At 39.8% G+C, this 144,179-nt stretch overlaps 6 protein-coding genes and 2 long non-coding RNA genes across 12 annotated transcripts in view; 6 read left to right on the forward strand and 2 right to left on the reverse strand.

Moving 5' to 3' along the window:
• slc5a5 (solute carrier family 5 member 5) overlaps positions 1–10,311 on the forward strand; it is a 14,882-nt gene extending 4,571 nt beyond the window's left edge. The window contains exons 6-15 of the mRNA XM_086047487.1: positions 518–658; positions 2,288–2,417; positions 2,705–2,793; positions 4,826–4,938; positions 5,131–5,201; positions 5,964–6,050; positions 7,576–7,772; positions 7,892–7,989; positions 8,417–8,502; positions 10,198–10,311. Of these exons, the coding sequence (XP_085903613.1) occupies positions 518–658; positions 2,288–2,417; positions 2,705–2,793; positions 4,826–4,938; positions 5,131–5,201; positions 5,964–6,050; positions 7,576–7,772; positions 7,892–7,989; positions 8,417–8,502; positions 10,198–10,311 (1,126 nt within the window). The remainder of the gene's footprint in view (positions 1–517; positions 659–2,287; positions 2,418–2,704; positions 2,794–4,825; positions 4,939–5,130; positions 5,202–5,963; positions 6,051–7,575; positions 7,773–7,891; positions 7,990–8,416; positions 8,503–10,197) is intronic.
• Positions 10,312–15,466: 5,155 nt separating this feature from the next.
• On the forward strand, positions 15,467–23,304 carry LOC147138251 (clusterin-associated protein 1-like). Of its 2 annotated transcripts, none has more exons than XM_086047262.1 (14): positions 15,467–15,554; positions 17,725–17,858; positions 18,264–18,305; positions 18,421–18,532; positions 18,947–19,031; positions 19,121–19,300; positions 20,454–20,549; positions 20,637–20,720; positions 20,803–20,936; positions 21,366–21,507; positions 21,859–21,931; positions 22,005–22,142; positions 22,285–22,334; positions 22,908–23,304. In XM_086047262.1, the coding sequence occupies exons 3-14, from the start codon at positions 18,284–18,286 to the stop codon at positions 23,076–23,078; spliced, it is 1,287 nt and encodes a 428-aa protein (XP_085903388.1). In that variant the 5' UTR covers positions 15,467–15,554; positions 17,725–17,858; positions 18,264–18,283; the 3' UTR covers positions 23,079–23,304. The 2 variants fall into 2 exon arrangements, with proteins under 2 accessions (XP_085903388.1, XP_085903389.1); XM_086047263.1 differs by lacking the exon at positions 15,467–15,554 and adding an exon at positions 16,310–17,543.
• Positions 17,387–24,149, reverse strand: LOC147138252 (uncharacterized). Of its 2 annotated transcripts, XR_015088973.1 has the most exons (4): positions 23,691–24,149; positions 21,815–21,894; positions 19,100–19,243; positions 17,387–18,629 (listed from the first exon to the last, which is right to left on the reverse strand). It is a non-coding gene; the product is annotated as an uncharacterized LOC147138252 (long non-coding RNA). The 2 variants fall into 2 exon arrangements; XR_015088972.1 differs by having other exon boundaries at positions 17,387–19,243.
• A 33-nt stretch (positions 24,150–24,182) lies between these two features.
• Positions 24,183–27,892, forward strand: ccdc124 (coiled-coil domain containing 124). Its single transcript, XM_086047265.1, has 5 exons — positions 24,183–24,318; positions 24,753–24,930; positions 25,042–25,231; positions 25,348–25,453; positions 26,577–27,892. The coding sequence occupies exons 2-5, from the start codon at positions 24,772–24,774 to the stop codon at positions 26,779–26,781; spliced, it is 660 nt and encodes a 219-aa protein (XP_085903391.1). The 5' UTR covers positions 24,183–24,318; positions 24,753–24,771; the 3' UTR covers positions 26,782–27,892.
• A 1,067-nt stretch (positions 27,893–28,959) lies between these two features.
• On the forward strand, positions 28,960–37,599 carry kcnn1b (potassium intermediate/small conductance calcium-activated channel, subfamily N, member 1b). The gene is made up of 10 exons (XM_086047621.1): positions 28,960–29,086; positions 30,030–31,119; positions 32,658–33,080; positions 33,167–33,262; positions 34,071–34,489; positions 34,567–34,708; positions 35,386–35,496; positions 35,580–35,707; positions 35,947–36,016; positions 36,704–37,599. The coding sequence occupies exons 2-10, from the start codon at positions 30,037–30,039 to the stop codon at positions 36,986–36,988; spliced, it is 2,757 nt and encodes a 918-aa protein (XP_085903747.1). The 5' UTR covers positions 28,960–29,086; positions 30,030–30,036; the 3' UTR covers positions 36,989–37,599.
• On the reverse strand, positions 31,760–38,253 carry LOC147138255 (uncharacterized). 2 transcript variants are annotated; one of them, XR_015089014.1, is made up of 5 exons: positions 38,118–38,253; positions 37,076–37,128; positions 36,878–36,999; positions 34,058–34,745; positions 31,760–33,707 (listed from the first exon to the last, which is right to left on the reverse strand). It is a non-coding gene; the product is annotated as an uncharacterized LOC147138255 (long non-coding RNA). The 2 variants fall into 2 exon arrangements; XR_015089013.1 differs by having other exon boundaries at positions 31,760–34,745.
• Positions 38,254–38,417: 164 nt separating this feature from the next.
• On the forward strand, positions 38,418–53,088 carry uhrf1 (ubiquitin-like with PHD and ring finger domains 1). The gene is made up of 17 exons (XM_086047622.1): positions 38,418–38,574; positions 41,161–41,323; positions 41,429–41,695; positions 42,908–43,077; positions 43,357–43,572; positions 44,385–44,500; positions 44,621–44,807; positions 44,884–45,007; positions 46,283–46,390; positions 47,731–47,835; positions 48,092–48,198; positions 48,719–48,881; positions 48,969–49,106; positions 49,936–50,035; positions 51,251–51,399; positions 51,628–51,726; positions 51,840–53,088. The coding sequence occupies exons 2-17, from the start codon at positions 41,171–41,173 to the stop codon at positions 51,984–51,986; spliced, it is 2,349 nt and encodes a 782-aa protein (XP_085903748.1). The 5' UTR covers positions 38,418–38,574; positions 41,161–41,170; the 3' UTR covers positions 51,987–53,088.
• A 198-nt stretch (positions 53,089–53,286) lies between these two features.
• On the forward strand, positions 53,287–91,227 carry kdm4b (lysine (K)-specific demethylase 4B). 2 transcript variants are annotated; one of them, XM_086047721.1, is made up of 22 exons: positions 53,287–53,469; positions 59,347–59,748; positions 61,457–61,632; positions 63,570–63,684; positions 64,385–64,578; positions 68,797–68,846; positions 70,543–70,646; positions 71,739–71,876; positions 75,401–75,597; positions 75,688–75,935; positions 76,027–76,187; positions 76,288–76,423; positions 77,942–78,102; positions 79,012–79,216; positions 79,883–79,959; positions 80,101–80,156; positions 81,583–81,691; positions 84,872–85,060; positions 86,405–86,581; positions 86,800–86,919; positions 87,278–87,370; positions 89,246–91,227. In XM_086047721.1, exons 2-22 carry the CDS (start codon positions 59,377–59,379, stop codon positions 89,885–89,887), a joined length of 3,720 nt encoding a protein of 1,239 aa, XP_085903847.1. In that variant the 5' UTR covers positions 53,287–53,469; positions 59,347–59,376; the 3' UTR covers positions 89,888–91,227. The 2 variants fall into 2 exon arrangements, with proteins under 2 accessions (XP_085903847.1, XP_085903846.1); XM_086047720.1 differs by having other exon boundaries at positions 53,289–53,489.
• Positions 91,228–144,179: the final 52,952 nt, after the last annotated feature.

Below are 144,179 nucleotides of genomic sequence, written 5' to 3' on the forward strand. Positions count from 1 at the left end.
ATTGTCTGATTTCTGTCATCTTTCATAAAAGTACACTGATTTTCTTTTGTGTTTGATCAAAATAAGACATCTGCAAACATCTGCTTTTACTTTGGAAAACAATGACCTGAACCAGTAACTGAATCAATTTTTTAAAAAAGTTGGTAAGTACAAGATCCCTCTCATGTGATATTGCTTAATCGTTGTTTAGGTGTTTTTTTAATCACTAATAATACCAAATAAACAACAATAATTGGTTAGTTTTTGCAAAATACTTAAATGCATAATAAAACTTTATCTGATTATTCTATCAATAATTGACAAAAAAAATATTCAATAGTAACAGCCCTAAAAAAGAATTCATCATCCCCTCTGTTCTGTTCTGCACTGTGGCTGGATAGTCTACAATTAAGGTGAGGTTGGTGACACTTAGCAAAAGATCAGTTGAGTAATTGTAGATTTGGTATTTTACACAGAGTTCTACAACTTAAAATGAAATACTTGTACTTGAAGTAGCTATCCTTGGATGTTTGCACAGTTTTGACTTTGACCCACGACGACGTTACACCTTCTGGAGCTTGACTGTTGGAGCTTCACTTTTGTGGCTATCCATGTATGGCGTAAACCAAGCTCAAGTGCAACGCTACATCTCCTGCAGAACCGAGAGAGAGGCCCAGTGGTGAGTCATCACGGTAATACTGATATTGCTATATTGTAAACATCACATGATTGTATGAAGAAGTCAGACATACAAAAAAAAATGTTTCCCCCTCTCAGGTAATAAGTATTATTCAGAGCTGGGCAATCCATCCTGGGGCCAGACCAGTCCGGCCCTCCGGACGCCCATTTTTGGGGCGGGGTTTGGGGGTGACAAGTTTTAAAAAAGGGCTGGAATTTTTAAAAAGGCCGGAGGTGGATTTTAGTCCGGCTCACTAATCGTCCCTCGTGCATCTGACGTGCTCGCGAGGCGGCCAAAATTTAATCTCAAACTACTCGGCAAAATGGGCAAACGACAAAAATTGCCTCCGAACGCGTCAAATGCGCCACTCCCAACTGTTACTTACTTGCATTGGGCACGTTCGGTCTGCAAAAAGCTTTAAAAAAAAAAACATGTTCGGTCTGTACAAAGAGGAGAAGAAAAGGAAGATGGAGAAGAAGAACGAGACGAAGAAGAAGGAGACAAAGACAAAGAAGGAGGATGAGAAGGACTCAAACAAACAGAGAGAAGAGAAGGGAAGCTCAGAAAAAATTGAATTATTTTTCAAAAAAGAAGATGCAGCGCGAGTTCTACAAGTGGTGGTGAAAATGACTACCAAAAGTACGATAATACATTTTTAATGATATTCAAGTAAGCTACAGTTTTTTCGCCGTTAGTCATGATGCCGTTTTAGGAGAAAAAAAATGCTCTAGCAGGTAAAATGTGTTTCCCCTCACTTTTCAGCATCCATTTTTAGATATGTTACAGTACTGTATACTGTAATCCCCTTATTGGATCGTTTTAGATGTGATGACATTTACGCACTATTTCTATTGTTTATCGTAGGCAAAAGCCGTTAGCATCTCTCCTGCGGCGGCGTCATGCACAGATGCTTTTTTTGCGGGGCGGTGGCAGGGCCGGAACGGGTTCGGGCCGATTATTTTTATGAATAAGGCCGGAGGGTCCAGGTGGGAAGGGTACCCGGGTCCCGGCTGGGGTCTGACCGGCAAAAAAGGGTCAAGTGTCCAGCTCTGGTATTATACGTACATGTCCGCATACAGGCAGCAGTATATCGCAGTATATATTTCCGCTACTGCTTAAATGTACCATTAATAGAACACCGACGGGTATCCCATAACATTTTTTTGCAGAATTTTTCATGGACTTTTTTATCATAGCTCAATATGCCTTGTTTTCCCACCGTCTAAGTATGTGATCAAGTTTACCGCTAGTTCTTTGAGAAAGAAAAAGAAGCTCTTTGTCGCAGATTATTTCTGTATACTCTGTTTGGATTGGAAGCCTTCAAATTGACACCACACCAACATTACTTTACGTCAGGTCAGATCATTCACAGAGAGCGTGCAGCCTGATAACGTTCAATTGACCGTTTACATAACGAACATTTATTTCAGATCAGAGTGCCAAAAGAAATATTCCACCCCTGTGAGTCTGAATGTAATTCCATTTGATTTCCGCCCGTTTATTTAGAGTGAGGTGTTTCTATGGAGCATTTTCAATCTGTGTGGGCTTCGAACCCGATTCTAATCGGAATACAAGGCTCCATGTAAACTTGGCTAATGTGAACTTTGGCATTATTACTTTATCTTTCAGGGCAATATTTGTCAATCAAGTAGGTTTGTGCCTAATTGTGGGGAGTGCAGGTATCTGCGGCATCGTCATGTTTGCTTATTATGTCAAGTGTGATCTACTGAAGTCTGGCAGAGTGTCTTCTCCTGATCTTGTAAGTTGAATGCTGCTTTTAGCTGTATTTTTGGTCATACCAATGATTTTTCTTTCTTTTTTAAATTGACAGTCAAGTGTGATGGAAAGACAAATAGACATACTATATATCATTTAGCGGTTCATTGGTATCATAGTTTACTTTAGTGGTTACCTGTGCTTGAGTTTGTTGTTTCTGAATATACAGCAGTTCTGACGAATATGATGAATATAGCCACTGTGAAAATACATTAAAAATTAGTTACACGACACTAATATAATTTCTCTCCCTTTGTTTTCATGATGCAGTATATGCCGTACTTTGTGCTGGATATATTCAAGAACTATAATGGCTTCCCAGGTCTTTTCCTGGCCTGTGCATACAGCGGCACACTGAGGTATTTCAATCTTGAAAAGAATCTCAAAGCACTGATTGAGAATTTGATTTTAAAGAAGATATTATGCATTGTTTTCACAATTTAAAACCATTACAAGGTGTCATTATAACATACTTTTGTCAACATAACCCAATATATCCAGACTGCAAATGAATGGCACTTGCAATGAAACCATCACTGGTTAAGCTGGTCATGTCACTGGCCACGAAAATCGTTTTTGTGGGTGCTTATTATGTAAATTAGTTCCTTTGTTACATTACACTAGGGTGGAAGTGCAGAACAGCTCACTCACAGACACATTCCGGAAATAGATAGGAAACAAAAATATTTACTTGATTGCTTAATTTCACCATTGAAAAGTGGGCGGGTGCCCTGAAGACCTAGTTATTTGTATACAGACAATAAGTCACCTTTCCATTATACTGTATGTCCCCTTTAGATGCAACAATACCACGAAATAATCCTCTATAACAGGGGTGTCAACCAAATTTTTTGTCGGGGGCCACATCGTAGTTACGGTGTCCCTCGGAGGGCCGTTATGACTCCTTATAAATGTATGATCGCCTTATATGATCACGTATACACAAATTGATGGATAGCTAGTTTTGAAATTAGGAGCCGGTAAGTAATTTTTCAATGTATTTTAAAGGGAAGGATTGGTAACAAATAACACATTGCAGTATCTCAAATCTCAGTGTTGTTAAAAGTGAAAACAATTTGCAAGAAATGTGAGGTTGACGCACACGATTTGCCTTTGCGGGCCACATAAAATTCGATTGTGGGCCAGATCTGGCCCCAGGGCTTTGAGTTTGACACGTGCTCTATAACATACAAAGTATATGTGCGTGATTGTATATAGTGGTAATGTTGAGTGTCACAGAAAATAAATGTATTAGCTTGCTTGAAGAAGAGGCAACCAATGACTAACACGCAACAACCTTGTAAGCTCAGTCAAATGAACAGGGTGGCGTGGGGCAGGGCGGGGGATGTGTCAATATGCAGAAGACTAACTTAAGGTATCATTAAAGGATTTACAGGAAGTAAAACACACACAAAATACTAGCTACGGGGAAAAACAAACACGGCATGCAACCATTGAATTTGGACATGTTTTTCAGCTGTAAAAAGGCTGTTTTAGTGATTTGATGTGACTGCTGAAAGGCAGGTCCGAATCAATCAGCACATCAAGGTGTAGCCTTGGCTGGTGTGAGCAACTACAACACAATGTTTCAGGGGTCCTCTAATGATACTTTACTGATCACAGCTGATATTAATGTCAAGGTTGAAAACGATAATGACTAACGTTACAGAGTGGACAGACAGGTGTGAGGAACAACAATGGTGAGTGTCTTGTCAACTTCTACTTCAAAAACAACTGTGTAGGATCTTGTGTTGAATCCTCACTGGGCTTTTTCCCCATTGCTAACAAACTTTCCAAATACATCTGTTTATTGTACTTATTTTTCTAGCTTGTGAATTGAATCTGAGCGTTGCGTGACCGAGACAACTTGACATGCGTCAAGAGTCAGTTATAGACAGATGTAAAAGGAGAGAATCTGGTCACTTTTCAAAATAAAATATTTTTCAGCCTCAGATAATAAAGTACTGTAAGTTTCTTTCTTTCATCTGTGTGGCCGGCCACGGCCTGGTCCAAGGTGGCCCGCGGACATGCACTTGTGAAATTTGTCTCTGTTTAATAGAACACAAAGATGGTACTGTATATCCGCAGGAAGACACAACTAATGTTGTATGAATGGCAACAGTTGGATAAACAGATTTATTTTACTTTCTGCCATCTATAGGAAGAGCATTTAATTGTACTGTGTGTCACTATATGTTGCTGGCATTGATGAAGGAGAAAATATATGTATATAGTATATACCCTGGTTGAGAATCACTGGTCAAACATACCAGTTCACCTCAACCAATTCAGAGTAATTCTACTAGCAAATACTGTTCAACTTGATATGTAATGATAAAAAAGAATTCAATGAAGAAAGACTTTCCCTTATCTATAGCATCTCTTATGCAGCACAGTTTCCACGAGTATCAATGCAATGGCTGCAGTAACGATGGAGGACCTCTTCCAACAATATCTGCTCCACGTCAGCCAGCAGAAACAACTCCTTATTTCCAAAGGACTGTGTAAGGTTGAATACTACTCATTCATCATTTACTCATCATTCACTCATTTACTATTTCTTAAGTCACATCGTTGTTGAAAATGTATAAGACTGATGATGCTCTATAGTGTGAGTGAGCACAGCAGATTGCTGGTGCTGTTACATATAATGTGGCTAAAATAATAACGCTTCTTTCTTTTTATTCTTTTTCAAGCCTTCCTCTATGGAGTTGCTTGTATAATTGTAGCTGTTCTAGCCTCATTCCTGGACTGGGGAGTTCTTCAGGTAAAAAAAAAATAAAAATCAAGGAACCAATTTCGGGCATGGTATCTTGACCCTCGGACACAATCCGTCCTGTGATGCTGGTTGACTTTCAAGTTTTTGCAATTTCAAAATGTAAATATATTTTGGGGAACATATTACCCACGTACTGATTTCAACAATGCTTTAAAGAGAAGTGGCACATGAGCAAAGATGCTGTTTTGCTGTCCTCTGTTATTTCCATTGAAATGTATATATAGTATATTGAAAATGCAGTCATTCTTTTTTTATCATATCAAATAACCAACAGGGGCACGGTGGTCGACTGGTTAGCACGTCCGCCTCACAGTTCAGAAGTCGTGGGTTTGATCCCGGCTCCGGCTTTCCTGTGTGGAGTTTGCATGTTATCCCCGTGCCTGCGTGGGTTTTCTCCGGATACTCCGGTTTCTTCCCACGTACCCAAAAACATGCTTGGTAGGTTGATTGGACACTCTAAATTGCCCCTTGGTGTGATTGTGAGTGCGGATGTTTGTTTGTCTCTGTGTGCCCTGCGATTGGCTGGCAGCCCATTCAGGGTGTCCCCCGCCTGCTGCCCCAAGACAGCTGGGATAGGCTCCAGCACGCCCGCGACCATTGTGAGGATAAGCGGTATCGATAATGGATGGATGGATAAACAACCAACATGCTATTTGTGACAGATTTAAAGCTGAAACCCGAAACTATTTGTCTCAAATTTCACATGTTCAGTTCGGTGTTTTGTCCATAGTGATTGTGCACTCTCCTTAGGGTTCCTTTACAATCATGGCGGTGGTCAGTGGTCCATTACTTGGTGTATTCATCTTGGGGATGTTTGTTCCTGCCTCAAATAGACTGGTGAGATTTTATTTTTGTACAATATGAAGGAGCTTCAGGAAATATTAGCACAATCATTCCAAAGTTTGGGGGATTTTTTCGACACCATGGTACAACTGACAAGGATTGATATTTTTTCTCTCTTGCTTTGTCAGCTTCAATAGACTTGTGTTGGGAGAGGGCAAATGTAGAAAAAGAAGCCATACACGACTGAAATGATTGACGTCATGTGCTGAGTCAGGACACAGACAACTCACGCTTATGTATCATGCACCTAATTTTTCTTGTTGTCACATAAGGCCCAACATGGATAATTAGTTACGAAGTGTATGGTAGTGCAGGAACCTTACTCCTTTGAATGTGATCCTACATACTCTTAACTTCTTGAGTATTTGTGAATCTGCTGCTAGAAGTACACTGAATTGATTTGATAAAACATGTTTTATTGTAGTGGCTTTCACGGTTACACTCCGGATGGATTCAGGTACAATGTATGGCACATGTAGCGTAGCCGAGGGTATCATAGCATGGCACAGTGAAGCAAAGTGGTCAATAAAGAATAGGAAGCCTTGATTTTTTTTTCAAAAAAATTAGTGTCCTCTATTGTGGGAGTGATGGGTGCGAAACCTGAACAGCGTTGGACATATAGGATTGCTATAAGACCTGCTATACACACATCGCTTGCTGTACTAACTCAAATAAACATCAACACGAAATATGGATGCAATATTGTACATTATACAAAAATAGCAGTAAAATCAGCGGCAACAAGTCACACAAATGGCCAAAGTATTCATCAGCTTCAGTAAATAACATGCGTCACCATTTCGTACTTTTCTTCGATGACAAACGTGCTCAAAACCTAAATTCTACGCAATAATCACAACATTGAGGGATACTTGGACTCGACTACCAACAGTATTGCAACTTATTCTCCTTATTTTGGCACTTTCACTCACCTGTAACACACAGCACATCAGCGACAGTTACAGCGAGACATGACGCAATGAGCTGCACTGTCTACTGACTTCCGGGTCAAAAGGACCCCATAGCTGTCTCAGGTGCCTTAATTAACCTTACAAATCTTATTTTAGTTAGCCACTGATAAAATACTGTAATACATGCACATAAACATGTTGAAAATCATTGTACCGAAATAATAACAAAAAAATTCTATACATTGGTGAGGAGCATGGATGTCATCAACTTATGTACCCAACATTGTACAACAACAACTACCATGGGCCCCACACTGGTGACACGCGAATGCACAAATGAACACTCGCGATCAAACTTGTACAAGGCACGTGACGCCATAGTTCATTTCGCATCCGGTCTAAATGTAGCATTATTCAGCAAACAGGGAACATAAAGGCAAGGAGAGGAGCAGAGTAAAAAGTGTCCTTCTTCGTCAGAGCCAAAACGTCATGTATGAGGTTTCAAACTCAAGACTTACTTTTATACTTCCCCCACAAATGTTTTTGTTGAATTAAAAAATTTTCGACTCCTGACTCGAAAGGTACAATTGCATATTTTGATGTTTTAGGGGACATTCATAGGAATAGCAGCTGGCTACTGTGTCTCTCTCTGGCTGGCTGTTGGTTCCACTCTTTACCCGCCCAGTTCAAGGACCATGGGCGTGCTGCCTAATTATGCAGTCGAGTGTCAACCTGGAAACATCACCTTGAATGGCACTCAGCATCAACACTCCATCTCAACTCCACTTCAACCCGACAACCCACAGTCAGTCATACCCGACAAGCATTTATGTTTTTCACTAATAAAGTTTATCTTATAATATCAGTAATGTACAAGACATCCAGAAAGTAAAGATATTTATGGCTATCTTTTTCATTATCTAGGGGCCTGCATAACTTGTACTCCGTCTCCTATCTCTACTTTGGTGCCATGGCAACAAGCTCGGTTGTACTAGTTGGGCTCCTCGTGAGCTATGTTACAGGTGAGGATACAGTATAAAGACACTTGAGGCACATTCATAAAGAGACTAAGCAATGTGATTATTTCTAACCCTTTCATGCAAAGTGGTCACAACAGTGGACAGCTATTTAAAAGTTGCTTTTGCCTATATTAATTAATCTTTTAAATAATTTAATTTTAAATAATAACATTAAATCATAATTAATGCATGTAAGGGTTAAAGACATTTTTTAAATTTTAGATTAATTAATGTCCAATATAGTGACCATTATGCACGAAAGGGCTCATATCTGCTTGGTCACACACGTCTGACTTTTCTCGCTCATGTCTCGTGTGTTTAGTCAAAAGTGAGTAAATATGAGACCCACTTATGGAGACTGAATTCAGTTTTAAGGTGAATTTTTACATCACATTATTGTGGAAGTGAACACATTTCTCTCATCATGCAGGACCAATGAAGAGAGCTGATATTAAGGAGGGTTTATTATGGTGGGACTTGGGTAAGAAGCAAGCAGTCATCCAATCACAGTGCGGGGTAAGTGATGATTTCACATTCCCAAGAGTTCTAAAACATAAGAATTACTGCCACGGTCATAGATAGATAAGTATGATGCACAACACAAGCATGTTCGATATGAAAGTAGTTCAAACTGAATTTGGCCAATTGAACAAACTAGTGAAGCTTAATACAAGTGACTATAAAGCAATGGCAAATATGTTCCAAGTGCAGTGGTGACAGACAGCACCCGACGGCAGCGATGTGCCTGCCAGTAACCAGAGAAGACATTCAAAATGGGACAAGTGTATTAATTCAGTATGCATAATTAGTAAAAATAAAACAAGTATGCATAGGAAATATTGTTTTGGACCTCAACATAACGAGAAATTATTAACAGGAAAACAGGACTTTCCGACGGCGGATTGGTGTGTAGAGGCCTTTAGCAGTGCCGCTAGCAGCGACCGGAGAGCAGCTAGCAACATGGACTGTTCTGGTGCTAGGACATAGATCATTTTTCCCATCGCCCTCATCTTCTTTGCCCCCCTGGGAGACTGGGAGATTTTTTGGGAATATTTAGTTTTAATTACAAAGCGATCCATTGCTGGGATGGACTTTAAGCTAACTAAGTCTAACCTCTCACACAAGTAACTGACTCACCCACCTCTCCCTGCCCTCACACACACGAGATACAGCTGCAGCACAAAGGGACCAGGAATTGTCTTTGAACGGAATGGGTACCTGTGAAATTTTTAATGTTTTTAAACTAAAATAACTAACTAACTAACTAACTAACTAACTAACTAACTAAATAAATAAATAAATAAATAAATAAATAAATACATAAATATATGGAGGGTGAAGGTTAGCTTGACAGATTTTTCTGACAGAGCTATAGCACCGCCCCTTGCACCAGTGTAGCACCATGCATGATTATTGCTTGTGCCATTTTCTTGTTTTGGTTTCTCAGAGAGCCTTTTCGCCTAACGTAACCACAAGCAGCATTTGACTCCATTTCACCACTCAATTGGAGGCAGACGGTCACATAACCACACTCAAAGTCTGTGTGGCCCCACACAGAAGCACCTTTTTAAAAGTGACTGATTTATGTGAGTGCACTGCGATTGGCTGGCAACCAATTCAGGGTGTCCTCCCGCCTACTGCCCGAAGACAGCTGGGATAGGCTCCAGCACGCACCGCGACCCTTGTGAGGACAAGCGGCATAGATAATGGATGGATGGATGATTTCCGTGAAACATACACAACCGAGGCGACAACGGCATGCGGCTCACACAGGGGCACAAAACCCTTGGCTTCATATTCAACCTATTTACGTTACAAACTTTGAAAAAGAGCAGCATCTGTGCCTGTCTAAAAATGTCCACATTTTAGCCTGCAATAACTCCACTTCGAACTTGTTCTGAATTCAAAAGAATCAGGAGTAACCAGTTACTCAGTACTTGAGTAGTTTGTCACAGAATATGTATTTACTCTTACTCAACTAATTATTTAGAGTACTACTTTTTACATTTACTTGAGTCATATTATTCCAAAGTAACAGTACTCCTACTTGAATACAATTTTTGGCTGTTCTACCCACCTCTGCCCATGACAGAGTGGCCCTAGAAAACATTATTTTCAATTTTTGGTCTTGAAGTGGGGTCTAAAAGTGTCATGCTTCATGCTCCAAATGTATTTACACTAACCTCTTTATTATTTGTTTTCATTTCTCAGGGCATGTGTGCAGAAAGACAATGTGTGCCTATGATGACGCTGCAACAAAGTGATGAAAACCACACACAAGAAATGGAAAACGTTCACATGGTTAGGTCCCTTGTGAAAGTGTAAACAGAGGTTTTTATCACAAGAACATACTGTAGTTATACCTTGTTTCAGGACTAATTCTGTCCTTTCTCCTGTGTGTCTTAATTTCCCTCTTGGGATTAATAAAGTATCCATCAACCAAATTCTTTTTCAGTCAACGTCTGTAATGCTGGATCACAGAGCAGACTCCACAAACGATGAGGAATCAAATATTTATTTAACCAAAAGTGCATGGAAAATGGAAAACAAAAATAACAAACACAGCGAACAAAAAAAGACACAATAGATGGAACGGATAGACGGAAAAAAGAGCTTCCGACTATGCTTAGTCCGAATATTTTTGAGAGTTTCCCAACTATTGTTTATCGCCTACAAAATGGGCATCCATCATAGGTGGATAGTCGGACCGGTATGCCTCGCTCTGAATATATCCATCCATCTATTTCCAGATCTGGGCATTCCGCCTATGTGACGGACCCAGATGCCCATTTTGTAGGCGATTAAATGATAAAAGGTCAATTTAAAAAAATAGTCGGACTAAGCATAGTCGGAAGTCCATTTTTAAGTGCCTATGTAATCGTCTATTTCCGTGGTGAAGCTGCAATGATCGCGGCAAGATTTCTGTATAGTATTGTTAGATGGAGTTGTTGTTGTTTGGGGGACAGATTTGAGTGAGGGGCAGTGACGTTTGACCGAGGCCCAACCCCAGTACCCACACTTGCACCCTTGTGCCCCTCATTTGTGCGTTCCGGCCGAGGGTACGAGTGTGTAGGGTGTCTCAATTCTGCAAAGTGCTCTGTCGCCCTGCCGTCTTTGCACCCTTGTTCTGAAATTCAACTGAGCTCGCATCCATGGCCCCTGAACCAAAGCATATTACCCACAATTCATTGCGAATGACATTCAGTGTAATTTGTGTATCTGTACCGAAAAAATTTCTCTTCAAGTGTAAATATCCGATTATTAGAAAGTTTATGATATGATAATTCAATCGAGTTTGATTGTAGTACAATTGAATCGCGAGTGGTAATTTGTCGAAGTTGGTAGTCGGAAACGTTGACGGGAGCCTGGTGAAATCAAAGGCGGTCCAGCCTATAGGCGAATATTATTTTTTACGGCCGGACAAAAAGGCGGATAGACGAACGATGGAATGGAACACTCACAATCACACGAAGATTAAAACAATATCTCTTGCCCTTGTATTTTTGCGCTTTCTAAAATTAATATGTCATACGTGATTTTCAAATGAGTAACTTTAGGTAAGCACTTTTATGGGCAAGGAGCCATGTCTGTGTGTTTGAGTGGGTGTTCAACAATACGGTAATCATGAAATGAAGAGAGATTAATGAAATTATAATGATGTCATATCATGACAATAACACTAAATTACGTCTTCTTTTGTAATTTACTCTAATAATTGTCAATAAAAATTGCCAAATTTGAACTATCAAGTGCCTCAAGGGAGACTATTACTAGTGTAAATGTGTCCAGAAATGTGTCCAGTATAGAGATATAACTTTGTGTATGTCAAAGGTTAACTGAATACAAGTCTTTCATTTAGAGTTTTGTAAAGATATTCTTTGTTTCAGTTTAAGTTGAATGTAAACATGATATATCTTGTGCCACTTGGTTGCATTTTGTTTTGAACTTTGAAAAGTTCAATAAAAAATATTGTTGAAAAAAAAAAAAAAGGTCCAGTATTTGTCTGACAAAATGCTGAAAGAATGTGGGTGATGATGAAATCAAATGAATATAAGAGGTGAAGAATGATCAGCAATGTGTTTTAAGTTCTTGAGCCATTTTTGAGCCAAGTGTGGCCTGTCTGCCCATCACAGTATCTGAAGATGAAGTTGGGAAGAGTGATGTAGCTGCTGGGCAGTGTCCAGTTTCTTGTGGCCACAGTAAGACAACCACATACTTTGTCTTATTCCTTGCTGTATTTCAGGGATGTTGAAAAGTTGTGTTTGCTGCTTTCAGCCAACTCAAAATTGCATATCATCCCATGGCCAAATATTGACATGAACGTATTTCCTAGGGGTGTGATGTTATACAATTAGTTAACCCCGAAAACTGTTACAAAGTGTGTTGGATTAACCTAATATACCATACTGTGGTTGAGTTAGTTTATTAATTTACTGGAACCGGTTTTAAAATAGTAAGTAGGCTGCAATTGATCATAGAAAATATTGGTTATGGTGTGGATATTTATTTCAAATACTGTATAAAAAATTTAATTCAAATTTCCTTCCCTGATTAATAAACCTAATCTACGAAATTATCATGAGAGCAGGCAAATTATGTTTGCTACTGAGTACACAAGTATAGTACTGTAGCATAATAAAGACTGAAAACTAAAGGCTGAATTCAAATGACATCAAAACTGCTCAGGCCTCAGGTAACGACCAATTCCGGCTCAGCTTTAGAAATCAGGTCAGCTGTAATTGGTCGTTACCTGAGCCCTGCGCAGTTGTGATGTCATTTTCAGTCGACTGAAGTGACAAAATGGCCACCCCCGGAGATGGCTAAAAATAGGTGGATTAACTCTTATTCCACAAATCCAATATTTAACAGAATTCCTTGTTTCAACTAGTGGGCTTCCATAGAACACATTCTTGATAAAATATGTTCATGCTTTTTTGGTGTTTTTCTGTGTTCATTTATCAGCTTTGAGGTTTCCGACCGGCACCTTTATTTGACATTGAAACATTTGCGTGCGCGTTTTGCATACTGTTAGTGTATCATCACTGTCCTCAGATCTGAACCGTAGTCAGGGGCGAAATGACTGCAGTTGTATTTGGCTTGTTCAACTGGTAAACGTAGCGTACATCTCGGTCCAGTGACTTCAAGCACAGTGGTAAAACACAGACGAATGAACGGGATGTCGTATTGCTTGCTAATTCAACTGTGGTTTCATTCTATCCCATTTCAGCACCGAACAGTTTTCTATGACACTTACACTTGGAGCTGAGCGCACCTGCTCCACATACACCGCTCCTTCTTCCCTTCTCTTCAGGGTTCTCGCCGTCAGTGTCCCCGATGTCACACATGCCTGTAGCATCACGGTGCCCTCCGCATGCCATTTGACATGCAAAATGTCAGTCAAATTAAACACATGCTGATTGGTCCCATGCAAAACAATTGCATTTTCAGGAATTTATTAAAAAAAAAAAAAAAAACATCCGGACGCCCTGACAAGGTGCAAAAAAGTGGACTTTTGGTCACTAACATATAGACAAGCAATAACATTCACACCTATGTAGAGTCTTCAATTAACCAAACAAGCATGTTTTTGGAATGTGGGAGCAAGCTAGAGCAGTGTTTCTCAACCTTTATTGAGCCATGGCAGATATATAACATCGGAAAAAATCTCACGGCACAACATATAAAACGCTTAGCAAAAAATGGCTGGACAGGGTCATGATGTACCTTCTGTCATATAGTGGAAGAACATTTTTTTTGCCTGTTCCTGTACATGGTTGGCACAAATGAACAAAACCGTTTTTTTTAAATTAGAAAATATATATTTTGTAAAAATAATTGACATTGGATAATTTCCCGTGGCACACCTAATGATCTCTTACGTCACACTTATCAGCACACTGGTTGAGAATCACTGAGCTAGAGTACCTAGAAACAAATCTAAGCAAGCATGAGAAGAACATACAAACTCCACATAAGTGGAGGTAAACCTGAAACCAGGGTCGGGTTTAAATAGGCATGTATGAGGGGGCAGCCACGAATCTTGAGGGGGCATTGTGCTTTTTACCTTTTACCATGTCTAACTGACAAATCCAATCAGTTAGATGCAGGCACACTTAACAAGTGCCTCAAAGCACTGTGGTCTCAAATCAGGCATCCAAGTGGAGCGGGAGAGAGGCATGAGATAAAAATATGTGAAATATATTTTGGTGGATGTAGTTTGGGGGTGCACAATATCTATTTGAGGGGGGCCAGGCCCTCTCTTGCCCCTGCCTGAAGCTTGAGCCCAGGACCTCACAACTGTTTGCACTATTCAAACAAAAGACTGCAGGGAAAAAGTCTGTCTTAATTTGTGTAGATAACCCTTACTGTACATATGAATACGGAATCTAAAGCAGATTGAATAATTTGTGTGCGACACATGAAAGCAGAGTGTAATGGGACTGAGATAATCATTGGCTCAATCACATTAAGTGAAACTGAAGAATCAACTTTAATGTAAAAACTTATAATTACATAATTGTATCAGTGGCACCAAGGGAGAAACATAATGACGATTCTCGGGGCCGATGACAGTAGCGGCTGAGAAAATATTTTCAATTGGTGGAATTGAAGTCATATACAGTATTTCATGGGGCCTCAAAATTATTTTACACAAGCTTCTGAACTTTTTTTTCTAGGGCACATCATGTACTGAAAGACAGAGTGTGCCTTTAATGGAGCTGTGCAAAAGTGATGAAAACCACACAAGAAATGTAAAACTTTCACAGTCTGTGTATTTATTTTTCAATCCACAAAGAACATACTTTATTTATCTTGTTGCAGAACTCATTTTATGATACCCTGCATAATTTATGTAGTTTCCCTCACGAAATGTAAGTATCTAAATCAACTTCTTGTTCCAAGAACTTTTTAGCTCCTCTGGTGACCCAATGTAGAGACACTGGCAGATTAAAAGGCCTGGTTATCCTTATGTCCGACAGAACCATAAAGCTATTTCTGCTAAAGAATGCATACGGTCAATCAAAAGTGGTGTAATCCCTAACTTATAAAAAAGTTCATTCAGCAGTTTAAATTCTTTGTGGTCAAGCATTGTGGCTGCACTTTAACTAGTGCAATTTTCATTCTGAAACAATATTCAACAAACTGTCCACTGTGATATTGCAACGCTTTATTTCGCAAATGGTCTAAAAGTTTAAGATTTAACTAGTTGATGGGAGGATGTACAGCTTCTTTGAAACCTATGTTGCCCAATGGCTGAAACCCTACACATTATATATATATATATATATATATATATATATATATATATATATATATATATATATATAAAATGTGAAACAAATGGGGGAATTGTGTAGCAAATGAGCATTTACAACTGTCCTGTTTAAAATGTAAGCATAACGTTGAAGCTTTTACTTAGTATTCACACAGTCAGTGTCAAAATCAAGCATGTATTTTAAGAAGAATGCAACGGTTGGGTGTAGCTGAATTTGAAGGCGTGCGCATTGAAACGCAGCACTTTGTTCTTGGTGGACTCTAAAGCCATTTCCGCGTGGACGAGCGTCCCGGTGAGTCACCACTCTTCTGCGGCCCTGTTCGAGTCCTCGTCGGCTACGGCGCAGTCGAGACGCTCCACTCCGGGAAGTGCCAGGTCACGTTTGTTTAGCTTCTCCAGGAAAGATGACAGCAATCGTTTGTTCAAATGGTCCGTCAGGGTCCTCTCCTCTTCGACGCGAACCGCCTCACCATTTCTGGCCGACATAGTTTCTTCCGCATCGGCGTCTGAGCCCACCAGCGAGTGGGCCGCACGGTGGCTCAAGCACAAGCCGTTCAGCTGCTCTTCCTCGGCAGGAAGATGGTCGATCGGCCTCACGGCGTCCGTCCTTAACTCCGAATCCATTCGTGATGTTAAAGTGGTCTGCAAAGCCGCATTTTCCAATTCTTTCAGCCGCTTACTGTCGAGGCCACGGGCAGGGGATTGATTTCCTGTTGCAGGGCTGTTTTGAGGAGGTTCACCGCTCTGCTCCATGGTGCTGAGCTGTAGCAATGCAGCTAGAAAAGAACACTTTGTTCTGTAAAACAAAGGACGGTGTCGCCTCCGTGTGGCCGACAAGATACTTGAAACTACTTTCGTGGAATCAAGGACGGAACACGGGGAAAACACTGGGCTCTATGTTGGGCGCTCTCAAAAAAAAAAAAAAAATATATATATATATATATATATATATATATATAAAATAAAATAAAAGTATATATATATATATATATATATATATATATATATATAGGAAATTCTCTGCCATCCATGACTTAATATCTAAAATGCAATTTAAAAGGGTATCAATGGGTCCTGTGTCATCAGATTACATCAAATCGTACCAGGAAAAACGTGTTCCATCTCGACTTTTTTTTTTTTTTACCATATTAAATCATCTTTATTTTGAACAGGGTAACAATCATGCACCTGTAATCCTCAAAAGAGGCGCTTAAAGAGGAAGTCAACCCAACATTTTTCATTATAACATTGTTCTATGCAGCTCCACTAGTCGAAACACGGTGTTCTGATTAAGAGCCACGAGTCGGCATTCTGATTAATATTGTGTTTGTGGAATATGAGTTAAGCAGTAAAATCCTGCTACAGAAAACAGGTGAGCCGTGATTGGTCATTACCTGAGCCCTAAGCAACTGTGATGTTATTATTAGTTGACAGCAAGTGGCAAAATGGCCGGCCCCTGAGGTGGCCAAAAACAGGTGAATTTTACTTCTTAACTCATATTCCACAAACACAATATTAATCAGAATGCCGACTCGTGGCTCTGTATAGAACATATTGTAAATAAAATTTGGGGGTTGATTTCATCTTTAAGGAAGTAAGGGATAGCGGGACAATAAGTTATATCTGGACAGTGGACACTTCTAAACTTTATTGCCAATACAAAGGCAGAATATAGAGTCTGCAAGGGAAATATATCATATATTAATGAAGGCGTCGGTGTCTAATGCAACTGTTGCTGATTGGTGCTGGATGGAGACTGCCAATTGTAGCGATGTCAGTCCCTCCTGTGATAGAGTACCTTCTCCAAAACAGGGCAGATCATTTTTGACAGAAAAAAAGGTGTTTCTCATTACTAATCGTAATCATACACAAGTTATCTGGGTGCTGTTTTTTTCCCTTTACTTTTTTGTTTTACATATTTTTATTTGTGTTGTGGAGTGATTCTGATTTTGTGTTGTTTCAATTACTTTTTCAATTTCATTTGAAAGTAGTTCAGGTTGTTGTACTTTTGTATTTTTTTGTAGCTCTGTGTAGAGGAAATAATTAAAATAAACAAATAAAGCATAGTGCATGTTTTTTACATTAGTATATGCATAATTCTTTATTAGATTTGATAATAACTTCATTTGCAAAAAGAAAAATCTGAAGAGCCGTTCAAAAAAAGCCAGCTCTTTTAAGTGAGCCGAGCCATAAGAACGGGTTCTCTAAAAAGACCAGCATTCCCATCACTACTTCCATCATAACAGTACGGGCTCCTAAAAAAGGCAGCGAGACAAGTAGGGTGTGTTAAGTATTTTTTTATTTTTTTTATCCTTGTGATGTACAATATTGACAAACGCATGACACATAACACCTGATAATTTAAACTTGTGAACAAAATGCACTAAACTAAACTTGTAATAACTATGGTGCAATGAAATGCGTAAAAACACTATGTTTACTGTTTTGTACTGCAAAAACAGTTATAGCGCCTGGCTCAACATCCTCGTCTCCAATTGGACGTGACTGCAGCATAGTCATTTATGATTGGACGAGCAGAATTGTCTCTTCCGTGTAGTAGAACATCTCCGAGGGCGACTGACCAACTCATCAACAGGTAACCATAGGCGACTCTCTGAAACACTAAAAATGATCTATTTAGTAATTTTTAACGAGGATATGGTAGTTAATTAAATGATACACAGTATGTTCTAGTTTGTGCTATATGCAGCGACGACGCGTTCAGTTAGCTTCTTCGTATGCCTACAGGCGCAAACGCTTCAAATTTCAAGGGGTAATGTGCATTAAAAAACAAAAATGTATTCAGTCTCAAAACCGTCTCAATGAATAAATCTAGTTATCGTGGGTCGAGAGTTAAAACGGCAACGAGCGATTTCATCACGTTCACTTTACAAGCGTTCTAGCAGCTTGGCATTTTTGCTCTATTTTACATCTACAGACAGCTTGAATTAGCATCGAAATTCATTGTTACTTACTCTTCTTTTTTTTCTTTCCAAACCAGTGAGGACAACACGAGTCACAATGTCTTTCAGAGATTTGAGAAGTAAGCTGATCCTCACCATCTGCTACATACACACACCTGAGCCAATACATTTTAAATGTGGTATTTTTGCACTCGTGCATGTGTTCTCACATTTGTTAATGTTCGACATCGACAGATTTCACAGAAATGATGAGAGCTTTGGGCTATCCTCGTTTGATTTCGTTGGAGAATTTCAAAACACCGAACTTCAATCTAGTGGCAGAAATCATGATATGGCTCGTTAAAAGGTATATCTTTTTTTCTGTCTGTCTGTCTCAAGTATCTGTCCACTGATTCATACATTGAATCTTACTTACTCTATTTAGAATGTCATTGCATCTTGAACTGAAACAGAAATGAAAAAGCACTTTTAGAAATATAAGATGAAAAATAATGTACTTTGTTTTGATCATTTGTACTACTACTGCTAATGGTGTGTGGAGTGATTCGTTGTTGTGATAAGATGAAGACACACTATATGTATTTTAAACCAGTCATTATCTAATAAAAGATTTGCAGTGATTGGTTGTTTTAAGGTCACACTTGATGTGCCGGCTGGCACTAGAGGCAACAGTGTTTACAAACAATTAAGAAGTCAGGTTTCCTTATTACTTTCCCTTCATGAAACATTCTGCCATTTTGCCCCCTAACCCATTATGTAGATATGAACCTCAGATGGATATTCCTCCAGATGTGGACACAGAGTCAAACCGAGTATTCTTCATAAAGGCTGTGGCTCAGTTCATGGTAATGTGCCAGCATAAAACAATGTAGTTGTAGTAGAAGTTGTTATAACATAATACAATGCTGCTCACTTCTGTCTGACCTTGTTGCAGGCAACCAAAGCACACATCAAGCTAAACACCAAGCGCCTCTACCAGGCTGATGGTTATGCAGTGAAAGAGATGTTAAAGATCACATCAGTGCTGTACAGTGCAATGAAGACCAAGCAGATGGGCCTGGAAGACAAAGTGGAGGAGGAGAGCAGCAAATTTAAGTTTGACATTGGTTCACGGGTAAGATGATTACTAACATATATGAGGTCAAACACGAGTCCTGCTCCAGAAAAAATCAGATAACTTTGGACTAATGTATTTTAACAAAAGGTAAAAAATAAAGAAAGAAATAACTAAGTATTAGGGCCATGGGAAAACAATAGAAAATTAGAGAGAAAATTCATAATGTTATAAGCATTTAGTTGTCATTTTATGATAGGGAATAAGTATTTTTTTGATGAGTGAATGTAAAAATTCCCACACAATGTAAATGCAACGGTCTGGGACCACGTGATGCTGTCTTTCTCGAAAGACCTCATTCAATATATACTTTGATTTGGGTCAGTGTTTCCCAACTAGGGGTACGTGTACCTTAGTGGTACGTGCACATTGCAGGGGTTACATCGTGCGAACATTTAATAATTAATTTACCAGACCTGTGGCACAGCTGACAAAATCACAATAGCTTCATGTTAACTCAAGTGGCTGATTAAAACTCAGTTGATTGATGAAAACAAAGTAAAACTGCTATAGTGGAAGTATATTTGTTCCTGATTTATAAAGTTTAAATACCTGTGCACTGTCCTCACTGAGACATGGGTGTAGTCTGTGCTAGACAGTGAGCTAAACTCTGGAGAGATTATGCAAGATGTCTCCGTAGTTCTTTGTAGTTTTTAATATCATGACATCAACGTTTGGCACAGTGAAAACTGCAGGATTCACAGTGATTGCTGTTCCTTTTTTTTTCTCAACCATCTAACTTTTTTGTTCATATATCACACGAGTCCCAACACTTCCTGCTTTACATTGCTTGCACCAAAATAAAAGCATGTTTTTTCAAAATAAGAGTCTGAACAAATTAGTCAAAACTCGCCTGAAAGACTTGATCAAAAGACCTTCAGTTTTTTGTGTGGTCAATGTTACAAGAGCTGAGCTTTCTTTTCTTTTTTTTTCTATTAATATTTTTTTATCTACCGTATATTGTTTATTTTCAAGTCAACATTTTGACAATGCCTAAGAATTAAAATTTTCAAGTTAAAGACTCAATGTAAATTGATTTTCCTTTGCACCGCCCCTCACCACCCACATGCTCCTATCTTTAAATTTGCATCAGATGTGTGTACTATTGAGTTGTTATTGTTACATAGTACATCTCCCTGTGTCTTCCTATTAGATTTCTGACCTCAAAGCAGCTCGGCAGCTTGCGTCGGAGGTCACATCTAAAGGAGCATCTTTGTACGATTTACTGGGCAAGGAAGTGGAACTTAGGGTGAATGGAAACACATAGTAATTGAATGATTTTGAGTCATTATTATGTTTAAGAATATGCATGTGAGTGTATTCTTATTATGTTTAGGAAAAGAGAACAGCGGCCATTGCGAGACCTCTGGAGATCGATGTGACTGAAAAGTCCCTGAGAGTAGCCATCAGGGAAGCCTTGGTCAGTATTAGTTTTGTTTTACTGCCATTTCCTTAAATATTGTTAGATTCATGAATTGACACTTATTCTGTTTGTTCTTAAGGAAATGGTGGAGAAAACCAAAGAAATGCTAAATAACATTGTTTCTGATGAGACCAGTCTGGATGCCAAGATAGAAAAGAAGAAACAGGACCTGGAGAGGAGTCGGAAGAGACTTCAGACACTGCAAAGTGTGCGGTCAGTTGACAATGTTGCCATAAATTCATCAGACAGCGGAGTCCTCTGCCAAAGAGCATAATATGCATGTGCCAAGGTTTTTCATTGGTGTTGGACACAAATGTGGGCACAAAGTCCGTTCAGAGTGGGCTCACACACATTAGAGATGACCCCGTAAAAAGGAACCAAGCAATTACGTTAATATACAGTACATTGATGAACCTGCCAATTAAAGTGTTATTTTCATTGTGGAGTTTTATAATGAATTATGTTGCCATTTTGTTATCTGTGTGCTTCATGTAACAGTATCGCTATAAGAGAGAAAATTAAAGGGCACAGATTATTATTATTATTATTTATTTTTTTTACATTTTCTAAATTCTTTGTTTAAAAAAAGTGCCCATGGGGACAGAAGTTTTTCTTAAGCATTTCTCCTTCATGTTGTGTTAGACCAGCGTTCATGGACGAATATGAAAAGATCGAAGAAGACCTGCAGAAGCAGTATGAAAGCTACGTGGCAAAGTTCAAAAACCTTTGTTTCCTGGAATCTCAGCTCGAAGATTACCATCAGCTGGAGCAAGAGCGGTTTGAGGTGGGTGATTCTATTCTGCTGATATGATAAATGTAAGCAAAAATGTTGCGGTATCACGGTTGTATTATGGCACCACAGAAATTGATTGATTAACCTTAAATTTAAGTAGGATTTCAGGTATTTTTTTCTTAAATCCAGCTTTCTTTTGGGTGTGTATTTGAGTTTATATTACCGGTTGTTTAAACTGTGACTGATTTTAAAGATGGGAAAGCTGCACAAACAGAAAAAGACCCCACAGACACCTCGTGTTTGCTCGGATACTCCGGCTTCCTCCCGCATTACAAAAACAAAAGTCTGTGTGCCTCACCTTTCTTTTTCACTCAGTGTATCTTGTCCATTTTTCCCTCTCAGGAGGCTGAAAACACTCTAAGGATGATGCAGCAAAATCTGAAGGAGGAGGACAGAGATCTAATGAGGAGCTCATGTGAGTACTGGAAATGATGTAAAACTGTGTATTGGTGTCTCATGTTGCGTTCATTGTATGAAATTTGTTTCAGTGAAAGATGTGGACTCCGACATGGACGTTCTTGAGGATGAAGGTGACATGGACAGTGATTTGGAAGAGTCTCGGCCCTCCAATCCACGGCCCACTCGAAATGGTTTGATGGCTGCTAAACAGATGAGCGATTTGTTCAGTATGTCAACTATTTGATGAGCTTTGATTCATCCCGCACTATTCTGTGGGTCGATATCTAATGCTTGTTATTTGATTAATCCAGATGCAAGTTGCAACAGTCAGACCTATTACCTATAATGTGCACCTATTTTTTCTTCCAGGAAGAGGAACACGATTCATTGGGAACATGCAGGGTGGGGACAGTGATGAGGTATGATGTTAATATTTGTCAAGTGTGTGCATGTGAAGCCCTTTTGAGACTTTTCTGTGATTAAGGTCTCTATAAATACATTTGGCTTGACTTGTAAACATTGTATACAGTACATACAGCTACTATCTCTTTCTAAAGAACAGCCTCTTCAATCTTTTCTATTAAGGATTGTGTTTTGTTTTTTTTGTATCTCACCTATCTCTGTGCACTCACATTTATATTTAAAGCCAGCATTAGCCATTTCCAGAAGGCCAAAACAACCGAAAGGACAGGTTTGTGCAGGGCCAGTGCCTAGTTAATTCTTTGCTATATGTGTTTTAAGATTACATCGCCCATCCTGATATTTTCTGTCAGTAGCTCATCCAGTTTGTATAGGTATAGAGTTAACATGTAAGATTTTCCTTTAAATGAGTGTAATGTTTAATTTGCACGTCTAGTTCCAGGATATTAGCAAGAACCTTTAGCATTAATATTGCTTAGTTTCGTGATTTAGTGTTTCCTGTCAAGATACAAACAACAATGAATACCATGTGGAGCTTTTGTCATGTCTTTTCTGTCTTTTCTATATTTTAGTCAGAAGACAGTGAGATAGAGGTGGATGAAGATGATGACGAGGAAGGAGGCGAGGATGAGAGCAAAGAATTAGATGATGATAGTTTGGAGGACCATGTGGCCAAGGCAACTGGCACCTTCAGAGGACGCATGAGACCCCCCCTTTTTGATGAGAGTGACAATGACTTCTGAATTACAAACACATGCCCATTTTTATTCAAATACAGATGTGCTCTGTCATATATTTTCTATTTTCTAATATCTCATATTCTTCCTAGATTATTCTTATTAGTATTATTGTTATTGTATTGACTTGTAACATTAAGAGTTCATTGTGGGGGCACGGAGCATCAATGTACAATAACGCTTAATGTTTGTTAATTATGTTAATAAATTGTTTGGTCCTCTGTACGTTCCATCCACCGTAACTCCAAATTGATGCTGTTATTTACACCCTTATTTAACAAAAACAAACCAAATGTGCTACTATAATCCATTTTCTATTCCGCCTATCCACATTTGGGGAGCTCTGAAGCATACAAGTTGACTTGAATGATCATGGACTGCAAATCTAATGTCGTGGCATCTCATAGCAATATATACTGTAGCAGCAGTAAACTTTCCAATTGACTTTTCCTAACAGGTCAGAAAATGTATGATTAAAAATGGACTTGATTCAAAACTCCGAAATTACGTGGCCATAATGCATTAGAACCTTTTGGTGGGTTGCTATTGTATATATGAGCTATATCCGTCCATGAATTGTTTTTAATAATATTTTATCCACATAAGATATATCCATACCTTGACTCGCTGGTTCTCTGGAAATTAGGTCTGAAATGTTTAACTTACTGTGTGCGATCTTCATGCAACATCGACACACCAGCCTTTATGACGTGATTTTGTTTGAAGCAGATTTTCCGTGTTTGTTGCCAAGTTATGGTACTTGCATTATTGTCATGAAATACACTTGAGGGTGGAGGATAGCTTGTTGCTGCATGTTGCAGTTGAGATATGACACCCCTCACTCATATCTGTCCTTTGCGAGATTGCTGCAGCACTCCTCTTCTACAGAACACAACACATCATTTGGTTTTGCCTACGGTTGTCAAAATATGACTAAACCTTTCTGATTAGCTGCACTGAAAATTAAAGTCGTTCTTTCGTTTAAGTATTATGTTTTGCGATTGTATTTGCATTCCAGAAAATATTTTGTGTTATATTTTAACAGTTTCATTTCTAAAATTTGATTCATTCGCATTAGAGACCACAATAAACCAGATATTTCGTGACAAGTTTCTCTGACGTTAAAAACAGTAGACACCTTTGGATAAAATCACGTCATCAGAGTGCGTCGACGGGATATGGCAGATGCCTCTACGAAAACAAGATATCTGTGGACTAGTTAGGACGTGAATTTCGTCGGATACTGGTATGATACTCTAAATATTCTTACATTTTCTTTGTTGTCGTGAACACGAAACGAGAATGACAAGTTAATAAACAAGCTTGACATGTTTAGTAAGTTAACACCCGCTAGCACTAACAGTTACTCTATATCAGCAGTGACAAAAAGAAATGCTGACCCAATTTGTAAGAAAACGAAAGCATATAATAACGGTCTATCCGTCTGTTTCCTGGGTTATATTTTGACGAAAAATGTCCGTTATTGGTTTGTCACAATGCTCTGACTATTCCCATTTTCGCATTTTAACATGTAACGTTGAACGGCTTCGAAATATGTAGAAGCATTAGGGAATGCTTCTACATGAGGAAATACATAAACAAATGTACGATATAATATCTTAATTTACAATGTGTTTTTTAAGACATTTTTGATAATAGCGTGGTCTATTTTCATGTCAGCTGAACGGCGGCTGCTGGGATGCCGAAGAAGTTCCAGGGTGAGAACTCCAAGGCGGCCACAGCCAGAGCCCGCAAGGCTGAGGCCAAGGCAGTGGCGGATGCGCGGAAGAAGCAGGAAGAGGATGATGCCCTGTGGCAGGAAACTGACAAACATGTGCTGAAAAAAGAGCAGAGAAAGGTTGGCACTAATCTGATGTGTAAAAGGTCCTGTCAACACTTCATGGTTTTCAACTGTTCTGCAAAAAACAGATGATGTGCGAGTATAAAATTATTTTTTTCGCCTTTGCAGGACGATAAGGAGAAGAAGAGGATTGAACTATTGGAGAGGAAAAAGGAATCCCAGCGCCTCCTGGATGAGGAGAATGCCAGGATTAAAGGCAAAGCCCAGAAGGAGGGTGGAAGTAGTGGAAAGGTGACCCGAGCCCAGATAGAGGAGGCTATTCAGAATGTCCCACAGCCTCAGCAGCTTAAGCCAAAAGGTAAACTCGAGTCCGATGTGCAAGTTCACCTAAAGACAATACATCTTTTCCAGCACACTAGCTAATCTTCCATAACCTAACATCTGGAAATGACCAATCCTATGTTTAATCCACAGACAAGAGCCATCTGGAGATTCCACTGGAAGAAAACATAAACAGAATAATTCAGGAGGAAGGAACAGTGGAAGCTAGAACAGTAGAAGATGCCATTGCTGTGCTTAGGTAACTATTCTTTTGATAAACACAGTTATCAATAATCAATATGGCAGCATCCTTGTTGGGTGCTTTCATACTTTACTTGCTTTTTCTGGTTCATAACACTGTGGATGTGTTCGGTCAGTTAAAGCAGATGAACGCTTGTTTGTGTTCTTAACACAACCAAACTGCGATTATGTGGGGTGGTACTGAGACTACCTCTACATATGCGTGTGACGTAAGTAAGTTCTCGACGCAGATTGTTTTTTGCCATTGCGCCGCCAAAGAAGATCTGACGGTCTGAAAATAGTGGTGACGAACAGTAATATATTTTTAAAATAATTTATATTCATCATTCAAAATAAATAAAAAACAAGCACTGCAATTTAGCGATGACAGAGGCATCGTTAAAATAACGATGATGGACAGACGATGAAAGACTGGCTGATGGTCCGAAGATAGCGGTGAAGAACTGTAATTTTGTGAGGACGGAAGCGCGGTTAAAGTAACAATGACAGACTCACGATGACAGATCTGGTCGGCTTGAAATAATGGCGGATTCAGGATGACGGACGGGTGGCCCAGTCCAATGACGAACCGGAAAAATGTACTCACGTCCCCACCTCTGCTATTAACACAATCCACACCCCAAGGTTAATTTGTCAGGATTTATTTTTGGAGACATCCAATAATCAGACTTTTTCTGATTTTGATCAAAAATGGCAAATCGGGGACAAGTTTGGCTGGATTATCTGTATGTTTGTAACCTTGCTTAGCCAATATCTATCTCACTGAGTGGTGAAAGCTTGCTAGTGTTAGCGAAGGTAGCGAATGTTGTTTTTTCGTCAGGGTTCATTCAAGGTTGCAAGACGTTCGGCAGACATTCGCAACCAGTTTTAATGGTCACAAACTGTTTTTCTTGTCACCATCACATTTTGAGCATGTTCAAATTTTCCTTGCAACAAGAAAAACTGTGCGGGCGTTAAAACTGTCTGTGGGTGTCTGGCGAACGTCTTTGCAACTTTGAACGAACCTTGACGAAAAAACAAAATTCGGGCTGTGCGTAAATACTGGCAAACCTCCGCCGCTCAGTGAGATATGGGCTTGAAGACTCGCGGCATGTTTCATGTTGCCAACACTCCTGTTTCAGCATTGCGCCTGAGGACCTGGAACGCCACCCGGAGCGCCGGATGAAAGCCGCTTTTACGTCATATGAGGAGGTCAACATGCCTCGCTTGAAGATGGAAAACCCCAACATGAGATTGTCTCAGCTGAAGCAGCTACTGAAGAAGGAGTGGATGAAGTCTCCCGAGAACCCCCTCAATCAAAAGTTTGCTGCGTACAACTCCAAGTGAAGGCAATGGCCATGCCCCTTTCTCCATAAGCGCTCAACTCCCATTGGAAGCTGTCTTATGCACCATGGACACTTTTATTACAAGATCATCTTCATTCATCCAAAATTGAGTGTTGGTCGTCCTCATACTTTACCCCTTTTTCTCGCTGCCTCTCCATAAAACGGACATGTTCGATACGAAAGGTAGAGCCGGCATTTATTCGCCTGTGCCTTCCATTCACAACACACCTAAGCGTAACATTCCCAACAATTGATAGAGCTTCCTGCGTACAAATAATTAGATGCGTAGCGACGCCACTGGCCGCGTTTGGTGCGACGTATAAAATGCTTGTTGAACAGTGACAATTGCTTTCAAGCATGAGTCTTGGGTGTCACGCTCTGGCCCCGACTTACCGCTATCCTCTATATCAGGGGTGGGCAATTGCTGCCCTGGAGGGCCGGTATCCTGCCTGTTTTCCATCTCTCCCTGCTGGAACACAACTGATTCAAATGATCAAATAAGCAGCAAGGTCTGCTGGATAACGACCCTGATCATTTGAATCAGGTGGATCGCACCAGGGTGACATAGAAAACATGCAGGACAGGACAGGAATTGCCCACCCCTGCTCTATATGAAATTGGAAGTCTGAAAATTCAATCCCCCTTTTGGCATAAAAGAGAAGAAATCGCCGACTTTGATGGGCAGTGTGAAAGGTGCCTAGACGAGCAGAATTCAGCTAGCCACTATGTGTAAGACTAATGTGAAATGACTTTCTCATGGTATGGTTTTAACACACTTAGAGAGAAAGAAGTTGGATTTTACATGCTTCCACACTAACGTATTAAAGTGAAACATCAGATGATAATCATCTCTTCATTCAGTGGAAAGGTGAGAACAAATGTTAATATTATGTGTGATTCTTATTTCCAAAAGAATGTTCCAATTCAGCCATCAAATTGTTTCTAAGTTCAGTCATCAGCTTTTGTTGTTCACTCTTTAATATCACCTTGTGCTTGAGTGGCTGAATTGAGCATCCCTTATCTCCTCCACCAGACTGTGGCCCTTAGTTTGCTGTGTGATTTTAAAGTCTCATTTTCCCTGAGATTAAAGTGGATGATGACATCTGAGCTAATTCTGCTGTATGAATGTTTTGTCTATTTACCAATCATTTAACGGATTCATCATTGAATTGAAGAAATAAAGGGGTGGTGAAACATTAGCTTGAAAACTCTGCGTTGCCTTGTAGTGCCACCAAACCTGTAAAAAGAATTATAATTGTGTGTCTGTATTCAAACATTGAAGGAAATACAGTGTTTTTCTAAGGAACCCAAAAAAAAGGAATTGGTTTTAGATCAGTGTTGCTGTCGTTCACAAACCCATCCTGTTTTGTTTTGACAACAATGCAACATTCACACGCAAAGCTGCTGAGGCAGCAGACTTGCAGGCTTTGTCGCTTTGCCTCACGCCAAGTGGCTGACAATGAAAAGCAATTTTTTGAGTTGGAGTGTTTTTATTGTTCAGTTTTGGTTATCAAAAAGAGTATGAGATTAAAGTTGTTCACAAAAAACAACACTGAAACTATTGTATTAACCGGGAAAAAAAACAGACAGGCAGTTGGGTCTCTGATATTGATTAAAGGATCATGTTTGGTGAAGAAATCCATGCAAAGTGCTCTTGCAGCCCTAACAAATGAAAACATTTCAGGCGCCTGTTTATTTTATTTCACAGGTGTAGTTTGAGATTTATCTCAGGGTGCAAATAACTGCTTTTGTGGTAACATTTACTCATTGCAAGACAACCTTGCTCTCATTCATCTGATGCATTCACAAGCTGATTTAATAATGGGACACGTTTGTCCAGCCTTGCGCTTGTGTCGGGCCAGATAAGAGAATCTGGCAAAGGCCTTTGAACGGCGGAGCAGCGATGACGAGCGCAACTGATCTTTTATTTGCCACTTTGCTTTGAAAGCAGGGTGGTTCTGCTGATCAGTGAAAACGTCGATGTCTTTGAGCTTGGACTTGTGATCTTCCACTTTCATGGTCTGTCCAGTCTGATGCACACTGCTGTTTGCATCTTAACCTGTTGCAGCTCCCGCCCACTCCCCATGCATTTGCATGGCAACCCTTTACCAGGCCAGCTGCCCCTTTCCTTTCTTCACACTGAATTCTAATCATTACTTTCAAAGGAGACCGTCTCCAAAGTACCATGATCAAGTGTGCACATAGGAGAAAGCGCTCCCTCCCTCGCCTCTTCTTAACACTTTGGTTCTGGAGCACTTCCAAAGCAGGAACACGCCACTACTCTGCAGAAAAATAACAAGTAGACGGTAAGGATTCCTTTTTTTTTTTTTTTTTTTTTTGGGGCGTATGTTGGGAGATTGTATGTCAATACTGATTTCAACATTTTACTGAAACTAAGATGTAGGTCCCATCTTTAGTGCATATTGATACTACAATTGACTGCTGTTTTGTATCAATGTTCATATAGCATGTGCTTGTGTATGTATATAGTAGAAGATAAATTGTGTCAAAGGGTTTTATATGCACGGTGGCTGACTGGTTAGCACATCCACCTCACAGTACAAATATGGGCTGTGGCCTGTTTGGAGTTTGCGTGTCTAGTTACTCGAGTTCCTCTCTCCCACATCCCCAAATCATGCGTTGTAGGTTAAGTATGTGTGTTTCTGTAAAAGGTGTTAATTTATGGAATAATTATGAAATACAATTGAAAATTTGGGAATCACTCATTACTTAAAAAGGTCTAGAAATATAGTACGACAAAATATATAAATCATATATAAACACGAGGATCTGCATGGAATCTATTAGGGTCTTTAGGTGTTAGTTTATGAATGAGATTATCCATACACATGTATATAAAGGGGCATGTTTGTTCTTATTTTTTACTTTATTTTTTTTTTATGGCGTGTATATCGAATTGTGGGTCTCGATGTCGCGCTCATACATGGTGACTTGAACATATATATATATATATATATATATATATATATATATAATGTCGTCGCTGTCCTGGGAAAAACACTTATATCCATTTTCTTTTTTCTTATTTTTACATGAATTGTGTTTCCGCGTTACAGACATCGCATTATAGTGAAAATTTTAAAAATGTCCAAATTTGGATATATACAGTATATATAGGCACACACACACACAAAATACTGTGCTTTGAATACTGTGTTCAGTTAAAAGTAGTGCATGCAATAGTTCCTTTATTTCCATATGAACTGTGTTATTGTCTCTGCCGTGCAGGGATACAATGAGGCTGATTCTGGTTAAACCCACCAATGCAACCCGACGCCTCGACACAACAGCTCAAGTGTTCCGTGATGATGACCGTGAGGGTTGCACCTCAAGAGGTCAATCACACCCGTCGAAAAATCCTGAGGGGATGCATGAAGAATTCTCAGAAACACTCATGGGGGTGACTTCACCAACACGGGAGACAAATCTCTGTTGTGCTCCTTCAGTGGCCCGCGAAATGCCCAATGGAGTCATTGCATCTCCAAAGGTTTCCACTCAGATGTCACCGCTGCAAACTGAAAACGTGACCATATCTCAGTTGAGGAATCAGGACTGGCTGCTTCTTTGTGGCCAGGTTAGTGGGGAAGGAGCTGATTCATCCTCATCCACAGTCCAGAGACCAGGCACGAGTATGGGTCATCCAAACAATGACACGTGTGCCTGTTCCTGTCCTGGTGCGCAGCAGCAACATTCACAAGTGTCTATCGTACAACCTCAGTCAAATCACACTTCAATTCAAGGCTGTCTCTTGCACAAAATAAGCCTTTCATCCTCACCACACTCACACTTTTTCTCTCCCAGCACCCACATTTCTGACGATCGCCAGCTTTTTCCACTTGAGGCAAACCAAAGGGATCTCTTGAAACCTGCAAACAAGAATTCACATGCTAGTTTCATGCCTCGGTGCAGCAACCAACAAGCACAACAACAACCTTGCAATCACTTCAAAGATGCCAATTCAAACTTCAACATCCCTCTCCACGCCAATGAATGTCCGGAGAAAAACAAGAAATGTATCCAACATTCTCTGCCTGCCGGAAGTGGCGAGCCCAACTGGAGAGAGATGTTTCAGGATCATGAAAAACAAGACACACGTTACTCTGTCAGCGGTGGCGAAACCTGGAAGTCCCACGAAGATCCCTCCATCGTCCTCAAGTGTCACCATCGCTCATCCAACCATATGACCAGGACAGCCCGCGTCAATAGATCCTCTACGCCAGCCACTAACCACAGCGGGCAGTCCTTCATCACCAGTCAGTATAGCTCACTTGACCATCAAGACTTAGTAGAGGAGGCAACAAGAACAAGATATAGTCAGGTAGGCAATTATTTTCAATAATATGAACTCATTATATTTTTTGTGCTTTTAACTAGTTCAGGGGTAACCGACTTTTTTGAGGGCTGCTTCTTGGATACTGATTAATGCAAAGGATGTAATCCACACTTCTGAAATATCACATCTGCTCAAATTCCCTTTCATTATGTTATGTTATTGATAATAAATTACATTCATCAATGTGAGAACACTCACCAATTAATGATTTCTGACAATAATTATCAACAATGATTTAACAGCATAGAAAACCAAAATCTCAGCTTGCACCACTTTATTTTTATTTACGGTATCTCTGCAAGTGTGTACATTTTTATATAATCACTCCAACAACATTCCTTGGACATTACAATGTCTCATCACTGGTGACTTAGTTTGAGAAACGGCCCGCGAGCTGCTTATGTGATTCTTGGGGGCTAACTGGAGCCCGCGGCAACATGTTGGTGAACCATATTTTGTTACATGTGAGGCAGCAGAGCAGGGGTTGGCAAAGTATGCCCGTGGGTCCCAACCGGCTAGATACATTCTTTAAGTCCTCATTTACATAAAATTAAATAATTATTGGATTTATTGTAAAAAAAATGAAGTAAAAAATATTTGTAATATTTTACATATACATGTAACATGTTTAGAACTACATCGTTTTTATCACCTCATGGAACTGACCTATTTGTCCTTTAAAACAAAAGAAAAATCAAATGTGGCCCTTGAGCTCCAAGCTTGCCCAATTGTCCCAGCCAGTGAGAGATAAAAAAATAAGGATCCTAAAGAAAATAAAGGAAATACTGGTTGTCCCATTAATATTATCCCCAAAGTATTGTAATATACTGTATGTATACATAGGTTGATATTTTTAATGTCCAAAATCATATGGCTCAAAATTGGTACGACTTGGGAGTTTAACTGAAATGTTAAATATAGTGTGTGCGCGTGCGTGTGCATGTGCATGTGCATGTTCACACTCTTGAAGAGATGTGCACAAGAAATGGAAAAGTGTGATAATAACCATAGAACCAGAAACGGAACTGACTGCATGGAAAAGGGTCTGGCTCCTCAGAACAACATGGCCAATGCAATTAATTAGATATGAATGCGTAGATATTATGTAAATAGAAAGTATATATTTACCGTACATGATATACCCCGCCTACTGCCTGAAGACAGCTGGGTTTAGGCAGCGATTTGGATGATGGATGGATATTTACGTAATATATCCTCAAATTTTGTTGTGGTCATTTACATGCGGTGAGAGAGGCTTGCCAACAAAATGTTTCCTGTTTCTTCTCGGTTCCGTGTCCGCCATGCATTTTCAAATGGCGGGTACTTCCAGAAGTTTTTGGAATGTTTTTTTTTTTTTCCTGTACTTTGGAGGTTTATGTTTTCCAACATTTTAATAAGTGTCCTATTAAAGTAGCTCTCAACCAAAAATAGTTTTCTGTTGAGTAACATTCGATTGCGCAAGATAATCCATTAAATACACTCAATGTTGAGAAATTCTGTGCTGGCTGTCCTTTCTTTTGCAGACAAACATAAAGCATCTCAGTGGATCCAAGCTTTCGCCTCCAAAGCGTGTCAGTCCCTCTGAAGTCGCAGGAAGTGGCGTCCTTGGCAACGGCGATGCTGTGGGGTCACTGGCCAGCCATGACACTGTGAGATCCAATTTGGATGAAATCCAATCAGGCCAGCAGCAGCTTCTTCACAACACCCTCCTGGAGGAAGCCTTCTCCAAAGTCATCAGAGAGGACTCAAGTAAGGCCATTTGTGATAATGCCGCCAGAGAGGAAGGTAGCGTACCCCCGAAGAAGGACATCAGCTTCAGACTGGGTCAGCGCAGAGCTCTTTTTGGGAAGCGCAAACAACTGAGTGACTACTCTTTGGCCTGTGGGATGTTTGGCATTGTTGTCATGGTGATTGAAACTGAGCTGTCTAGAGGATTTTACAGCAAGGTATTTTGAGGAAAAAAAAAAAAAATCTGTGTAACATTTAATGTACACTACACTCACTATGTTTATGCATTTCTCCTCTTTTACAGGAGTCCATATATTCATATGTACTGAAAGGCCTTATCAGCATTTCTACTGCCATTTTACTTGGTTTTATTCTTATGTACCATGCGAGGGAAATCCAGGTAAATAGATGCACATATTGTTTGTTTATCTATGGACTATTTTTTCTTAACTGTCGCTAATTTCATTTGATTAACTTTATTCTATTGGTAAGTGACTAATGCTTTTTAAAGATACAAAAGTTACCTGACGTTCAAATAGGTTTTTGTGTGTGTGTGTGTCAGCTGGTACAGTATAGGCTCCAGCTCACCCGTGACCTTAATGGGGTCTCCTGCTTTAGAAAATGGATGGATGGATGATGGATTTACTACAAATCACTTAAAAACACGGGTCACTGATGGCGTAGTGGTACGCACGCCTGAGTTGTGTGCGGCCAGCGTGGGATCGGTTCCCCCTCAGTGACTGTGTCTGTGTGTGTCCCCTGCGACTGGCTGGCGACCAGTTCAGGGTGTAGTCTGCCTTTCGCCCATTGTCACCTGGGATAGATTCCAGCACCTCCCCGCGACCCTGTACAGGATAAGCGGTTTGTAAGATGACACTAAAAACACACTGTGGCAACGCTTCACTAGGTGCATTTGGCCAGCAGATGGTGCTGTTGTTCCCCATTGTTATGCTCCCATTATTGTACATTTAATACAGATCCAGAATTCTCTTGTGAAATTCGGATATATACAGTATTCACCTATCACTCAATTGCTGTCGTGCTGTCTTTGTAATTCTCTGACTTGCAGTCCAAAAGTGGATTTTTTTTCCATTTCATTTTTGCAACAAAACAATCTATCAAACAATTATTAATGAAATTGCTTTCTGCTACTGTTGGGACCTTGGAAATATAACTGAAAGAGTAAAACAGTCACCTCTTTCCTTCAGCTCTTCATGGTGGACAATGGCGCAGATGATTGGAGGATCGCCATGACCTTTGAGCGAGTTCTCTTTATTGTGTTGGAGCTCCTCGTGTGTGCCATCCATCCCATCCCGGGTCAATATGTGTTCAGCTGGACCACTCAACTGGCATTCAACTACACCACATTGGTTGCGGACGCTGATGTCGACATTATCCTGTCCGTGCCCATGTTTCTGCGCCTCTACCTGATTGGCCGGGTCATGCTACTCCACAGCAAGCTCTTCACGGATGCTTCTTCACGCAGCATCGGGGCGCTAAACAAGATCAGCTTTGACACACGTTTTGTCATGAAGACTCTGATGACTATCTGCCCTGGCACTGTTCTACTCGTGTTCAGTGTATCCTGTTGGATTATTGCAGCATGGACTGTGCGCATCTGTGAGAGGTATCAACATTAAACCTCTATTTCTCATGTGCTAAATTCAGTGCTCTACTTAATAAGGTGGACTTATGTTCCAAAAGGTATCACGATGCCCAGGAAGTGACCAGCACCTTTCTAGGAGCAATGTGGCTGATCTCTATCACCTTCTTATCCATTGGCTATGGCGACATGGTGCCTCACACTTACTGCGGAAAAGGAGTGTGCCTGTTAACAGGCATCATGGTAGGATTCATGACGATCATTCACCAGAAGCAGGAACCTTCCATTAAAGACAGAAAAAGTCCACAATGACCATTTAGATAACTGAAAACTGTCAAAAGTAATAGTAACAACAAACAATTAGTGAAAACTGTCTAATGGTTTGTTTGCTGATTTTACCAACCCCATCTTTATATATTCTAAGCTTATTTTAACTCACCAAGGTGTTCATGAATGGGCTGTATGCACGGTAACCACTGGTATGCATTTTCTGTGGAAAAGTCGATGGCATACCTTTTTCCAATTTCCGCTGTCAATATGTTGACAAGCTACTGGGATACCATCTGGCTGAAAAATAACCTTGCTTGTTAAATGTGTGATAACTTTGTGTAATAGGCAGGGATAGCGCCACACCGGGGCTGGCGGGGGGCTATAACACCATCATAAATCTGCGTAGCCCCAGATGAACCCCTCCACATTTTATTCAGGGGTCGCACTAGTTACTTGCATGATATATTCGGCACAGTTTTTATGCAGGATGCCCTTCAGGACTCAACCCATCCACGACAATGGCTGGGAAAGATTCAAACTTATAAAATATATTTTTGATGCCCACAGTTAATTAGGGAAATGTATCCACAAAACTATTCCTGTTGTGAACAGTGAGTCACAGTCTAATTATCCACTGCCCCTGTTCACAGGGAGCAGGCTGTACAGCTTTGGTGGTCGCTGTGGTTGCAAGGAAGTCAGAGCTCACCAGAGCTGAGAAGCACGTCCATAACTTCATGATGGATACCCAGCTCTATAAAAAGGTCTGTTGTGTATTATTTCACAATGCACATATCACCTATAAAGATCCTAAAAACAATGAATTTCATGCCTGTTTTTCCCTAAGGTAAAAAACACAGCAGCCAATGTGTTGCGAGAGACATGGCTGATTTACAAACACACCAAGCTGGTGAAGAAAGTTGATCGTGCGAGGGTACGCCACCATCAGCGTAAATTCCTGCAAGCTATCCATCAGTGGGTAAACGTGTCACATCGCAGATTCTTAGGTTCAGTCCATGGAACATGTACATGATATACCGTCGGTAAATTGGTCGTAAGGTCAATTAGTTTATTAAATGTTAATTTGGCCAAATTCTAGTCTCGCTGAAAGATTTATGAAATTGTCGGTATACAAGCGTTTACACTATATATTAACAGTAAGTCTCAAGTATGACGACAATAAAATGAATGAACTTTATTTTTCATGTTTCAAGACTGCGAAAAGTTAAAATGGACCAAAGGAAACTAACTGACCAGGCCAACACCATTGCTGATCTCGCAAAGGTACTCACACCAACAATATGTTTTACTTTTCTAAAAACATTTAAAGGCATGTGATGTATTTCTATCACAATTTCAAGCAGTGCTATACCCATGTGTCTAAATACGGTATCTGCGGCTTACTTTGGTCAAACTACCCCAAGGATCAAGAATGATAGTGCACTTTGCACACCTTATTTATTGTCTTGCTAAAATCAAAGTGTGTTTTTTTGTCTTGTTTTCAACCTGTTTGAGCAATGTGATCCATGATTTGTTTTCTTTTTATATCAATAATAAACAACATTACAGCCGTAATACGGCGATGGAGTGATTTCCGTAACAAAATATGGAAACTACATAACAGTAGGCAACTCTGCTGACCACATCGACAACTTCACCGGCTAATCAAATGCTGCTTATTATCAGAAGCTAAAATGCTAGCCAAAGTTAATTGTGCATCCAACAAAACTCAATGCTACTCTGCTTACATTTTGGTGTTGGTGTTTCACCCTCTGCATCAGACTGCAAATGAATGCCACTAGCACTTAGCCACCACTGCCTAATTTATCAACTACCAACTATTTGTGTACAAATGATAACAATTCAATTTTCCATAACATGTCCCCTTTTAAAGCTGCTGTAAATTTACTTGTACGGCTTTATGGCCAGTGAAGTTTCACTAAGTTTACACATATTTTCCACGTTCTCCAGACACAGAACATGATGTACGATCTGGTGTCGAACCTGCAGCACCGAAGTGAGGAGCTGGACAGGAGGATTGTGGCTTTGGAGGACAAACTGGACTTGATGCTTCTCAACATGCACTCACTGCCTGACGTGCTCTCTCAAGCAATAACAAAGATACAAAAAGATTTTTTAGATGACCTTGCCTTCCGTGTCCACTTCTTGTCATCTTCCCTAAGCTCTGAGTGCTGCTCTGTTCCCGCCAGGCCGCTCTGTCAAGGCCCCACCTCATCACAGACGCCATACGGCTGATTGGACTCACCCTTTGAAACAAAATACACAAGCAGAATTACGTCTTAATTTAAATAAATTTACAACCAAATACACATTGATTGTGACCTCTTTGAGTTGCAGTTTATCTTCAAGTTTCCCAATCATCCTAAATGCAGAACCTGTAAATAGACAAATATTCATGTCCATTGATTCTATTTGTACCTTGAGATGGTTCACTGGTTATTAGGGTTAACAAATGAACTTACAGCGCTCAACATAAATGAGTAATTATTTTATACATTTCTCAATGAACACAAAAACAATCATAATTTTCATGATGATAAAACTCATGTCGAATTGTGTTATCTAAAATAGAGAGGTAGTTTTGGCAACATTAATTGAATTTGTTAAACACATTTGTTGTTTTGTATGTCAAGATTGACAAACCTCATTTGCAATCAAAGGTCCACATTTGTGGAAGTATTTTATGGTAGTTGGCTGTAGAATATAAATTCTGAATGGAAATTAAAGGTTTTCTGACAAATCTGTTGCAGTGTACTCAGTGATGTTGAGCACGACGTAGCGTATTAAAATATGTGCCATAACAATGGCTTCAGAAACATTGTTGTGATTATCCATTGTGATGGATAAATTGCCTTAACATCAGGCACCTCAAAACAGTTTGTTGTGCTCCACAGTAATCCATTTTCATTAAGCAAGCAACCCTAATGTAGACAAGCGGTACAGAAAACGGATGGGTGAATGGAAGGTCTTGTAATAAAAAGATTGCAAAAGCTAGGTAAACAATTTTATTCAGCTTTCTGTTTTTTTTTTAGTCTTGTCTGTTTCTGCAACCCAAGTATTTTGTTATGTATAATCAAAGCTTCAATTTGAATGAAGTGTAGTTTTAGCTGAAAACACTGTATTTTAACCTTTTACTAGGTTATTTAGTGGTAAATTTCAAATGGTGATTTATCTTTTCTGTAGACCGTTTGAATGCATTAAACCCATATAACGGGTTGCACTAGATGTATATTCTGTTACAGTGCGATTAAGGCTAATTCAGTCATGTCAGGCATCCAACCACTTTATGTAACGTTATAGTATGAAATGGCGCCCAGTGTTGACCGTTAAAAATGTCTTGCAAATTCTTTGTTCTTAGCTCAACTGTTGGATAGAGGCGACACAGCTGTGACGCGGAACTTCAAGTGACGATTAACGAGGCCTTGGAACACGACACGAAGCAACCGCCATAATGTTGTTTACCGCAACCAGAGCAAACCATCTGCCATGAGAGATTGAGGGCACCCTATCTTCTCGCGATATGTTCTTGGAAGCGAGCTGCGCCCACGAGAATGTCGTTTCGCGCGCTGAAACTGAGCGCCATTTATTCTGGAGATTGACGGTGCTGCTAGCCAATGAAATGGAGGAAGTGGGAGACACGCAGCCAATAGCGAATAACAATCGTAAAATCAGGCGGGCCATCAAAAGTCTTGAAGAATTACTCATTGAAAGGAAGCCAACAAGCATAAGAGTTGGGCTTGTTGGAGCTGTTGAGAAGTTACCGGGGCTTAAACAAACAAGTTCACCATTTTCATTTTTTTTTCACGTGGACGCACAAACAGGTATGCTGTTGTTTCCTGTCGTTTACCACTTTTCCCAATTTGTTCTTGAGATTTAAAGCCAGTGGCGAGCATACAAAGGTTAGCTAACTTGTCATACCTGGTTACTTGCGAGTTTATCACAATGATTTAGCACGGCGGACGAATGAAAAACTTAAGACAAGTTTTCCCTCACTTGCTGCGGCTTTTTTTTTCTAGCCGTGGAACGAAAGCGGCTGCCTGTGGATGGCAAACTGCATTTACAACTTCGTGCTCTTCACTTTGTTGTAAGGTTAAGCCTCGGAATGAGTGTGGGCGACTGTGCTGTGCTGTCGCGAGTTGCTTTCTTGTGCTTACGGTTACTTTCTAATTAATAAAAATGCTGTAACTGACTGGCCTCACCGTATTCATGTTTGTCGTCAAAGCGAAACAAATTGGGTCACTCTTAACACTGGAGAGGGGATGCCAAAGTGTACGCCAAGCATCCTGCGAGGGATTTTACACCACCAGCGGTCCGTAGCTATACAGCATACACCGTCGGCCACTTAATTGTTGCACTAAGTTGTGTTCTTTGACATGGGAGGTAATATTTAGGTACGTTTCATTGTCAGGGCGACGCCACATTGTTTGCTAGCGCTCCCTCGCGCCCGGATGTGCTTGCTTTTAAAAGAACTGGGCGTGGCCTCAGCAGTTTCCCGCACTGTATTTAAATGAGGTTGTTCCCTCCCTTTGTGATGTGCGCGAGTGACAGCCCATTTTTCATAGCATCACTATCCTGTACTTTGCATTGTTAAAAAAATAAGAGGGATCGCCATGGAGTGTTACGGTGACAACATTCTAATGGCTATTTGATGAACCTTAGTACTAGATTAGATGAACCTTTATAGTACTATAAAGCTTCAAATGCAGGCACTTTTTGGGGCAGACAGATCTTCCTTAAATTAAATCTTCAATCGACTCATTTTAGTAATCAAGCTGTTTTATAGTCATTAACCACACAGTTCATATTCTCAAATGGTGTCTAGCGCACTTCTGATGTAAATATTAACTGATTAAATACATGATATAGAGATACAATGTCAAAAGCGTTTTCCTTTAGTTTTACTCCTCCAGCATACGTTTAACAAATTTCAATTTAGAACACACTTAAACTTGTATGGATGTATGTAGATACAAGTGTTTCCTCTTGGAGGAAATGTCAGTTCAAACACAATCCTTAATATATTTTCATAAAACATTTCAAATGTTCTCCTTGGTATTAATATGTCAAATCAAACTGCCACTGATTAACCTTAAATAAAAGTTGCTGCATCCTCACCCTGTCCCTGAAAATGTTACCATTGCATGCTGCACAGGCTACATACATTTGGCAAGAAAAAAAAAACCTGTCTACAAATCAGGTTTTGGACATTCCCTGTTACTTGTTATAGTGCTCCTCCCTATTATGAAAACTCTGAAGGAAGTTTAGTTACGTTGAATTTGGTATTTATTGGCTATTCAGCTGCGGGAAGTTTTTGTGCTTCGTTTTTGTGTATTGCCACAGAATAGAATAGCGATCACCATTGAAATAGATAAACATGTTGCACACACCATTGGAATGGATCAACATGTTGCTAAATCACTGCTTTTCATTCATTTATTTAAGCGTGCAAATGGACCCTATGTATTTGACAATGTGCTGAGCGTTCGACTGCGATTTTCTTCCACCACCTGGATCCTCTTGTCATTTGTAAAACAATGTGAAAGTGACTACGTTTACATGCAGTCAATATTCGGGTTAAGGTCAAAATTCAGATTTCTGAGTCATTCGAAATAACCTGCTTAGATGAATTGAGCGGACAGAGTTACCACCCACATTTGATTAACCAGGTTGAAACGGCGACACACTGACATCATGATGCAATTATCTCCGCTTGTTACTTGCTTCCGTCAATAAAACACATTATATTTATGTCACTCACCGCACGAACAAAGCAGTCGGTTTCCTCCTCGCTTTAAAAGTGTGGTGCCGTACTCTAGCTTTCGCCATGTTTTATTTGTCACTAAACATTTATTTCCGGTGGGTTGCGGGCCTAACAGGGCTCATACAAGCACTTTCTGTACTGACCAAGATTCCTTGCAGTTGAGCAGGCGCAGTGTCCAGTGCATTCAGGATATTCCGGTCGCCGTATATATGCACGTATGTTCGGGTTGGAAAGGGAGTAACCCAGGCATGATATTTGGAATTTTAAAAAACAATAAGGGCATATTCGGGTTATTGCATGCGTTTATGTGGTTTTCAAAAACAGAATACTACCAATATTCAGATTTTTAAAAGGTTTATTTGCTGCATGTAAACGTAGTCAGTCACTCGGCTCATGTCGTCCGTTTCTTAGTGGGAGTTTTCAAGCACCCTTGTGTGTTCTCCTGAGTCGATTACAGAGCAAAATTTGATGTTGCCTGTCTCCATTTCAAATGTTAAAATGCTGTGATCATCTCACTCCCTGTGGTTACAACAGCCTTTGAACATTTTGCATAGTTTTCCAAATTACTGAAAAAAACGGCTCCTTGTAAACTTTTTGTTGGCTGTCATGTCGTCTGTGCAAACAGTGCATGTCATTCTCAATGCAGGGCAGCTGCGATGTGGATTCAAGTGAGAACAATGGATGGCAAAGTGACCCACAGGGTGGATTCGCTATCCAAACTTACCAAGGTAGACGAGCTGCGTCTGAAGATTTCAGAGCTCTTTAAGGTAGAGCCGGAGAGACAAAGACTGTTCTACCGTGGCAAGCAGGTAAGGCGGAATCACATTTGAGTTAAGGAATGTTTTAGACACCTGTCTGTATTGGATTATCAGTTGTGAGAAGGGTTTTACCATGTCCTGAATTCTTTTTATTAGATGGAGGATGGACACACAATATTTGACTACAACGTGGGCCTTAACGATATAGTGCAGTTGCTTATTAGACAGAACACGCCCCGTGTTCAAGTTACTAAAAACAAGGACAAAGAAGCAGAGCTCTCTGACTCTGATTCTGGCTGCGGCTCAACCCAGAGTGAGTCTGACAAGAGCTCGACTCATGGTGAGATGGAGGTTCAGACTGCTGGTACCTCTGCCCAAGCAAGCCCCCCGCAGGTCTTGGAACCCGGATTTGGATTTTACAAGGTAGGTTTTAAAACCTGGAAATCAAATGATATTAGTAGTGTCACCTGGAGCTAGGCCTGTCACGATAATTACGTTATTGACTTATGGTTCTGTTAGGGGAAAGAATGGACCTGTCCATTTTTTCAGACTTGATAAATGGTCATTTGCAGAGCTGGGCATTCCGTCGATGTGACGGACCGGTCCGTCTCCGTCAATGACGAACGCCCGTTTTGTTGACGAATGACGGGAAAACTTTCAAAATAGATGGACTAAGCATAGTCCATGTATTTAATCCGTCTTTCATCTGCAGTCTGTTTTTAGTCTATTTTTCGCGGCGAGGAGCAATAGTGAGTTGTTGTTGCTTGGGGGGGGGGGGATTTGAGTGAGGGACCTGGCTGTGAACAGGCTTCACTGGTGCTGTGAGTCACTCTTTCTCTTCAAATATTGGCCCGAGGTGGTGGTGAAGTTTACAGTCAGAATTGCTGACAGAAGCCCGTGAAAATCAGACGCGGACCGGCCTCTAGGCGGGTGCTCCCCCTGAAAAAAAGGCAAATTACGGACGACCGGAGGGTACCCTAGCTGCACACGGATGACAAATAACAGACACTCAATTTTTAGTAAAATGCCCAGCTCTGGTCAACTACGTGCGTATTTGTTTACATACATCCGAATTCACCTGAGCAGTTATTTCCCTCTCGTGTCTGTCAACTTGTTCGCCGCTGTTGGAGTTGGCACACACACTAAGGGCGGAACAGCTTTTGAAAAAGTGGTTAGTTTGGACTGTTCCAGTTTGGTTTGCATGTCTTGTCGACTCATAGGCATGCGCAACTCTATCTCATTTTTTATTGAGTCCGCAGCAGTGTAAAGTAGCAATAATAGCCAAGTAGTGCTAATGCTAACCACCATTCGATCCCATGTGTTCCAGAAACATATGGCATGAGCTTGGAATGAGCATTCGACCAAGGAAAATAAACAATTCAATAATGTATGAATTGTAATTTTAAGAAGCTTTTGTTTACAACAATTTTACAATTACACATTAAATGCTTTTTGTTAGATAGAAATAAGAGACAGCCCGATTAAGCCTCTTCACATGAAATGTACACACCACAAGAAAAAGAAATGTCTACAACTTCCTGGTTCTGTGCCACTCCATCTTACCTCCATTACTTCAATTACTCCATTACTTGGTTTAGACATTATGCTGAAATCTCTTCATGTATTTTTTTTAAGGTCAATGAAATGGTGGACGCAAGGGACTTGAATATGGGGGCATGGTTTGAGGCCCAGATCGTGAATGTCACCATGAGCCCCAAGACTCCTAAAGAGGATGTGGTTGAGGTGGAGGACGTGCTTGTGGTGGATGAACAACAGGAGATACTGTACCACGTGAAATATGACGAGTAAGCTTAAATATAAGAAGTGAACCCAATTGCTTCAAATTTGATCTTGAACTCTGGGTTGGATAAATTGTAAACAGATACCCCTTTTCCTACCTGATAATTCTTGTTGTATTGAGCAGAACACATTTACACCCCACTCCTCTGACACTACTGCATTCGATTGTATCTTGAAATGAAACCCATGTCCCCCATAAATGTCCTCATCTTAGAGGACCATGTACTGCATGAGTGTTGATTAACTATTAGGATGACAAACAGTCTTAATATTTTGCATCACAGTTACCCAGAGAACGGTGTGATCCCTCTTCTGGCTAAGGATGTTCGCCCGAGGGCTCGGACTGTGTACCAGTGGCACCAGTTGGAGCCTGGTATGATCGTTATGCTCAACTACAACCCAGATGATCCCACGGAGCGTGGCTACTGGTATGATGCTGAAATCCAGAGGAAAAGGGAGACGCGCACAGTGCGAGAGATTTACGCAAAGATTATTCTTGGGTGAGTTCAATGTTGTGAATAGTGATTACCGTATTTTCCAGGCTATAAGCCGCACCATTAAATAAGCCGCACCCACACTATTTTTTATTTTTTATTTTTTTGAAAATTTGGGAAAAACATACAAGCCGCACCTGTCTGTTGAAAACTTTTATATTTGCTGCATTTACAGAACAATTATGTACTGTAAATGTACATGTATGTACCTGAGCAGATTCTTTCCTAACAGTGCCTTTTAACACTGCAGCAACATTGCTGATTAAAACGGAACAGAACCAAGAGGGAAAAAAAACAGTACTTACTGTCATTTCGCTGCCGCTCCAGTTTGTCAACTAATGTCCACCAGACTCCACCATCTATTTTTGTACGACATTCTACACACGCACCTGTCTTGTTTTATGTTAAAAAATCAGCCGATGTAACAAACAATGTGCTGCCAATTATACTAAATCAACAATAGCATTTCACATCGAAATAACAGAAGATACGTAACATCAGCCAATCACATTCATGTGCACTTCAGGGACCTCTTGGAAAACATAAAATCAAAGAATTAGAGCACCTAATGCAATAACCTAGTGTATAGCGCCCTCGCCTGTTGAACTCCTCCACCTGCAGTCACATCCAGTTAATGGGCAAATGTATTGTATTGAATTGTACTGTAATTCCGGTTAGAGCGCCCCGAGCGGTGGAAGAAAAATCCACAGAATAGCCGCATCGGACTATAATCTAGGAAATAAATCACATAAATACAGTATGCTGCTTTGTTGCAAACAACTGAGGCAATGTTAAGATGTGTTATGTTTTTTTTGTAGAGATGCAGGGGATTCTCTTAATGACTGCCGGATTATGTTTGTGACTGAAATTTACAAAATTGAGGAGCCAGGTTCGCAAAGTGATATGCCAGCTGGATCTGAGAGCCCACTGAAAAGTAAGAATCACCTTTGGTTCAGTTTGAAGCAATGTAACTCATTGATTATTGTTACATGGACAAGTATTTTTTTGTTTGATGATTGAGGCTACAGTGTAAGAAAACATTTGTGTTTTCCAGGATCAAATGGACCTGAGTGCAAGCACTGCAAGGATGATCCCGATAAAAACTGCCGCTGGTGTAACTGTAACATTTGCGGCATCAAGCAGGATCCTGACAAACAGCTTCTGTGTGACGAATGTGACCTGGCCTATCACACATACTGCTTGAACCCACCGCTCACCACCATCCCAGAGGATGAAGACTGGTCAGTATGATCAAAGGTTCTGTCATTTACTGAATTTGAGTCATTTTGTAACATGTCCTCTTTTGACTCGACCCAGGTATTGCCCAAATTGCCGCAATGACTCCAATGAGGTTGTCCGTGCTGGAGAGAAACTTAAGGAAAGCAAGAAAAAGGCTAAAATGGCTTCTGCTAGCTCTTCAAGCCAGAGGGACTGGGGCAAGGTGAATCCGTGACTTCAATCTGTGTTTCTAATTATCAAAACATAAAAGATTGCTACTAGGGGTTGAGCCAATTACTCGACTAGTTAACACTTAGCAATGACGGCTAGTGCATTACGATTTTTTTTGTTGCTCAAAATGCGCATCGCATTTAGGTTATTACTATTACTATAGGTAATTATAATTCACCTTTTGAGGGGTGGGGCTGGGCGTCAAATTATTTGCGGAAATTTACCAATTGCCAAAAGATCGTTCCCTCACGAATAGCAGGTGGCTACTGTAGTCCTTTTTTGATTCAAGTTGACAGCTGACTACACGCTCCACTTGTGATAAAATGATGACGGTACACAGAAGAGGGTGGCATTCTTGGTTCGATCAAAGACCATAATTCAAGTTTGGCTTTAATTACATGGTTACAAGGAGGACTTAGACAGTGACTATTTCATTTGACGGTAAACTTCAACGGTCAGTCTTTTTTTTTTCGGAGATCAAAATGTTTTGTTCCATGCAGAATTTTCTGTTCACTGTAGCAATTAGTTGAGTCCCTAGAGCCAACTAGAGGTGTCAAAGATAATAGATTTATCAAATTAATCTACAACTATTTTAATAATCAAGTTATTAAGAGCCATTGTTTAACTTGAATTTGTCCAAATTCTCTGATTTCAACCTCTTAAAAGTAATTATTTTCTGATTTATGTAGTCCTTCATGAAAGAAGATTGATTCACTTTTATGTTTAATCAAAATAAGACATTTGCAAACACCTGCTTTTACTTTGGGGAAACAATCACCAAACCAGTCATTCAATCAGTTTCAATCCATCTGTGTGATATTGCTTAATTGTTGCTTTATCACTTAAGAATACTGAATAAACGGCAATAATTTGTTCATAAAAGGTAATCAGGGACATGTTTTTAATAATGCACTCTAATGTAAAATAACATTTTATCTGATTATTTGAATTATCAATTCTAAAAATATTTGGCAGACCTAAATCCGTCACACTGTAGTTTTTTTTAATTTTTTTTTTTTTTAAATACTGACAGGTAAACAAACAATTACAACTAAAATGATATATGCGCATGGTATCTTCACGTCAAAGGGGTTTTCTGGCTCCCCTCTAAAAAAAAAAAAAAAAAAAAACTCTTTCTGTGGCAGATGCCCAAAATGTCTTTTTGAGTATTTAAGGTTGCAGACGCCTCTTCTAGATTTTGTGTGCAGTAGTTTGGTAGAATACAAAGATTTGTCTTGACGCACTGTTGCTTGTATCCTCTCCATAGGGAATGGCCTGTGTTGGGCGAACCAAGCAGTGTACCATTGTCCCATCAAACCACTACGGCCCAATTCCTGGTGTTCCTGTTGGCTCATTGTGGAAGTTCAGAGTGCAGGTCAGTCCATAAAGCCTGCATCTGATGTTGTGCTAGAGCAATTTAAACACCGAATAAAATCGGCCCTGATTCCAGTCGTCGGTCATCCTTCTATGCTGAAGGTTTGTGTGGTCTTCCCAATGGTTGTCAGTCAGTGTTGTTTTCGTCAACGATGATGAAATAATTTCGTTAACGCCCCCTTTTTTTCCTGACGATGACCAGCTAAGCGTGGCTCTTTGACGACGAAAACATGACGTGACGTACATGAATTTTATGTGACGAGACAGGACGAAATTGTTAGTGTGGTCCGTCAGACATCCCTTCCTATTGTACACGTAATCTGTCTTTCAAAAAATTGCAATGCTGGTGCAACCTATCCTCTCTTGGGCACGCCCACCGCCGGGACAGCACGCGTCGCACACACTGTTGCACACACCGGCACAAAAAAACACGAACAGGTCTGCGGTCATTGGCCTTGGCTCACGCACACTTTCCTTTGACGGACCATGGCGACAGTGACAGCAAATGGGCTTGGTGGTCGGAAACGAGGGAACGATATGGACATACTTTCTGTACAACCCAGCAGAAAGAACAACACAACACAATGCATTGTAGACAGCGGTAACGGTGAATGTGGCCACAAACTACGTGGAAAGAATGACAAATCTCAAGTGACATCTGAGGGCTCACCACGCTGATATTTTGTCCCAACTCGTCCTGTTAACATATACTGTATACATTTACTTGTACTCTGTTATTCAACAATCGGCTTGTGATCAATTTCATTGTGCTTAAAGTTTTCCACGTAACTCGTGGCGCAAATGGGCTGACTTAAGGCACGTTATTTTGGTTGAACTAACATCAAGGCTAATGTCAATTCATTCACTTGTTGTGTGTAAAGTCAAATATCAAAAGTAGATTAAGGCAGTGGTCCCCAACCTTTTTTCTACCACGGACCGGTTGGTCCGCCTTGGGGTGTGTCGGTGTGCGTGCGTGTGCGTGTCCGTACAATAATAAACGCGAATCCACAGGTTTTTTTCTTTCACCAATATTGAATGACTTTTTAGCCTTAGCAATGCGGTCAGCCGCCAAAGTACTTACATTTTTTGACGAATCAGTTCAAAAAATGTATGCCTGTATGTACGAAACCTTGTATGCCTATTTTTTAACTAAAACGGACTAAAACTAGACTAAAACCTTTTTGAGTTTTCGTCGACTAAAATTAGACTTAAACTATCACTACTAGGAATGACTAAATGTGACGAAAACTAATGAGCATTTCCGTCCATAAGACTAAGACTAAATCTCAAATGCCTGCCAAAAACAACACTGTTGTCAGTCTAATATTTTGTTGATTCCAGGTCAGTGAGTCTGGCGTCCACAGGCCGCACGTAGCTGGGATCCATGGCAGAAACTATGATGGGGCCTACTCTCTGGTCTTGGCAGGAGGCTATGAGGATGATGTGGTATGTTCATTACTTTTGACAGATGTGGACAGGTGTGGCAATATAGCGCCAATGAAAATTTGATACTTTAAAGATAGGCAGATTATTTTGTCATTTTCATTTATCCAGTTTACTGTAATATTGACTTGTGTTCCTAAACTTAACTCATTCACTGTCATTGACAGCCATAGATGTCAAAGATCCGTTTTAACTGAGCTGGCAGTGAATGTGAGTTGTTAAGTGGGGACTTTATGTACGTTTTGCCATTGTATTGTAGGATGATGGGAATGAGTTTACTTACACTGGTTCTGGAGGTCGAGATCTGTCAGGGAACAAGAGGACTGCCGAACAATCGTGTGATCAGACACTTACTCACATGAACCGGTATGTTTGATGAATGCCCCATCTTACTTAAAGCGGAAGTCAACCCAAGCATAATTTTTTCAAGAACATGTTCCCAGCAGGCCCACTAGTTGAAACACAGCATTCTGATTAATTTTGCGTTTGTGGAATATAAGTTAAGTAGCAAAATGCACTTGTTTTTAGCCATCTCTGGGGGTGGCCATTTTGTCTTCTGTCGACTGAAAATGACATCACAACGACTAATCACAGTTGACCTGTTCTCTGAATCTGAGCCGCGATTGGTCCTTGTGAGCAGTTGTGATGTCATTTTCAGTCGACAGAAGACAGAATGGCCGCCCCCAGAGATGGCTGAAAACGAGTGGATTAACACTTATTCCACAAACGCAATATTTATCAGAATGCCCTGTTTCAACTAGTGGGCTTTCATAAAACACATTCTTGGAAAAAAAATGTTTGCGTTGACTTCCGCTTTAAGCGAAACCTCAAACAGCCACATTTCTAATTTATTTAGCAAATTGTTGTTTGCTGTGATTCCCTCCAGTGCTCTTGCTCTCAACTGCAATGTTCCTGTCAATGACAAGAATGGTGCTCAGGCAAAGAACTGGAAGGATGGCAAACCAGTCAGAGTGGTTCGCAGCTGGAAGGGTCGCAAGCACAGTAAATACTGCCCTGAGGAAGGAAACAGATATGATGGCATATACAAAGTAATATTGAAATTTATAACGCTTCTTGAATCTCGCAGTTGTTTCACGGGCTTGTATTATATTGTATTGATGTGTCTTTAAATTCAGATAGTGAAGTACTGGCCCGCCAAAGGCAAATCTGGTTTCTTGGTTTGGCGCTACCTCCTTAAGCGGGATGACGATGAGCCAGCACCATGGACCAGAGATGGCAAGGAACGTATCAAGAAACTTGGTCTTGTCATGCAGGTAATGACCCCATCACAAAATATCCTGTCAATGTCAATATAGAGCCTACATCGCAAATTGATTACAACCCCATTGTGGGAATAAAGGCCTTGATGCACCAATCCGACGTCCGCGGTCGGGAAGCGTCGTGGCGTCTGATTGCACCGTCTGATTGGTGTGGCGAACACCGCCGTAACATCGGACCCCGTCAGGAAGCTTCTGGTGGGCGTTTCAGCATGTTGAGTTGGCGTCATGACATTTGGTCACTCTGATTGGCTATTAGCTATCAAATCAGCGCTCGGAGCGCGAACGGGAAGTGACAAATGTGGATAAACAGTGGGCACGCCTTTGCTGCCTTAATCTTCTTACAAGTACAAGCGCGAGGGTTGACAATGTAGTGAAGTATTTCACAATACTGTGTCAAGAACGTGAGGGTTTACTTCGCGTGGGAGTTAATCGTGAGCGAAAAATATAGCTGAATGCATTGTTTACGTTTTTATAATCCGCCCCGGGCCAATAGTTTTCCGGTTGGATTTTTCGAACCATGAGGAATAGTCACTACTGCCGTCGATGGTATGGAGGGGTAATACATCTCACGGATGCGGAGAAGTTACTTACATGGTCAGCTTCGCTGTGTTTCGTTGTGGTGTATTTTTCTCTAGCGTGACGTGCAGAAAGCCGGTCCGAAGCCACAAGGGGTAAGCGTCGATCACAGTTGGCCAACGTCGGATTGGTCTTTCTAGGCCTTAATATGTTATCGTTGTGAATATGTTGAGCTGAAAAAATATGCTTTGAGGTTTGACACTGCTGTCTTCCTTGCCTCAGTTGAATCCACTCAATCTTGTTACAGTATCCTGCGGGTTATCAGAAGGAGAAGGAGAACAAAAATGAAGTCGAAGAAGAGGAGACACCCAGTAAGACAAAGAGAAAGAGAGAGTCTCAGAGCATTGGTAAGATGACTTTCTCCATTTGGGTGCTTTATTAGATATTTCTTAACATTAAATTGACTGCAATCGTGAAACATCAGTACCTCAAGTAAATACCACCTTTTGCCATAAATAAATGATCTTTTCAATTTTTTTTTTAATTTGTGATTTATGGTGTCAAGGGAAAACTGCAAGTATAAGTTTGGAGTATTACTGTATTTTACAGATTCTAAACAGCTATTTTTTTTTCCTTGCTCTTTGAACTAGTCCGCTTTTAATGTAACATGGTTTATTTGTGACTGATGAGCTTCAAGCCGTCAATAGTGTCATGTCACACATGTCACAGTGGACCAATTAAACGTTACGAGTCCACCCGCATACTGAATATTCATCAGCCATTTGTGGTAGGAGTGCGCACACGTAAGGGAGAAGCGGGCTGCCTGAAGACAGAAATGCATAAGTTTGTATGCGTAGCAATTTGCGCCTGTTAAAGGAGCAATTGAGAGCGGAAACAAGCATCTTGAGTTGAGGTTAATGAGCATAGGGAACAAATGCATTGTCGATCCGAAGGATTCCACGATTCTTTGAGGAGTATTTACTTCTCCCTTTTGGATTGTCTGGGACAAACCAGACGTAAAGGCTTTTTGGCTGTGACTTTTATCACTGGGTTTGTCCAAAACCAACTCTCACCATGTATTGGGGTGTTGAACAATATGATGTGTATCCTTTTGTGGGTTTCCAAACTCCCATAACCCCCCCAAAAAAGTGCTTCTATGGATCGAAGTCAACACAGTCACACACGCACACGTCAACGCGCCTCTATATAGCACAATGTTCATATATTTTTTGTAAATTGTAAATAGATACTTGAACATACATTGTTTTTAGCCATCAAAATTGCTTTTTTTTTTTAAATAATAAGAAAAGTACTGCTTATATCATATATCTAACTCACAATTGTACATGCACATCACTTTGACAGCATGATTAGGATTTTCAGAAATGTAAATGTTATGCAATGATAACATTCCAAAGGACAATTTTATAGCAAGACATTTAGTTTATTGCACTGATCAGTAGTAGCCCATGGGGCAAAAAAAAAAGTCCCTTTTTTACTTTATTTTTTTATTTTTTATTATTATTCTTATCTCAAGAACAGATTCAAAGAAATTACGAATAGCCCCTGTACCCACCTCATTTATTAGTGTATTAATTAGCATTGTGCTGTTAACCTGACAGAATCCAACAAGAACTCACCAGCCAAGAGTACCAAGAAAGTGAAAGTGGAAGTTTACAAGCTGTCTGGAGGGCAGAAGGCGCTCATCAAGGATGACACGCAAAACAAGAAGGTGTGGGATGAAGCTCTGGAGTCGCTGTCACTCGGCCCGGTGAGCATTGCTGTCGGTTTCTACTGAATGCCGTGTTTGGGGAAAACAATCTATTGTCATTATGGTAACAATGTAGTTGGTTAAAGTGACTGACAGGTCAAGATTTGTGAAGATTCCGTTTTTTTCTTTGACAATAGGAGAGCGAGAAATGCAAATTGAAACAGATTGTTAGTGAAAAGTATAGTGTTGCAATTAAGTTCTCACACATCCACTGTTTTTCCCCTTCAGAAATTTCTGAACAAAGTTGAAGAGATTTTCCTCTGCATTTGCTGCCAAGAAGTTGTCTATCGGCCCATCACCACTGAGTGCCAACACAATGTCTGCAAGGTAAAAAATAAATAAATAAATAAAGCTTATGTTTAAAAAAAAAAAAGTATGTGTGTGCTATAAACTACTTATTGACCTAATAATGCTTTTTTTTTTTTTTTTTTAACTTTCAGGAATGCCTTCAGCGTTCCTTCAGGGCAGACGTGTACACTTGCCCGGCCTGCCGACATGACTTGGGCAAAAACTACTCCATGACTGTCAACAAGCCTCTACAAGAGATCCTTAATCAGTTTTTCCCAGGTTACAGCAATGGCCGATGATCAAGAGCTCCCCCAGCTCAGCCATGGTAGAAACAATGCAATGTGTAAGGGCAATTTTCGTTTAGAGGCGATAAAGAATTCGTTTCTCTTAATATATTTTTATGATTAATAAATCTACCATTGTTGTGGACTTAAGTGCTCCTGTCTTCCTGTCTTGATGGTTCTTCAGTGATGTAATGGTAAATTGTTTTTTTGTTTTGTTTTATTTGTTTCTTACTGCCTGTATCCTTATGATGTTGCAATCTTAAAATGTGATTTTACCGTTTTTGGCCTATGAGCTAATATTTGTTAACTCCACTGAGAAAGAAGTGTCAGACATTTTTTTGTGTGTGGTTTTATTTGACCGCTCCTTAGGAGGATGTTCAAGGCATCTTACGCTCTCTCCCCAAATGTCCTTTTTTTGGTTTCAATTACAACAAGGGTAATTTTACAGTCGTGATATTAAACTCAAACTGGCTGTGGCACATTACACTATCAGTTAGGCATCTTTCACTTACCTTTTTTTTTTTTTAACCCCGATCTGCTATGTCTTTTTTTTTTTTTTTTTTTTTTTTTAAAGAAACAAAGTCCCAACTAGACCGGCTGTCCTGTCAGCCTTTTTAATTAAACATGCTGGTTTTCCGGTGACAAAATCACATAATTGGAATTAAAAGTGCTTAGAGTATTGTGTAAAACCTCCATTTAGCTGTTATTTTGTTGAGTTGAAGTGTCATATGTTTCTCTTTTCACATTGTATTAATGTATTGTTATCCAGTAATTTCTCTCCGTTATGGGTCTGACCTTTTTAAACTACTAGAAATAATTACATTAATTAAGGAAGTGCTGAAATGTAGAAAATTCCACACACAGTGCTCTGAACTGGATCTTGAATGAACTTGTTTGCTATACTTGCTTGCCGTCTAAGATAATTTGACATTTATTGCAGCAGTTTGAATAGCCACCAGCTGGCCTCTGTTGTTGAGACTAAGAATGCCGAATGGGAAATGTATATTTTCTGAAATTGTATGAAATGTCCTTTTTAGTTTTGATATGGTTTTAGAACTGCTTGCACGTGTTGCGAATTTGTCGTTACATTGTTATTCAATAAAATGAAAACAATTACTGTAATGTGTAACTTGTTTGGCTTTGAAAATGCACATCAATGTATATCCGTTTCGTTTGTTTTGAACTTTTTCTCTCATGATCTGCACGTATGAACTGATAGTGTACGTGCTTGGCATAATCGGCAACTGAATACGTATACGCTGAAGTAGCAAATCATCAACGGCTTTCATTGGCTGTCGATCTGTCTGTAATCCACTGAGCCAATCGTATTATCGAGTTTGCGATAAACCTGCTATTATTGGTGTCATTCAGCCAATCGTTTCAGAGATGGGCGTGTGACAGAATAGCTTTAGCCTGCTAAATGCTAGAGGAAGCTCGGGCCAGTAGCCACAAAATTTGTAGAAACCGACATTTAATCGACTGAGGAATACAGAGAGAGGTAACACACCACTGCAGGAGGTAACAATTCCCCAAATTGAACCGTTGTGCTGATGTGTATAGATTGCTTTCTTGTTTAATCGACGTGTAGTCGTGGTGTTTTTATTTTTTTCCCCTTTAACTGCCCGTACGGCATAGCTAAATGGGAGCTAACCTATGTTGGCGAAGGATACAGCAATGTAAGGACACCGTGAATCATAATTCCCAGTTCGAACTGGAATACAGGATACGTTTGGAATGCACGTTTTTCAAGTGGAAGCGGAGATAGTTTTCTGATTTCCTGGACACTATGTTAGCGCTCATAGTAGATCCCCCTGCTAATCTCGTCGTTAGCATCTGTCTGTCTGTGCGTGTATGTATTTATGTATGTATGTGTGTGTGTGTGTGTGTGTTTTAAGTACGTGTGATCAAAAGCTGGATCAATTATTTTTATCACCTCTAAAATATTTCATTGCTGACTGAACGATTCACCATGCTGAGAGATCGTGAACCAGTAAGCATTTAAAGAGTCGGTGTAGGCCCTCATTTGTTTTGGTTTTGAAGAACGGATCACCATTCCTTTAGATGGCAGTTGAGTTACCGTAATAGAGCCTGAAAATATGAATGGTACACAGTATATATTTCAAATGACATTATTGTATCACGCATAGGCACAGGGAAACTGGACGCACGTCCAACACTAAATAGATGTTCTGAAAATATGTACAGTTTGCTCACTGCATGTTTCATATTATCGGGTGAAACTAACTGTTTGCTATAACTTGTCTAGAAGCGAAATCTCAGCAACAAAAAAAATAAAAATAAATAATTATTTATATATATATATATATATATATATATATATATATATATATATATATATATGTATATATATATGTGTGTGTGTATTTTTTTTTTTTATCTGGATGCTAAAATGTGATATTAGCACGTGTGGCTTAAAACCTTTTTTCATTGATGTACCCCACGTTACGCGGAGTACTCCATAACCTGAGCACAACATTTTTGGATGAAAAAAAAAAAAAAGACTTAAAACAGAGTGCTTTGCCATCAGTGTCTGATTTATTAAAGCACAAAGCATTTTTGGATGTTTGGATTTGTAGTTGTATCTCTAGAACTATTTGGAAATGAAAAATATATAACTATAAAGAATCAACTATAAATAAAGATTTGTTCTAAAGATTTGTACACATGAAATAATTAGTCATAGTACAGATCTATTCTAAAGATTTGTACACATAAAGTAATTTGTCATAGTAATGATCTGTTCTAAAAAAATAAAATAAAACATGAAAATGCTTTTAAATATGACAATTTTTTTGCAGATCTGTTTATGTCGATTAAAATAGGGATGTAACAATTCATCAAAAATTGATTTTATATAGATATGAAAAAATAAAAGAATCGATTCACAACGCCATGTTAAACATAGCCGCTCTCTCTCACGTCTCTGCTGTAAACAAACTGCATACGCACATTGGGTAAATTACATGGCATTATTACATGACACTATTACTGCCAAGATTAGATTACTAACATGACCAATTCAACGATCAAAATCGTTGATAGTTAATTTTAATAGTGGACGTGTCGTATATATATCTAATTATTTGCCGCTGTGTTTTTCTCTCGAAAAAGCCTTGTATCCCATGCTACTCTGCATTAGTGTTGGGTTGTTCGCGAACAATTCGTTCAAAAAGAACGAATCTTTTTAGTGAACGTGAGTGAATGGATCACTTCCTGAAGTGATTCGTTCTTTTCTCAGTTCATTTGAGCTCAGCCACGCGCATGTTGTCAATCTTCGCGATCGACCAATCAGCAGCCAACGACTTATGTAAGTGGGATTTACTGAACATACTGCCAAACTATTGGCCTTCACGAAGGAATCACTGATGTCATTTCCCGTTCACCAACGATTCGGTGAGTGAACGGGTCGCTGCCGGAATCAGTGATGTAATTTCCCGTTCACCAACGATTCGGTGAGTGAACGTATCGCTGCGGGGATCAGTGATGTCATTTCCCGTTAACCAACTCCATGCAGTCGGTGAGTGAACTGAGTTTTGCTATGAACGATTCGCCAAGGAAGGAACTACTCACCAACACCACTCCTTTCGTGCTCGCGGGGACAAGCTTTCTTTGGCATCCGTTTCTCCAAGCTAACGGCTAATGTTAAGCCCATCCAAGTACCGGGGGCAAGCGCATGAAAACAAATAAGAGCTCTGACAAACTTAAAGTCCCTCGCCAGATCGTGATGATGCGCCCCGGTCTGCAGCAGCTGGGAGATGACGTTGTTGTGGACATGGGACAACTTTATTTGAAAACATTTATTACAACACACATATGTACACTTAAATATTATTATCCTCTCTGTCTACTGCAACTATAATGTGGTGCGATCATCATAATGTTGGTTTGCCATTAAATTATACTTTTATTTTAAATCTTGGTTTGGTGCTCGAGTGTTTTATTACCTCTTGTTTTTATTTCAGCGCAACAGAACGTTTAACCAGACATGTAGTCATCCGCTTCATTTGACAAGCCTGCACTTCGTAACGCGTGAAAACAAAAATACACCGGCCGCTAATGCGGGGCTGAATGATTCGGTGAACGACTCTTTTGAACGATTCTTTTTGATGAACTGATTCTATTGATTCAGTTCACTTAAAAGAACTGTTATGCCCATCACTACTCTGCATCGCACATGCGGAGTAGTGGTAATCCGGGTCATCCGTGTGTAAACAGAAGCATTGTGGGTAATGGTGTCATGGCTCCCGAGTTAGTGTTAGCAACCGACTCTAGGGCGCATTTCATACAGTGTAAATCTCCCCTTTCATAGCTTGTAATGCTGTGATAAATGAGCATCTAAGAAGGAAGCCCGTTGTGGCTGATGCCCGATTTCATTTCTCACATTTACGTTTCTGAAAGCTAGTTTTAGCACACACAGGCTACCGTGCATGTCCTGTTGTGGTATGCTAACATTGTAGCGTCTACGCACCCGTGTTGTGTTTATCAAGCGGAACTCTCAGCGCTCCAAGTTAATGCAACATGACCTTTTTTCCCACAAACCCTTAATCGCAACACGTAACAATAAAAGACATAACATACCGACTCGTTAGAATGTACCAATTTAGATTGCTAAAAAAATCTTGTTCCTCCTAATCTTTAAAGGTTTTTTTTTTCATTCGAGGTGCATACCACATTTTCAATATATAGATTAAATTATGCATATTAGACAAGCAAAAAAAACCGTTTTGGATTAAGGTTAAATAAAAACCAACACAAGTGTTTCGTTTCGTTTTATTTGGCACATTGCGTTTCCCTAATTTTACTCATTTGATTTCACTCTCCTCTACATTAAAAAAAATTGGTGCCAAAAAAATTGAAATATGATTTTTTTTTTGTAATTATAGGTAGTTTCATATTATTAGTGCAACTCAGCACTACTGTTGGTGATAATAGTTTGTGGCAGCCCTACTTGACACGCTTGTGCCAAACATCATCACGTATTGTGTTTGCGAATGGCTGCAGCACCACACGAGCACACAGAGACAAGCGTGGTAGCAATTAAAAAAAAAATTGAATCGAAAATCGGGAACTGTAAATCAAAATAGAATCTTATCGGGGCTTGAGTGAATCGTTACATCCCTACTATTAAATACCGTATTGGCCCGAATATAAAACTGCCCCGATTATAAGACGACCCCCTCTTTTTCAAGACTCAAGTTTGAAAAAAGGTTTTTTTGAATACCAAATTAATTTTTGTACAGAAAATAATTACAGTACATCTGAAACAAATGATTATAACAATATATTTGAGAGAAAAAGCGTGTTATTTTGCCTCATTCAAATCTATATCTGAACATTTAAATATGTTAACTAAAGCGCAATCACATTCGTAAATGAATGGCTTCTGGTTTTTGAAATGTAAATAAACCAATCTATTGTGATCAAACAACACAATTGCAATAACTGCATTAACCATCAAAGTGAAGTCTAACTGTAACTGTAGTCTTGAAACAAATCTGAATAAGGAAAAACATTGCAATAAAATAATGCAAACTGGTTTAACTTGAGAGTAGCTGAGATCTGTCATGACAGAACATTACTCCTCACAAACTATCTGCCTCGCTGTGCACACGTCATCCTCACGTGACAGGGATTCGCTGTGGCCTGGGGAGTCAAGTTCCGCATTCGCTTCAATGATATCTGGCGCCATCAAGCGTTGTGAATGGGTATAATGTCTAGACGCCGAATATAAAACGACCCCCACTTTTTCTGTCTTATTTCAATGCAAAAAACACTGGCTTATATTCGGGCCAATACGGTAATTAAAAAGAAGACTGCCAGCCTCATCGGCTGGCAACTCTGAAAATTGCGATAACCCCTTTTCCACCCAAAAAATTTACCAGGGTAACTACTTTACCTACTTTGTCCGTTTGGTGGTAAAGTGGTTACCCTGGTAATTTTTTGGGGTGGAAACCAAAGGCCGAATCCCTTTACTAGGGTATGTTGAAAGGTTCTAGAAGGTTCCTGCGGTGGAAAAAGGGGCTCTTGTTGTACTGAACCTGCACTTGTCTGATGTTCACTTTGCTCTGATCTTGATCAAAGCACATCAATATTTCTGACAGCGATGCAATGGATTCAAAAACTCTTACACTTCAACAACATAACTATTTATTGCTCATTATCTTTAGTAGAGGAGAAGAAAAAGCTGAAGAGGACTATAGCTCCTAATTGAAAAAGTCTTCTTCTATAAGTCTGACAAACGCAACGGCAAGTTGTGATTGGATGATCATGAATCGGAGGTGGAACTTTGCCAACATGTGCAACGGCTTCTGCCTTCAGCCACGGAGGCATATTACTAGTTTTTAGGCCACAGCAATATTTTATACATGTTGCCAATGATGGTTACGCAGCGCCAGAAGAATTACAACATGTACCCATGCGCTCTTCCATGCCAAGGCCATTCGCATATCGAAAATTATTTTATGAGGTTATGAGGCCAATCGTTTGCCTGTATACTGTAACAAGAAAGTGGAGGGAGCACAGTAACCACCCTGAGAAATGTGCCTGTAGCTGACCTAAAACTAAATTTTAAGGACAACTGCTTATTGTTGCCAAAATGCCAAATATCGACCACGATAATCTGCCTAGCCGAGAATGGGTCTATCACTAATTTATACTATTAGTATTATTAATCTGTATGGTACCAGTAACTTCTTGTGCTAAGGCTTCTTTTTTATAGATAGGACCTTGTTTGATTCATAACCTCCATAACCTTTCAGAAAAATTGAAATTAAACTGCTATGACAACCCAAACATATTTTTTTCAAGAGTATGTTCTATGCAGGCCCACTAGTAGCCAAGGCATTCTGCTGAATATTAGTTTTGTAGATTAATAGTTAATCCACCCATTTTAGCCATCTCTGGGGGTGGCCATTTTGTCGCTTTTGACGACTGAAAATGACATGACAGCTGCTGAGGGCTCAGGTAACGACCAATCGCAGCTCATCAGTTTTCTGAAGCTGAGCCATGATTGGTGGTCATATGAGCCCTGAGCATCTGTGATGTCATTTTCAGTCGACAGAATTGACAAAATGGCTGCCCCCTGAGATGTTTAAAAACGGGCGGATTTAGCTGCTTAACTCATTCCACAAATGCAATATTAATCAGAATGCCGTGTTTCAACTAGTGGGCCTGCTGGGAACATATTCTCCCCCAAAAATGTTTGGGGTTGACTTACTCTTTAAGGACTGGACGCTACTTCGCCGCTATTCATCTGGTTATCCGTTTCAAAATTGACTCTAGTCTGTCTTTCATCAAAGATTGATTGCCAAGTTGAAAACTGACAAATACTGAATGTCCACATTTTCCTGTCTAGGTTTACCTGCAACCCTTAAAAGTGTCCCCAATGGAGACCAACATGGTCATGGATACGGTGATGCCGCCCCACCCTCTACCGGCGTCACTGCCTGCAGTGCAAAATGGGACGCCCATCCAGGAGGCTGAAATACCAGAGACAGTGGTGACCTCGAACCCCATTCCCGCCCCGGCTGTCACTCAGGCTCAGCCTCCACAACCAAAAATCGCTGGTGGCATTGCCCCTGATTCCGAGCTCCCTCAGGCTCCTCTGCCTCCACCACCACAGCCGCCACCATCCTGCACTAAGAACCCCAACTGCAAGATCATGACCTTTCGTCCTACCATGGAGGAATTTAAAGACTTTGCCAAATACATTGTCTACATGGAGAGTGAAGGAGCTCATCGCGCTGGTCTGGCCAAGGTGAGCACACCGCATTTAATTGTTTCGCTCCTATATATTTAAGAATGTTTATTTGTTAAGGTTACAGTGAGGGTGCCGCATTGGCTAGGGCCGGCCCTGCACTCAACTACAATATTGTCGTGTTTTTCATTGGAATATCGTTAACAGCTATTCATGTTTACTGTAACACCACAAGTTGTAAGTAATTTGTAGTATTGGCCACCAGTTTATAGAGAACCCGCTTTATAGTTGAACAGCAGTTGGATGGAAGCTTCCAGTAAACATCTGACAGGTAGGTCAGGTTCATTTTGAAGATGACATCAGGATAAGCATTGAGGTAAATGTTGTGCTTATGGGGAGGCTACAGGAAGGAGCCCAAGCCTGCAAAGGTTCTATCTCGCACCTGCTGCAAGAATTTTGCCAAGCAGACGTCGTCATTAAGTTGCTAGTTGTAGGCTGATGCAATTTAAAATAAATCAAAGGTCCCATGCCACCAAAATCTCATTAATCCCATTTCCCCCCCCATTTTTTTGCATAACATAGGTTAAAATGAGTCTGTGACATGTTGAAGTTTGACATCTCTGTGGTTTGCCGTTGGCATGTATTGTCTTTAAAAGGCAAAGGGCCTGCAATTGAGCTGATTTGAATTTGGCTCCATTGTGATGTACATTTGTCTTTCATTATTTAAGTACCTGCCTGGGAACAAACAATTTCCATTCCTATATCTAAAAACAGGAAATTATACCAAATTGACCGCGTAGAAAATGCACCAACATAAATCAGTTAATGGTTTTGGTCCATAACATGTCAGAAAATAGGCAAAAATGATGATCATTGTTCTCAAAAGTAAAAGCAAATATTTTTGATTTAATGATCAGTTTTTCAAAAAATAATAATCAATTAACTTCATAATTCATTTGTTGTTGGTTAATCAATTAATTGTTGCACCTCTACTCGTAAGCATTTTGTAACCAGAATTGGTCTGTAGAATAGGACTTTTGCAGTCTTGGGCTCCTACCTGTAGCCCCCCATAAGCACAACATTTACCCCAATGCTCTTCCTGATGTCATCCGCAAAATGAACCTGACCTGCCTGTCAGATCTTTACTGGAACCTTCCATCCCACTGCTGTTCAACTATAAAGCCGTTTGTCTATAAACTGGTGGTCAATATTACAAATTAGTTACAACTTGTGGTGTTACATGATTGGTTGTTACCTGAGCCCTGGGGACCTGGGATGTCATTTTCAGCAAGTGACAAAATGGCCACCACCTGAGATGTCAGAATCAGTGCTTAGACTAGTGGGGCTGCACAGAACATATTATTGTAAAGATTTTTGGGGGGTTGACTTCACGTTTATGGGTTAAGCAATCATAAAACATTTTGGGTATAGCTGTATATTGAGTTAGCAGCTGAATATGGTGAATATTTGACTCTGAATGTAGATATTTTTTTAGCCGAATAGTGTCCACAGAATAATTTAATGGTAAAATAATTCAATGTTAGTAATTAAAATTCAAAATCTGATAGATAGACTTGCAAACGGCGTTCCTTAAAGGTGTCCGTGCTGAATCGTTCTCACGTTCACAGAGTACCATTGCATCCCTAGTTGCTACCTGTTGATATCATTTTGTGGTATATTTGAAAATAAATTGCTTCTCTGTAAATGTTTTTCTTTGGACAATGACAATATAAACAGGAGCATGCTTACTATCCTGTCCCCCAACTAGGTGATTCCACCGGAAGGTTGGAAACCACGGAAATCCTATGAGGCCATAGAGGATATGGTGATCCCAGCTCCCATCATGCAAGTGGTGACTGGTCAGTCTGGTCTCTTTACCCAGTACAACATCCAGAAGAAATCCATGACAGTGGGCGAGTACCGCAAGCTAGCTAACAGTAAAAAGTAAGTTAACATTCTCACAACAGGGACTCAAAGCCAATTTGATATTATTCTCAAGTACATACATTGATGGTTAACGTTGATTCATGTCGATTGGGGCAAGGAGCTGAGGAAGGTGATGAAACAATCTTTTGATGCATGTGTACCAGTGCTGGACGATTAATTGGAATTTAAATCGCAATTTCTATTTTGGCTTCTCTCAATATTTAATACGGTATAATCAAAGAAAAACGATGAATGTATAGAACGGCGCGTTGCAAGTTCCCAAAAGTAGCCTAAATGGACCACGTTGCTTGCACCGCAAATGCGTAGTGTATGTGATTGTTCTGTGCCTAAGGCTAGGTTCACACCGCAGGCAAATGCGACCCAGATCGGATTTTTTTGCCCATATGCCACCTGTATCAGATTTTTTTTTATGACAGTCCGAACGGCTCAATTCCGATTTTTTCGAATCCGCCCTGGGTCGCTTTCATTTGTGGTCCTAGATCGGATACGTATCCGATCTTTTCCAATGCGTTTGCGGTCTGAACGGCCAGGTCGCATATATCCGACATTGACGTCATCCGGAGCCCAAAATGCGCTCCGCGCAGGCAGATGAAGAGTGTTGGCAGCAGGGGGATCAAATCTGCTCGTGCCACAAATTGTTTTGAGAAACACTGTTGACTTTATATTTTACTTTAATTATAATCCCACTTGAAACATGAATCATAAAGTGGACATTTATGGTGATAGTAGTAATTCAGCCACGGCTCAGATCGATTCATTTTTTACGCACGGTTATGACGTGACGCCATCGTTAGTGATGTCTCCATGAAATGAGATTTGAATGCGTCGCCTCGTGATTTGCCCAAAATACTGTATTTATTTCTACCTCCTACCTAATCGCTTCACTGTATAAATGCCCCGACACGCTGGACCACATTTACTTCCGCAAACACAACGTTGGGAGTGACGTTGTCTCTTCTTCTGCGCAGGCGGGTCACTTTGGTGACGCATGTGTTCACACAGCAGACAAGAGCGAGGTCGCATTTATAATGTAATGTGAACGCTTACGCAAAAGAAATTGTATTTTTTTCAAAAAATCTGAATCGAGCATTAAGACCTGCGGTGTGAACCTAGCCTAAGCTTTTTAATTACACCTTAATTGGAGTTTTATTTTGAAGGAACACCAGCATCGTGTCACGGTGTCACGGCTGACTTGACTCTCTTCCAAACTGTGTTTTGAGTGTTTGAGTGTCACAAACTGTTGCTACCGAAGACAAGAGCACACCGTTGTCCAGAAATAATGTTCGGTGCCTGTTGCCAACGTTTAGCTGCTAGCCGCGCTAGCGCCGCTAGCCACGCTAGCAGGGCTGGCAGCGCTCAAGTTAATAGACCTAAATGACTCTGCACACTTTGATGTTGACAGCCCGACAAAATTGCCGTTCCTACTGATTACATTTTAATAAAACGTATCCAAGCTTACTCAAATGTGTTGTTTTAGCCACACAGTCGCTACCGTGGTTCTGACATCACTTCATCTCATAGCCCAAATTTATGGGGAGGGATTAATCTAAATTCTCACATTGTTTCTAGAGGGGAAAATAGTGTGCTTCTATGCACAGTTTAAATTTAAGTATAAAATGTTAAATTAACTAAACATATTTCCTCTTAGGGGCAGTGTAGTGCCATGGAGAGGATGTCACAGGATTATCTAAAAATGAAAACCAGTTGGTGGTTTATTATTAAGTGGAAATGTGTTTTTTTGTCAAAAAAAGTATATTACGTTTTTTTTTTTAATCCGAATACCCGATTATTCCATAGTTTTCAGCAGGATAGCCGAATACTAAAGTATTTGATAGCTCCAGCCCTAATACACACAAATGCTTGCCATTGAGGATAAGCAGTTCTGAGAATGGATGATGGATGTTAACTCAACTCACAGTCGTGTCCTGTTTTAGATACTGTACGCCACGGCATAAAGACTTTGATGACCTAGAGAGGAAGTACTGGAAGAACCTGACTTTTGTGTCACCCATCTATGGCGCAGATGTTAGTGGATCTATCTATGATGAGGTATGTGTTGAGAGTGTTTGAGTGACTTTTAGATTTACCATTCATTCGTATACAATGTTAAAGCATAGTAATTGAAATAGAATTGCCATGTCTGTTCATTTGGGCTTTTTATATATAAAGTAACATGGTATACATGGTATTTATTGCAATAATAATAGTCAGGCTATTGTGTGTGTGTGCATGTGGAGATGGCCACTCTACATGCAAAAAAAGATCTTTAAAGCTGTTGCACCATCTGGTGGTGTAACCACAAATGTTACACCACCAGATGGTGCAACCCTTTACAAATGTATAGCCCACCCTGTAGATTTCCATTCTTGAGAGTCTATAATACCAGATTGTGAAATAAATTACATTTTTTAGCTTTGGGATTTGTTTACTGTAAACACAGGGATTGGTACACTATTAACACTTTGTACAATATATTTATCTTATCCATTTCTTTTCTGTTTCTCTCTCTCTCAATATTTTAAATGTTTTTGAATGTTTGTATTATTGTGAAGTGTGCTCAAAGACCTTAAAACTACTTTTCAGATACCCCAGGTATCTGGAACATGAAAAAAAAAATATATACTATAAATTTTCCAATGTATGGACACTTTTGGCCCACCCTGTAGACTATGCCGTTAATTGTATTTGTTCAGTTGTTTTTTTTTTTTTTTTTTTGACACTGTTAAAAGTATATTATGTCTCTGACCAGGACATTCAAGAGTGGAACATTGGCCACCTGAACACGTTGCTTGATATGGTGGAGCAGGAGTGTGGAATCGTCATAGACGGTGTGAACACTCCCTATTTGTACTTTGGTATGTGGAAGACCACCTTTGCCTGGCACACTGAGGACATGGATCTCTACAGCATCAACTACCTGCATTTTGGCCAGTCCAAGTCTTGGTCAGTCCCTCTTTCCTATTTAAAAAATAAATAAATAAACCAAGGTAATATTTCCCATTGAAATGAATGGATTTGCAATTAACTTATTCACTGCCATTGACAAATTTAATTGTCTTTTCACAGTCCAGCCAACCAATCCCAGGAATTTATATTTTTTTCACATTTTCATCAAATGTTAGGGCCTTAGAGGGTCTGAAAATGTCTGGCAGTGAATGAGTTCATCTGTTCCAACCCCCAAATTAAGCTAAATTATTTTGTAACCGATGTGTGGTTAAAAATAAATATAATTCAATATAGAAAGAAGTGAAAACACACTATATTGTAGAGAAATAAAATATTTTAAAAATGTGCTAACTATTTATGGCTCATTACCTTTAATCGTGTGAAGTTTGCAAGCTGAGCCATGACTGGTAGTTAGCTGAAGCCCTGAGTACTTGCAATGTCATTTTCAGTCGACAGCAAGTGGCAAAATATGTTTTAAAGGTGTTAATTGTACATGAAAAATAATGGAGTTATCAAATTCTTTATAGACAAAATATTAACTTTTTTATTAATTGCAAAATTAGTGAAGTATCCCTTTCAAGAATGTCTTAAGTCAAACAGCAGTAACACACTTTAAACTATTCGACAAAACATTCCTCTGCTATAGAAATGTGATATGTTCTTTAGAACACCTCCCAAAGTTGTGAAATGAAATCCATTTCCTGTGTGACCATGTGCGCCCCATCAAATTCAACCATAGCAACATATGATTGAATCACCTTTCCTTTCGTCATCATGCCCTCAGTCTGTCTTAATATATTTATTCTTTATTTATCTGAAGCCAAGCTGGTTACCCATTTATTTCTGTGCTCATAGCCTCACACGTATAACTAACTACTGTGTCATTATTTAAAAGATTGCTCATAGAAGAGCAAGGTAGGGCAGAGTGGAGGGCTGTTTTGAAAGATAGCTCATCATGAATTTGCCATCCCTCTCTTTCTCTTGTGTAATAGTTTGCCTTATAGGAGGAAAATGGATAGTTCAGTATGTACACTAGAAGGGTGTAGCTGCGTGGAATAAGGGAAGTGTAGTACTGTCAGGGATGGGGGATGGTCATCGGCAGGGGTGGGTGATATGGGCAAAAAAAAAAATCTCAATTTTTTTCAAAAAACTCCCAACGATAATTTGACGATGTTCTACAAAAAATATTTTAAATCTGCACTTGCTTCACAGACCAATTGTGGATGGACAGTGTTTGTGAACAACATATCTTTTAAATGACTAAATATAGCTTCTGCAAGACGTAATGCTAATCTACGACAATATTTAACAAAAAAGAACAAAAAATTATGTATGGACTTACATCGATTTTTGGGGGAATATTTATGTCATTTAACTGTCTGTGCTGTTATTCCATAATGATGTGACATTTTGAGCTGCAGTAAGTACTGGTGTACCACTGTCAACTACGAGAGCAATCAGAATGAGAAAAAGGTGTTAACTACAGCAATCAGAATAAGAAAAAATGTATTTGATATGTGACGTGTGACGATTTTTTTCAGCCATTTCTTTTCAGTCCCTCTTTCTCACAATATTTTAAATGTTTGTATTATTGTGAACTGTGCTCAAAGACCTTAAAACTACTTTTCAGCATTTAAAGTAGATGCATTATTGAATTGGTAAATCTCAATTAATTGTCATGACACGTTCGAGCTGGTATGTCACTAAGCAGCAAATGCTCAGTTTTCGTAAATTTCATCAAATCAAAATTTCTTTGCAACAAGTTTAAAACTTTCTGCGAGCATCTTTGCAAGCTTTTATGAACCCTGATGAAAACCCCAAATTTGCTATGTTCACAAACATTCGCCGCCCAGTGAGATATCAGCTTTAATTGATTTTATGATAGTTAAAATCCACAATTTGAACAATTTATTGCCAAGTAGAAAATATTTTAACAAAATATATATTTGTAAGAAATGATACAACAGCAACATTTTTGCCCTTTCATTATGTGTGGATTTTTTTTCTTAAAAAAAAAAAGGGCCCAAAGTGATCACCGTAAAACAAATTTTATTGCAGGTACTGTTCGGAAACAATTGTGCAAAAAAAAAAAAATCTCCCATCGTTGCATTTTTTTTCTCAATGTTTTATTTAAATTAACAATTTATTCAAGATTATCACCCCACACAAATATTATGAAACAGTTTCTGTAAATCGTTGTTTTCTTTTGCATAATTTTCCATGTATTTATAAAAAAAAAATGTGTTGCTACAACCCTACCGTACATCATTTTTACACATTGTTGCCGTTGGATCGTTTCTGGCGTGACAATATAGCCCCACACTGTGCTATTCTTCCTCTCTGCCATTTTTCTGGTTCGACTCTCAATGCATGTGTTGTGTCTACTGGTGGGCGGCCGGGCTCAAACCTGGCAGCTTGCTAGCTTTGCGCTGCTAAGATGTGATGGCAGAATATTGAAACAGAGAGAGGGGAGAAGGAGCAAAATGTGCCTGCTCCACAATGAGACAGAAGCGAAGACTCTGGAAACATGGCTGTCGCTTGTTTTACAAAACCGCGGCAGTGCATACAAAAGCAAAAATGGCTAGGATCGATCCAATATTGATACCTGCTTGGTTTCGATACTTTTGATATTCGGATTGATCCGCCCACCACCGCGGTTGAACACGACTGCTAACTACAACCATAGCGGTTGTATATTAGTGAAATGAATACCTCCTGTAATTGTCAATCAACGCTGAGCCTTATTTTTTGTAATGGCAATTTATTTTTACACAGACCTTGTAGTCATTTGATTGTGCAAGTGTCTGTTATGTCTCAAAGGATACAAAATCACACTGTCGCCTGCTTTGCTGCCTCTCATGACCTGCATTCCAGTACTTATGCCACAGAGAAATAACCTCAGAGACTTGTAAAAGTTCAAGCCCTGTGCAGCTGTCTTTCTACTCAGGATCAAGACATTCTGTTGCCATAGCAACGGTGGCCTCAAGGGCGAGAACGCAGGATTGCCGATAGTTGGGTTGATTTATTTTCCTTTTTCTAATTCTCCTTAGACGGGGAATTTCTATGTGTAGCCGATTGAATGAAAATCTACTGTAAATGAGAACAATCCAGTGCACCACCACTGTCATTTAGCTGTAGAATTGTCACGTGCTGTGAAAGTTCCTTTCATTAAAACTGAAATATAAACTAAGAGGTTCAAACTTTTCATAACATTTGGTATTAGAAGCAAGAATCTAAAGAGCAAGCACAGAAAATAAAGGCACTTTTTACCGGGTTGCTAATGGGGATTGTGCTGAGACTTCACTGCTGCTGCAAAAATTGGGCAAGATCCTGCATAGGTCTCCACATAGGTTTTGCATTCATGTTTTGTTTGTGACAGATTCATGTATTTATGTTTTGGTTGTGACAAATGAGACCGAGGTTTGACTGAGGGACACAATCCAGATGGTAACAATTTGGACCAGTTATGTAAACCCAGAGGGACATCAGCATGTTATCTTTTGTATGAATGCTATGTCCCACCCTCTGCTTTTTTAAACCACAGGGTAATCACATTGTGTCATTCTTTTTCATCTAAGTTGACATAAATGTGTAGACAATGACCAATAAGACCTTTTAAGTGTCCCAAACACTGCACAGGATGCTTTTGATTTTGGGTAGTTAAATGCTAGATGTGTCGAGCATTGTTGAACAAAGCTAGTGAAGAGTTGGAAAACTGAAGCTGTATATCTGGCCTGTAGATGGCAGTAAGACACCTTATCTAGCCATCTCGGACCAATGATCTTTCACTTTTTTACCCATATAATTTTGATCCACCTCCCATTTCTGAGTCATTCCTTCTCTGTCAGTGCTGTTGTGCTCACTGTGATCTTTGTTTTCTCTGCCTTATTTTACATCATGTCACTTTCTCCTTGTATACCCAACAGTCATTTGTGTTTAGACGTGACAAAACAATGGTTATCCTCTATTTTAGTCATTGTTCATATTATCGTATGTAGTACACATATTTTTGTTGCTCTTGCTGTTGAAAAGATGCATATTGATGATAACTTCAAAAACTTAAAATCATGTCAACTTCTTTCAGATAAAAGGAAACTATTCTATTGCTCGACATTGTGCTGCTATTGCCTTTGAACATGACAGCATTCCTATAAATGTTGGTCATGTTTCTGTGCTTGACCAGGCGATAATGATTTTTGTCGCTTGTCTCTGCAGGTATTGTATCCCACCAGAGCATGGCAAAAGACTGGAGAGACTGGCACAAGGTGAGACATCATTTGTGCAGTTTGTTTTTATTCAAATTCGTCTGTAACACGTGACAACTTCAAGTTAAGTAGTTAGTGCCTTGCACTGTTAACTGTAACGTATTTCAATCCTTATTAAGATACCATAACACTTAAAAGTGATTCATGATAAGACTGACATTGGGAACATACTTAAAAGGTGAAATCAACCCAAACACATTTTTATCAGGAATATGTTCCCAGCATGCCCACTAGTTCAAGCACGGCATTCTGATTAATATTGCGTTGGTGGAAAATGAATAAAGCAGCAAAATCCACCCCTTTTTAACCATCTCAGGCGGCGTCAATTTTGTCACTTCTGTCGACTGAAAATGACATCACAACTCTTCAGGGCTCAGGTAATGACCAATCGCGGCTCAGCTTCAAAAAACAGGTCAGCCGTGATTGGTCGTTATCTGAGCCCTGAGCAGTTGTGATGTCATTTTCAGTCAACAGCAGTGACAAAATGGCCGCCCCAGGAGATGAAAACGGATGGATTGACTTTTATTCCACAAGCGCATTATTTAACAGAATGCCTTGTTTCAACGTTTGGGCTTGCATAGAACATATTCTTGAAAAAAATTTGTATGGGTTGACTTCACCTTTAAGTTATGAGTTCCAATAAGAATGACTATTATCACGTTAAAGGGACCCTTGGATGACCTTAACATTGGCACTTATATAATAGGTTTGCCTGTAAAAATGATATCAGTACTAAAATGACCATGGAGCAGATTTAGAATGAAAGGCAAATGCAGTGCACAGAATATAACCTCAGCAATTACATACACAGCAACTTTCTGTTCAGTTTTGATTTTGGAAGTGAGCTTTTAGATAGATGCCAATTACCACCTTCCTCTTTTTTTCAAAGCAGCTGGCAGCACATGTGTAACGTGGGAGGAAAGGGGCACGGACATTATTTAACAAGCACCCATTGACCTATTAAAGCCCCCGTCCGCTCTGACAGTCTCACAGTTTATGAGGTCCTAAAAAAGACAGTTATGACTGTCGTAGGATTACTTAGTGGGGCTGTGACAATGGCCTTGTTACTTGCAAACTCCTTCCGACATTTGCCACAATGGCAGTTGTTGCTCTTATCTCTTCCTCTTCACATCTGCTCTTCCTTCACATACATTCTATCAGTTGGCTCTAGTCGGCAGCAATGGGGAACTGGTACAAGTGATAGATGATTTTTCATTTTCAAGCCAGAAAGACAATGTTTTAAGTTAATATTGTTCCACAGAAAACTGGTTGAGCTAATACTGTTTTAATTGAGTTCAATAGTCTGGCTCTTTCTGAACATTATTCACTTTTACCATCTCCAACAAGTCTGCAGCTCATGAGTCAATTAGTGGCCCTTGTCCGTATCTTGCTTTATAAGGTGGAACCAAGAATGAAATGTGTGTAATGTGTACATTTATTATTTTTTTTTATCAGTCATATCAAAGGCGCACTGGGTGGGGATTTTGGACAGGTCAAAACTGCTTAGCCATGCACCATTTTCCTCTCTTGAAACATTAATGAGATTTTAGTCAAATACCTCCGCCGCTTTTATCTATTTATTTTTTATTCACCTTTCAAGCACACCCGGTTTTGCCTTTTCAGTTCCTAAGATAAGAGTTTTTGTAAAGTGATACCGACTTATGAAACACCCTGTATTATTTGTGTTCCCTTGCAGGTTTCTTTCCTGGTAGCTCCCAAGGGTGTGATGCTTTCCTTCGCCACAAGATGACTTTGATATCTCCATCCATCCTGAAGAAATACGGCATTCCCTTTGACAGGGTGAGCAGCAACTTTCAAAATGGGAAACTGACATTCATCATATTTATCATGTTCTTTGTTGAAGTTTTCTTTTGGCAAGATCGGCTTTATTCATATAGCACAGTTTATACAGAAGGTAACGCAATGTGCTTCTCACAAGCAAAGACATACCACCTACAAGCATTTACAAACAAAGCAGTTAACAGCATTCAAGAAAAGCAGAGAAAACAAAATTAGCTTACAAAACTTAATTAAAGAATATGCATTGACAACATTTAAACACAATAACAGAACATTTTAAAAATGTTTACAAGTAAAGAAGTAAAAGTAGCTTTATAAAATAACTAAAAGGGGAAAATGATTCAAAAATGCTTAGAAGACCCCAATCAATTACAATTTCTTCATTCATTTCGTCATTAATTACTTCAGTAGAATTTCATTCAACATCTGTTTCAACTTATAGTTGAGGTTCTTTGTTACAGTGGCACAAAAAAATGTGTTGTATGATAACTGTCTACAATGGCCAAGTCAATCACCTGCCCTGAATGAGATTGACCATGCATTTTCCGAAGACAAAACTGAAAGGGACATGCTTAAAGAGCAAGCAGGAACTGAAGACAGCTGCAGCAGAGGCCTAGCAGAGCATCACCACGGACGGTACCCAATGTCTGGTGATGTCCATTGGTTTGAGACTTCAGCTGTCCTCGATTATAAAGGGTTTGCAACAAAAATTTAAAAATGACAATCCGATTTATGATTATATTAGTTTGTCCAATTACTTTTAGTCCCTTATGAAGGTGGAGGCATATATAAAATGTGTTGTAATTCCTACACTGTTCACCTGATTTGGATGCAAATACCCCCCAAATTAATCATTGCAAATCCATTGTGGTGTTGTACAGAGCGTGGAATGCTGAAAATGGTGTCAAATGTCCAAATATTTATGGACCTCACTGTAGCACAGGTCATAAATTAACTCGGTTTGCTTCACACAATTTAAACGTATAACAATTACAAGCATTTTTTTTTTTTTTGATTAAACTTGAGTGGATATTTTTTGTCACATTATTGTGTACAACATCTTCAAAATACATTTTCCGTTTGTGTGAACAGGTAACTCAGAATGAAGGGGAATTCATGATAACTTTTCCTTATGGCTACCACGCCGGCTTCAACCATGGCTTCAACTGTGCTGAATCCACAAACTTTGCCACTCTGCGTTGGGTTGACTATGGCAAAACGGCTACTCAGGTAAGATCATACAGATTCAATTTTAATATTATTTTGTACGTCAAAACATACTGTATTAACATTCTATTTAATTTGATTATATTTTACTGCTGATTGTCATGACCCAAGATGTGTACCATACATATAATTCTGCAGCCAAAATAAAAAGTAATTACCCTGAACTGCATGGACCAAACAAACATTCTGTGAAACGTGATTCAAAAGATGTCATAATTTCAGACGCTAACACAGCACTTAACCATGTGCGTGGTACTTATTACTTATCAGCAAACCTTACACCACATCCAAGTAGACCAGCAATTGTGTAGTCTATGCATTAATTACTTGGAGCAATGTCTGAAATCTGAAGCTTTGAACACACGCATTAGTGATTATGAAATCAATGAGCCTTTGTCATTATCCACGTTTCCTCGATTGCGGTAGTACTGTACAGTACAAGTACAGTACTTGTCTTGTGAAGTTTTCACTGTGCAGCGGTATTGACACCCAGAACTCATTCAAACTTGTGACTTTTCTACACTCTCATTACGGGAAGGGTGAAAATGGGTATTAGTAATAATTAAAATCGCACTGTGGACCCATAAAACATGTTGCAAGCCAAAGGCTGCCTTTGCCACGAAGAACTAAGTATATTGCAAATCTGACTTGAAGCTATTAAAATTTGCAGTTTCTGAATTAAAATGGTCCCAGAGATCACCTCAATTGAACCACCTGGTCTTGAGGGAAAACTGTGCTCTTGCTGAGTCTTGTCCTTTTTCACTCACCAAGTTGAAAATTTATTTGCTCTTTCCGCTTGTAGAATACATTTGGTCAGAGGGGTGTCGAGAGTTGACAGGCTGTGACTTTGATTCAGATCGGGTGCCCAAGTCCAGTCCTTGACAGCCTCTATCCAGCCTGTTTTACATGTTTCCCTCCTCCAACACACCTGATTCAAATGATCAGCTCATTAGCAAGCTTTGCAGAAGCTTGATAACGATCCTGTCTGAAGTGGAGGCAAATTGTGTGGGATGGTCTAGTTTTTCTATAGTCAGTGATAGATGCCAATGTCAGAGTACTGCAAGACTCATTTAATGTTGGGAGAGAGGCATTTAATAGTCTTATTTGAAGTGTCAACTAAATGATGGAAACGATGTTCATTTGTCTCTTTCTGCCTCCCTCATATAGTCTTCCATCACCATCCACAAGACAACGTATATTAATGTTTGTGCCAGTCAAGTGGTGTCGAAATGCAATGTAGGTTGGATATTGTTTTGCTGGGGAGAGCGGCCCATTCTGTTGTTCGGTAATTGAACACAAGGCCCTCTGCGCAACTCAGGAAATGATACAACTTGAATGTAATACAGCAAGCCAGGTAAAGAAATATTTTCATCCCCAGCTAGTCCACCATCTTGTTTTAATCTGTCCCCATTTCTCTCCCAATCATATTTTTCACTAGGATGCTTTTCTTAGAGTTCCCCCTTTTGATACTACACACTCACAGTAAGCATTTCTATCTTGTGCTTCTCTTGAGCAGCAAAACTAAGCATTTACTGCTCCTCTAGCAGTGAAGGAGATTGTTACATGCATTCAAAAGTTAACACAGATGTGTTTTTGAATGGTTGAATGTAGGGGCATCTTTTAATTGTGAAAGTATTTTCCTTATTAAAAAGACAAATAAGTTGTTGACATGGCATAGCAGCCATGGCTAAGTGGTTAACATCGTTGCGTGTGGAGCCGTGTTCAAAACCATCCACCCCCAACACATCCCAACACTTGGCTGTGTTGTCCTTGAGCACAACACAGATAGCCTGAACTCTTTCCTGGGCACTTATAGAGGAAGTCAACCCAAACATATTTTCTTTTCCAGAATATGTTCTATGCAGGCCCACAAGTTGAAATAGGTCATTCTGATTGACATTGCGTTTGTGTAGTATAAGTTAAGCAGCAGAATGCACCCACTTTTAGCCATGTCAGGGGCCGGCCTTTTTGTCACTTCTGTCGACTGAAGATGGCCCAATCCCAATGCCCACACTTGTACCCTACAGTCTTCACTGAAGTGCACACATAGTGGAAGTGCACGAAGGGTTCGAGAGCACAGGTTACAAGTGTACAAAACGTGCAGAATTGGGACACTTTGCATGACGTCATCGACCTATGCCCCTGCGTCAGCGAGCATGGTGGTACAAGGACAGTGAAGGAGGTGGCTCTAAAAGTGGAGCTGGTGTTTTGGTTTCTTAGATTTTAGTTGTTTTTGTTTTTGTTTTTTTGTTGTTATGGCAATTTTTCTGTTTAAAATTATATTAAAACTTCAGTAAAGTAAAACTTGGGCTCTGTCTTCCAGTCGACGGGAGCTATGGCTCCATTATTTGGACTATTTCCGGGTCCTGCGCGGAAAGTTGCTAAGTACGAAAGCTAAATTAGGAAAAAATACATAAGTAAACGGTGACGTTAAAACATCGATTGAAATTACACAGACTTTGTAATAATCGGATAGTTACACATGAAGAGACATTTTCTCGGCACAGGAATCCCACCGAATGTTGTCAGTTCCCCGCTATTTTGCTCAAATGCGCAATTAATTGTCGGCAATATGCTTTGGTTTAAGGGCCATGGAGGCGGGCTCAACCGAAGTGTGGAAAAAGGGTGCAAAAGTGGTGGGGTGACAGAGCACTTCACAGAATTGGGACACCCTACACACTCGTACCCTCGGCGAGAATACGCAAATGAGGGGCACAAGGTTGCAAGTCTGGGTAATGGGATTGGCAGATGACATCGAAGTTGCTCAGGGCCGAGATAACGACCAATCACGGCTCACCTGTTTTCTGCAGCTGAGCCATGATTGGTCGTCATCTGAGTCTTGAGCAACTTCCATGTCATCTGCAGTTGGTAAGTGACAAAATGGCTGCCCCCTGAGCTAGCTAAAAACGGGTGGATTTCTCCTATTCCACAAACACAATATTAATCAGAATGCCGTGTTTACACTAGTGGACCTGCATAGAACATATTTTGGAAAAAAGGTATGTTTGAGTTGTCTTTAAGTAGCCCCCTGCTCCAGTGTGTGCCACTAACTGGGTGTGTTTGCTGTGTCCACCACGGTGATGGGTCAAATGCAGAGGTTACATAAAGATGAGGAGTTGTCATCATCTTGAAAGTGTGCTTGTCGCAAAATCAACATTTATCATTGACAGTCATTTTTGTTAAATGCTTTGTCGGTTTTTGGTGCGAATGTAAATTCTGTGTTCTGTTTATGTAGAGATGTAGTGCTTGAGCGGAGACAATCACTTTATATTGCCTGAAGTAGAAGCCTTATTTTATGTACTTACCAACCATTTTTCCTTTTCTTTTTAAATCAGACAGATTTTGATTGGTGTGGTGTGTCAAATTTAGAAGACATTTATTTGCATTTTACAGGGAGTTCAAACATATTGCATACGAACGGTATGAGTACAAACGGCATGATATGACATAGCCCCACAGGGACTTCAATTGGTTGATTCATCTGTTTGGTGTTTTTTTATTTGTTTTATTTGTTTTAATTCTTCTAGTGCACCTGCCGTAAGGATATGGTCAAGATCTCCATGGATGTTTTTGTACGCTGCCTTCAACCGGATCGCTATGACTTGTGGAAGCAGGGAAAAGATATCATAACGTTGGACCACAGTCGGATCACAGAGCTTAGCAGCCCAGAATTGGAGCGCTGGAGACAGCATCGCGTCACGTACAGAGCCAACCTTCTGCGGAGGTTAGCCTCATGTCTCCATTTTAAAAACTTGTTGCACCGAAAAGAGAAGTTGTCTGCATATGTGGTTTGACTGTCTCGCCACTTTCCCAGGGCCATGCAGAAAATGAAACAGTTCCGCCGTCTTAAGATGGAGGAGGTGAAGTTGCTGGCAACAGAGGGCATTGAGTTAAATGCCGCTGAATACCAGCGTCAGGTAGAAGAGCGAGAAGCCCAGCGGAAGCAGGAGAGAGAGGAGCGTCTTGCCAGAGAGGCTATGATGACCCTTGAGGCCATGGAGCGTAGGGACCTGGAGGCTGCAGAAGCTGCCTCAAAAGCAGCTGAAATTTCAGCTCAAGGGGGTAAGGAGTTGGAGAGCTGTTAAGAGATTGAACTTTTTTCTCTGCAAAGATTTAAGTAAGACAGTCCCCCCCTCCCATTCATCTTTGCCAGATCCAGAGACTCAACAGCAGAGCATCACTGAGAATATGCCCGAGGATGTTCAAATAAAGCCGAAACATACCGCCATCACTGGATTTCAAGAAGCATTTGAACAGTTTGCTGCGTCACGGTCGCCCATTGCAGATGACACAGAGGAAATAAGTTGCAACCAGGTATTTTACGACTTCAAAATATATTGTTCCTTAAATTTATCATATCGATTGTAGTACATAAGCACACTTCAAAATGTGATAGCTTGTGGTTTGTCAACAGAAAACTGTTTGTCAGGCAAACTACTCCAACATGAAGGTAACCACGGAGGTTAAGAAGAGCCGACGCCACCCTCTCACCAAACCGCCCATGCGGTCTCCTTTGTCTGTTGTCAAGCAAGAGCCGACTGGTTCCAAAGGTATCATCTTGCCATTGATTGAATTTTGGTTTATTGTTACCCTTATAGGGAGTCAAAATGCAGCTTTGCCCCAGAGTACTGCTACATTAATCCATTTACTTAGTTTTAGGGTTTTTTTTCATGTTTGATTTTCCCTGCAGCCATTGTCTTGTTCACTACACTACAGCATTTGAAATTAAGAGGATGTTTTTACATCCCATATTTGATCTAGGGTGAGAAAAACAAAATAGACGACAGCTCCCTTTAGTGATAAATAACTTCAAGACCAGATCTGGGCAAAGTACTGCCTGTGGGCCACATCCAGCCTGCCCACAGTCTCTGACTGGCACCCACAACGACCATGAAATCAAAGTAGTGCTTTTATTTAATGTGTACACATGTGGATGCTAGTACAACCGAGGTAGCAAGCATGAGTTACAACTTGTCTGCAGCGTTGCCAACTCAGTGACGTTTTCAAAATATTTACCAATTTTTCCGAACCCATTAGCAACTATTTTACCCCAAAACGCTAGCAAAAAATGAGAACAGTTAATGAAAGCAACATTCTTATTTCCTGCACTGTGGAGGGAAGAAGGCCAATGTTGTATGCAAATTTACACTTTCATATACTGTACATATTGGGTAGTCATCACTGCATCATTATAAATCACTGTCAATAATCTTTCCACTTATCAATGTTTTTGGGAGTCCCGACCAGGAACGACTAATGTGAGTTGGCAGTTGATGCACAAAATTAATGTTACAATTTTCTCAAAGTGTAAAGATGTTATTTTAAAGACCTCTTATAATTTTGTTTAAAATGTTTCCCAATTATAACAATATATACATCCTATCCGCGCACGTAGCAATTTATTGAAACAAGACAATATGCCTTTTCTAAATACGTTAAAAAATAGAGACAAATTAGTTTAGCATGTTGGCTTGGCCCTAGGCAAGTGTTCCAGTTTTGTGTGGCCCCTTTGCAAAATTAATTGACCACCTTTGTTGAAGACGGTAAGGCCTTTCCTTTTCTTTTTTTTGTTTTGTATCCCGACTGGCAGATCTAGGGATCATGACTTCCAATTAAATACCATCAAAGTTAGTTAAAATCTGAGACTGGTGACCCAACTAGAGGCTTGTCCTTCAAAAAGGGTGGCTGGATGAGAAAAAGAGAAAATGATGGGTGTAAGAAAAGTGTTATTAAATGGAAACCTCAGAGATCTTCATGTGTCCTGTTCAGAGCTGACAAATTGTCTGGATCAGTAGCTTCAGGGGATTCACTGAAAAATTGATTCTGAACCTATGGGAGCAAGTTGGTGAAGCCTCTGCTATTTGTGTCCATCAGCCAATTATATTTCAAGTGCTGTCCCATACTGCCAAACAGAATGCTTTTCCTGCTGAATACTTGCTGTTCAGCACCATTTTGGTGCATCTGAAAAATGCTTATCCAGTTTCTATAAATGAAGATTTAATGAATTATTGTATAATTGACTGACTGACAAATTTCATATTCTAAACTGTCACATCATTTATTGTCAGAGCTTTCCTCACCCGTGCCACGGGAGAGCAGCATGGAGAACCAGGAGCACCGCTGGCAGAGTCGCTTCCGCAACTTCTTGGCTGAGAAGGCCTTCAATTCTGCTGTGTCAGTACTTCAACCACACTGTGCTGTCTGCTCCCTCTTCTGTCCATATAAAAAGGTACCTACAAATGGTGCAGGACTCGACATATTGAGTGGCCAAACACTGGTATTTGCTGTTACAGTGGTTGTCGAAGCAATCCCACTAGTTGAAACAGGGCATTCTGATAAATACTACGTTTGTGGAATATGTTTTAATCCACTCGTTTTTAGCCATCTCTGGGGGCGGCCATTTTGTCTTCTGTCAACTGAAAATGACATCACAACTGCTCACAACGACCAATCACGGCTCAGATTGAGAAAACAGGTCAGCTGTGTGATTGGTCGTTGTGAGCAGTTGTGAGGTCATTTTCAGTCGACAGAAGACAAGATGGCCGCCCCCAGAGATGGCTAAAACCGAGTGCATTTTGCTGCTTAACTTATTTTCCACAAACGCAAAATTAATCAGAATGCTGTGTTTCAACTAGTGGGCCTGAACATATTCTTGAAAAAAAAAAAGTTTGGGTTGACTTCCGCTTTAAAGTGAAAGTCAAAAATGTTCCTCCCACGTTGCCCAATACTGACACCCGCTGGCTACTGAAATTGATGTCACAGAGCCCACAGACTCAGTTTTTGAATGTCACTGGCCAAAATAACAGCTCCGGAAATACGGCTAAAAATAGATGTTTTTTCTGCTTAATTCATATTCCACAAATGCAATATTAATTGATATTGTCATTCCATATAATTCCAAATTGTTCCACAATGTTTCATTCAGCCTTCTCATGCAATTTCTCTGAAATTGCATTCTCTAGTTTGAGCAAAAATTGTCAATTATTAGACTACGAGATGACCCTGTACTTCTATAGATGTTATTCTTTCAGTAAACCCAAGAGGTTGAAGCTGGAATATTTAAGTGTGATATTTGAGCAAGTCAATAGCATCAGTGTGCAAAATCAAGTTTATATTATCTTTCTGTCTGTCTTTTTAGCCACAACAGGAGCCCTTCAATGTGAATAACTGCCAGGGCACCCAAATCCCATGCCATGGAAGTCGAACTCGTCCAATAGTCCCTGAGATGTGCTTCAGTGTTGGGACTGGCAGCACTGAGCCTCCCCCTACTAGCAACTACATTGGGGAGGATGGAAACAGTGTCTTGATATGTTGCTCCTCATGCAACATGCAGGTTCATGCCAGTAAGTGTGAAAGCATTCCAGGAACATTCATACAAAGTGATGTAGATTACTAGCTGTGTAATTCTGTGTCATGGTGACTAAACGAGATGCATACTATGTCAGGAGTCATCACAGAGGCAGTTTTGAGTACTTCAGTAGCTTTTTCTTGCCTGAATGTGTTTCTGAAACCGAAACTCATCTAATTTTGCAGATTGTCTGACAGCCCAGTTAATGGGAAACCATGAGTGTGATGAGTGTGTTTTTTTTTTTGTGTGACCGCCGGTATTCCACTCGGGAGGAGTAATTGTAAAGTGGATAAAAACGGACACTCAAATGACTCTTCAATGTCGTTTCTTACATTTGTAAGAGATTTTGCAGACATGGTGTGATGTCAGCGTTAATCGTACCTTGGTACACAGCAAAGAAGCATGCATGACCCAACACATCCAGACTCGGGCAGTATAAAAATACGCAACAATGCTCGGCTCTTACCCGTTAAAGTGCAGTAAGTCTTTCAAATAGATAAGTTCATATCCGTCAAGGGCTGAGCTGGACTTAGCTGGAGGGAGGCAGCACTTCTATTGATAAGAGAACAAGAAACAGGAAGAACTGTCAACACTCCCTTTGTTCTTAGTTGTCTGAAGTAGGCATTCAGCTAACGCATCACATTACTTTTCTCTCTTAAAGGTTGTTATGGCGTTAACCCGGACACAGTCCAAAAGAAGTGGACATGTTCCAGATGCGTGGCAGGCGCCTGGGCAGTGGTATGTGGCACATACTGCTTAATTCCTGAAGCAAATTTCCACAAACTCAAGTTATTCAGTCTTGATGAGGTCAACATATGAAACATTAAATGATCTGAATTAATCCACATTTCTATCCTGTCAATGTGTTATCATTTTCAGGAGTGTTGCCTCTGCAACTTGCGGGGAGGAGCTTTAAAGGTTACCGTAGATAACAGGTATGTTGTGGTCAGCCACCTAGCCAAAACACGCACTCTATAAAAAAAATCAATCAATCAATCAATCACATTTTATTTATATAGCACTTTTCATACATAAAAATGCAACTCAAAGTGCTTTAAAACATTCAATAAATAAATTGTTCCAGCCAAGCCACGATATAATTGGAAGCCAAAGGTAAAAATTAGTCCTTTCCGGGATGGTAAAAAAAAAAAAAAAACTTTGGTTATGTTTGCATTTCATATGAAATTCTGGAAATACTAATGCAGCAGTACCTCTACTTACGAACGTCTCTAAATACGAAATTTTCAAATTACGAAACGCCTCAACAGGAAAATATTGCCTCTTGTTACGAAAAAAATTTCAAGATACGAAAGGTAAAAATACAGTATGGGCTGGCACTCGCAGCTCCGGAGTTTCCTGAACTTAGCATACTCATAGCTGCTCTGCCATTGGGTAGCCTAGCATCTTCCTGGCATCCCATTGGCTAAGAGGGACCTCTACCCTAAGTGTCTATGTGTGCAGGTAGATAGATAGATATGTGATAGATATGTCTATGCAGCGTCCTAGTCATTTGCCCCTCGGGCCATGAGGTGTTTGTTTAGATAGACAGGTAGACAGATAGATATATATGTGATAGATATGTCTATGCAGCGTCCTCGTCATTCACCCCTCGGGCCATGAGGTGTTCCGATAGTTTGACGTGAATTAGAAATGAGGAAAAGAAAAAAAAGGAGAAAATCGTTTTTTTTGTCCATAAAGACGAAGCAAGAGATAATAGAAAAGTATGAAAAGGGGATGCGTTTGGTTGATCCTGCCAAAGAATATGACAGTCGCCACATTATTAAATCAGTTCTTTACAAAACGCCAGGCAAAAAACACTTCTGAGAGAGAACATGAACCAAAGAAGGCAAAAAGCGATGAGGACAGCAATTAAAAGGTAAACGACCATCATTTTTTTCTTTACTGTAGTCTATTCTTTGATTTTTTTTACATTATGCACAACTCTTATTTATTGTGCAATAATCTAATTGTAATATGTATTTGTTACATTTTTTGATGCATTTTTATGCTTTATAAAACATTTATGTCTGAATATTGGGGGACTTGAATATTGGGGAACGTATTAGGGCATTTACATGGTAAACACGTCTCTACTTCCAAAATGTTCTACTTAAGAAATTTCTTCCAGAACCAATTAATTTCATAAGTAGAGGTACCACTGTAATCAGTTTCAAGGCCAAACTGTAAAACCTTTCATAATTTAAATGTCATTTGTTAGCCATTTGAGGTTTTACTTTTAAATGGGTAATGTGATGCAAGCAATTTACACATACATATTAGCATCAGTTGTTGGAGAGTGTCACTGTTGTATGATGAGAGGTTGTGCTTAAATTTCGATTGATGTGTCTGCTCTTAAACCAGGTGGGTCCATATCATCTGTGCCATTGCTGTGGCCGAAGCTCGTTTCATCAATGCCAGTGAGAGGGAACCAGTGGACGTCAGTGCTGTTCCAGAAACGCGGAAAAATCTGGTAAGTTAATGCAGAAACATAGAAACGTGATCCAGCATGGTGATGTAAAACAGGCAGGGGAGACTAGAATCTCCATGTAAACCGGTTCCCAGCACTTATTGCTCACTGCAGCTGTCTGAGTTCCGTATTCACTGTTCCGTGTTCTCCTTTCTTGTTCAGGTGAATGTATGTGCGCTATTGTATACTGTAACATGTCTTTCTTGTTCATTGACCATCCATCCATCAAGTTACCCTTGTGGATAGGTTAGTGTGGTCTTTTTCAAACTGAGGGAGAGATGGGATAAAATGGATGTGCTTAGGAATGATGAATACTCAAAAGTAATTTGTCTAGATACTAGGGATGGAACGAGAACGAAATCTCGTAGCACGAGATCTCGCGGGATTAGAACGCCACAAGATTTCTCGTCCCTGCACAGCACGAGATCTATTTTCTTTTGACGGGGTTTTGGAGTCCGGGTGAATATAGCAGCTGTCCTAAAAGGAGCTGTCACCGAATGGGAACTTCCGAGGCCAAATCACGGACCGTTGTGACCGACAACGCTCGCAACATGGATGTGGCTATACGTGAGGCTGGCTTTCAGCCACACATTAAGTCCTTATCGTCTCAGCTTTAGCTGTTATTGCAGCAATATTTAAGAGCATGTCACAAAAGTGACTCCTGTTTGCATTTGCGCTTTAGAGCTAGATTATTAATTTTCCTGCAGTCTGTTCGATAAAAAAAACATTTTGAAAACTGAAAAAATTACATTAGGTATTTTTTTATATTCGAAATTTAGCAAAAATCTCGTCTCGTTCTCGCGGACTCAATCTCGTATGACATCTCGTCTAGTGGGATTTTTGTCTCGTCCCATCCCTCCTAGATACCATATATACTGCATCCATCCTAAAGGTGGCGACAGTTTCCCAATTGCTATTGTATCTTTAAGCATAATTTGTCTCCTTCCTTTGTTCTCTCTCTCTCTGTCAAGCTGTGCTTCTTGGATTCTGCTTCTTTTCCGTTCATTCAATCCCACTACACAGACAGCGACATTGCACACTGCTGCACAATCACAAATAATGTCACTTCTCTCCTTTTACCGCTCTGTGAATAATCTATCAAAAATACACTGGGTGACATTTACATCCGAGTGCTGTCAAAGCAGGTTTGCTCCAGCCGGTCTTATAAGATCGAGAATGATAAGAGAGAGCTCTGTTTTAATGATTCGCAAGACTGGGCTTATCAGATGCGAACATGCAACTTGAGAACCCGTTTGGATTTCACAATATTCAGAAACGTGCAATCTTCTCCAAATTTGAATTTGGGCTATTTGGGAATGGAGGGATTTACTTGAAGTTTTGCTCTTTTCCTGATCCACAGCAGTGCTTTCATTATGCATGGTCAAAAAAAAAAAAAAAGCTTTATTATAATATTCTTTATCACCAATTTACTTTTCTTATTGGATCTACCGCTTCAACATCACATTTAAATGTAGAATATTGTGTCAGTATTGCACACAAAATATGTGATACGTTGGTGCGGTATGGTGGACGACTGATTAGCATGTCCGCCTCACAGTACGGAGGTCGTGGGTACGAATTAAAGATCCAGCCTTCCCGTATGGAGTTTGCATGTTCTTCTTGTGCCTGTGTGGGTTTTCTCCAGGTACTCTGGTTTCCTCCCGCATTAAAAAAAAAAAAAAAAACAAGCATGGTAGGTTAATTGAAGACTCAAACTCGGTGTGGATGTGCATGTGAATGGTTGTCTATTTGTGTTGTGCCCTGCAATTGGCTGGCAACCAGTTCATCTGCCTCTGGCCTAGCTGGGATAGGCTCAAGCACACCTGTGACCCTAGTGAGGATAAGCAGTTTAGAGGATCATTGAATGAATGTTGAATGTTACAGTTGTGGGCACAGAAAATATTCAATACAAAGTTAAACCAGTAGCAGATAAAGCAAAGATAATAAAAGTCACAAGTCACATTGAAATTAAGCTCCTCTCTCCTGCAATCTATCGCTGTCTGACTCTTCATCCGGCATGTGACCCAAAGCGAAAGTAATTGTTCGCAAAATACGCTCAAAATAAATAATTTCACCAAGATTTAACAGAAAAGCATAACCATAAAGGTTTATATGCAAATAAATACACATACTAAAAATATTAGACTCAAACAAAGGTTGTAGATTTCTGTTGTCATGGCAACCAATCAAAAGGAATACAACTACAAGCAGCAAAAAAAACAAAAACAAAACTATACACTTACACACACACGCTGTGGTGTGGACCACAGGTCACCAGATTGACTAGCAATCTACCATTAGCAATTTTTTGGGGCCGTGGGCAGCTGCCCACTATAGTTTTTCAAAAGCTTGAGACACATAAAAAAGGAAAATTGACAAGTGCGAGTGCGTAAGAAACTGAGAGGAAAATGAATTGTTTTAGAAATGATGGGGTCACACAACACGGGATAATGAATCAAGTCCATTTGTCATTGAAAGGCATGACACTATGCCGTAACATAATTATTGTGAAATCTAATGGCACTTAATATACTGTATTGAAAACATAACTCAGTGTGACCTGACACATTTCCACTGGGGTATGTATTTTATTGTCCTGGTTACATGCAGGCATTTAGTTTTTCTGCTTTGCTTTCTGGTTAACTCATTCACTGCCACACATTTTCAGACCCTCTTTTACCCTAACGTTTGAAAAATTTTGGAAAAAAATATAAATAAATTCCTGTGATTGAATGGCTGGACTGTGAAAGTAAATTCGTCAATGGCAGTGAATGCGTTAAACGTGGATCGAGGTACAAGTAAAGCTGTATGTCTGTTGAGCTGAAGTGAGGCAGGTAAAGAGTATCGAAGGCGCTGAAGGATTTCTGGTGATTGGAAAATGTTTGTGCCTGAAATAGGGACTCATTACAGGTAGACCCGAATTGCCGCTAAAGCCAGAATTGTGGCAGACTTGGGGTGGCTTTAACGCTCACAATTTTGGGAGGAAATGAAGTAATTTGTGGAATGGATGCTCTCCAAGGAGTGTTTGCTAACTTGTGTTGGGGCAAGTGATGCAAGTCTCCCAAAACGACATCAATATGGGAAAACTTCCCCCTACTTTGAAATCACATGGTAGCAGTTACGAATTCTTCCAAAACGTTTAATTTATATTGTGCTTATTGTCTTTGTCTTTTGTCCTCATAGATATGTGTGTTCTGCCATGGAAAGACTGATAATAAGAACCGGGGTGCGTGCATCCAGTGTTCAGAGGAGAACTGCGCAACATCTTTCCACGTTACATGCGCCCAAATTGCTGGAGTGGTCATGACGCCAGCCGACTGGCCGTACGTTGTGTCTGTCACCTGTCACAGGCATAACAAAGTGACTCAAAAGGTAAGTGTGATCAACAGCAGCAGTTTGCCTTTTCATTCAATGTAAACTGTGACCTTTGTGGTGCTAGAAGGAAGCTACCGTGGTTACACGTCTACATGCTCCTCCTGTTCAAATGTCAGGTCTTTGTGCTGTAAAAAAATTGACCAAGATGAACCATTTCAAAGCCTTTTTCCGCCATTAACATGACATAACCTGTACAACTCAATTTCAAAACCTTTTCCACCATCAATATGACATAACCAGTACAACTCATTGACAAAAACATAGTCTGACAGGCGAAGTAAAAATCAACCTTTGAGATGATGTGTTTGCGTTGATTTGGCTGTTTTATTGAACTGGAATTGGTGCTTCAGTCAAAGTTGAGAGAAATATGAATAGTTCCCAATGCCAGTCAGTGTTGACACAAAAAATTCGCACTTCTGCTAGAATGCAGAAAAAAATGTCACTAAAACCTACCAGATCAGAAAACCTTTATTTGGGATCAATTGGAGGCACTTTAAATGGTGGCAGGTGTGTGCTGAATCCCATTTAATGTGGGATGAGTATGATGAATGTGTGCATCTTCAGTTATAAAGGGGTTTGCAATGACAATTTTACTTAATTATTAAAATTTGAGAAACTATTTATCTTGACCTCGTTTTTTTTGAACAGGGGTATGGAGACGTCATAGACGTAGACAAAATAGTTAGATATCCTTCCTATAAAGAAGGAAAATCCCATAATGTGCGTTGGATTATTCGCCCGCTAATTGGGAACATGAGCTGGGTTTAGACCGTTGTGAGGCAGGGTTAGTCTTACCCTGCTGATGGGACTACCTTACTGAGACTCCCCCTTGAGGAGGAGTTCATCCCTTTGCATCCAGACTGCAAACGATTGGTGCTTGCGATATGCCAACTGTATCGTTCACAATGGCAGATCTCATGTGCGGAGAAACTTGGGGCAAATTATTATTCAAATGAGCCTAATTGTGACAGAATCCATAGTGGCTTGTTCACAGATACGTTTTTTCAGTAATGGGCAGATAAAGGTTTACTTGGTTCCTTAATTTCACACGTGATGGGTGGGCAGACACTCCAGCGGCCAAACTATATGTATCCAAACAATTAAATGTCCCTGTTTAAAATGTTGTACTATAAAAGGATAAAATAATGTAGCTCATTCAGAAATGCATACAGTCAAGAATAACACACACAATTAAAGTTTAGTTCAACAACACTGCAAACTGCAACGACTGTATAATCAAATTGTTGAAGAAATGTCTCCTAGATGATGAATCAAATACTGTTGTGTTTAATAAAGTGCGGGTGAGTGTGTTTTTAATTGTATTGTTTGTTTCTATTCCAGCCACGGACACCAGCCAAAGTCCCCCTGTGCCCGACCCTGGGTCAAAGGGTAATTGGTCGCAACACTGATAGCTGGTATTACCATTGCACCATCATCGGCATGACAACGCAAACCTTCTACGAGGTCAACTTTGACGAAGGCTCATACTGTGACAACATATACCCAGAAAACATAACGGTGGGTGCCTTACAAACGAGGTGTTGGATCGTGGGGACAACCTGAAGTTTCCTGAAAGAACACAGACGTGTCATTGTAACAGTTTGCAAAAAAAAAAAAAAAAAAATAAAATAAAATGGCATACATTGGACCTAGAAAGCAGAACACTCGTAGTCAGTGAAGTGCAAATGAAGCAGGTCCTGAAAGATGACCCCTTACCTGTCTCCTTTCTACCTCAGAGTCATGACTGCCTGCGTCATGGTCCTCCTGATGCGGGGGAGCTGATCGTGGTCAGCACAATTGACGGTCAAGAACTCAATGCTTCCTTTGTCAAACAACATACTCACAAGCTCTACCAGGTGAATATGAATGAGCACATGAACTAGTCAATGCTGAATTTGTAAAGTTGAAGGTCCATATTTGAGGGGGCGACAATCTGTCCCAGCAACTGTTGCCATCTTAACATCTTTATATAACGGTTCAGGGACTTTGAAAGTAAGTTTTGTACTTCTATTTCTATTGCACATCTTATTTATACCAGCAACGCATACTGAAAGGCAGAACCCCAAAATAGTCTTCCATTAGATAGCCGAAGATACAATAAAGCTACGTACGATGCCCAGACCATCGTGTCTACAACTTCGCCAAACCGTACCATAACCCTGAAATGCTGTTTCAGATGTCATCAGATGAATTACACTTTACTATGATCTGCAGGTTGAGTTTCAGGACAAAAGTCAGCTGTTGCTAAAACATTCAGAGATCCATCTGCTGGACCAGGAACTGCCCAAGAGGGTCCGGACACGTCTTGTGAGTATTTCTCTGGAGGCCGTTGCATGCTTTGGTTTAAAGGGGACCTCATATGGAAAATGTCCTTTTAATTGTTAGACTACAAATAGTTGGGGCTCTGGCGTGAAAGAGGGTGATATAATTAAATTAGCCAGCGGTGGCTTCGTGCAAGGTTCCCCCGCCACCCGCTTAAAACGAGCGATTTCAACCAGTGTATTTCAAGTGTGCTTCTTTATTCTTTATCCTTATTTCGAGGGCAGAAGGTCAGGGAGCTTTTATGCTCTCAACTGGCAGCTGTTTTAGATTGTGGGGGAAAAAATTCACAATATGTCTCCTTTATTCAATTTAGCAAGTTAATCATTAGTTATTCCTCCTTCCTCCCGCAATCCCATAGTTTGTAGTTTACGTTTAAATAACAGTCCCGTGATTGACAGGTTCACTGAATCCATTGTGTACTAGGAGTGTGACAAAATCTCGATATGGTGATACATCGCGACGTTTTGTCTTCCGATCGATTATCGATACGCCTCCGCCAAGTATCGATATTTTAAATGAATATACGGCCGCTGTAAAGACTCCTTTATTGTTCAAAAAAAAAAAAAAAAACCAAGGTGCATTGGAAACACGCCAAATATGCACAGCCGCTTACGGCGGCATCACACAGCACCAGTCGCAAGCCAAAAAGTCACCCAAAGACTGTTAGATTTGCATCCTGGCCAGACCAGCGTGGGTTCTCTACTGCAAACAAAACTCCCTTTTAATTCTCCCGGGACAAAGTCGATCACGCACAGCATCTGTGTGTATATTTGCCAGGATCTCCGACCGTATAGTGTAGTTGAGAATGGTGGTTTTCGCTACATGATGCGCACTCTAGTGCCACGCTACAAAATACTACGAAAGAAAGTCCAAAATGTTTCACTGAGAAAACAATTACAACTTTGTAGGAAGAGACCAGGTTTCCGGTATTGAATGCACTCGAGTCGTAAGAACGAGTGGGTCTTACCTGCGATGGATGGACATCGAGGGGGACACAGTCTTTTACTGCCACCACCGCGCATTTTATCAGCGATTGGGAACTCAAATCAGATTTCTTTTTTCCACTTTAAATCTGCAGGTAGAGGCTATGCAGTAGATTTGCATTTTACAGCAATATTACATAATTGTCACTGTTTATAGATACAACAGAATGGGAATGTTCCTGACATGTTGCACTTCAATAGCGTCTAACTCATTCACTACCAGACTTTTTCAGACCCACTGTGAAATTACATAAAAATGTCATTGGGATAGAATGAGTTAAGACACTCGTTTTGTTTGCAGAACTGTTGCAATAGTTAAGTGTCTCTGTAAGGAAGACATGTATTTGTTTATAAAAATGTGCACTTGAATTTAATATTGGGTTTCAGTAATGTTACAAAAAAATATTTTTTTTCCTATGAAAAACATCAATTTTGAATAGTAGTATCGTATATTATCGGGGATTGATTTCCTGACCAATAGATCCATAATCGCTGTATCGTCATATCTTGAGATAATCGTTATGGTGAGCCTTGTATCGCAAATCGTATCGTATCGTGAGGTACCCAGAGATTCACACCCCCTAGTGTGTACCTGCTTCTCACCCAAAAATAAAATCAACCTGGGGGAGGTACAATATGTAAAACAGATCATTTTCATCATAAAATAATTGCTTTTTAATAGTATTTCTAATTAAGTAACGCATTCTTTGCCCGATTAAAGAAGGGGCGACGCCAAACGTGGCCCCCCGGCCATACTTTGTCCGCCATACGTTTCCCACCTCTGGTCTGGTTTCTCTGAGCCTAAACTTGCTCAAGAAGGAGAGAAAATGCAAGGACGGATGCATTGTATTCTAAATTCTGCGTGCGTGTGTTTTAGGCCATACCTACATCCCAGGAAGAGACTTCCTTAGCCGATGGAGCCGGAGCAGCCAAGCGTCGTTGCCTGCCCTCCTCCTCGACGCCGCGCACCAATGCCCTGCCCTCTACCTCGACCTCGCTCACCAATGCTTTGCCCTCCACCTCGACCCCGCGCACCAATGCCCTGCCCTCTGCGTGTACTCCACGCACCAACGGCCCCATGGCGACGATATCCTCACCCCAGCCGACCGCCCCTTTACCAACACCAGCATCAATGCAGTTTAGCAGCACGAGTAAACTGCCAGCCTCACAATTTCTCTCCTCCATGAGTGCGAGATCACCTGCGGCGTCCGCGTCCCCCAGTGCTACTCCGATGCTTCCCGAGGCTCCGATGGACACAGGCGGTGCCTTGTCCCATGTTTTGACAGAGTTGAACTTGGCCGCTGACCCAGCACTAATGCCCCAGTCCGCCCCTTTCCAGTGCCAGTTGAACTCCGATCCCCTTTTGTCAGCGCAGTCCCACGCGCCGCCTCCGCCCCCGCCCCCGCCCACACAGAACATGTCGGACAGCTACATGCCGAGCAGCGGCTACGTCTCTTACATGGAGACCCTCCTGCATTCACACTTCCCCCAGGACGAGGGGCCGGGAACTCTGTTTTAGACAACAGCTCCACTCTGCACTATTGGGATGGGTGCTAATGGAGGAAAAGTGTAGAGAGTGCTGGCAGTTACTGAGCACAAATGTGTTGCACCAGCGCTCAAAGACATGAAAGCACTCTTTTAATGCACGTAACTTTTTTGACATGTTTTGATTGCAGTGGCGCTTTTGCAACAGCTAGACAGGACGGGGACTTTTTTTTCCATTTTGTTTCTGCTAATATTATTATTTTTGTTGTTGGTGGTGGTGGCGGTTTTTCAGCAGTTATTTTTTTATTATTTTATTTTTATTATTATTATTTTGGACTGTCTCTGTGCTTTTGTGTTGTCTCTGGGTGATATCAACTCAGTACCTCATTGCAATGATTAATTAACAGAAGGCTCACATTATTGGTGTCAAGAAACTAATAGCTTCGTCCTGTACAGAACTGTTTCTTTTCTACACTCTACAAGTAACCAGCAACAAATGGATCTATTTTTCAGTCGAGCCAAGTGTGGCTTTGAAAGCCGCACACATCCAATGTTCTTCAACAAAAGATTTTCACTCAAGTGTTTTTTTTGTGCAAGAGGTAGATGGGGCAATGGGTTTAAAATGTATTATTGGTAAAGTCAGTATTTAAATGTCTTAGATATTGAATGAAGTGTAATAAGAAACATTCAGATATTCAGAGTCAGTCCACAGAATGCATTGTGAACATGTAACACGGTAGTTAAGAAAAAAAAGACCTGTGTATTACCATTGTTTAATGGTCATTTGGTGACTCCCAGTTTTCACTTGCAAAACATGTCTCAGGGTTCCTACATTCACAAAATAAATATAGTTGAGGCCTTTATACTGCTAAATAAAGAGAATTAGTTGAAAATAATTTAGTCAGGTAGCGTGATCATTCACTAAAATTTCATGGGAAAAAAATCATTAAATCATCCACTTTTAATAAATTTGTTGTATAGACATTGGAACCCGAAGGTATGATGCAATGTATAACCTCTATGTTGTATGATTATAGTATGTATCTTTTCTAGTTCATGTTTTGAATTGACGTCGCTAACTTGGCCATTTTTAATTTTTTTAAAGGCTTTCCTGGTCAGATCACTCTGAAGTAGCACGTTAACGTTTTTCTTCTACGGCCGTTTGTGCTGCACAGATCTTAAACTACTGATGGACTAATTTTTCCATTTTCACCTTGTACATAGCACAGGTCTTGCATATTGTGATTGAAATCTGTAAATGTCAAACATAACCCCCACCCACCCATCATACTGGACATGTTTGTTTTTGTGTCCAATTGAATTGAAACCATGAAAGAAACCTTATTTCTTAGGGATTAAAGTGGCTTGATCGTTGCCAGATCGTCTTGTCTGTCTGTACAGTGTACCTTTGGTGTCAAATTTGTTTGTATCCTCAGACCAAGAAATGGGAAAGGATCTTAATACAGTGTAGCCTCATAATTCAAATGCAATAAAGCTAGTTAAACTTGGAAACCGCCAAATTTTTTTTTTTTTATGGCAAAACTGTAAAATGCACATAAAGGCAAGTTAACTTGGGGCATCGAACCCATTGTGTTATTTTCGGTGCGACAAAATGGTACGAGTAATAGCAACGAGACTGTGTGTGATAGCAATTAAACTTGCTGTCATGTAAAGTCTGGCTGTTCTGAACAATATCAGGAAAATACAATTCAATAAATATAAGTTGCATACAAAATACTTTACCATGGAGATGCTATTTAGGCTTGCAGCAGTCTAATGACTAACATGTAAATGACCAGAAAACCTTGCTAACAAATTTTTAAAACACTTGAAATGTGATTCCAGCCCCCACCACCATTTTATTGCTAACACTGTTGAGTGTCTTTAAAAAGAAAACACTTAATTCCAACAGTATCAATATAACACTACATCAGGGATAGCTAACTGGCGGCTCGGGGATAACGTGGTTAATTTAGGAGTAGGGGATGGGTGAAAATAATCCTGTAATACACCCCCCCCCCTAAAAAAAAAAAAAGAAAAAATCCACAGGTGCTGAACCATGAGTCTGCAGGGTTCGACTGTAATTTTAAGTTGTAATATCACCATTCACCATTCGATGGCACACATGGTTTAGTTACACAAGGTCTTACACTGCTCTATGATACTTTGTGATTAAGACAATTTTTTTGCGGATTTGGAAGTATATGCAGGACAAACATAGCTCAATACCTCATACCTCAATAATGATAAAAGTTTGAGTCACTTGATTTTTCTGAAAAAATGCAAAAATGTAGATGTTTGCTGTTCAGCAGTTTTGTGCCAGCTTTGAATAATTTCAATGGAAGAGAGCCCTTTGCATGGAAAAATCGAGTATGTGTTATATGTTATTTTGTTGTTTGCTACAAGTCCTTTGTTGTTGGATTAGGACGGTGGATCTTTTATACGTGCAGTGAAAATGTATTGTTCAAAAAATGAAATGATGCATTTTTTTAATTAATCAAGGGGCCACTAAAAATCTGGGCCGCAACCATTGGGACGCAAGTTGCCCATCCATGAGTAACTTAAAGTGGAAGTCAACCTAGGGCTGCTCAATTATGAAAAATTATGAATCACGGTTATTTTGGTAATAATTGAAATTGCAATTATTCAAACGATCATTTATTTTTTGATACAAAACAAGAAAATGTTTATACGTAAAAAATATAAAGACACATATCTTTGAATCACCATTTAAAAAAAAATGTTATTACGGAATAAAAAAAGGTGCAAATGTATAAATTTTCTTGTGTAAACAAACAGTGTGTTGGATATAAATGCATAATAATCGTTTTTTATGATTATGCCAATTTTGTAATTGTGGCGTGTAATGATCTTAATTGTAATTTAATTTTGATTAATTACACAGCCCTAAATCAAACCAAACATTTTTTTTAAAAATATGTTCTATGCAGGCCCACTAGTTGAAACAAGGCTTTCTGATTAATATTGCGTTTGTGGAATTTGAGTTAAGCAGCAAACTCCACCCATTTTTAGCCATCTCAGGGGGTGGGCATTTTGTCACTTTGGTTGACTGAAAACAACATCACCGTTACTCAGGTAACAACTAAACACAGCTCAGCTTCAGAAAACAGGTGAGCTGCATAGAACATATTCTTGGGAAAAAAAAATTTGGGTCGACTTCCCCTTTAATGATAAACTAGGTGCTACTCTTGCTGGTTCTTCAACCTTGCGATGAAGCACTTTATACTACTATACTGTAGAAAGTTTTAGATGTATCAATTAATAAAAATCCCATCATTAATTTTGCCTGCCCACAAAAAAAAAAAAAAGAGTGGGCTCATGACGAGCTGTTTTCCTGCCTTAATGTCTGGATAATCTAACAGAATTCACTTTGACTAGTTGGCGTGAAGAGCTCATAGATTTGGAAGAAGCCCAATAATGACAACATGGAAATAGAGAGAGAGGGAGAAGGTCATGAATCCAACAAGCACACACATACGTACGCACCCGCACTTCCTCTTCTTGCTTGTCTGTGCATATGCCAAGACAGCTTTGCCCTCGACGGCTCAGGGTGGCCATTAACATTCTGAGGGGCCTGCAGTGTCTTTGCTGAGTAGCTGGGGATATGCCAGCTTGGCAATTACTTTAACCGCTCCCACAGTTTGATTTCTCTATCAGCTGCACCCGGCCGGGGGCAACACTAAAGAGATGCACGTGCAAAAGGAGGACATAAAGGACAAAAGTTTATGTTGACCCAACTGGACTTTTGAGGAACCGCCATGAGAACATCGATTACCTCCAGGAGCCGGGAGTGCGTTCGTCTTCTACAGCCAACTTTTAAAACCACAATGCCACTTCAACATTCCGAGAGAGTTTTCTTGCCCCTTCGACTCAAAACAAAGTCCATCCATTTATGTATTCTTACCGATTGTCCTCATTAGGATCACGGGCGAAAAGGAACCTATTACTGTTGACTTAACATAAAGAATAACAACAATTCACACCAATGGCCAATTAAGATTCTTCAATTAACACAATGTACATGTTTTCCGAATGTGGACGTAAACCAGGTTTCCTATGTAAACACAGGACCCATGCAAATTCCACACATGCCTGAGCCGGCATTCAAAACTCAGACCGCCGAACATTTACGATAAATTGGGAATCACTGTGCAACAAGAACAAAATCCATTTATAGCTAATTGAGGCAGCATGCTTACATCTACACCTAATCATGATGTGACAAAAAAAGAAAACATGACAAAATGAGCTCCCACCGACTAGGCGTCCATATACAGTTGCACTCCAAATTATTCGTCCATTGCAAAACATTTATGTGCAAAGAATACAACTTAAAGTAATTTGCAATTAATCGACAAAATTATCAATAGTTTAACACAACTATTGTTTCTTTAACATGGACATCTCTTTGAAAAAATGCCTTTGTTATATACTGTATAACACATTTACCACAAAAAAACTGAAGCTCCTTTAAACAGGCATTGAAACTATAAATATCAAGACCAAACACTTAACAAGAATAATATTCAGACAGCAGTTTTACTTTCTTTTCATCAGTCATCTGAGCATTAATGAGATACTTGAGTCGATACGCTGCTGTTGTGATTTTGGCGCAGCTGTGCCACACGTTATTAATCTTGGAAAAAAATTATTGAGTGTTTCCACATGCCCCCTGCAATTTGCTCGTGTACCCCTGGTTGGGAAACACTGGTGTATTCCAGAGCAGTGCACATCTCACAGTTTTGAGCTTCAGAGTTTGGCTCTCAGCTCAAGCCTTCTTATGTGTGAAGTTTGCATCTTCTCCCCGTGCTTTTGTGTTTTTTTTTTTCCTGGTTACAGTTTTTTCCTCAAAAACAACAAATTGGCCATCGATTTAAATGAAAGTATCAATGGTTGTCTGTAGGTGCCCTGCGATTACCTAGCAACCTGTCCAAGGTTTACCCAGCCTCTTCTCCAAAGTTAGCTGAGCTAGGCTCCTCCTCACCGGCAACAACCACTATAGAAAATGGATCAATGGATAAGGTATTCCACATAGGTAATATCCGTTACTTACTTGTCTTCAGTGTGTTAACCTTTAAAAGTCACCCTCTATTCTAAGCGAGTGAGTATGCTTTAAATACAGTACCAAACACCTGTGAGGTCCATGTTGTGATTTTGTCCTTGACGAGAGTACTGAAAGCCCCCACTCCTACGTGCTGAATGGCTTGTGAAATGCTGCGGAATATAATTAATTATAGTTGGAAGTGGCAATTATGTTGACAAGCTGCTTGATATGACAGGTTCCATTATAGCTTTAAGATCTTATTCCACCTCTGTCGAGTAAATCACACCACCGTAACAGTATTAGCTAGTCAATCTGTCAACAACACCCCTCGTATGAAGGGGAAAGGACTGACGTGGTTAACCAGTTGAATGTTGCATTTAAACATCAAGTGACCAGAATGGCAGCAATATGTGGAGAAGTATCAGCTGAACTCAACAAGTGAATTGGCCCACTGTGTCTTGACTTGGATGGATCACATTATTTATGCGTGTCCACAAAATAATGTCAGCAAGGGGGATGAGTTCTTCCAGGAACTACTTGAGCTTCTAGAAATATCTTACATTATTAAGTGTTTGGAAAAGGGCACTTTAAAAAATGTACCCTTCATCATTATGAAATGTTTCAATTGTTTCCAATAGAAATGATAAAAGAGGTGGATGAGTGCCCCACCAGATCCAGCAGATGGTACTGTTTTTCTCTTTGTGATTTATTATGCAGTATATTTAGAGTAGTGAAGTTAATATTCATCCATCCATGGGGCAGCAGCTTAAGCAGGGAAGCCTAGACTTCCCTTTCCCGAGCTCTTCCAGAGGGATCCCAAAGCATTTCTAGACCCTCTCTGGCCTACTTTTGATGGGACATGCCCGGGCCGGGATACCTCACCAGGGTGTGTCCAGGAGGCATCCTGACCAGAGGCCTAAGCTACATCAACTGGCATCTCTCAACCAGCTTGTACCCATGATCTTGTTCTTTTGTGAGGTGGAAACGTAGATCAACCGGTAAAGTTCGCATCACCGCAGTCGCTGCACCAATCTGATTGTTGAGCTCCTGTTAAATTCTTCCATCGTTCGTGCATTAGTCCCAATGATTGTCAATCTCCACTTGGATCAGGATTTCATCACCGATCCGGAGAGGGCTCTACACACTTTTCTGACTAAGTACCATGGCCTCAGATTTGTACATGTTGTACATACTGATTCACATATACATTCACCAGTACAGGCCAGGGTTAATTTGAAACATGGCATATTAGTGAAAATAAATGTTCACTGAACTTTTATATTTAAAAACAGGTAAATAAGTAACAGTCTGCTTGCAAATGAGGCAAACACAGTTGTTGCGTATTTCAGTGAAAAAATAGTCCAATTTCCACTTTTCCTTAAATTGTCGGCCCTCACTTTCAGGTTTTTTTTTTTTTTTTTAATCATTGTCGCCATTTTGAAAACTGTTTGGAAAGTGTCACACGGCGTTATGGAGTTGGACAGAGTGCTGCTACCCTCTTGCGTGTAAATGTGAAATTGCATTTAGAGTGTATTTTATACGCTTGTCAATGGGCCAGCCTTTATTAATTTAATGAGAGAGGCTGCGGGCCGGATAACATTTGACCACGGGCCGCATTTGGCCCCCGGGCCGGAATTTGGTGATGCTCGTCTAAGTCAAAGAAATGACTTCGGCAGATAGCGTTTTTGGATTCTAATAAGTGTTGTGATTTGCCAATGAAGGCAGGATGATGGAGCAGTGGAAGGAGTGTAAAGAGTGTATGCAGATATCACAATTTGGCCAAAAAATAACTTAGGCAATAATGCTAAGTGACGAACACTATCCGAACTGCGCTACTTGAACTATGCAAGTAAATTCAGCCTAAGTATGCTAAAGTCAGTAGCTGGCACTTTGCAAAGAAACACCGTACAGGTGTGCACCAAGAAAAAGTTTTACTTTACCATTGCTTCGGACATAAATCCTGCACCAGTAGAGATTCAATCAGCAAAATGCGATCAAAACGCAATTAAAACAGCCCATTGGGTGTGACTTGCATATTCTATGACTTGCCATAGGCTTGAGCAGCATCCATTTTCTTTATTGTTTAAAATGTCTCTCAGGATGAAACAGCGTTTTTTTAAAGGCAGTTTATTCCTCCTTAACTTGAAAGTACAGCTATACTTACTTTTATAGCTAACAGTCACAATGGAGCATCCCAATTCGGTGACACAGCTTTTTCTCGTTTGCTGTGCCTCATCACTTTCCTCTCTTCGTTAATTAATCAGAGAGAGTAGAGGCTTTGTAGTGGGCGGATCGATCCAAATATCGATACCAAGCAAGTATTGGTACCAAGTATTGTCCTGGGATCGATATTTCGCCCCTCCACCAATTTCCTCAAAGCGCCGCTTCTCTGAGCAAATAGCGCCCCCTCCTCTCTCTCACCCACCGCCTCCTGCTACCCTCTCTCTGCACACTTTTCGCCCCTCCCTGGCAGAGAGGGCGACGGGAGAGTGAGAGCGGTCGGAACCTAAAGTAATATAGAGTCAAACAAGAAGCGGAGACTTTTTTTTTTAAAACAGAAAAGGACAGTGCCAAGTGTGATTTGTGTAATAAAGTGCTCCGCTACTGTGGTAACGCCACGAATTTACACAAACATATGACAAAAGCTCACCCTACAGAAAGCAACGAGCTGCAAGCGAAGTTGAGGGAGGGGGAGGAGGGGGGTATCCCCAAGCCAGAACACCCCCGCGGACACAGAGACGATGTACTCTGGCAGAGGCTTCAGCCAAAAAAATCAACAATAGTTGTTGTAGTAGAGTTATTTTATTTTTTATAGTGTTAAAGGTTTTTACATTATATTGTTTACTCTATTTGCACTTTCTGACTTTATTTTAAAAATATTGTGCAATGGAAGGTATTATAGTTGTCAACTTGACATTATTGTTATATTTGTGTTTTTGCAACATTGCTGCTTTTTTTGGTTTGACTCTCTTTAATTTTGTTCTGAAACAGTTGTTGTAGTAGAAGTATTTTAATTTTTTATACTGTTAAAGTTTGCATTGTAGTTATTTGATAAAAAATAAAACATCGGTATCGTATCAGTATCGGCTGATACTACTCTGTATTTACTTGGTATCGATCTATACCAAAATTCACAGTATCGCCTCACCCCTACTTTGTAGAGAGCAAGAGATGAAAAAAACAAAGCTGGAAAGTGCCAGGCCTTATTAATGAAGTGAATCTCCATTCAGTCACACATGACAAATAAACGACCGCCCCTTGAAGCTCTTAATCGGCCCATTAGTCTTTGAGCGACCGCAGCCTGTTTCTTTTTAATCTCCCAGGCGCCTTCTTTCAAAAGAGTCCACTTTCATCCATCACCTCATGTTTGCAGGGTGTCCACACCTGCTGACAGCACAGCCAGAGATGGAACATCATAATCACGACTTCATCATTTGTGTCACACACATGGATTTCCAAATGGAACACAAAAAAAAAAGGTTCTGTATGTATCTTTGTCAAGTTACATTCAGTGCTTAGTGTTATGTATTGTATGGTGTTATTCTGTATACTCACAATTAAATATTACCTGTTTACGGTGTCAACTATGTTGAAGTGAGGGGAGGGTCTCCATTTAGTCAGGCCATAGTCCTGCCTGGTATGAATGTAGTGCCTTCATTGCCATCTTGTTGTATCTATAGGCAATTATAAACCTTTTTGGAGGAGTTGGGGTGCAGGGATGGGAACCGAAAACCGGCTAATGTTGAGAACCGGTTCCCAGAGTTTCAATTCATTAGCATCGTTTGCCGTTTTTGTAAACGGTTATCAATTCTAGTCGGGACGAATGATGCCACCACGCACGTTGCGTAGCGACATTATTTACTAGCGCGGCTAGCAAGAAACATGGCTTCTAACTCTCGAAGACTTGTTTACATTTTACAATAAATGATAACAGTAGGTGTGCCCTGCGACTGGCTGGCGACCAGTTCGGGGTGTAGTCTGCCTTCGCCCATTGACGGCTGGGATAGGCTCCAGCAACTCCCCGCGACCCTATATAGGATAAGCGGTTTAGAAGATGACATGACATGACATGATAACAGTAGGGAAACTTGCAATTCTTGCAAGTGATGTTAATATTTTGTTTAAGGGAGGAAACAGTACCAATATGTAAAAGCATTTCCACACACAGCCTACTAGAACTTTTAGATGACGGTCACGCTTTTTATCCGCTCCGGAGTACTCAACGTAACCACATCCTCTCCTGTCAGTAGTCCAGATAAATATGTTAGTGCTATTTTGACCTTCTTGTAGAACCTGGTGACAGAGTTTGACTGGCTTAGAGGCTGGCAGTACTCGCTGCAGTCTACCGTTAGCTTCTCCTTTCACCGAGGCAGGGAAGAGTGAGTTCCGGGATCACAGTTGGAATTGAGTTGATTGTGTTTGTCACTGGCTGATGTAGTTATATTTATATCAGATATGAGTGTTGAAATTTTATTGCCACAGAATAATGTAGGTTGTATTTTGTAAATTTCTACAGAATCCATCTATTCCCTACATTCCCTAAATCATGATACTATGGCAGCCATTGGAAAAATGGTGTACCACGAGTTACTTTGCGACTGCCACGTCTACTTTAATCAGCTGCAAGTCAACACAACCAATGTCGCATTTGTTACCTGTGTGTGACCAGTGCTTATTGCCATTGGTTTACGCCATTCCCTTGCTCAGCTTGTGTTTGCTGCAGCCTCTGCTAATTCAGCTGCTTCAAATCTCATTTCAGACACAATTAGCCTTTAGCCCATCCGAGTGCCGTCGCCTGTGGTGCTTTTCCCCCTTTCATCCTTTAGTGAACATTTTCTTTTATTCTGTGATAAAGATCATTATTGAGGTCGCAGAAAAGAAGTTTTGATCATTTACAGGAGAAAACAAATTAAGGACGCTTTTAGCGAACCCATTATCAGACCGTTAAAATCTTTGCTTGTTGCTACACCAGGGTTAGCAATGCTGCTGAACTCAGGGCCTTTTATTTATTCCTTTGCCAGAAGTTTTTTAATTACACAAGAAGGACGACTGGAGGAAAGCTCACTTCTGCGGGCTTTGCCCGATTTCTATTATTTGCTTATGTATTTATATACTGTATTTATATGTGAAACTTTTCTACAGTATGTAAAGCTAACAGAATGAGGACATGTCTACTTTCCTGCCATGATGCAACAACAATATACTGCTCTTCCTCTGCAGCTGTATATGAAGGTTTGAGATGTAAAGTGTTAATGCGCAAAATAATCTTTGAATATTGTTACACTCGCAACACTGCAGTTGTGTTGTTCATAGGTTCAGCATTTTCTGATTTTCGGGGAGGCCTTAAAGGGGGGAAATCAACCCAAACATATTTTTTTCAAGCTGAGCCGTGATTGGTCTTTACCTGAGCCCTGGGTTGTTGTGATATCATTTTCACTCGACAGAAGTGACAAAATGGCCGCCCCGCAGAGATGGCTAAGAACAAGTGGATTAACTCTTATTCCACAAACACAATATTTATCAGAATGCCTTGTTTCAACTTGTGGGCTTGCATAGAACATATTCTTGAAAAATATATATGTTTGGGTTGATTTACTCTTTAAAGGAAAGTGTGATTTTTGAAAAGTTGGGGAAGCTGAGGGGCAAGGAGCGAGCACGGGAGCAGAGAGCGAGTGACCTGGTAGTACTTGAAAGCTAGGCACGGCCTCTTACGTTGCCACTATTACTGACAACGTCTGTTTGGTTTTTTTTCGCTGAAAACACTGTTATTAGTGGGTTTTTTTTGCCATGTCCTTGAGTAATGAGAGCCTCTTAAAGAACCAACTTCACTGCTTGCAACGACCGTTCAGAGAATATTATCTCAGTATCACATATTGTGACTGACTGAGGTTAGGTTTACATTTCGCAGAATTTTTTATCCTGATGGGTTTTGCTTTCTTTTCATTGTTCATGATTCTGACAACATAAAGCAGACCAATCTTACCAATCGAGTAGCACACAGCCCCTTGAGATGGCTAAAAACAGGTGCATTTTGCTGCTTAACTCATATTCCACAAACGCAATATTAATCAGAATGCCGTGTTTAGACTAGTGGAGTTGCATACAACATACTATTGGAAATAAAATGTTTGGGCTGACTTCCTTTTTAAAGCAACAGACCATGTACGAAGCTCACAGACTGCGTGAAGATGCTCGAGAGTTTTACGCTAAAGACTTCAGAAAGAGTGTATATAAACGTACACAGTACACTGAAAAAAATGCTGTCAAATCATTTATTCAATTTCATTTCTTCAAGTGGTTGCATGAAATATAATCATCTGAAAGCAGATACCAAATTTAAGTAGTCTAAACATCTACTTAAAAAATGTGTCTGGATCCAGTTTATTTTATTTTGTGCAACCACCTGATGATATATAATTGAGTAAATTCAACCAATCATTTTTTTCAGTATACATTCATCAAGAATACAGTCTTAGTGAACAGTAGTAATATGAATTTATAAGGTAGCATGCAGAAAAAAACAGCTGTAATTACAAAATATTATGAAATAGGCCTACAGAAACATGTCAAACGAATATAAGTTCAAGTGAGTGAGAAAATGGACAGAAACAAACAAGCTAGAATACTTTTTTCACAAATATTCATTTTAAATAAAAGGTGCCTAATTATAGGTAAATCATGTTTGATCCAAGCTGTTTGTTTGTCACTCCCAGTTTAAGTTTACTGTCAAAAGGAAAGCCTGCCATCTTAATACTAACAAATAATGCAAAATACCTTAGATAGGCTAATGTCTAGCTCCATTCATATACAGTATACATACTTATACAAATGAATATCTCCCCTCAAACAAACACCTTAGTTCAAATAAAAACCTGGTACTCCCTGCAATTAAGTAAATGAATGCTAATTGAGGATTTCAATAATGTTGTATACAGTGCTGCAGGTGTTGAAAGTCTACAGTATACTCTATACCAGTGTTTTTCAAACTTTTTTGAGTCAAGGCACATTTATTTCATTGAAAAAATCCCGCGGCACACCATCAGCTGAAATCGTGAAAAAAAAAAAAAAAAGCTTATTTTAACAAGATAAGTGTTATATTGTCTATATAAGCATTTTTTTTAAACATTGAAGAATGACGTTATCTTACATCGTCTTGAATAGGAATTAAATAAACACAAAGAAAAAAGTATTTTATAATTATATAATTTCATATTGATACTTACTCTGTGAAACATGGGCCTGTTTGGATAAACATGCGTCACTAATTCGCTTGTCTCCAAAGACAATTGGCTACCTGCTGCTGCTACCTATTGGTATGGAAGAGTGCTACAATGTAGTAAAGATATGATTACGCTGCCAGGCGCTAGACCGCACAGGCACATTTCCCACGGCACACCTCACAATATCTCGCGGCACACCGGTGTTTGAAAAACACTGCTCTATACAGTCACACAAACCATTATAACTACCAAATGTAAAAACAGCTCACAGCAGTGAGGGATGATGGGAAAGGAAAATGTACCTTATACCAATGCTGTTTTTCATGTGTACATGAAATGATACTCAATTTGTGTTGCAAGTAAATGTTGTGTTCTATTGGTGCATGTTTGTGTTTTCTGTCATCCATTTATTATGCACATACTAAATACGCCTTTGATTTGTTTCCAGCGTGATTGTGCCTCCACGGCTGTGTGCTTTAGTTTGTCACTGACTGTAGAGAAAGACATTTGGTTACATAATTCAAATGGGTGGAGAGAGTAATGCTTGTAATTAATCTTCACACAAGCAGCGCCGTTGCAAAGATTTAATCTGAATAAAACGGAATTAAACCAGTATCAGAGGGAAAAAAATCAAGATGAATAAGATTAGGCAAACAATACTTAAGATTATATTTGTTCCCATTGTTGGAAAATAGCTAATCAGGCTGTTTCGGAAGGCCTTTGCTGTAATGGAAAATGTCTTACCCAATTGCTTTTGCTGTTAACCTGCTAACATTTGATATATTATTCTAGCACAAAGGAAGGGATCATGCATGATATCAGGAATGCTCTTTTATACTTTTATGACTCATCTTTTTACGACCAATCACGGCTAGGCTTTAGAAAACAGGCGAGCTGTGATTGGTCGTTACCTGAGCCCTGGGTGGTTGTGATGTCATTTTCAGTTGACAGAAATGACGAAATGGCCGCCCCCTGAGATGGCTAAGAATGGGTGGATTTTGCTGCTTAACTCATATTCCACAAACACAGTATTAATCAGAATTCCATGTTTCAACATGTTTTTTTTTCCAGGTATGTTTTGATGTTCCGCAGTACTGTTGGAAAAGAAAAACATAGCAATTAACTGCTTTAGCAATGTTTTCAACTTTGGGTAGTTTTGTGTTCTCAGAGCATGTCTTCTTTTTACACCACACACAACAGTGTCAGACATTGACGTGTTTGTCTAAAAGGGGTTCACTTTGAAAATGGAAGGTGCCAACTTTACTTTTACACAAATCGATTTACAAGTTGTCCTTGGCTGTTATCAAAGCTGTATTTAACTTCTGTCTGTTCGGATGTCAACATTCAAAGTATCTGATTGGATGGGAAGAATAGCACCCCTCAATAGCATTTCATCATTTCATCCTGCAGTCAGCTCCTGGATGGCCTTCTTTTCATTGAAATTGAAAGTTTCACAATGTTTCCTATTGTCAACCTGCCAACTCATGACTCACAGAGAAACAACATTTTATTCATGCATTCATTCATTTAGTTTCTACCAGCTGACTACGGGCACAGGCGGAATCCATCCCATTCAATCAGGGCAACGCCATAATTTTGTAACCTCATTTACAGCTTAAGCATTTTCTCAGAAGTTTATGTAACTGTCACCCTGCCTTATTACTCTTATGTATGTTAGAACTGCAGGCAAAAAGTCTTGGAACAACCACAGTAAGTCAATCCAATCAAGATGTCTGAGAGCCTTTGACAAATCTTAAATCTGACATTCACCCTAAGGTTACACCCATCAGACTGTGAAGCACTTCAATAAATCCTCACTACATTCATCTAGAATATGGATTGGATTTAACACAGACAACACACACACACACACACACACATACATACACACACACACATATATATATATATATATATATATATATATATATATATATGTAAAAATGTATAATCACATTCCGATTAAATTTTATAATTTTATTACAGGATGAAATGATTTACAACAAAATGAAAGGTTCCTGCAGAAACAGTGCTGATGTTTGAAAACATATTTGACTGTAGCAGAAAATATCACTTCATTTAGAGGTTTAACATCCACATTATAATCATAATTTGCGGCATGTTCAAAATGCCATACCAGTGTGTGGAGGTAAAAAAAAAACAACAACATGAGAAGCAAGGATGTGCTAACCAGGTGGCCACCGTACCGCCCCATAAAAATATATTTTAACATATATAGCATTTTTGCAGTCGAGAAAACAGTAAAAAAATAAAAATAAAGATGTGTGAAATCAAAATTTCAAGACAACCAATATATATTTAGGTTGGGCAATTCACCAAAATATTTAAGTTAAAAAAATGTTTCCTTCCGATTTGTAGAGACGTTTTGATGAAAATATGTTTGACAATGACATATGATGAAGGCGCTTTAACAAACAAACATGAATTAAAGATGAGGTTTGCACCCAAAAACGCTGGTCACACAGTGCTCAAAGGGTCACTGAGTGCACTAAAAAAGGTCTTTATGATCCCCTCTTTGACCACCTTGGTTTTTGTTCGTTTTGGCCATTGTAGAAGTGAGCCATCATGTTTGTGTGGAACAAGCTACATTATGTTCTTTTTCAAAGATGTTAAGAGCAACTCATTAGGAGAGTGAGGCAGAATGAACAAACTATTCTCATTCACATTTTCACCAATGGACAATATACACTAAAGTCTTCAATGAACCTGACAATCATGTTTTCGGAATGTAGGAGGAAGCCGGACTACCCAGAGAAAACCCACACAAGCACAGGGTAACATGTCAGTTTGTTTCTTGCTTGTCACTGCAGAAGTTTGCATAGTTGAAGCAGTAAACTTTCCTCCCACCAGCTTCACTGTGAATACCTTATTTTTGTTCTGACTCCAGACATATTGATGTGACGACGAGGAGGGAGCAATTGTAATTTCGGAGGCTGTGATTTGTGATGCTGCTCAACTCTCTCTTTCTCTCTTTTTTCAACCTACAGTGTCAAGAGTGCGTATAACTACACACTTTATTCTTGGAATGTGACATGTGCCACACACTTCAGAACTACCTCTTGCTTTTTCAAGTGACTTCCCAATGTGGCACTCTTGCCTAGAAGCCCTTCCTTCCATTCCATCATCATTAAGCTAAATTCATTACTTCCACCAAAGGCCACAGTCTGTTTTCACTTAGTGCCCTCCCCGCAGTGCATGTCACCACTAAGCTACTTCACAAAAGAGCCGTGAATTCGGATAATTAAAAGTGAAATGCTGGGACATATTCCTTAATTAAGCACTAATCTGATGAAGTGTGATAGCAGGACAGAAGTTTTCCTTTAAGCAACGTGAGGCCTTTGTGTCGAGGTGATTAATGAACTCCAGAGGGGAAGAAAATATAATTGGCTGTGCGTCCCTCGTAGGTGTAGAACCTTGTTTGGTTCAGGTTGTTTGCTTGGAGAAGTGAAAGTGTTGATGTGTGACTGAAAGACACGTCTTGTTCAATCACGTTGACATTACGTCAACACTCGCAGGCCATCATGTTTAATACATGCAACCACTTCGCTTCAACACACATATCAATAATGAGACAAAACACACCTTTTGGCACCATAGGGCACTATAATCATAGAAGGCGCAGCTGTGCTTGAGCGTAAAAACTGGCGCATCTTGATTTCGGTGCCAGTGCTGGTAGCACCTCATCACTTCTGCAAATTGTTCAAACTGTATTGTCAATATGGATCACTGCTTATTGGGTTCAGGTAACAAGCTCATAAACAAATATAATTTCATTGTACTACTTTTTAATGTCCGCTGATAGTGTAGTGGTACACACGCCTGAGTTGTGTGCGGGCAGCGTGGGATCGATTCCCGCTCAGTGACAGTGTCTATGTGTGCCCTGCGACTGGCTGGCGACCAGTTCGGGGTGTAGTCTGCCTTCGCCCGTTGACGGCTGGGATAGGCTCCAGCAACTCCCCGCGACCCTATATAGGATAAGCGGTTTGGAAGATGACATGACTACTTTTTAGTTGTGATGGCATAAAACCACATTATATCAAAATCCAACAAATTAACTTCTAATTTGTATGTCATGAATTGTATTGCACTTTCAATATGACCATTACCAGTGCATTGGAAATATTATGGTGACAAATTTGTAATGCCTCCATGAGTGAAAATATAAATGACCATGGCCTCGCTTTTCTATTCAGACTCTGGAGTTGAGAATAAGTAGCAGCTTGTGATGTTGCAACACCTCTTAGCTCTCCCCCAGTTGCCATGGTAACATCAACATCAGCACCACTCTTTAGAGGGGGCAGTGTGAGCAGTAACTCATTTGCATGAGACAGGACCCCCCTTCTCAAAACAGGCTCATTTCAGCTGGACTACAGGTTTTACTTGACAAAAACGTTATTAAGATACCAGAGAACTGATTTAAATTGAAAGAAAAATGATATTAGCCAACTTCTTTTACATTTCAACAATATGTTAAAAATTGGCAATAATGATTCTTCCTTTGTGCTCTAATGCAGTGCTCCCAAACCTTTTTTCTGCCACAGACCGGTTCATACAATTCTGTACCCTTCGCAGCCCTGTAATTAGTCACCGGTCCGGGGTGGCTTTCTGGCGTTGGTGTGTGTGTGCGTGGGTGTGTGTGGGTGTGCGTGTGCGTATAGGGGTTCGCAAATCCACATTTTTTTTTTTTCATCAATATTGGATGACTTTTTAGCCTTAGCGAAGCGGGTAGCCACCAAGTATGACACTCTCAAGGCGCTTACATTTCCTGACAAATCAGTTTTGAAGTCTGCATTGACTGCACATATTGTTGTACAGAGCGGGCTTCCTTCCTGCGTGGGAATCACTTGTCGCCGTTAATCCATATTTCAAGTAGGTCTTCTAGTATTGTCTGTGAAATGTACCCTTCTTTTTCTTCTTGGGCATGGGCTCTTGTATTGAATTCTCACTGGGCCTTTTCCTCATTGCAAAGAAACTTTCCAAATGCGTCTGTTTTGCTCATTTGCTAGCATTTAATATTAGCCTTACACGACAGTGACAACTTGACATGCGTTAAGAGTCATTTATAGATGGATGTAACGAAAAGAATCCAGCCACTTTTCAAAATAAAATATTTTTCAGCCCCGGATAATAAGTTAACTGGAAGTACTGTACTTTTTTTTTCTTTCATCTGCAGCCTGGTCCAAAGTGGCTTGCGCCCTGGTACCGGTCCGCGGCCCGGTGGTTGGGGAACACTGCTCTAATGAACGTTCTACACCCCACTGAAGATGATTGAAGAGATTTCATGAAAAAGCAGCCTGCAAACCTTCCACATCCTGAAAAGAATAACGGTTTCGTGTTTTGCTGAGTTTTGTTTTGTTTTTCGGTCAGTTGGCTCTTGCCTGTGCATTTTCTTTTCTTTTCACTTTGGTGGCGAAAACACCCAAGATCGTTCCTCTTGTTCCATTGTTTGGAGCCGATTGCTGTCTTGCATTCTGTCTCACTCCAGTGATATTTCTTGGGACTACTCTCTGTTCAACACAGTTTGTTTTTTGTCCCTAATCCTGTAACTTGTGGAGTCTTCTTGGTAACAATTCTTGCTTCCTCTTCCAATCATCGTAAGTTATCAGGATCTGTATGTCGGGAACTCACCATTAATCAGAGAGAGAGAGTTTGAGGAAAGCTGTTTCCGATATCAAATTAAGGAGAACAGAGATCCAATCGGAGCAAAGCTTATTTCCATATCAAATAATTGTTAATATTGATGAGAAAATATTCCATTAAAAATCACAGTAAAAAGCATCTTGCTAATTTTATTTTCAAGTTATTTTCTAAACCAGATAAAAGGACATCAAATATTCTACAAATAATTTTGAAAAAAAAAAAGATAAAAAGGATTTAATACTTTAATACTGGTGCTGTTTCTCACTGAACAAAATGTTCAGCTGTGATAGCTGTGATAGCCTCAAGCTCACTTGTGACCCTTGTGTTGATAAATACAATAGATAGAGAAAATGGATGGCTGGATACATCACCATCACAGTTACCTTTTGGTGAATATTAAACAAAATGCTACCCACCAAGTTGACTGGTGAGCTCATCATAAGATATCCACATTTGAAATTTGTACTTGTTCAGATGTTTCCAGTTTACTATCTGAAACGTCACAATTCCCCAGAATGTAATCATAAGCGTATAATTGTCCATTGCCCAAAGCGACCATTAACACATCTATAGCATGAACCCACAATGTCCTCCGCATACCATATATTAAGTTTACGATGTCCCCATACTGTATATTATGACTGTTACAGTATCCCTTTATATCAAGGCAAAGTCCACATTGTGCACATAAACAATATGTCTACAATATTTCATGATAACTACCGGTACTGTATATAATTAAATAAAAATAAAAATAAAAAACAGACAAGAAACATTTGCTTCCACATGATGCATACCTAACAAGCAATTACAATTCAAGTAAACAAAACAAAAACGTTCTTTGGTCTCATAATGCATTGTCAAAAATGATTCTCAGCTCATTTCATTCAAACTTAGTACAGAAGACAGTCAATATGGTTCTGTATGTTTCATGCTTTGAAATATTTATGCAACCTTCAGCTTCATCATGTGGCAAGCCATTGCTCCATGATTCTCGGAGCTTTAACATTAGTAACAAAGATGGCACGTTTTGAAAAAGGTCATGGGGTTATCAATTGACTGAAGTCAGCATAATTAATTAATGGTGGAATTACTCATCTGATTTGGAATACACACAAATGGCTACATTTCTGGCAGTTATGAGTCTTCGCTCTTTGTCACAACAAAAAGAACATTGGCGTGTAGCAGCCTCTCATAAAACAATAAAAAGAAAAACTCGTCATAAAATTTGCAACTACACGTACTGTATTTTATAATCCCATCCTACAGCGTTCCTGTATGCCAAGTGCCCTCATAAACTACTTGTATGTCTGCAAACCCACTGTGTCTTTTTACAAACTAATACATGTTCATATGCCGAAAATTTCCCTGTGTACTGAGTTTGTATTTACTATCAGCATTTAAAATCAGTGTCCTTATATACATTATCCATAAACTCACTATGTATGGCATCCTTATTTGTAAATCCACCATTTTAGGAGAACTCTAAATTAATTTGAGTGTTCATTAAAAACAAACACACAAAGACAGCTTGAGCCTCACAGCTGGTGATTTAATTTAACCTTGAAGAAGCGAGTCCACACCGACTGATGCTGCTTTGCTGTCCTTGAATTCCAATATGGACTCCTCAGAGCGCTAGCAGCCTGGTGACTCGGGAAGGACATTGTTTTGTGCTGTGCTGCACAGTGCGGTCTGCCAACATGGGCACCCAATAAGGCTGAGTCGCAGCAGTTTCGGGTAGCTGTCGCAAAATGCAGAGCAGCCACAAACTGCTCAAAATGTGGACAATGCTTGAAATCACTCCTCGTCCACTATATAGTGCCCTATGCAGTAGAGTGAGTTCACCACTTTTGTCGTGCTGTTTGAATGTCTAGTGAGTATGCTGAAAATGCCCTCAATGTATCCCACAATGCATCTTGAAAAGCAGTGCGTGACTGATTTACACTAGAAAAGCAATATATCCCATTTTGGCATGGGACTAATTGGCAAGGTATGGTGTGACGCTATCATTAATATAAGTCAAGCAACACATCACAACACGAATCGACATAAAGTGCTTTATTTGTATTCATTTTGGAAGACATTTGTAAATAAAGCTTAAAGACAACCCCAAAATGTTCTTAACAAGAACATGTTGTATGCAGGCCCGCTAGTCAAAACACGGCATTCTGATTAATACCGCCTTTGAGCAGTAAAATCAACCCGTCTTTAGCTATCTCAGGCTCTGCCATTTTGTCACTTCTGCCGACTGAAAATTGCAGTAACATTGCAGTTCCTCGGGGCTCAGGTAACGACCCATCACTGCTCAGCTGTTTTCTGAAGCTGAGCCATGATTGACAAAATGGCCGCTCCCTGAGATGGCTAAAAAACGGGTGAATTTTTCTGCTTAACTCATATTCCACAAACGCAATATTAATACAAATGTCATGTTCAGACCTGTGAAGATGCATAGAACATATTATTCCAAATAATTTTGGGGGTTGACTTCCACTTTAAAACAATGTCATGTTATTTTATTTTACTCTGTCAGCAGGAATCCCCAGTACATGGGAAAACTGCTGCAAACCCTAACAGACACAGTATGATACTGCATCCACTTATTGTATAACTGACTATGGCGGCTTGGTTTTAAATACAGACAAAAGTGAGTGGTCACCTTACAAGCGAATTTGACATTGGCAAGAATTGGAAAACGACTTTGTTCTGGTTTGACATGTGAACTCAGCTACCGCAAACATTAATCCAATATAATTTCAAGACATCAGCAGTTTGAGGCATAAAATGTAGCCTCCTATATGTGGCTGCATCCATGCTGCATTTCAACCTGTTTCCCCCCTGTTTCTTCTGTTTTCTCAGACACTCTTCCTCACACTATGACTGCACAATTTCAAATGAGCTTCACGTTAACACTAGAGGGCAGTGTGACTCCAGTTGTCTATGCAACCCCATATATGCGTTCACACCCTCACCGCCAGCACGCTATTTTCTGTCAAAATTGTTTTCCTCTCATTGTGAATCGTTTTAAGTTCGGAGCAAAGCAATTGCACGCTGAATTAAATCTTTCAGTCACTCACAAACGGCAGGTTTGACACCCTTTATTCTCAGCCATGAAGCATAACTATTGTCCAGCAGAGTGAGCAATGTTAATTGTGATTTCCCCTATTAGAACGTGCTTCTTAAACATGCATCAAAGGAACAGCCCGGTAAAACGTGTGAAAAAACATTTTATCACAGACAAATTCATAGGGGAATTTATTTTGAAGGAATAAGTAAACAGTTTCAGAAATCACAGCTTCAAAAAAAAAAAAAAAACACGCTCATACACTAACTTGGGCACCTCTATTGTTCCCATGGAAACCTGCGATCTCCTAATTTAGTTATCGCGACTATTCGTGGTCACCTCTCCTGTTGTGTTGGAGCTAAAGTTTATACCAGGGGTCTCACTAACCTTTTTGAAATGAACAGCTGCCTGTTTTGGTACTGTACACCAGTTTAATTCATACTAGTAAAATAACAAATTTGCACAAACTAATCGGGGGAAAATCATCTGTTTGCTAAGGCACTGCAATACCGACCTTTAAACTTACAATATTTTTTAAGTACAGCTTTGTCATTTTCACCACCCCAAAAGATAGATGCAGTTCACTGGTAATCTATATTTAGAGCAGGCCTGCGGGCTGATCATGTGGTCCCTGGGGGCTATCTGGTGCCTTTGGGCACCATGTTGGTGAATCCTGCTTTATATTAATGTTACTTGAGTGCAGTGATTTCAGACATTAAAATGAATATCGGAATTCTGAGGATTTAGCAAGTATGTTCAACAAATGCACTATTTGATTTAACCAATTGATTGCTGATAAGGTGGTTGGTGTCAGCATGATATAAACAATGTTTTTACACACACAAAAGATTACAAGTGAGAGTGTGTGTGTGTGTGTGCAAGAATCTTGCGGAGGCGTTGCTTTGGTGGCATCATGGCTGTCATCTCATGAGTTGGAATTAAAGCCAGCTGAGACATAATCCCCGAGTAATACACCACCGTCTACCAGACCCATTTTATGAAGCTGGGAAAGGTAGCGGAAGAGCTTGAGAGAAATTAGAAAAACAGGAGTTGATGGAGGGGTGAGAAGGTGTTTGGCTGAGAAACAACAAGGAGAAAGGAGAAAGAACTGATGTGGTTGGTTCCGATACATGGTTGTGGTATAAATAGTGTTTTTATAATCACATACATTCCTGTCACATTACTGTTTTTTGGGGGTGCAGGGGGGGGGCGGCAATGAAGGGTTGCCGTTCTTTGCACATATTTTTGCGCTTTGACTGTCTAATGAAATATTCTACTACGTATGCTCACCAAAGGCATACAACTAAAACATATAGCATTAGCATATGATATGTGTGCCATTGGATGTTCGGATGTTTCACATGCTGCCATTTAGAATGGGATTTTTGTTTTATACGTGTTTAGCTTTAAGAGGACCGTTTTTGAGACAAGGGGAGTGCTATATTTTTAAAATATTACATTTTAGCCTACTATACACTTTTACAGCTTGTTTTAAAAAGGACATATGGTTAAATATATTACAAATTAATAAATAAAATATAAATCTCCCATATTTTGTGGGTGCTTGGATTCAATTTAGGAGTGTTTGAGCACCCCAAATAAGTGCTAGAAACATCTATGGTTAAGTTACTTGGTTGTGCCCTCATGTTGTTTGGCTTTTAGAGAGGAGATCAAGTCAGATAGTTCCAAATCTGTTTTCTTCAAATCCTCATTGCATTATATCCCAGAGTAAGCTCACTTGAATCAGCGGCTCTTCAACAGGGCGTAATCAGCTTAGTTTAGCCCAACTGTAAATGTGCAAACAGTATTTGATGATTAATTGACCCCGGTTGGACAGAGAGGGAGTTTAGTAGAAGAATAATATGTGAAGTATTAGGAAGGGAATGTCAGAGGAAGTCACCAGAGTTAATTGATTGTATGTGTGTGTCAGAGTGCGTTTAAAGCAATATTTTTTTTTCACCAGAAGCCATTTGTTGGGTTCTTGGCTGATTAAAATTAATTTAGACTCTTTAACATAGAGACCTTATTGATTGATGATTTAAGAATGATTTTCTTTGCTAAATTAAGAGATTGCTGAGTGTCTATGGGTGCTAATATAAAGACTACTGTGTGTGTCTATTTGTCCGTCCATAAAAATCATGATCAATCAATCATGGCTGACATTTACCTGCACACAAGTCACAAGGACGCTATATATCTTTTTCCGATACTTTAAACTGGAGAACACTTTGATTAATTTGAAATTAGTCTGCTATCACTATAAACATGATTCATTTATGCCCCAACCAATAATGTGTTAGATTCACGCACCTCAAGTGTCAACAAAGGAAACGGAATGCTTTCTGTGCTTCTCATATACCTTAAGTACCTTCTTGAAAATGAGGAATTTATTTCTCGCCAAAAAGCAACAGGCATATTTACCAGACATTGTTTGTTGTAAAGTTTTTGATTTATGATGCTGTTTATTTATGTTGTGTTTGCCAAACATGGCTCCCCGCAATAATTGAAATTGTGTCACTCGGAGCGGAAGTGTTGCCTCTCCAACCCTCTAATTTGTTGTTTAAGTCGCCTTGATTCTCATTCTGTCAATAAACTGCATATTCAGAGAGAATGAAAGCAAGTGAGCGAGACGAGGGAGTGATTATTCAATATTAACATGCTGGTGCCGTCTGAGACGTTCCCGTGGATGATTGTATTCATAATGTAGTTCACTGTGCAGATGACTGAGTGTGGAGGCCGCCTCAGATGAGAATGAAGGAAAGCAAATCGATTGGGCGTCTCTACAACCCTCTGAAATTGTCTGGGTGCTGTTTGTGTGTTTGTTTGATTGTCCAATTTTCCATCCTCTCATTTTCTGTTGTGTTTCTATACATCCAATGCGCCAGCTTACCCAGAGCACATGATCAATTCTCTCTGTTATTCCTCCTCCTCCCTTCTGGTTCTCGCTCTCTGCCTTCCGCCTCGCTCCTCAAGCCTCTAGAGAATCAGTATTTTATGAAGAACTTGGAAGCTTTTTGCTCAGTGGATGGCCAAAATTGGTTGGCAAAAATAACTTGAAATTGCAGTTTCTCTGACTTCTGAAATAATAAGAAATACACGGCCAGAGTTCCCTGATAGTAATTTAATGTATAATTTGTTGCAACTTTATTGACCAGTGTGTTGTCAAACTATGATCATGACTATTGTTAATGTTTAGGAACGTTTTGAAATCGAATGCTAGACTTTAGGTCCAGGCTAACAAGTTTCAATTTATAACACAGTGGAACCTTAATTTTCATGATTAGTCTGTTCCCGAAAGTCTCACGAAAATCGAATCATATGAAATGCAAAGCAATGATTCCCACAGGAAATAATGTAAAGCTAATAAATCCGTCCCAGACACCCAAAAATATCAACGAAAATATAGTTTATTGTGGATTACTATTGCTTTACATACAAAAACAGTGTGAAATGGCTATAGATGACTAATGAAGTGGACAAATGAAAAATTAACATCACATGTTACCTTTACTGAAGAATCTTGAAGGAGCACACAAAGAGGAGGGTTTGCGGGGTCCATTTTCTGAACTCTTTCTTGAATTCAATACTTTTTATTGCCTTCTTTATCAAATGGCTGACACTTTCTATCAAAGGGTTCAACAAGGGCAAGGCGAATTAACAACTCAAGGCAATAACTAACAGCTTACAATAAAAGCGTAGCAACACCCAGGCAAGTTTGAGCAACATTGGTGTAGAATCTTGTAAAAAGTCAGGTGTTCAAAATAAAAGAAAGCTATTCGCCAGTGGTCTACGGTGTGGTATTTAGTAGTACACAGACAGTAGACAGTAGCTGTCATCGGGGCGGGTGGGACTGAAAGTCGGCCGAAGTTTGCAGTCGGAATCACTAACGGACGCTCCGGATTAGAGCCGAAATGGGCAAGACGAGATCGGTCCAACAAAAAACGAGTTCATCATTTTTTTTTCCCCATACAAAAATTGTTATACAGCGTACACTATTTGAAATGATCAAAAAACGTGTAAAATACGGGGAACGTGACAGGTATGAGAACAAATAAATAAAAGAGAACGTGAGTCAGTGCTGCTTCAACAGGCTGCTGCAACTGTACCACACTCTTGACATCATCTGGGGCTTTTCGGAATCAATATTTATCGGATATCATGACAAAAACATAAAGTTGTAAATAAAATAGCATCTCTGGTGCATATGATGTAATTATTGAATATGTGCAGAACACCACAGACATATTTTCCTTGTCAATCTTGGCTTGCTTTGACCATGCAATCAGAGGATGTGAAGACGCGGACATCAATTGTGGCCAGCTAGCTGGCCCATTGCTCATATAGTAGTCACATTGGACAGCACAACGGTTTCTGAAGGCCCTCAGCAGATTAGATTGAGATGGCAGCACATAGAAGCTGAAATCTGATATTCCACACTGACAAATGACAATAAATAGATCATGTAATCCACAGGATTTAGATTTCAATGTGGGCTTTATGTATTAAATGCTAATTGATTGAATTGAACAAATGACGATGATTCTGAGGGTCCCAGAAGTTCTCACTGGTGCATGAGCACACACACACACACATACACAAACCCCTCCCCCCACACACACACTATATATACACTATCTTGACATCCTACTCTCTCCATAAGCCCTTTCCCAGACAGTGACAGGGTCGTATTTGGAGCTAAAACATTATCTTTCTGCTCATTAACCTTCGACAGGGTTTCCATTCCGCCCGGCTGATTCTCTCCTCAGCCACCTCCGACTTCACCTCCATCTCCTTCCCCTGTCGTCTCTATCCACCCTATTTGTAGAGGCGCTCACCCAGATGAGACAGGACCCCTTTAAAATGTCTGCTGATGCTTCACGGTGCCTCTCCTCAGCGGTGGGGGATCGACTTATCTGGACAATTTGTTCCACAAAGTTGTCGCGACACTAATGAGATCATCCACTACTGTTTGGGCGGGGGTTTGAAGTTGACCGTAGAGGTAAAAAAATTAATAAATAAAATAAATAAATAAATAAAGCCTCTGGCCATATTTGACGCCTCAGCCATCCCTGGCCCTGACAACCAATAACAATTTACGATTTAATATTTTTTTTCAATCTTACATTCGACTTTTCCATGCTCCTTGCAGCAACTGTTTGGGTGAACAGATCACTTTAAAAACATTTTTTTATTTTGCACACTAATATTTTGGGACCGTAGAAACTTCACTTCTTGAAGGTGACTAAAAAAGCACAGCATTGAACCCTCGTCTCGTGAACCACAAAGGGCACTTAAAACGATCTCACATTTTTTATTGTTATTGAAAACAACAATTAAAAATCAAATATCAATGCTAAGCTTTGCAAATACAATCACATTCCTACTTCCTTTTTCAGTCTCGGAAAATTTGTAATGAAATTATTTTAATCGTTAATGATTCAATGTTTCCCTGAATCTCTCAGGCGCAAGCTTATTGACATTCTGGAGAATGCAGTATTGATATAGTCGTTCTTACTTATTAAAGTGAACCAGTCGAGTGTGGCAAGGAATAATCGGTGCCACTGCCGGTGCTATACTACAAAAATTTCCACCAGGAGGATTTCTGTACAGCCTACGGGAGATGTAAGCCCACGAAACAGTAATATTTTATCTGCTGACCACAGAGGCTGAAGGAATTCATAAGTCAAGCTTAAGATTGTGGCAGGGAAATTGGAAATCAGGTTTGCATTGACATGGCTCTGTAGGTTTTGGATACAAAAGGAGGAATGCATTCTTAAAATGAATTGCTTACACTCGCCTCTCTGTGCTTGTCGTTTGTTTGACTTGAAGAAGAGTACACTTAACAAAAATGATTTTTTTTTTTTGTTTCAAAGTTCAACACAATGAAACAAAGATGAAAATTTTCAAAACTCAGGGCTGTTTCATTCCAGTGTACTGTATAAGCATATAATCAAAATAAAATCTGAGTACTAAATTAAAATAAATTTAAGGAGATGTGATGTTTATTTTTTATATTCATTTAAATTTAACACAAATTTGGCCAATCGTTTTGTGTTGTTGTGTTGCGACAACTGCATTGCAAATGGCAATACTGGTCCAAACGTTCTAAGAGGAGAAAAAAAGGTGTGTCACTGTCATCCATGCCGCTTTGTTGACTTCCACTATCTACTTTGGCAAGCAACATTACCTCGACCAATAAGATTAGCGGATTGCGTATCCTGATACGCATGAATGTGCTGTCACCTCATTAGTCACAGAGCAGGAGAGGGCCGAGGACCATTACCGTGAGGTGTCTTGAACTGTTGTTCATAAATACCATCGACATTTTACAGACTATTTTGGATTCTCACAATATTACGGGACAAAGTGTGTCCCTTTACAACTCAATACAGGAAGCATAAAAACTACAAATATACAATGTTTACGTACTTAATTTTCAAACGTATCGATATTATGTAGGCGAAATGCTAAAAAATCTTATATATATTTTTTTAAACGTGTTTGCAAATACGTTTGACCGAATAGTCAAAAATGTTTACTCCACATTGACAGTTCCTCGCTTCCGTACCAACACGCCAACGGGTGCCACAAAACATTATTTGCTGGAGGTCATTTTTGTTTTGTTAATAGGTGACAGTTTGGGCGCCGGCTGAAAATTGCTTCTGTCTGTGCCTATTCCGTCAGTGTTTCGGTCGTCAGCAGAGCTGGGCAGTCCATCCCTGGTCCGACCTTCCGGCCCGGGCGGATGCCCATTTTTGGGGCGGAGGGGTGGGCTGGGACAAATGTAAAAAAAATGGCTGGATTAAGCATGGCTGGAAGTGGATTTTAGTCCGGCCCACTAATCGGCCCTCATGCGTGTGACGTGCTTGCGAGGCGGCCAAATTTGTTTGACATTGTAAAACAATGTTTATGAATATGGCCGTGGGGTCGCGGCCGGAAGGGTACCCAGGTCAAGGGTGGAGGGTCGCGGCCGGACAGGCAAAAAAGGGTCAAGGGCCCAGCTCTGGTCGTCAGTCCACCAGTGAAACGGGAGTCCATCAGTGATGTAGTGACGGAAACTTCCGTCATTACTGATTGACTGCCGACCAATATGTTATACTGCAGCTATCTTTGGTACGTATGAAGCAATTTGCCACCAAAAACAAACAAGCGGTTGTGCCTATTAAGCAAGTATGAATTAAGTAGCTAAGAAGAAAAACAGTTAAGAGCGGCACAATTCGGGTTATTGTTGTCCATTTAATTACCATTACAACCTTGACATTTGATTTTGTCCCTTGAAGGTGAATATGCAAAACACTGCTTATTTGTGTGTGACATCAATTGTGAATCAATGCAGCAATGATAAATCTTGCCCTTGTCAAAATACACATGCTGCATTCTGTGCAGGTGGATGATCCAAAGTAGTTGGCCTTCTTTTGCCACATCACTTACAGTATGATTGAATGTTCTATTTTTTGGTGGAAACAATTCTACTGTGTTTTTTTTGTCTGCTTAAGTCACATTTCCTGGAAGTAACCCAAGTGATGGATGCCAAGCAGCACTGCTCATCTGCTCTTAATGTGTTCGCTCACTCATGCACACAAATGGCAGCTTCTTCAAACGACATGTTTAGATAATCGGAGACTCTTTTGCTTGAACGAAATACATTTTTAATTTCAAGCTGGAGCTGAAATCTTTTCTTCTTTCCTCATTCATAGAGATGGAAAATTACTTGTTGGATTCAAGGCAGTCATTACGCTTTATATATGATGAAGTCACTTTTTGTATTTCACCTACTGTAGTGTAAGAAAACACATTATTAATGTGCAAGTATTCCCATTCTAATTAGAGTTAGCTGAAAGGCTAGTTTTCATCTGCATTTCCTTTGCCTAATGTTACCTAGCATCCTAGATTATATAAAATCATCTATAAAATATGATAACAGCAAGTTAAAAGCTTTTAACTGTTCACATTTTTGGTGAACAGAAATTATTTTGATTGCATTCACAAATATATACCAGACTGGGGTATGGGAATAAGATTCTGTGCTTGGCCCGCATTTTTTCACAATGTAAGTACATACACCCTCCTGGTCAGATTATTTGCCAGAATGAGTTTATTTTTCCTTGAATCACCACACCAAACCAAACTCCTCCACCTATAGTCCCGTTCCTGGAATTTGCTGATGCCTGCCTTCTTTCAATCCACCAGATGGAGGAACTTTGATGACGGAGCTTTCAGTGCTGTTGCCCTCTCCTTTCTCCCGAATGAAATCTGTGATGGTCTTTATTCGGACAGTTTGTAAAAAATAAATACATCTCAAACACCATCCATAAACTAAGGCCTAGCAACGATAACTATTTGGCAACCATTCCCAATTACTTCTTTGGCTACCGTCCCTGGTGAAGTGTCAGGAAACTACGATTTCTTTTTGTTTTAATCTAATCTATTAGTAAGAGACATAAAGCCGCAGTTCGGTCACAATGTTTTTTTTCCTGTAAATTCAGAGCATAGTAGAACTGAAGGGCCACAAACTTCTCAAAAGACTTGCATCTTTATTTTAACATCTATTCTCTATCCACAGCTGCACAGAGAATTAGCCAGTCAGCAGAAAGCAAGTCGAGGGATTGCTTTGTGGCATTGCTCTCTGTGATATGGGAAAAGGAGGGGTGTGGGGGCATTTTGTCTGATAGCTTGCTGTTCTTTCATTCTGGTGACAGATAGCAGCAAGACACAGAACAAATGCCTCTCTTATCTGGAGAACACTAGAAATGGCCAAGTATCATCATACTGTACATAGCTTGGAAAGCACATACACGGTACATCACCTGCTAAGTATGTTTACTCATGCATGTATACAGCCTAGGTAGTTTGTCGACATATTGTAACTAGACTGAAAAAAAGTTTTTATTGAATTTACTCAATTTTATTTCATCAAGTGGTTGCACGAAATAAAATCATCTGGATCCAGTTACATTTTTCAAGTGGAATATACACCTACAGTACTTCGAAATTATCTTGCTTTTATTTTGTGCAACCACTTGGTGTAATAAAATCCAGTATACGCACCACCACTGTGAGTTGAAATACGTTTTACATCCGCATCTCCTCAAAAATGGTTTTAGACATTTTTTTCCTCCTCCACTTTTTAAAGTTGGTTTGATGGAAGCTATACGACCTTGTATTATTCACAACAGATGATGACATCAAGCCTGAAATCTGTTTCACTGAATAGCTCTTTTGCCATTACAGCATATTAGCGACCGTAAGAGTCAGTTTTATTAACCAGCAAGCAAAAACAAAAATGGTATTTAATGAGCTTTTCAAATGTAATATGATGTTATACCTTCCCGGGGCACTTAACGTACTACAGTGCATAAGAGGAAACATGCGTAAGTTGAAAGGAGAAGATGAGCAAGGCCAGATTTGACAGGGAACACCCACATTTTAGGGGTGCTTCACCCAGAGTGTCACACACATCATAAAATAGTAGCTGTAGTATCATATCAAAGTATCATTTCCAAATAACATCAAATGCAGACTCAGATATAAGTCATATGACAATACACGTTAGCCAAACAGAACAATCAAAGTCAGACAATGAAATCCTTCTACAGCCACCAGACAGGTGGATGCAATAACAAGAGAGCAGAGGACACACTTGTTTTGTTCTTTAGGCTTTTCTGCTTTTTAGGATGAGTATTTGTCTGTATAGTCGTCCAATCCACTTAGAGGTGGGAAACAAATGCCAGCAATATATTTAATACCCCCCGAGATCCTCTAGCTGCTGGCCGGAGGCGCCTAATCGTTCATGGGGACTTACGGGCTGCCGTGAAAATAAATAAATAATTCAATATCAAAGGGGAGTGGAACATTATGCTTTAGTGGGCAATAAAACATGTGGCGCGTCAGACGTGGCGACTGCTCTGGAAAAAATGAGGAATACTCACAATGCTATATGATCTCTGGGGAGGAGCAGAGAACCAACCAACGGGGGAAAAGGGGATCGTTTTCATGCCAATCAACATGCCGTCTTGTCACAAAAACGCCACTGAGATGATTACTTTGCAGCTCCGCCTCAGACCCTCAGAGTCCATGTCCTGTTTATTGGCTTTCAAAGGACAGCACTTGCAAGGCCATAAAACAAGTCATTTTAGACGAATTATGTGGCTGCTCAGTCGCTGCATCGCTCCGTCGTGCAGAAGATGAGAAGCTCCAGTTATGGTCAAGGTTATTATGAAGCATGTTTAAATGACATTGCAAAGAGAAACAAACGACAGGTGCAAATGCCAGGTAAAATTAATTATGTTTCAAACAATTCAAAAGACAGGCTGTTTTGGTCAGTGCTTTTGTCTCTATTTGTGTGAGCTGATTGAGTACGTTTTGCCGTATAGCTCATTTGGAAAGCTATAGATGGCGACACCATGAAAGAAAAAAAACAAGTAAGGAGCACCAGCAAGATCCAAAGGCATTGCAATGCACTTGGCATATTCTGTGATGTAAAGCTGCTTTCATGCTGGAAAAGGGAAAATGCAAAGACATCTAATAATAGAACACAGCAACTTGAATGGTCAAAATATATCAGAGCAGCTTGACCTTGGGAGAGATTGAACATTTTCTCGATGCGGGGGGAGTGGGTTGGGGGCCACCAGCCAAGGAAAATGGTGAGCCAGTAAGACTGCGAAAAGGGAAAAGGACAACATTTACTTTGAAGGGCCTAGGCTGATTCTGAAATGATCCTGAACACAATTTTGTAGTAGGGTGCTACTTCTGTGTATTTTGGCAGGGATGGCCTTTGATGGTAAAATGTCCCTTTTTGACCTTTGAAACACATACAAGATGTGTTCCAACCTAAACTTGTGAAACATCTTCAACTAATTCAACTGGTCGACTCAGACAAATGTCCCTGAGTGAAAAAAAACAGATTGTTAAAGGTAACCCAAACATTTTTTTTCAAGAATATGTTCTATGCAAGCCCACTAGTTGAAACAAGGCATTCTGATAAATATTGCGTTTGTGGAATAAGAGTTAATCCACTCGTTTTTAGCTTTCTCTGGGGGGCGGCCATTTTGTCACTTCTGTCCATTGAAAATGACATCACAACTACTCAGGACTCAGGTAACGACCAATCACGGCTCAGCTTTAGAAAACAGGTGAGCTGTGATTGGTTGTTCCCTGAGCCCTGGGTTGTTGTTTTGTCATTTTCTGTTGACCCCCCTGACATGGCTAAAAATGGGCGGATTTTGTTGCTTAACTCATGACTATTGCACGAATGCAATATTAATCAGACTGCCGTGTTTCAACTCGTGGGCCTGCTGGGAACATATTTTTGAAAAAAATATGTTTGGGTTGATTTCCCCTTTAAACTTAAAATTTAGGAATAAAAAGAAACAGGCTTTCTATTAAGACAGAGGAATACGATCTCGAGATTAGTATTTAATTCACTGACAGGTGTACTTGTCAATTATGTTTTTCAACAGGGATGGGTGGGTGTCTTATGCTGCTCCGCTGTAAATTTCAAACTCCGAAACAACTTTATTGGGGGGTGTGCAGAGGGCGGTGCCAACAAGGTGCCCACCCTGGGCACCCAAATTAGGGAGGGATCCAATCTGTGTAAACCAAGATAAAAATTTTGAAATTTCAGTGCTTATAAATCATTTTGTGTAGTCTCAATGCACTACAGAGGTAGTGGCACTACACTGTAGTGGCACCACTTTTCTGTTCAGAGAAAAGTCTGCCCCATGATGTCATTGCTACTGCTAGAATGCTGTAATCAAGGCTGTGTGTCCTTAAAATAATATTACTGTTATATTGCAGCAGTACATTTAGTGTACAGTATTTTGTGCATATATTGCACAGTATTTTGGCACCACATTCGAAGACATTTAGTATATACTGTATAGTAGTGTATTGTGTTAAGTTAGTAACTATTAGTTTACTAATATAAACTACAATATCCACTAAATACATTATATACACTGAAATATGGCATTATTAGTTTAAAGACATACAGCTGCCCAAATTACAGCATTAGATGTACCACGGTACTTGAAATGAGTATTCATTTGTGGTCTACTTCTTTATCAAGTTGATAGATTGCAAAACTTGTTGGAGACGAGTACATTTTATTTGTTTTGCTCCCCTGTATTATCAAAATGTCACACCTTTGCATGCTGTACACAACCACCATTAGATGACATTGGTTCCCCATTTTAGATAAGAGATAAGCACACTTTGTGAGTCCATTGGGAGAAATGGCTGCATTTTGTGCAAGCTACTGTATACATTTGTTCTATTGCTGATATATAAAAGAATGGAAAAATACAGATTTTTTTTTTTCCCGGTGAGGGGAAGGAGAGACTCTATTCTCAATTTGGTAAATTTGGTGTATACCGGTATATAACCAGTGAATGTCCTGTTCTTGAAAATGTCAAAATGCTCTAAAATGGCCGGTAGTGAATGAGTTTTAATATCCAAATCTTTATACCTACATTGTTTAACAAATAGATGTACAGTGTGTATATTTGAAATTTAACTTCTTTTTTTTTTAATGTTGGAGAAGATGGCAGTAGGTGGTGCTTGAACCAATGCCTTCTTTTTCTCTACATCAGTGAAATTAGAACTGGAGCCTCAGTTCTGTGCCCTGCATGTTCTCAATGTCCAGATGAGGACCCCCACTGAGCAAGTGTACTGTTTTTAGCTCTCATCTTCAACCAACTGCTGGGAAAAAAACCCCTCTGTGGAAACTAAGAAACAGGTGCTCTCTGTAAATCAAAGGTAGCAGTAGCTTCTTCATTTAGAAAGACTGTCTCCTCCTACCTCCATTTTAATCAAGAATCTTGGATGAGGAAATATCTGTAAAGTCTGTAAATGTCATTTAGGTCATTCAACATTTTTATGTGAGGGAACGGAGATATATCAAAGCATAAAAAGCTGAAAAAAATCTTTCAAGTGTTGATATTTAACAATAGTACGACGAAGTGTTAAGCTATTGTACCATGAAGAAACTAAGACAGCATATTGCGTTTTTATTTTATATTTTATAGCTCTGCTGTAAGAACCACACGGAATCCACAAATTCTTTTGCTCCAACCACGCATACTGTTTACTTTCTATTTCCTTTTCTGCAAACCGTTTGCTTGTGCTGCATCATTGCGTTATGTCACATTCACTTTTGTCATTCTGGTGAAGTCGTTCCTTTCTATGAGTGAAGTTGCATTGAGGAGAGGAAACAGATGCTTGTGAAGTCCTCCAGGACTCCTCATTTAACATAATAAAGATGCCATCTGACAGCTCCTGCTGTCAAACTACAGTTGTACACAGTCTCTTAACTCTGGGCCCCTAGTGTTGTCTTCGGCTACTCAGAGAAAGGGCTCGTTCTCTTGAGAAACATGACCAAGTCACAGTGGGGAAAGCAAGACTGTTAACGTTTAAAACCTTTTAGCTTTTCTTTCTGTAAAAATGTTCCAGGCCATACCTACTGTATGCTACATGCTGTATTACATTCTACTTCCATTTCCCTATAGACTCCAGGTGTGCCACAGCAGTAGTTGAAGGTTGCTGCTGTGAACAGCAGGGAACAAATGGAGTGGCGGTATTGAGAGCATGCATCTGGAGCTGTTACACCTACAACACCTTGAAGAATCCTCTGGGGTTGCACGCTAATGAGGTGATAAAGTAAAGGGATGGAAGCGGGTGCCAGGGCAGATGAAAAATCACCAGGGTTTCCGTGTGTTATTTTCCTTTAAATCCATGTCAAAGGCAAGGTTGCACCCCAGGGTACCTTTCACAAAAAAAAAAAAAAAAAAAAAAAAAATTAAGGGAGGCAGAAGGATGATCAAACCCTGCATTTATCTATCTTTCATCCAGCGGTCTCTGTAAAGTATAACGTGTGACACCATAGGAGTGTGCAGCCTATTATTGGGGGTGCTAAAGCACTCCTAAAATGAATCTAATGTAATGACTCCCAAAACTTGGGAGATCATTAGGATTTCTTTTACTGTTTGTCCTTCATTAAAAAGCTAGAAAAGTTTTAAAACCGTACAGTACAGCACTTGTTTAAAACATAATATTTTAACAGCAAAAATACAGTACCACCTGCCTCCCACCATCTGGTTCTGAGCAGCAAGAACAATCTGAGCAGAAATGCTGTATACCTTCCAGTCATGGAGTCATGGTTTGGGGGTCTAAGTACTGTACGTCTACTTTGCTTAAACCGGCTTATCTGGCAAACTTTGACCACCAATCAATACAACCCTTTATTATCATTACCAGGCCTCATTTTGCTGCATTTAGTTAGGTAGGAGTTAGTTGACATCTTACTCTAGCTAGGAAACCATAAGATACAGGTGATCAGACAGTACTACTGCCCTTGAATTGGAATGAGAAAAGCAAGCTTTTGCCATGTGCATTTGTTAATATTAAAGTCAAGGTGGTACTGACTATAATGACAGGATGCCCATTATCATTGAAATTCCTGGTGTGTGTGTGTGTGTGTGTGTGTGTGTGTGTGTGTGTGTGTGTGCGTGCGTCGGTGTGTGTGTGTATGCGTGTTTGTGTGTACAGAAAACCAGCCTCATCATGAAGATGAGATTGTTTTTTGGGAAAAAAAGTGCCAGGTTCAGGTAGGAGAGTTAATAGTCTATTTATCTAGAATGATGTTGTAAGTTTGGTCAATATATCAGTTATACTGTATCTCTTATTAGATATAAAATGCATTGTTTGGTTATCTATTTATCTATCTATTTCAAGTATGATATAGTGAAAAAAGTCCGGCTGACATTTGAGGGATGTGACCGTAAAATGCACAAGTGAATGAAAGGACATTATCCATCCATCCATCCCTTATCTATACCGCTTGTCCTCACAAGGGTCGCTGGGCGTGCTGGAGCCTATCCCAGCTGTCTTCGGGCAGTAGGCGGGGTACACCCTGAACTGGTTACCAGCCAATCGCAGGGCACACTGAGACAAACAAGCATTCGCTGTTATGTTTTTTTTTTTTGTTTTGTATTTTCAGCATTTGTCTCGTCATTGATTGTGTCCACCTGTCTGCATTCCACCCCCTTGTGTTAGCCAATGAGCTCCATCTTACCTTCTGTGTCTCGTCCAGGTGTTTCTCGTTGTCAGTATGCTTGTATTTAAGTTCCTAGTTTTTGTTCTGTCCTTGTCGGATCATTGTCTCTGTCATGTTCTTTGTTTCTCCTGGAGTTGTGTTTTGGTTCTCTAGTGTTTCTTTGCTACTTTGTGTTTTGGACTTTTCAAGATTTGTTTGTGCTCGTTTTTGTTAATAAATATTTTCTTCAGTACCCCCTGCTTCTCCTGCCTCCCTGCATTTTGGTCCTCCATCCCGCAAACGTGACAATTCGCCCTCACAATTACACATAGGGGCAATTTAGAGTGTCAAACTACCGTGCATGTTTTTGGAATGTGGGAGGAAACCGGAGTACCCGGAGAAAACCCACGCAGGCACGGGAACAACATGCAAACTCCCCACAGGAAGGTCGGGCCCAGATTCAAACCCACGACCTCCGCACTGTGAGGCGGACGTGCTAACCAGTCGACCGCCGTGCCGCCAGGACATCATCGCATATAAAAAAATAAATAAATAAAATATATGTGTGCGTGTGCATACGTCAAGGTTATTATTGTTAATAAAAACAAAGGAAATAAATGAAACTAAAATTGATAAACATTTTTGTTATTGAAATAAAATAAAAACAAGAGCGCTTTGAAAAAACTAAACGTAGCTGAAACTACAGTTTACGTTTATAAAACTAACTAAAACTTACTATAATTATAGCAAAAATGGCCTTCGTTTTCATCTTTGTTAAATTAATTTCACATCTGAGCTTTCAGGGTTTGTATTCATTTTGGTATTACAGTTTGGCGGTACGGCAGAGAGAAGGTCAAACAGTCATTTGAGAATCGTAGTTTACTTCCCTTTTTCAAACAATATTTAGTGACTTTTTTTTCATCTTGCACTCACAAAACTCATACAAAAACTAGTAAAAAAGGAATTAAAATGAATTTTAAAAAAACTCGCTCTAAAAACAAATTAAACTAACTGAATTATTTAATATAATGTCAAAAGTAAATAAAAACAAACTCATAATAATAATTTTTTAAAATTCCAAAATGATTATAACCCTGGTGTGCATGTGGCAGTTATGGCACTCCTCTCTTGTCAAGCTTGATGTTGTGATTGCGGTTTTTGGAGTATAATGCGAAATACCCCCCAGTTCCCCCGCCCACCCCACGCCGTCTGAATGCCACCCTATCTGATATGCTCTGGTGCCAAAATTGTCAGCGCCCCTAAAGCTTCTGACCATTTGACACTATGATTGACAGAATGCAGGTTAAAAAATAAATCTGAACATTTGGCACGGTTTCTGCTATTAGCAACTTTTGAAATGGACATGCTGAATGTTGTTCAGAAATGCAAAGTAATCCACTTGTAGTTGTATTAGCTCTTCCCTCTCTCTCTTCACTTCATTTTGTGCTCCATGGCTTAGCAGCAGTGAGGTCTTTATCTCTTTAGATTTTTCAATTAATCAAGTGTGCTTCATGGCTCATTGGCCAGCTGCACAACATTTGTCTGAGCTGAAGGGAAGTGAGACAACCCAAAAGCAACAAACGATAAGATATAATCAGCGGGGGAGCACCATGATCAGTGTTGTGCTACAATGGCTCTATTATGATCGCTACAAAGACATCACAAACAATGGCTCGGTATTAACGAGTGGGAACGTGTACACGAGTGGCTGCCAACTGCAGTAGTGATGATATTATTACTGTGACATAATACATTATTAGCATTTACTTGACCAACTTCATCTTCAACCGCAACAACAGTAGTAGGGACTGAGCACGGACATAGCCATCAAAACACATCCACGGCAGACTAAAATGGTTTGTTACATAAGAGGGTGGAACCTACAAGTCAAACACCACCACAGTTTGGAGTTCCACTTAAACGGAAACAATTCATCAGAGCGACTTCATTGTTCCACTGTTCCGCTGATCGACCTTTTTGTATTGATGCTTTCGGAAGTAAAGCTTCAGTGAAGTCTAAAAAGTCATTTAGAGAGTAACTGGACAAAATAATTACTGGAAATGAAGTCGCTGAGGTATTGTGTCTGTTGCTCTACTGTATGGAAGTGGCGTGCAGCACCTGCTTCTTGTTCAGACAATTGAGCCTTGATGCAAAGATGAGACTTGACTTTTTGCTGAGTCACTCATGTCTTGGTTGCAATTATTACCTTAACCCTCCAGTTGTAATGCCACTATCCTTACAAGTGAGCTACTGCCGCCACAATATTGCTTGATATATTTTAAAGCGAATAACAGAGACAGTAAGGAACAATATGCATACTCCACCCATGTGTTATTAAATGTACAAATCAAAAGGCAAGCTTCTACAAGGGGCCTTCTGGGAAACTAATTTGTGTTAAGTAAAAACACTGTAAAACAGTGGTCGCCAACCTTTTTCTGCCACGGACTGGTTCATACAAGTCTAAACCCTTCACGGCCCTGTAACTATAATTGGGGGGGGGGGGGGTGCAGGGGGCGCTGAGCTCGGGGTCACCGGGCTAGGGGGAGAAACTTTCCAAATACGTCTGTTTATTTTACTCATTTGCTTGCATTTAATATTAGCGCTACACGATGGAAACAACTTTTGTTAAGAGTCAGTCATAGATGGATGTAACGGAGAGAATTCGGTCACTTTTCAAAATCAAATGTTTTTCAGCCTCGGATAATAAGTAAAACGGAAGTACTGTACTTTTTTTGTCATGTCATCTTCCAAACCGCTTATCCTATACAGGGTTGCGGGGAGGTGCTGGAGCCTATCCCAGCCGTCAACAGGCGAAGGCAGACTACACCCTGAACTGGTCAACAGCCAGTCGCAGGGCACACACAGGCACCGTCACTGAGCGGGAATCGATCCCACGCTGCCCACACACAACACAGGCGTGTGTACCACTACACTATCAGTGACTCCTGTACTTTTTTTTTTTTTTCTTTCTTTCATCTGTGCGGCCCGCCGCGGCCCGCTACCGGTCCACGGCCGCGGCCCGCCACCGGTCCACAGCCCGGTGGTTGGGGACCCCTGCTGTAAAAGACAGTATGATTGTATCAACTGCATCATGTCAGAAGGATGTTGTATTTAAAAAAAAACGTTGTCTTAATTAGGTCTTAACATAAGAACTCAACAGCTCTAATTTGAATCAATGCATTCTCCTCTGAGAGAATTGATCAAAGTAAGGGAACTACTGCTCGGTGAAGCAGAAGGAAAGAGTTCTCGCTGCCTTTTCCTTTGAGAGCAGCCTTAATCCACTAGTTGCCCAGAGAACGAGATGGAGAACGACACCATCTGTGTATGTTATCAGAACCCTTTCAAGTGCAGCACACAGCACATTGCACTCAACACGTTCAAGTGACTCAGCAAGTGTGTAACGCCAGTATCTGCATACTTGACAGACACCCTCACAAGATGATACCCCTGACTTTTTATCCTTTGCTAGAACTTTGCAAATGCATGCCATCTCTGTGGCAAGGAAAACTTTTCACTAAGTGCCAGAACGTCATCCCTCCAGGAATGGAGGTGAGCAATAAAGGGTGAAAGAATTGCTGTGCGTGAGCAAAAGAGCCAATAGAGCGCAGACACTAACTACCAACCTTCACCTCAAACCTCAGGAAAGAATGAGATAAAAAGAAAATAGCTCATTTGATCAGATTACATTTCAGAAACTGCCAATAAAACTGAGAATATGAATGAAATATTGCAAAGTGTGTGACACTGCTACGGTGCTACCATGGCACATATGCTTATGGCTGCAAAATAAATTACTCAATTATAGTCTTTCACAAAACGAAGCAGGAATGTTTAAAATTAAAAATTGTGAATAATTGTAAGATGGACAGTAACTACTGGGTTTTAAAAACTTTCTGAAAGACAATTACCAGCGATACTATTTGTTAATGTAGTAAATCTAACATCTAATAAAATACCCAGTCATTTCAATTGAAAAAAAAAAATCTTGGACTGCGAGGGCAATATTTTGTTTATTCAAATAATCTTTCCTAATTTTAACAAATATGCCAGTAAGAAATGGATCTCTTGAGGATATATTACTAACATAAATCTGGGCAACATTGTCTTGCAGGCTTGAGTTCATAAATTCATTTTGGGGGGGGGGGGGGGAAAGCTACACAAATGGTATGAGGTAAGTGAGACAGGAGAGACACTGAAACTTTTCAGTGAGTACATTTGAAAGAAAATGGTTTCCTTGACTGGAGTACAAACTACCAGAAGTGGGCATTTTACTCAATTTAGCTGGTCCGTCATTCGTCAGTGTGTTATTTTTCATGACGAGCTGAATTGCAATCGTCAGTCCGTCAATGCAGTCTGTCAGTTAGTCCGTCAGAAGTCTGTGTGTCCGTCAGTCGCTCATTATCGCCCCCCAAAAAATTCGGGTGACGGATGACGATTACACAGACGGATGAAAATCCGTCAATTGTCAATCAGCAAAACGGGCGTCCGTCAGTGACGGACTGACAAATTGGTCTGTTACTCTGACGAAATGCCCACCTCTGCAAACTACTGTATATTGCACGAGGCATTCAAGGCTGTCACAGTTTTGTGGGGTTGATTGTGGCTAAAAAAAACCTTAAAATAAACCTTCGAAAAAGCACTTTCCATAGCCCCCCCGGTGAATACATTTTTGGGGTTATCAAAACCGTCCATTCAGCCCGGGCATCGAGTGTGCTTCACAACCCACTGCAAACATGCATGGAGGAATCAAAATAGTAAACTAACAAAGTCCAAACTTATCAAAATTCAAAGAAACAAAAACAATCCCCACTCCAGGACACAGCAAAACACCAACATCAGAAACAATCAGCCAACGAGGACAGAAATAAACCAGGGAAATAAATACAGGCAAACTGACAAGACAATGATACAAGGCGCTATACTGACGAGAGCGGGTGGAAATGAAAACCTAATGAGTAAGACAAGCCATGAACATGGAACACAAGAAAATAAAACAAAATATAATCCAAACAACAAAAACACAGATCATGTACATTTGTAAAACATGATGAAAAACCAATAAATAACCCACCTACGTTTGGTAAGAAGAACGTTTGGGAGTTTGTTTTTTGAATAGTTGATACCATCAAGCTTTATTAAAATAGAAATATGTCACTTTGGGTATGTTTTAAATCTTCAACGCATAATCATCTAGTGATTGAATAGAAACACAAATACAACCCAAACGCAGTGACAACATGTCAGATATAGACCACCTTATTGAACTGCTTTGTGACTATTGACTGATGAGGACGACAACTCACATTTGTCAAAGTGACAAAATAGAGCTAAGGGGAGTGGGGGGGAATAAAGTGTCTGAATGGCAGTACCTCATTGGTAGGGCTGCCTGTCACAACAAAATTACACTGTAGCTCCCTAGCTTGCCATATAGCAATGTGGTGGAAGCCTTTCATCATGTTTCACTGAAGACACATCAAAATCCACAAAATAAATTCTCAATATCGCTTTGAGACTGTGACAAATGTGAGCACACTGACACCTCACAGACTGTTCAATTCTAAATGAAAGGTTACATACAGTATGTATATGGATAAGGTTAAAAAAAAGCAGTTCAAAGGAAAAGACTGGTCAAGACAGTAAGCACAAGAGAGTCAAAGGTCATTTGCATCCCTTCAGTCCTTGAGCCTCGCTCCCGTGTTTAGATGTTAGCTCCACCCACTAAGAATCCATTGAGCAGTCAAGGAGCACAACAGAGGAGTGAGGAAATCCATCATTTCATGGAGTCAACAATGAATGATGTTACGTCATTGACGCATCACAAATCAATTGTCTCCATGTCTGAATTATTACCATCACAACACATCCAATTCATGCATTATGTTTCAAGTAGCGTTGAATTGAAGACAAAAATGATCAACACTCTTCCTCTTCACAAATGCAAAATAAGTATATTTAAACTAGATCAAGTAATGACAAAAACCAAAGATTAACGAATACATTTGAATTCCTGCTGTGTTTACAATCCAACTGGTAGATTGGTGAGTGTCACTGTCAGGGAGCTAAAAAAATTCTGGAAAGGAAACATGAGTGGTTCCTTATTTACGGATACTTCATGGAATTTCCTCAAAGCTCGATCCTCGCTACTTGATGCACACTTAAGAGAATTAAAATACTCTTTATGGCAGCGTGAGAAAAACTAACGGGTGCTGTCAAAGCATTGAGGAGCTATGTTGAAATCAAGAGAAATTAGATCCACCCAAAATCTACTAACAAAGAATGTCATTAAGAACATACTGCGGAGTACTAATGATATTGTTGGCATGCTCATTCTTTCGAAGAAGACTAACTGGCACATGGAAGAAGGAGCACAATGACTATACAGTATAGCCTCTACAGGCAGCAGAAGCCAATGAAGCACAAGTGGAACACATGAGGGCATGGTGAACAAACAAGAGGAGCACAACGCAGGGCCAGGGCGAGATGCCAAAAAAGACAAGATGTTCAAATCAAGATGCAAACCCAGATAAAATCCTATGTAGGCATTAATACAAATATGACCTAGGAAGGCCATAGATGTGAACAATAGTTCTTAATAAAACTCACTGCAATAACAGCATAAATCATCTTCATGGCCATATGAAACTTAATTTTACTGTTTCTTTTGATATCATTGATCATATTCTCATAGATGCAGTAGGCTGAGTGGATGTGTAAGCACACCCTATGTGATTCATATATATTTTTAATCAAATAGATCTTTTTTTCTGTGGTTGTCAGCACCCGTAAGTCAGAGTCTGTCCCCCTTTGGTCCAGCGTTCCTCAAGGGTCAGTCTTAGGGCCTATTCTTTTTGCGCTCTACATGCTTCCTCTTAAAGATGTTGTCAGCAACTTTGAAGGTATCTCATACAACTTGTGCACCTCTGCATAAAAAAAAACCTGTGATCATATTTGATCAGGCCATGCCATGAAAGGAACATCCCGGTATTAAAAATTTGACAACTTCCTGCTTTTTTCCACCAAAAAAGTATTTCAGAACTCACTGCAGGGCCACTTTTGAAGTGGAAATGATTGTGTATTCCTTTGTTTCCTCATGTATTGACTATTTAATTTCTCGCTTCACCTAAATAAACAAAACTTAATCAAACCATCTATCACTGTCTCAAAAAAAAAAAAAAAAAAAGCTGCCGCTATACATTTGTATCAGTCTTTTAGATACAGCCACATCAGTCCCATTGCACTGGCTCCATGTTAATTTTAGGGCTCAGCAAAAACAAACAAACAAAAACAAAAACAAATCAACACTTATTTACAAAGCCCTCAATGCTCAAGCCTGTCATTTCGTTGTCATGTTAGGTCACTTCGGTCTGCTCACTGCCTTTTACTTAATGTCCCGCACACAAGACTCAAAGCTGAAGGTGAAAGAGCCATGCAGTCCATTGCCCAAGAATTGTGGAGTGCACTTCGATATGAGCTACAGGCCTCCACAGTGGATATCCTTAAAAAGCAGTTAAAAACACATTTGTTAAAACAGGAATTCCTGTAAAACTAGGTTCTTTTGATTTGTTTATTTTTTCATTTTGACTTACTGTATTTTGATTTGATATGAAAATGCTGTGTTTCTGTATTTCGTACATGTATGACAAGGCTGTAAGTATGTGGAACATTTTGTCTGTCCTGTCTTTGAAAAGTGCAGACAAATATAAATACAATTTACTTTACAGTATTTCCTTGTTTTTCACAAGTCATTGTATACTAATGCTGTATACACTAACATCTAGACATTATTATCATTTATGCTAATTTGTGGTTGGCATTTGTCACAACAACTAAAAACAAACACATTTGTTTTCAAGGCATTAATGGTTGTCCTCATTAACATTGTCTTGTTTAAAGTAATTTTTTCCCATGTACTGTATTTCGCATGGTTTATTGTTTATACAGCAGTAAAGTTAGTGGCCTGATGGTCAGTGACAACGTGATTTAATGCAGAGAACATCCATGCTCAGGCTGCTGAAACCTTTACATGAGAAGCCTGCTTATTAAAAAAGTGTATAGGGCATTGTGGAGAGGTTTATGAGTTTACATCATAAGCTTTTGCAGAGATCTGCATTGATTAACTATATTTTGCCCTCTACTGTCACAATTCTTTATTTAATTACCTAAAGCACAGTGAATATGAAAATATAAGTATGGTGTATATCACTCGGCGCTCATAATATCAAGTAATACTCAGCATTCTATAGGTAGTCAGTGCTGCTGTTTTTGCTGGGTACGAGTAAAAAAGCTGACAGAAATACCAATTGGAAATATGGACTATCTTGTTTCTATTTCCGTGAGAGTGAATCTAATTCTGCAGCTTCCCTTTGGAGCTTGCAAGGTTAATTTCTACTTAATTCAAATGTATAAAGTTGAGCTAATAGCCAATTAACTAACGTGCATGGTGCTCTGAACTCATTTAATCAAAGCGAAAAGGTCCATCGTTGCTCAGGTAATATTACAACTTTTGTGCTATAAGGACACATGCTGTGCGAGTTTTAAATTTGCCACCATTAAAGTAAAACACAAATGTGCTTTCCTAGAATTTTTTTTCTTGTGATTTCCACAAAACGTATTTCAATTTGTCTCAGGGTAAAAGAGAGAAAAAGTACATTAAACACGTTAGTCATTAAAATGTTCCCTTCTGAGAATCAACATGAAGCAACAACTACCTCTCTTCAACTGTTTGGTTTGAATAAACTAGGAAGGGCAAAAAACATGGAGATGCAAAATAATTACTTGATCAATCACTAGTCACAAAAAGGTAGGGATATTTGGATTTGGGGTGAAATTTGAAGATGATCCTAAACTCTTACTGGTGAACTTAATTTAACCTTTTCCCTCCGAAAAGGCTGCTGAGTGAGGTTGGATTGGTGATGGAAATGAACTCTGATTCAGCCGTTTTGGTTTGAGAGAAATTTTTATTTTGGTCACATGCTGATGTGAAAGAAGTCTCCCAAAAAGCTGTGTGTGCCCCTCTCTTGTGTCTGTCTTCCTAAGGCCTAGATCAGGGGTCACCAACTCCGGTCCTCGAGGGCACCTGTCCTGCAGGTTTTCCATCTCTCCCTGCTGTAATACACCTGTTAAAATGATCAGCTCATCAGCAAGCTCTTGAGAAGCCTGATAACGATCCTTTTAACAGGTGTTCTCCCCGTGCCTGTTTTCTCCGGGTACTCCGGTTTCCTCCCACATTCCAAAAACATGCATGGTAAGTTGATTGGACACTCTAAATTGCCCCGAGGTGTGATTGTGAGTGCAGATGTTTGTTTGTCTTTGTGTGCCCTGCGATTGGCTGGCAACCAGTTCAGGGTGTCCCCCGCCTACTGCCCGAAGACAGCTGGGATAGGCTCCAGCACGCCCGCGACCCTTGTGAGGACAAGCGGTATAGATAATGGAACATACTCAGTTTTTCCTTAAACCCATCATCCAAGTTTCAAAATTCTTGTACTCAGGTTAAAGTAGCCTTTCCAACGAGACTCAGCATTTTGACAGGCTGTCATTTTATGGGAAATCTTGTCATATGTAAAACAAAATTAAACTAATTCTGAACACACTATATAAGATCATTTTATTTGTACCATACTATCATTAACTCTATGTATGATGGTAGATGGATGCCTTGTCAAACAATTCAAACAGCGAATTGCTATTTTAGGTCATGTATCTACGGACGTATGGCCAGTTCTTGAAAACCTATTTAAACAAAGTCTCTGCCTTAATGGAGTCTTGCTTGTGGAAAGAACAGGATGATCTATGTTGTTTATTTGATGAAAAGCCTGCATTATCAAAAACAGTACCACCGTTTATTTATAGTTGGGATACCTTCCCTTCCAAAATTATTGGGATAGTGAGCCGTCTCCTTTTGCTATAATTCAAAAACATTTGTGTTTGAAACAAAATTGTACTTATTTCCAGCTATGTACATAGGGAACTGACTCCCAGCTTAGAAAAGAGAGTCACTCAGAAGACAGTCACAGACACTTCAACTTTCTTGAAGAATAGTCACCAACCAACTCAAAAAAATACTCATCAGAAAAAGATGGGGGGTGGAGGTTCACACTAACCTCACTCCCAGCACATTAAAAGAAAAGCAGCAGGTTGGTAAAACACACGACCACTACTACAAGAGGGGGAGGTAAGAAACAAAGACTATTGTCAATGATAAACATATTCCTTGACAACTACTTAAAAAAAAAACCCACTTAGACATACTGGGAAGTCCAGCCTCAACACATTTACATTCAAGCCTATGGAAAATGTTGAGACTTCAAAAGGCCCTATTCCGGTTTAGCCCAATATGAAAGCCGTGCATTCATAGTTTGGAGTAAACAGCTGAGTATGAGTCTTTCAATGTACAGTACACATTGTCGTGTTTAAAGATACCAAGGATTTCACAGATATGTTGAACTCACTCATGATTGATTATTTGTGCACTGCCCGGAACCTTGTGTTCCCGGACATGGCAGTACAGGAAAACATTGAATTAAGAGACAAGGTCCAGGAGCTAAAAATAATGTTGCCATTTGGTTTACAAAGACGTTTATTTTGCTGACCTTCATTTGCACTGAGGTTTGCAGCCACAGCGACATGTTGAAAGGTGTGCCTTAGAGGTGGGCGATATATATCGTTATATCATTAGATTTACATTATCGAGTATTAATACTGCCTCAAAGCGAGTCAGCTGACGGCTGCAAATTTGGAGGAAATGCTGAAAGATCAGTGTGCATTGACTGCAGAGGAGGAGGAAGTGATAATCATTCGGCGAATCAACGGGCAGGGCCCGGTCACGTGACTCTGTCCGCACTACAGCGGAGCTGTTTTCTCCTCATTTCGTGGAGGAGTGTCTAGCGGGGAGTTATAGCGAGGCGCGAGTCCACGTTGTCCGTAGTCTGTAAATGGTTTGCAGTTGACACGACTGACATCGGTGGAAATAACATTGTTGTGCCAAAACGGTCACCGTGAAGAGCAATTCTGTTGCACTACGAGTGTAAGAATAATAATGTATATTATGATTCATGTGTTGGATTATCATAATTAGGCTTGTTAGCTTTATTAGATTATCTTATTAGCTTTAGCTTTTTCCATATCTCGGCCCAACTTGCTTGGTGTGCTTTGCTTCCAGATATGTATGTTAATGGCACTCACACCCCCACACAAAAGGAGCAACTGTTGGCATTTATGGCACACTTTCAGTCGACCAAATACTAGATGATAACACACTCAATTTCCACTCAACGACACATTACTGGCAGACATGCAAAAATAGTGAGTGAACCTTTTGGGAAAATAACGGGATAATAGGGAATGTCAAATCATATGTAGTGAAGAAGGGTGACCCCATCCTTCCGTAAGGCTTGTTTAAGTGGGGAGCAATTAAGAGTCGTGGGCCTTGTCACGTCTCTTCAGGGGGGAAGGATGGTACAGATTGTGGAACATCACTTTACTGCATATCGATGTCGAGCATGTGACTTATATAAACCATAATTCATAAGGAAATGCTACTTAGTGTGTTTTATACAAGTCACTCAAACAAGCACAGTATCCTTTAGGTGGGATTTTATTGTTCGACTAAGGATGGTATAGATTGTGGAACATCACTTTACTGGATATCGATGTCGAACGTGTGACTGTAAATTGCAGTTTTGTTATTCAACTTTATTCTGAATACGTTGGTCAATGTATGAGAAATGGGTGTTGTCATGACGACGTCTTTTTTTCTCTCGCTGGGTGACACTTCGTCACACGTCACGTGTCAAATACATTTTTTTCTCATTCTGATTGCTGTAATAGTTGGCAGTGATACACCAGTACCTTCTGCAGCTCAAAATGTCACATCATTATGGAATAACAGCACAGAAATTTAAATGACATAAATATTCCCAAAAATCAATGTAAGTCGATACATATTTTTCTATTTTTTATTTTTAAATATTGTCGTAGAATATCATTATGTTTTGCAGATGCTGTATTTAGCAATTTAAAGGAGATGTTGTTCACAAACGCTGTCTATCCACAATTGGTCTGTGAAGAAAGTGCAGATTTAAAATATTTTTTGTAGAATATTGTCAAATGATCGTTATCGAGTTTTTTGAAAAAATATTGAGATTTTTTTTTTTTTGCCCATATCGCCCACCCCTAGTGTGCCTACAGTATGTTTACATAGTGTTTGCAGTGAATGTGATTATTTTTATGGTCTTTTACCATGGTCTTTGTTGGATTTGAAGGCTTATTTTACAACCTTTCTTGTCCTTGAGTGAGGTGAATAGGGATTACTTTGTTTACCTGTGGAGCGCTGTAGGTGGAGGCATTAAAAGATTTAATCCAAGCAGACTGTGTTATAACTTTGTCGTTGATTAGAAGATGTTTACCCTATCAAGGAGCATTGTTGGTTGTATCACGTAGTTTTTGATCTACAGCCTTGTGGTTGAATCAGTGGAGCACAAACACTAAAAGGAGATGGGTTAGGTAAAGTTGGATGTGAAAATGACATCACAACTACTCAGGGATGACCTGTTTTCTGAAGCTGAGCCGTGATTGGTCGTTACCTGAGCCCTGAGTAGCTGTGAAGTCATTTTCAGTCAACAGAAGTGACAAAATGGCTGCCCCCAGAGATGGCTAAAAACGAGTGGATCAACTTTTATTCCACAAACGCAATATTTATCAGAATGCCTTGTTTCAACTAGTGGGCTTGCATAGAACATCCATCCATCCATCCATTATCTATACCGCTTGTTCTCACAAGGGTAGCGGGCGAGCTGGAGCCTATCCCAGCTGTCTTTGGGCAGTAGGCGGGGGACACCCTGAATTGGTTGCCAGCCAATCGCAGGGCACACAGAGACAAACAATCACACACCCTCACAATCACACCTAGGGGCAATTTAGAGTGTCCAATCCACCTACCATGCATGTTTTTGGAATGTGGGAGGAAACCGGAGCTTGCATAGAACATATTCTTGAAAAAAATATGTTTTGGTTGACTTCCACTTTAAGTCCTTTGTTTACTAAATTATTACATAAAGCAGCACATGCAGTATCACGGCAGTTCATGAGACAGTGAACTCAAAAATACTTGACGTTATTTTGACCCCTACCTCCAAGGTAAAGGCGATATAATCTCAGTATCATTCAAGGTGATGACCAGACCTTGCTGTGGCTTTGAAAGGCTCAGTGCCTCCATCGGGAGAAGGAAATATCTTTTAGTTTCCAGCAGTGATACATATACTTGTGGGCTTTCACAGTGAGGATAATAGGACCCATTTTGTCCTGTTGTGTGAAGTGTGACGACCTCAGTGAAATCCTTCTCAACTGTCCTAAACACATACACTGCACGCACACCCTCAGACATTAAAGGACAAACAACCGTGGAAATTGTTTTCCACATCGGGTACTGTTTGTACTGCTGACTAAAATAGTGACTGAATGGACTTTTTGCTGAGGCATGAAAGCAACAAAACATTTGTATAGGGCCTTTTATTCATTGACTGGAATATTGAATAGTGACGTATACTAAGTTTTTTGCTCCTTAATATTGTTGTCCTCATCAACCCACAGTTCACTTTTGTGGTGCTGTATTTTTTTGGGGTGTTAGCTTTGATCTTCTAATGCTTTTGCATTATTTTCTCTTTCCGGCTTGATATTGTGGCTGTAAACTTCAAAGATGTACCACAGACATACATCTTTTTCAAAAAAAAAAAAATCTCCAATTTCTCCAGGCTGCAGACAGTGGAATCACAGGGTGGTTCTGCCAGTAAATTAATAATGACATGACAAGTAATCTGAGTAATTGGTGAACATTTTTCCTGTTTAAATTTCAATTTCCGGACTTTCTGTTGTCACGATAAGGTTTTTTTAATATTAACATAATAGCACAGTAGTACTCATCTTGAGTGGCTCTGCTGAAATTCTTTCAGAATGTATAACACACAATACAATTTCTTCTATTTTATAATCATGATTGCAACTTCATGAATATTTTAATGTTGTACAAAATATATATGTATATTAGGGCTGTCAAGAAGTTAAAAAAGTGAGTTTTTTAATTAATTTTGATCTGTAATTAATTGATCTAATAAATCTATTTTCAATCTCACTTAAAAAAATGTTGACAAAAGCCCAAAGCTCCCCCATTGTCTGTATATATGTATTTATGGTGGATATCTTTTTTTCAATTATCCAGTCATTTGCCACCTTGAGAAACAGTTAGGCGCATTTTTCAGCTAAGTCCCAGGTTTTCATGACAATCAGTGGAAAATTAGTTGAAGTTCAATACATCAATACCATCAATACAGCGTCCTGTCGGTCGCAGACTTGCTTATGCGTGGGCTGTTCTCGAGTTTAGTTTAGCGAAGAGCTTTACAATGGCTCGCTACATTAGCGTCTTCGTTGTTATCATTAGCTGTAGCTTTATTCGCGGCTGATAGACTTGAACTGCTTCTTTGGTAAGCAACGTCCTTCTTACAAAGAAGGCATATATCACTCTGCCTTTATCAATAGTGCCATCAGGGCGTTTTTTAAATTTACCATTCATCGGACCAACAACTATAACATCCTCCACCATATGCACGTCTTCTCTCGGTTCCTGAACCTGCTCTCTCACCTACAATAGGAGCCTATCAGGTTATGAAAGCCAATCAGTGTTCACTTCAGGGTGTGACACTGACCATTGTTTTTTACACCCCCAACAACTCAAGCACAAGCCCCACACATCAAAACAGATGTCATCATCAGACAGAAACATAAAGTTAGAGATTAAAAATTAGATGAATGCGACTGTGACTGTAATTAATTGATTCCAATGAATGTGTGTATATATATATATATATATATATATATATATATATATATATATATATATATATATATATATATAGTGTGTGTGTAGACCTATGTGGGCCTTAGGCACTTCTGAAAAATTGTGGCCCCTCCAGCACTTAAATTGCCCATCCCTGGTCATTATCGTCTCTAGTTTCCAAAAATGCACCTCAACATTTGCCAAACATTTTAGTGAAGCTATTTCATGCATCTTGGCCACTGAACACCTGAACATTGGGACTTTGGTGCCACATGGATGAGTGCTACCGGACTATGACATTTTGTTGCACCTGGATGAATAATGGTTTATGTTACCACACTCATCTCCCCACACCTGCTGATATATAAGGTTACGCAGGTTATTCACTAGCTTCCACATCAGCAAAACTCAGTAAGCAGAGTCCTGACCGACCTCTCTTTTTTTTATCAGCTGCATATTATCCATGAAAAATGCTGAAAAGCATCTGAGCCCAATCCAGTAGTCATTCATCAATCCGTCAACTTCTCTATTCTAAAAACACTCACCAATAATGCGTGTACCAACTTTTCTTTTACAGTTCTTTAGACTAATGCCTAAAGTCACAATAAGTCAAGTGTCAAACACACCATTGGATGAATCACTTGCTATTTCATGCTATTTGAGTACATTCTTTTATGTGAGAAAATGATGGAAAATTGAAGAAACTGAATTTTGGTCATCAATCAAATTATGAGGTTCCATTGGAATAGAAAAAATAAAATAAAAGAGGAAATATTCCTTTCCAGCATTCTAAACAGCAGTGACCAATAGCCTCTCTTCGTGCTTTGTCTGTCCCATCTTCAAGCCATAAAAGCAGGCAGAAATTGCACAAACATGCATTCTGCATGCTGCATAGCAAAGCATGAACTTGTAAAGGTTGGCATCCTCTTGAATAATCTTGCCAATTAAAATCTTTCTTTATCGGTATAGACCAATGTCCTTGTGTTTCATGAATATTTGATCACCACAAACAAAACTTTGCTTTCCTCAGGAAATTGTTTATTCTAATGTGATGTTTTAACATAAGGATAAAGATAGTGATGGTGCTTGTGCTTAAGTGCGCATTAAAAGAGGATGCAACTAGAGCAAAGTGGACGGTTTTAAAAGCTACTGATTAAACAGTTGGATGTGAGTTTTCAACACAACTAAACTTTATTTATAGAGCACTTTCACAACCAGAGGTGGGTAATCCAGGTCCAGAAAGTAAAAACCCTGCCACAGTTTGGCTTTAGCCACAGGTGCTTCTAATCAACTGAGCTTGTTTACTTGCCAGTTGAGTAGAAGCACCTGTGGCTAAAGCCAAACTGTGGCAAGGTTTTTAATTTCTGGACCTGGATTACCTACCTCTGTTCATAACAAACACAGCTGTAACAAAGTGATGGACATAAAACATTAAAGACAATAATTTGCATAATAATTAAATAATAATAAATGATAATAAGCTATACCGCTTATCCTCACAAGGGCCGCGGGCCTGCTGGATCCATAGATTATGTCCAGAGTGTTATTCCCTCTTGTAGCACATTGTGCAACGTTTTGCATGTTAAGGATAGCGGCTGTTGATCTTCGTCAGGGTTCGTTCAAAGCCGCCCACGGTCACAAATACGTTCGCCAACAGTCGTAATGGTCACAAACACCTTTACCTTTTGCCCAGAGATTTTGAACATATTCAAAATTTCGTTGCCTAATGAAAAATTCACAGTTGCAAACCCTCAGTGCAATCCAAGCTCAAGTAACACGCAGTGGCCAAGCTACATGACGGCCATTCTCTAGCAACCCACCAAGTCAGCCGACATCTAGTAGAACATTTTTATCCCTACATATCATTACTTTCACACCATAACAAGCAAACAACAATGTTGACAAGTCATTGTTTATCATACCATCCACAGTCATGGTTTCATGAAATAAAATGCATACATATTGGGTCATATTCTCTGATTAGCATGGTTTCTCCTGTTGGTGCTTAAGTCAATTGCTTTTCCGGGTTTCTTGAGCACTTTCCAGATGCGGTGATTCTACTGTTTTAGGGTTCTGACACACCCACCTTGCATAACCTGGAAATATATGAGTAACTAGCAATGAGGCATGATTCGGTGAAGTCTGAGGGTGGCCCTAGTTTCCGGATCGTAACATTTTCATAAGACATAAGAATACCATAGAAAGCCATTTTGGAAATATGGCGAACTTTGATTGTGAAATTAACTTAGTAGTGGATCAGAAACTTATCGCCAGTGACGTGTGCGTGGGCTACTTTTAAGGAGTGTGTGTTTTTGTACAAGCAATTTAATTAGAATACTATGCTCTGACCGGAATGCTTAGAGAACGGTGCAAAGTGAGAGTTGAACAGGTCGCCAAGCAACGCACTGTGGGAATGGCTAACTCTAACCCCATACTTCATAATACAAGCAGGACCAAACCAAAGTAAAAGGCCCCTTTTAGATTAATGAAGAATTGTGGTTTTAGATATGATTTGAATGAATGGGCCATCAATCGCCTTAGTTAAAATGGGTTCGGCAGTCTGTGCCAACTGATCAGTGGCGGCTAGCTAGCAAATCAGTGCATGAGATAGAAGTAGATTATGAAATACTACACAACAGCTAAGCAATGGCAACAAAAAATTGCATTGTCTAGTAGATTAAGCTCAGCTAAAACCTTGCTCTTTATTTGTGTTTGTACTATGAGTGGGTCGGGCAAGGTTATGGATATGTGTGCATTTTATGTATTTCATGAAAACCTTACTGTGGATAATATGATAAACAATGACTTCTCAGTTACAGAGGGGATTAACAAGCATTTGTGCACATTCCCTCGGTGAGATGTTTTGTCATCTGTCCAGTCGAACTGAACACGCATACATAAAGATTGGCTCAATTCTCTCGCCCTATTAAGCTGTCTCTCTCGGCAACTTTACATGATTTTAGTGCTGAAGCTGTTGCAACAGGCTGCCAAATCAAAGGCACTATCTTTGATCTGTCCTTTCAGTTGAATGTTTGTCTGTCCATTTGTGAGTTTCCGATATTTGGGGTCATTTGGTCAATTTCAAAGATTGCTCTCCAAATTCAGTCTTGAGGTTATATGTGGATGATTTACATCAGAAAGTTTGGAATACCACAAAGACTTGGTTGGCTGATTTTCTCAAAAGCAAGTATCACTCCATGTGATGGTAAAATTAAGGGACTATTGACATTAAATCGTTTTGGACTGATCATAGGAAAAAATAGCGTTTTGGAAGTTGCCCCGTGGAGATTGTTACTGTTTCTGTTATCGTTTCACAGCAACAATGGCAACCAAGATACGATGGACTGGCATGAATAAGGCCTTGTCTACACATAGCCGGGTTTTTTTAACAACCGTAAACCTCTACCACCCCCCCCCCCCGCCTGCATTGGAATACATGTTTAAAAAACCGCATCCACACG

This window comes from Filicampus tigris, chromosome 12 (assembly GCF_054856515.1).
Source record: "Filicampus tigris isolate MCC_2025a chromosome 12, RoL_Ftig_1.0, whole genome shotgun sequence".
NCBI lineage: Eukaryota > Metazoa > Chordata > Actinopteri > Syngnathiformes > Syngnathidae > Filicampus > Filicampus tigris.

What these genes read in the sequence shown, in the direction of transcription:
- LOC147138251 (XM_086047262.1), top strand. Translation starts at nt 18,284, where the DNA reads ATGTCTTTCAGAGATTTGAGAA. An exon ending in TAGCCATCAGGGAAGCCTTG is followed by an intron (nt 20,721 to 20,802) that starts GTCAGTATTAGT and finishes TTTGTTCTTAAG; the next exon opens with GAAATGGTGGAGAAAACCAA. An exon ending in TGGAGCAAGAGCGGTTTGAG is followed by an intron (nt 21,508 to 21,858) that starts GTGGGTGATTCT and finishes TTTCCCTCTCAG; the next exon opens with GAGGCTGAAAACACTCTAAG.
- ccdc124 (XM_086047265.1), top strand. Translation starts at nt 24,772, where the DNA reads ATGCCGAAGAAGTTCCAGGGTGAGAACTCCAAGGCGGCCACAGCCAGA. An exon ending in TGAAAAAAGAGCAGAGAAAG is followed by an intron (nt 24,931 to 25,041) that starts GTTGGCACTAAT and finishes TCGCCTTTGCAG; the next exon opens with GACGATAAGGAGAAGAAGAG. An exon ending in GATGCCATTGCTGTGCTTAG is followed by an intron (nt 25,454 to 26,576) that starts GTAACTATTCTT and finishes CTCCTGTTTCAG; the next exon opens with CATTGCGCCTGAGGACCTGG.
- kcnn1b (XM_086047621.1), top strand. Translation starts at nt 30,037, where the DNA reads ATGAGGCTGATTCTGGTTAAACCCACCAATGCAACCCGACGCCTCGAC. An exon ending in CAAGAACAAGATATAGTCAG is followed by an intron (nt 31,120 to 32,657) that starts GTAGGCAATTAT and finishes TTTCTTTTGCAG; the next exon opens with ACAAACATAAAGCATCTCAG. An exon ending in GCCTGTTAACAGGCATCATG is followed by an intron (nt 34,709 to 35,385) that starts GTAGGATTCATG and finishes CCCTGTTCACAG; the next exon opens with GGAGCAGGCTGTACAGCTTT.
- uhrf1 (XM_086047622.1), top strand. Translation starts at nt 41,171, where the DNA reads ATGTGGATTCAAGTGAGAACAATGGATGGCAAAGTGACCCACAGGGTG. An exon ending in TGTGGAAGTTCAGAGTGCAG is followed by an intron (nt 46,391 to 47,730) that starts GTCAGTCCATAA and finishes TGTTGATTCCAG; the next exon opens with GTCAGTGAGTCTGGCGTCCA. An exon ending in GCCAACACAATGTCTGCAAG is followed by an intron (nt 51,727 to 51,839) that starts GTAAAAAATAAA and finishes TTTAACTTTCAG; the next exon opens with GAATGCCTTCAGCGTTCCTT.
- kdm4b (XM_086047721.1), top strand. Translation starts at nt 59,377, where the DNA reads ATGGAGACCAACATGGTCATGGATACGGTGATGCCGCCCCACCCTCTA. An exon ending in AGAGCCGACTGGTTCCAAAG is followed by an intron (nt 76,424 to 77,941) that starts GTATCATCTTGC and finishes ATTTATTGTCAG; the next exon opens with AGCTTTCCTCACCCGTGCCA. An exon ending in CAGAAACGCGGAAAAATCTG is followed by an intron (nt 81,692 to 84,871) that starts GTAAGTTAATGC and finishes TTGTCCTCATAG; the next exon opens with ATATGTGTGTTCTGCCATGG.